Source organism: Plectropomus leopardus, chromosome 8 (genome assembly GCF_008729295.1).
Source record: "Plectropomus leopardus isolate mb chromosome 8, YSFRI_Pleo_2.0, whole genome shotgun sequence".
Lineage (NCBI taxonomy): Eukaryota > Metazoa > Chordata > Actinopteri > Perciformes > Serranidae > Plectropomus > Plectropomus leopardus.
The window spans coordinates 16,906,968-17,051,146 of record NC_056470.1 but is presented as its reverse complement, the minus strand read 5'-3'; the positions used below and the strand labels follow the sequence as shown (position 1 = coordinate 17,051,146).

The window sequence follows — 144,179 nt, the reverse complement described above, 5'->3', positions numbered from 1 at the left end:
TAAAATATGAAGAAACTGGTGTGATGCTTTGAACCTGAGTTGACCTGAGTTCTCACTGCTCTTTGCTTCTAAAAAAAACTTTAAAAAAAACTACTGCTGCTAAAAAAAAAATGAATCATGGGATGTCAGTGGCTGGAGCACCTTAGGTAGAGGCTGACATTGTACACATGCAGGCACACACACGGGGTGTGAGGACATGTAAATGGGCCACATACGCTGCTAGTCGTAGTAAATTAGGCCAACATCTGGACAGGCACAGAGAGTTTATTCTCCACTCAGCTGTAGCTTGTACCTCGAGGGCTCGGTTAAGGAGAAGTGGCATCATGGCACAGTCCAGTGAGCTTTCAGGATCAACCCCTGCCATTTTGGTAAGACTTTGCCATAACCAGCCGCCTTAGAAAAGTTCTTTGTCTCCCTACACAAACAGTGGGTCACTTTGACCGAGGCTTACTGTGTCTCCACGGACAAAAGCTGAAGAGGAGGGGGGCATTTTAGCACACAAAGCCAATTTAATGGGCTGTAAAACACAGTGGATTAATTCTGATTTACACTGGTTTAATTAATTGGAATATCAATCCACATCACAAAATTAAATTCATAAATGTGCTAACATCATTATCTCTCTGTTGACATTTAAATCGATCAGTTAAAATCTAGATTGATAATGGAGCACCAAAAGGCATTCTCGTAGTCATAGTAAAAAATAGTACAGTGAATCAGTGTTCAAGCTGCACGCTGTTTTTTTTTTTTGTGGTGCTCAACGGTGGCGTACAAAGGGTGATCTGAGGGGAGTCATGCTGTACTGAGTGGACAGCCCTCAGTGCTATTGTGTAATATTAATCATCATGTTCTGGGTCCTCTGCGGGGATGCAACAGCACATTCCAGAAGTAACCTGTCACTTTATGTTTCCTGTTGCATGCAGATTCAAATCTTCCATTTTGTCATCTCAAATAAAAAGCACTGCTCATGTAAGCTACAGCGAAAAATGCACATATCCATCTGCATGCATCTGTGCAGATATAGTGCTAATCTCTGATTACTGATGAGGTGTGATGAGGTGTCGAGTCCTGCAGTGTATGCTCTCTCTCTCTCTTTCTCTGAGACACACAGACACCAGATTCTCTGCCTCTGCCGCAGTGCAGGGCAGGGCCAGAATATCCAAACCCATCCATTTCCCATTCAGCCAGTTTGCGCTGAAAAAGGGAGGGTATCGCAGGATGTAAAAGGACATGATTAAAACATTCCTAATATGCCTTTTATCCTCATAATCTGCAAAAAATGACAGTTAAAATGTACTTTTTAATTATATTCTTTAAAGATCTCAGAGGAAATATTAAGCCTAGGTTTTTAGAGATGAGTGTCAGTAGATGCATGAGAAACCCAAAATATTTTCTTTACAGCGTACCATTACTTATTGACGACTCTAATAAAATCCTCTGCATCATTATTTTTCACACACAGCACCAGTAGCTGTCCACCTGAATAGATCTTCCCTCTTCAGCCTCACTGAAGACTAAACACTACGTTGAAGCTCCTCCACCACCCCCACCACCCTGTGTGACCCCTGACCCTAAAGTCCCTCTTGTGGCTAAACCCACGGCTCCCATAGAGCTCTCTCTTGACCTTGTGTTTCCCTGGCAGCACCACCAATGAGCTCAGTCAAATGTGAGCAATTGTTTAATGTTCCCTGTGGCCACAGCGGGAAAGCACTAGTTGTGCCTCTGAAACTGGATGCGTTTTTTTTTTTAAAGAGATTGAGAAATCACTGTGTTGTTTTCAGGACATATCTGTATGCATTAACCGAGATGTGACAGGAACGTGGATGTGGCACAGGTAGTGCAAATTGAGAGGATGTAGGCTGGATGAGTAATCATCAGTTTCCTCTAATCCGAGATACGCTATGTGTGCGTGAGCGTTGCCTCTGTTTTATGTTTACTTACTTCTATTTGCTAGAGCAGATTTCAAAAGAGCAAATTTCTTCAATCTTGATTGCATGAAATGGCAGGTATTTGTTGGCTGAAATAAATAATTTGTACATTTTAGACTTGCTCACATGCTACCAGGGATGTTATGTTGTACTTGACTTAATGTAGATGCCTTAAACCAAATTATAGTTATTTATGTCTGTACATATGTTTCAGTTTTGACATCAGAATCAGAATGAGAATCAGAAAGCCTTTATTGATGCTCGGGGGTGATAGCACAGAGATTTATAGAAAGTAGAAATAATACATCTGAAAATATGAAATCAGTAAAATATAAGCAAAAATATAAAATGAAATAAAAATGTGCATTATGCTTTAATTGCACACTAGTATGTAAAAAGGATAGAAGGGCTGCAGACTATATATTATAAGGCAATGATTGTGTTTAATTTTCTTCATAGTTCATAGCAAAAATTACATTAAAAATCATTACGCTGTTTCTGAGGTTGTTTGGGGAATTCTATTGTTTGTATTTTATACAGAGGATATTTCCCATGGTGAGTGCACAAATCCACAACTTGCATTCAAAACATGAACACATTGGACAAGCACACACACACACAAAAACTCTCACACACACACGCACACACATTATGCACATGCTCTATGCCCTTCTTTGTGATCACTGGGCAACCGCACACAAAGGCGAAGGCGTGCTCTGCTGTGCACAATGTGACACTGTCTGAGCACGAGAGGATGAGCACTGGGCTGTACCCGTAACACACACAAACACACACACACACACACACACACAGCGGATTTGGCAAGGGGCCACATCCTGCGTGTGTCTGCACAAGCCAAAATAACACGGAGACATCCAGTACATCGCCCATAAGCGCCATCCCCTCAGCTGCACCAGTGCAGGGTCTGATGCTTTGTCCTTCATGCTGATTAAAATGCTAGATTAGGTCAGCTGCAGCAGACTGAGTGCACAGCAGTGATAATTACTCCATAATTACACCATATTGTGTTTCTGCTGTGTTCCACCACCGTCCTTTTCCTTTGTGTTCAGTGGTCATGTGCACATCAAAGTGCTTAAATGTGGCAGCCTGAGTACATGGATGAAGCTGCTCTATAACTCAGAGCGAAAACATCAGCAGCCATTAAAAGGACCAGTGCATTCCTCCAGACGGAGCACGTCTCCATCAGTGATCAGCGTGCATGCATGTGCGTGCATGTGTGCAACTGTTATCCCTAAGGTCCCTGCAGCTATGAGAGTAATAACAGTGGGGAGGAGGATGGGAGGGAGACAAAAGGGAGGCCGAGGCTACTGCAGACAGCACTCTGCTCATTTTTGTCTCCGCCAGTCTTCTTTAGGGAACCATGGCTACAGGCGGGAGCATGTGCCTTTAGTGGTTTGTGGGAGTGTGAGGTGTGTGTTCTGCTTAGTCCGGGATGTACACGGGACCAGAGGGCCCTCCCACTGAGCAATAACTCTCCTGCTCTTTCCTGGAGGGGGGGTTGGGTGTAAAGACACAAGTAGTGAGCAAAGGGTGAGGGGGAGGGTACGTGAAGAGATGGAGGATGTCTTCAATAGCTCCGTGTCTTTAGAGGACCACTGTGTTAAGACTGAGGGGGATGTATTGGCAGAAATGGAACATAATCTATTAAGCATGTTTTCTTTTTTGTATAATCACCTGAAAATACGAATAGTTTTGTTCTCCTTAAATTAGACATTTAAATCTACATAAGGTGCAGGTCCCTAGTTTAGGGACATTGAGTTGTTGCACTGCCATGTTTCTACAGTAGCCCTGAATGGACAAACCAAACATCCATTGGAGTTTTTGCATTGGTCACCATAGTAAGAGGCCCAGCTGCAATGAGCAGTGCTGGAGTTACACTGTTTGTAACATGAACGTGCTTTATTCAGTGTCTCTAGAGGTTAAAATCACCTGATCAGTTGGCTTTGCAGAGGAAGAGACCTCTATGGAAAATTCATCTTCTATAGAAAACCTGAGGAAGATTTGGATTTTAGGCTATCGGAGAAAAAAGGTGACTTCACTTTAGCATGTGATGAACTAGCAGCCTGCTGCGACATGCCAAAGTGCTTATAAAATACATGGATTTGTAAACTGAAACTTCTTTATTCAGTTTTTGATCAGTTTAAATCACTTGTTAAGTTTGTTTTGGAAAGGAAGAAACCTCTGCGGATAATTCAGCTAACAGGAAAAAAACTCCTGAATGTCTGGATCAGAAAAAGGTCAGCACACATTAACTTACGAGCCAAAAAGGGGTGAGCATGTTGTGTGCGAGCAGCTAATCCCCAAGATGCCGAACCGCATCGGAGATGCACTGATTCGTACCGTAAAACCGCTTCATTCAGTGTTTATAGCTGTTTAAATCGCCTGCTTTGTTTGTTTTGGAGAGGAACAGACCTCTGTGGATAATTTGGCTCCTGATAAACAAAGAAATTCTAACCAGCAGAAGCTTCAGCTGGTTGCAATTTAAAATTCACCGCTAGACGCCACCAAATCTCCCTAAATTTTACATACTTCACTTTAAGCCTCATCTCTATTTTACTATTAAATGAAGTGGACTTTGAAAAGAGAACTGCTTTATGCTTGCTGAGACAGATTTGGACACTGGAGTGTTAAAGAAGGAGGGGTGGATCTAAGAGAAAAACCACAGCCACGCGATGACATTGATCTTTAGTGACAGGGGAGCTGTGAAAGCACTGAGAATACACACACTGGAGGGATGTTCCTGCATGTTCGTACTCAAAGGGGGAACTGAAGCAAAGAGCCAATGCAGATTACATAAGCACTGCATTGGGAAGAGGTCTGTGCTGTCAGCCAGCATCCACGGGAAACTGAAATGAGCCAAGTCGCAGCAAAGATGTGAAGATCAAACAGAGGGATCATAAGTGGGGCTTATATGGTCACTCCTTCTAACAAGGCTTCCTTATCAGCGTAATTATTTCACTGGTTTTTGATGTGCTGATCTACAACAACTTAATTGCAGGGATATGTTGTCATGACAATAACAGCTGTTTAACCTGTGATAAAACGATGTTTCCTTACTTTTTTTTAAAAAAAAAAAAAAGTGGCAGCTGCACAATGCATGCTTTTTTATTTTAAAGGAAACAGAGCTGCACAGACACCTTTTCACCGAAAATATAACGCTGCTGTTTTACCATCTCACTGCAGTGTGCATCTTCTTGTCTTACAGTACAACAGAGGTGTCAAGAGCCTGGTGTAGATTTGTAGTATGAGCTTCAGTCACTGACTCACAGCAGTATTTTCAGTGTCACATGCAGTGTAGATACTGAAGCAACGCTATGATGCACATGAGACAGTTGATGAACTCATGAGTCCTGCATGCCAGTCTGGGTGGATATAGCTGCCAGCCTGAGCATCCATGCGGCCTCTGCCAGTCCTGCTGCGTACAGACAGGAACACTACCAGCGGATGTTCTTACTCATCTTAGGGCTGGAGTTTAGACCGTCATGACATCTCTTACTAAGTGTCACACTTGAGCCAACTTTCACTTTGCTTCTTACTTTTTTATCCTGAAATAATCAACATGTTCTAATCCCAACTCGTCAAATACATCCTGCGTCAGGTTTGGACATTCAGGGATGGTGTGTCAATATACTCTTGATACATGCATTGTGTTGTTTCAAAAAACTTGTCCATTTTTATATTGTACAGTTTCTGTTCATTACAGGCATATAGCATCTTTCAAAATAAACGTATCCACAATGACAGAAGAAATTACCCAAGAATTAGCAAGAAATTACTAAAATGTCAAAGAAAATTGCCTAAAAATTAGTAAAAACAAACAAAAAAGATAAAGAAAAAGAGAGTAAAAAAAAAACACCTGAAAGGAGTGCTTAAAAATTCTAATAATTTTGTAACTTAATTTTAAATATGTAATTTTGGTAATTATGAAGTTTTTCCATGGACATTTTCCCTAGCTTTTAAAAAATAGCTTTCTAAATCTACTAAGTTCTTGCAATTTGTCAAACAAGTATTACCAAGAAAAACAGAAGCCCACAAGCCAGTGGGTGATTCAGTACAGCAGTGGTGCTGGGTTTAGGTTTTAATTCGGCATTCTATATTTAACTTGTGGCTCTGTTTGAGTATGCATCATCACATATAAAAGGTTGGAAAAGAAAGCACTTTGAGATAAAAGAGAAGTTCTTAATCAATGCATGGTCTAGATACTGGAATGCAGTCTGTTACTATGCAACACATCAGCTCCAAGATATTCCCGTGGAGGATTTTTATGCGCCCTCTGACTGTGTCCTCCCTCCCGAAGCTGTTTCTTCTTTTTACTCTGTTTCTTTTCTCTCTTCTCTTTGACTCACATATTCCAACGTTTTTCATTCACAGCTGCTTGGGGAGCATCTTTGATAAATAAATATGCATTTTCTTTCTCCTCCAGTTGCTATCCTTTCTGCCTTGATACTGACTGCAGAGGGTTTAGAGGCACCTTTGTGACAGGAATCAGTGTGCCATGCTGGCTATATTTAAGTGCTCACTCTCTCCCTCTTCGCCATAATTACTGAGATGGCTTTTGATGTTAAAAAGAGCTCTTGAATGAAGACAAAATATTCATAGAATTACACTGTGTTTGATTAATTTGTTATGTCATATTACATTATACACTCATTTCCCAACAGTTTAGTCATATTTCAAGACAATATTTACAATCTTGGAATCATGCAATTAAGTACGCAATCTCTGCCTGATCTCAAACAGAGTTTACGCTCATCTTTACACTTTACACTACGTCGTTAATCTGATATTGCGTCAACTCCAGACTCCCAGGAAGTGCCCTAGACTTTGAAGCCAATTTTGACATAGTGACCTAAATGTGTAACTACAACTTCTAGGTCTGTTACATCATGCCATAGGGCTGATGGCGTTGGTCCCGCCCATGGTGCTGATTGGCTAGTCATTAGTTTCCCCTGCTGTGCTCAGTGGTCGTTTTTCATTTTAACCAAGAAACTGCTTCTTTATGTCATGATGCCATATCCCACTTACGGCTACTGCCATCTTGTGCTGGTGACATCATTTGTAGCCAGAGCCTGCGCATCTCTGCAGTGTCGAGTTCCCACCAACACATACACTCGTTGATCGCAAACAACACTGATTGGCACACACAGCTGTCACTCATGAGGTCAATTCTCCTTTTTATAGCATCAAACTTAACTAAACAAAACTTACTTCATTAGAAAAAGCATGATAAAAACTACCTGAAATGACAAAAACATCTTTGGAAAATTTTATTTGATGTAGACTTTGAGTTTTTAGTTTGGCTCATATCCCATCCACTAACATGGAGGGGTGGTCTTTGTGATCTATACTGCAGCCAGCCACTAGGGGGCGATCATAAAATCTTTATTCCATTTTGTGAAAATGCATAAAGGAGAATTTCACTGCGTTTTTCACTTGTAGACCACATGTCCACATCAAAAATCACTCCACTAGATCTGAACTAAATTATCCCGGTCACAGGTTCATATACATGAAACATTTATTCTATTTGTAAAAATGCAAGGAAAAATGGTAGAAAAGAGGAAAATCTCAATGTGTTTTTCACATGTGGACTACAAGGAAGCAGGTCTATCTGGACTAGATTAACTCAGTGTGGCTAAAGGTTAATAACAATGAAGTTTCGGGTTTGTGAGTCCTTTATTCGATTTCTGAAAATGTGAAAAGGGGATATTTCACTGTGAAAAATGCAGTGAAATGTCCTTTTTATTGCATTTTCAAAAATATAATAAAGAGTTTATGAATGTGAAATTGGGTTTCAGACAGTGTTGAGGCTTTACCTAAAATGTCTCACGTGTAACATTAAGATGTGCAAATAGCCGAGGATTGGTCGCTTAGCAAATAAGTTACTTTTCCCTTAACTGTTGAGTGGGAAGCTTTGAATCGGAATCGCAGTTTACTATTTTGAGTTGAAAACATGTTTCTCTGTTGGGTGGTTACATGTGGAAATGTTGGGCAATTAGAAGTCACTGCAAGGTTGTTAAAGTATAAACTAACCAATCTTTATTCGGGGGGCTGTAAATATGAAAATGTATAGTATGACTCACTCCGATTTATGCTTCATACGAGTTACAACATCGTCAGCTCTCGCTATAATTATCTGACATGGTTAAGCTTTCTGTTTACTCTTATGATTCATTGTCTAAACTGCTGAGTGAGCATTTTGTTGCCGTAAGGTGCAGCTGCTCTGTTTGCTAATTGTAAGAGCTCGACCCCCTGGAAGTGTGACGTCTCTACATCAACAAACCACAGGTGAAGCAAGGTGCCCACATCATAACCGCATGGATTCTCCCTCTTTCACACACTTAACCTAATGACATTTAAAAACCACCGGGTAGAGACTCATATTACTGTTGGTTCTGCAGTTTAAGCTGATCTTCTCTGGATCTGTATCAGGTCTCTGTGTGGAGGAGCAACCTGAAATATAGTGCAAGAAATAGTTACATCACACATGGGTAAATAAAATCTTTGTGTGGCCCACAATATCTGTCAGCAAGTGCACTCAGCTGCAGCACAGAATGCTTTTTCAGCCTACACATTGGCACAGCAATGTAATATCTACAATCGTACAAGTGCATTTTTTTTCTTGTGCTGGTCCATATTTATATTTACACTGCAGAGCATTAAAAGCTTATGCACAGAATCGTGCCTAAGCTCAGGTCTTTATATAATGAAAATGCTGTCTCTACAATATGACATTTTTTTCAAGTGTAAATATATGGAGATAAAATCTAAACTCAGGAGATCCACACTAGATATCTATTTGATGTGTAATTTTGACTCCTAATTTTAGATTTGCAGAGCAAACCATACTTTACATTCACTTGAAGTGATGGTATGCCAAACTAGAGATCTGCTTTAGATGAATAAAGTGATAAAGGGGCTCATTGCCGTTCAAGCAGTATAATGATTGGTTCTTCAAGGCCTTAATGGTACACACATATAGTTTGAAGTTGTTATATTAAATGCAAGTGTCAAGAGTTTCAGAGAAAAATTATGTGATTAAATTATCAGTCTGACTAATTATCAGTCAGACAACCCACGGTTGAAGTGTTTATTTCAACAGAAAAGAGTTTAGTGTCAACACTCCGGCCTTATCACTCCCCTCAGATATGTTTACATGACATTAGGGAGTATATTGGTGAATTTAAAGGGGCCACGTCCAAATATACTCTTTTCAGAGCAAAGTTTTTGTATAGAATGAACATTCTTTCTGTTGGTTTACATCTATTTGCCATGCAGGGATGCTTTCAGAAGTGATTTACTTCCATTGCAAGTTCATTTTGAAAAAGAACGTATGCATGTAACAAGCAGAAACTATACATTTCCTGTGAAAATAGACAAGAACACAATGCATGTGACAAGCACAAATTAAGATGCCGTCCCTCAATGTTAAAGCTGATATACGAAGGTACCAAGTGGGTCATATTTAGATGTGTAGGTCCGCTGACAAAGCAGCTGTATTTGACAAGTAGGAATGAGATCATGTTGCAACCGAGGACTGTGGGAGTACACGCCCATTAACATCCCGTACACAGGAAATAAGAAAACACAGGCTGGAAAATCTTGCATTGTAAACCTTTAGAACATTTGATAGGAAGGTCATCTAGAAGTAATCAAATGTATGAAGTGGGGCTGTCAAATGATTTTTTTTTATTGAAAGTAATCACAGACTACACAAAAATGGTATGGGACGTACACAAAGCTAGGTACAGCCTCTTGAAGACGGGAATGTCGACTGGCAATCAACGCAATCTCAAAAAAAAAAAAGAAGAAAAAAGATAAGCATTATGTTCAGTTCTTAATCGCATAGTGTTAACAGGTTGACACTGACAGCCCTAGTATTCATTTACATTATATTAAGTAATTAAAATGGTTACGATACTTTTACATTTTTTAACATGGTAATCAGTAGTCTGTAACCCATTCCATTTCAAAGGTAACCCTTCTAGCTGCTGAGACATTATGTCTCCTGTGTCTTCACTGAGACATTTCTTTTAGCCAAAGCCTGGTTTTTGGCATAAAAAGAAACATTTTTTCCACTAATGTGAAAAAGCTCCAGACAGCTGTTACAGTTGTTCAGAAGAAAGACAGGCCTTGGTTGAGTTTCTCATTTGTAAAGTGACAGAAAGGTCATGCTAGTTGCCATGACAGCTACAGCTAATTGCTGTTACATGAGGCAGTCTGTGAGTGGCTGGCCAAGGCTGAGGATGCAGACAGGAGAAGACAACAAAGGAGTTTGGCGTTCCTCAGTGCACCCAGAAAATATTTCTTAGACTGTACATGCAGGGGATGCTCCACAGCCTGTTATTGCAGCTTGACACAAATTAAATTATCACGTTTGGTATATGAACAAAAAAAGCATAAATGAGCATGATAAACAACTGATAACACTGTTCCTGTTTTAAGTTTGGAGGCTAATTACTGGACATTATTTTAATCCCTCTCACAGCGACAGATGATGGAGCTGCTATTCTCATATCGGGGAAAAAACTCAGCTGTCGCTAATGAAGAACAGCTTGAGCAGAGCCTTCAATCTGTGACGCTGACATCTCAGCCAAAGACCCCAATAGTTGCCAGCTCTGCTGTTGTGTCCTGTCTGTGAGGTAAGTCAGTAAATCTGTCAGCATTACCAAGAAAAGCAGAGGGTCTGCTCTGCTAAATCAGGCAGACAAAAAGCCGTGTAGCCCCAGCTATGAATCAGAGAACAGAATGTGAGAAACTGCCTCGATAAACACACACACACACACACACACACACACACACACAAGTATTCACTAGTGCATAGCTGTACATACTGTATGCGCAGATGCAGTCAAGGGCACACAGACAAAAGCCACAGAAGCACAAGCACCCACACACCCACCTTCACTTTGCTGTTCTTAAGCAAACAGCCTCAGGCTCAGTGAATGAGCATGTCGGTGGTGTGGGCTGACATTCTGTCACACAAAGAGTGTGTGTGGAGACAGATGCCTCCTCAGCCTCCTCCTGTCCATTTACCTAACATACAAACACAGCCTGAAATATCCCTGTTTGTCCCATTTAATTCAAGGAAGACAGAGAATCTTTATTTTTGTCAACTTTGGCATTAAAAGAGGAAACGGGGTTTAGATATATAAAAATATATATACCTTCAAAGGTATGCAAAAGTAGGTTACGTCTGGTGGAGTTGATCCTCATTACAGTGAAGGGAGACAAAGAGTAGTGCGCCCTGCACCCAGATAGACAGGTATATCTGTGATTGGGTGGCTTTAGCAGCAGAGGATGAGGAGGCAGGCAGGAAGGCAGGCAGGCAGGCGATGTGCCAGGGTTCTCCCAACAGCCAGAGACACTCTAATTAAGGAGCACAGTGGGGAGAGGGGGCGAGAACAACAGCTCTGCATTGTCACATAATGATTTTCTTATCATCTCTAGTACAGGAAACACTGCACATCTCTTCGTCTGATGGGTCGCATGTCTGTGTGTTTCTCGGGAGCCCCTCCTGAGCGGCCGTCTAGTCACACCCAGAAACAATCACCAAAGCCTTGGTGCTATTTTCAGCTCCTGACAGGGACGATATTGGAGTCATCCTGCCACAACAGAGCAGAACAATGTTTGATGCGAATGAGTGTAAGCAGTTACAGATGTATCGGTTTTAATCCATACACTGAAGGCTTATTTTCACTCTGTCATCAATTCATTTGATAGGGGGGGAGGCTGTCAGGGGCTATTTACATTGATGCATGTTTAATTCACCCACAGTATTGCTCTGTGTAACCTTTCATACATATTTATATCTCTGGTTACATTTATGTGATTCTTTGTCCCTAGATGTCCAGATGGACAATGACAGGGACGGGAAACACCTGCAGTGAAGGGCAAAGAGTCGTTTGATTTTAATGTAAATTCTAAAGTTTACAAGTGAGACTGTAAAAAAGTCCACGAGTCCATGCCAAGTTATTCCAGTTATTCCACATAATTTGCATTTGAACAACAATGCCTGAAGAAATACAGTCTGATGGGTCTTTTTCTGGAAATTGTCTACAGCTTTCACATGGAATATTGAATGTTCAAATGTAGGTTACATTTTCAGAGTACCTCTTTGTTTGTAAAATATATTCAGTGCTCCATTTTTTTAATGTGTTACAATCTGCTCCACTACTCAAAAATTTCCAGCCCGTCACTGTGTCAACTTTTTATTAAAAGGTCTGAAAAGTAGAAATAAATCACAACAAAATATGCAAATATTTAATGAAATGTTCATGAAGTTGCATCAGGCATAGTCATTAGAGCAGAAAGGAAAATAATTGGCAGTTAAAAAACAAAAAAAACCCATAAATAACAGTTAATAGAAACCGTGTGAAGGAACAACAGAGGGTAAAGGGCTGATGATGAGAAATGGATGGACTGGACTGATGGATTATGGGAGATAAGGTGGGGGCGAGGGCTACGTTTTACCAGATGGGTCCTGGTCTGCTTTGTGAGAGCAGCAGATGCCCTGAGATCCGAGGCCACAGAAATGCCCCTAGCTGCTAAACATCAGAGCGCTAAAGAGGCCGAGCCCAGTAACTCCGCCTTGTCACATGTTCACTCTTTCTGATACAGAAATATAGGTTAAAGGTATTTACTCATCCGATCAATCTGGACTGTTGCAACTAAGACGAAGACCAGATGGATATTACTTCTTATTTTGTTATAATTTTATTAATGCTGCTCAGAGAGCCCATAGCGAAAAGCATTAACAGCTTATGTGTCCTTGCTGCATGAAAAGAGATGGGAGGCAATGCAAAGCTTCTCTAGGACACTTGTTTACGCATTTAACATTCAATTCAACAACAGATGAGTCTTGACGTCTTTCGTCTTTGTTGACTTCTAAATCGAATCGGGGTCTGTTTTTGCATTATACAGCTCATATTTATATACATTTATTAATCTAGACTGTTTTCTTGTAAGTTGCCGAGTGTCGGAGATATTGGCCATGGAGATGTATGCCTTTTCTTCAATATATTAGAACAACGTGGCATTCGTCTTGTGGTTCTTAAAGTGCCAAAAAATATATTTTAGTAACTCAACAGAAATAACTCTTTGCAGAAATCATGACCAGGTTACTCAAGACAATAGAGACTATTTTCTTACTGACTCACTACTGACAGCTAATGTCACAGCTCAGCCAAGGAGGACGTTATTAGGGGACACGTGCCGTGTCTTTAACCTCCTTAAAAATGCAATGTCGGGTGCCGGTTGCTACTCTTCTGTCCACTCTGAGCCAACTTTCATGAGCGCAAAGGCAGGACCATAACCATCACCATATCATAGCCCTGTTAGCAGAAGTCCTAAGTGCAGAGCTGATCTTCTTCCAGCTGTTTCTGAAGTGTGGTCTGTGGGAGAGATGTAAAGCTCAGGTTATCCCTGCATTAAAATGATCGACTTCTCCTCCGTTTTTATCACACACTGATATTTACAGAAGAAAGGAGAGATATCGGCCAGCTGTTTGATTGGTCTCAGTCACATGACATATGGTGCACGCTGCTACATTCCAAAAGTTGAACTCTATTAATCTCAGGACACGGATGTTGCACCCTGAAAAATAGGCACTCGGAACATGTGCACTTTGGGACAGCCTCACTATTAAAAACAATGGAAATTAGCACGCAAAAAATGTGGCATATGTTCAGCGACCTAATGTTTAAATCTCACACTGTCACAAGCCCCTCATCCATGAGTAGATGCACGCTTCCTTCTGCCCTGTGATACTGTTTTCAGGTGTTTTTCGATAGACAGAAAATAGTTCCTACATGAAACTGCTCACGACAAGTTCTGTGAGTCATCTTGAGTAACCAGGCTATGATTTCTGGTAAGAGACATTGCTGTTGATTTTTTCAAGTCATTTTTTTTGGTGATTTGATCACCACAAGCCATGTGCAATCTAGTTCCATTATCAAGAGACAACAGAAATATCTACACTGAGCAACTCACACCAAAACAATCTAGACTGATCACTTGCACTACAGTTAAGAGGAAAAATATCTATTTAACTATCCCTTTAACAGTATTTGCACTGCTGTCAGAAATTCACAGCCGATCAGTTTAACATGGTCAGGCACGAGGTGATAACTGTCCTCCGTCATTCATACGCTGCTGCTAAAACTGCCCCGAGCACCATAGAAACACATGACTCATCAACTATAGCAGATGCTCTGCTCCTCTCACTGACTTTGGGCGATGAGGTTTGGGAGGTGCTGCGGGACTGTGGGTTTGTGATGATGATACAGCTGCATTACAAGCAGACGCCATCACACAGTCTTCTTTGAGGCGAGCATTGCCCTCTAGTGGAGCAGACAGGCAAAAGGCAGGACTGAAAATGTCAAGGATGTTTTTAAACAATAGAGTTTGATAGATACGTGATTGGACTTAAGATCTCTCCTGACACTGCTTTTGTCCGCCGCTGGTACAATGACTGATCTCATTTAAGGCACAGCAGTAATTATCATGGTATTAAAGCTACATGAGAAGATGGTGATATTCTTTATGTCTACATAATTTTTTGACTGCCTACAACTTGTTCAGAATGCAGCAGCCCGAATACTGACGAAGACCAGACAGAGAGCACATATTACTCCTATTTTAAAGTCTTTGTTTTGGTTGCCTTTAAGTTTTAGAACAGATTTTCAGATTCTCTTAATAGTATTTAAAGTACTGACTGGCCTGGTACCAGCCTATCACTCAGACATGCATTTTAGCTATGTACCTAGTAGCAGGTCCGTCCCTCGTATCCTCTGCAGCTGGCCTCCTAGTTACCCCAAGTATTTCAGCAAAAACGCACAGGGAGTGAGTCAGACTTTAGCCACTGTGGCCCTAGAATATAAAATGGTCTGCTTGAGTAGGCACGAATGTTTTTAAAAAAATCCTTAAGATGTATCTCTTCAGAACAGCTTTTACTTAAGGTGCCCCAAGCCTTTGATGCTTTAGTGCTTTAATTTGATCTCTATACTACTTTTTAAAAATCTCTTGCATTTACTTAATCTATTGTCTTTATTTAAAAAATTATATTAAATAATTCAATTTTATTGTTGTAATATTTAGTCTTGCAAAATAATATTGTCTATTTTTCTCTGTCTGTGTTTTGCTCTTTAAAGCACTTTGGGCTGCATGTTGTATGAAAGGTGCTACAGTATATCAATAAAGCTGAGTGAACATATATCCCATTTGTTCGACCGAAACCAACAATGTGTCAATAGTTTTCGACTTCCTCGGCCTGTGGTGTCACTTATCCCTGAACCCATTCTTTCTTACCGAAGATGTGAATCTTTAAAAAAAAAAAAAATAGACACAAATATTTATTTTTATTTCCAAAAACAGCAAAATAATTGCCTAAAAAAGCTGGTCACTGCAGTTCATAGGAAATGTTACTCAAACTGTAGTAAATAATGCATTTGTTTGGGGATATTTTCAGATGCAGATCTGGTGCATTAGTGAATATCGACAACAGTAGGATGGTGTATGTAGGATCAACTTAAAACAAACTGCAGTGCCTATGTTCATTATAATAAAGGAACAAGTAACCCGTGTTTTTATTAGGTTTACGACAACAACAAAGGTCTGAGGCACAGAAGAATATGCTACATCATACATAGGCTTTGGCCACTCAGGCAATAGTTGCTAGTAGGATCAGTTCACTGTCAGTTTTGGTCTTAACATGGGATTTGTTGACATTAAGAGAAATGTAGATTATCACATTATCCTTAAAACACAATACATTATCATGACAATTCCATTTACATTATTATCCCTGATTTCCATGAGAAACTCTACTTATCCATTTCTCCAATGAAAAGTGCTTTTCCCTTCTGGTATGTCTCTTATGTCTGCTTCAAGGCTTCAGACCTGTAAACCAGTGTTAAAAGATATTGACATGCTGAAATCTGATGATCAGTGTTACTGGCTAACCCCTTATACTAACTCTCTGTATTGTACTCAGTGTTTTTCTCGATAACATACTGTGCAAGTTGTGTTCAGAGAATGATTTTTTGCATAGTCAGTTGATAGTTGAACAAAAAAAAAGCCACTAACCTGCACATGTCAAAATAATAGCTCCATGTATCCACTTCATAGAATGAAACACCTTAAAGCCTCAGTGATGGCGATCCCTGCTTGAGGACTGCAAACAGTGCAGACTTGAAATCAGAGACTTTGTAACACTACAAAGAATTGAATGTATGTGAAGATGTCCTCTGATTGTCTTCACCCATCAGTCATCCTGTGTCACTCCTTTAAGACGAAGCTCCTCTTGAACCCTGAACAAATAGTCTGGATCTGGATATCCAAAACTGCAATGGGAAAAGACAAATAAATATATCTAATATGTCCATCTCTGGAGCAAGCAATGCACATTTCCTTTATTGTAAACAGTAACTTGCCAATATATTATAAGAGTGATTAAAATAAAAGGGGATTTGGATCCTGAATGTAATCGCGATGATGTTAATTGTTCCAATATCCTTGCAGTGTCTCCAGCTGTATTTATCTTAACTTAACGTAGACAAATACATTCAAATTGTTTGACAGAATTTACTTCACTCCACACAGACATCACAAAAACCTGTGATGGAGGTTTACTTCATGCTTTAGAATTTGTCTTATATTGAAGACTTTTGGAAAAATACATCATGAAAATAACTTCAGATATTATAAATTAGCTATTATAAACTTAGCCTTTATTTGACCAGGTTTTTCCTGGTCATTGAGAATAATCACAGATCTCTTTTACAAGGAAGACTTGACCAACAATAGCAGTAACACAGAGTTTCAACAACAAATAAAATTCACATAGATTTGAGTAACATAGAAAATGAGATAAAACAGCTGCACACAGAAATCCTGGACGTACGTATTGGCTCACGTATTGGAGCTTAATATTACTTTGCAGATTGTATCACGCGGTAGGTGCAAAGAAGAAAAGTGATGCTGTTCTAGGTTTAAAGGGGTTAACTAAGCATCACTATCAAGAAAACATTTTAATTTTCCCAATATTTTGGTTTATGACCAAATACTTGCATAATTAAACACATTCCCATCAGCCTCAGCTGTACTTTGTGTTAAATGCTAATTAGTCAATATTAGCATTCTACCAAGCTAAATCAAGTGTGTTAACGTGGCAAATATAACTTGTTTGTTCAATCCTACAAATAGTACTTTACTAAAAAAAAGTAGGTGATATGCATTTAATAAAAACTATACCTTATTAGTTTTGATGTAAGAGAAACATAAGACCTTCATAAGACCATGTGCCAACAAGACACGTTTCTGTGCACTTATGGGTGAAAAATGTAATGTGCATACCATTGTGGACCCCCGCTCATACTGGTCTTGTGGTGAATGTCGTTCCAGGTGATGACGTTGTTCAGGCCTGTGGTGACGGATCGTCCTACGGTGAAGGTGAGTCTCCTGTCAAAGGCTTTCCTTAGCAGCTTCAGGACCTTTTCTCCCTCCTCGGTGGCTGGCAGGAAGGCAGTCCGAGAGGTACTGCTGTATCTCACCCCAGGGTTTGGGTGTTCAGGCTGTAATATGGTGAAAAACAGCATATATGTAACATGTGATGGACACTGACCAACCATTGTGGCCCATTTGTGATAACGCTTAGGTTTGGTTTTCCTGACCAAGACTTTGATGCATTAGTACTGCATTGTAGACAAACACAGACACGTTTGGAGGTTGTTTCTTCTGTCACAATGTAAGAAAAAGGGCCGACTTCTGCTGCAACTGAGAGGCATAAATACTCCTGGGCCTGTATTTACAAAGATTTCTGGTACTAAAAGTTGCTTCTACTGACAAAATTCTAAGAAAAAAAACCCTCTTAGAACATTTTCTATTAATATCACCTTAAAGTTAAGACCAGGTCCTGGTAATGTTAAGTTATTCACAAAACATCTGAGCCCTTGAGAGAGTTCCTAAGATGAAAAACTGTTAGGAGTAGAAAGAATGACTTTAAGAGTTTCTTAAGCATTTCTTAAGAGGAGAAAATGGAAGAAACACAAAGAGGAAGGAGAAATATTCTCCAAATGTTGGATGACAGTGAGTTAATGAAACACTACAGATTAGATGGTGCAGGATGATCCTGGCCATTGATCTCTTCAGAGATTTGCTCACATCTCCCACCCAACGCAATAACAGCATGAAGCCAGAAATAAACTGAGCAAAAAATGATAAAGCACAGCAGCATGATCACTCAAACGGCACTTTCACTTTCAAATTGTGACGCAGTTCATTTCTTTCCATTGGTTCATCATCTTGCAGGCTCACAAAAAGGCGTGTCTGTGACAACCGATCACATCTATTAAAACAATGTGTCATACCTAACAATGGGGTCAACCACACCTCAGTTAAGTAAACGTTTCTGTCCTCTCCTTGCTCAGAGTTGCTTTGAGGATTTTCCTAAATCACTCCTAAGCGAAGACTCCTTACTAGATTTTTTCGATAAAGTTAGGAGTTCTCTGATTCCTTCAGTGTTGCACAACATCCAAAAATATTAACCCCTCTCTCTTGTTGTCCGTCTCCTACACACACACCTCCTCTCTTTAGATCCTGACCTGTAGAACATTTTGAGCACAGGGTTGTCAGTGTTTTTATAGTGCATCCAAGATAAAAATCCATGCTTTTTTTTTTTTTTAACAATTTGCTTTGGCCTACTTCTTCCATCGGACCCCCTTTAAACACATCTATGGCATAAAGTGTGTTCTCTGCACACTGTTCCTACCACAGTTAGGATGTTTGCTGGTTTCCTGAACATAAAAATATGCTCTAAAATGTGTTGGGAATACACCTTCTGAAAAACATTAAAAGGGCCAGGAGCAAAGCCAAAAAGATTAAGGGATTAAATAATTTGACAGATTGAACAAAACAAGACGTGAGGACATCAATGGATGTCTTTCACAATTATTTGACATTTCATTGAACAAGTATCAATATTCAAGAAAATAATCAGCAGATAACTCAAGAGAAGTGTGTGGGATTAGGTGGAATCTACTCACTCGCACTCAGGATTGCAGTTTGTACCCAGCTGAAACTTCCCCCATGTGCCAAGCATAACCTTCCAGTTAGGATTACTTCAGTATTCATTATTTGGAGGTTTTTCTCGGGAACCTTGTTTTCTGCTGAGGTCTCTTCCTCTGACCCGGTGATTTAAACCGTTAATAACTGTTAATAATAATAAGTATTTTTCTGATGCTTTTGAGCTTGTTATGTAGTGAATTTTTACTACACTGGTCGATGCATAAATGTTAATGGTCCCATCTAGAGCTAGCGTTTGGTGTGTCTGTTGTGGGCTATTGTAGAAATGGTTTTGCAACATGGCAATCTCCATAAAAAGACCCACTTTCGATTTAGACATAAACAGCTGATTCTAAGGTAACAAAAACATGACAACCCTTTTTTCAGGTGATTGTAAACCAAAGAAACACACTCATTATATTACATTCAATTTCTGCCAATATATCCCCCTAAATCCTAAACACTGAACCTTTAATAGTACTAATGAAAATATTAGTTGAGAGTTTTAAGACTTTAGCAAGTCTCTTTGGCTTTGAGTTATTTTGAATATTATGTCACAGAAAAAGGGTCTGGTCACCAATATATTTGTCAGTATATAAAAGCTATGAATGCCCTTTTAACAAATAAAGGATCTGAACTGATCTATCACCAAACATTGTTTCTTTGGCAATGGGAGGATGCACCTCTGAGATCACTTCAACGTAGTATTATTTCCTATAATTTCCCAAAGTGGGTGTTGCTTCAAAACTAGACCCGATGAAGTAAGCATTTTAGGTGTAAAATGGTTGAGTGACAGCGAATTTTGAATTGGTGGCTATTTTATCATACCTTATCCAGGTGCTTTAATTTAATGTGGGCACATTAAAACAACCAACAGCGCTCTCCAGTGGACAGAAGTGATATCACAAACAGCTGAGAGATATAAAACTACACCATCACAAGCTGTGTTGATATGTAGCCTGCTCAGTTAATCTTCCGTCAAAAGTGTCATCCTCACCCCTTGAATCCCAGCTGGGAAACTGTACTGTATGACAATAGATCCGCAGTGCTGAAAGCCGGGCAGACTCTGCCAGCTGCGCATCACCGTCATCGTGCCCTCCGGCTGCGTCCCTCTGTACTCTCCGTGGTAGGTGTTGCATATCGGACAAGCCGGCTTCAACTTGAAAACCGTGTCGATACACGCAGAGCAGAAAGAGTGAGAGCACTTTAATGTTTTCTTCGCCTGAATTTTGTCCAAACAAATGGCACAGTCTTCCGTAGTTAAACAGACTCCACCACTGTTTGGGGTGTTTGCCATTGTTTTCCGGTGTGTGACGACAAGTGTGTGGTTGCTTTTCCGTGTATGAACGCAAAAGGGCTGTCCGGAGGTTTGTGACGTCATAATAAGGAAACTGCCACATCCATGTGTAAGGAAGTGGAGCAAACACTGACCTCTGATTGGTGTGAATATAACATTTGTAATAAAGACTCTGTGTTATTAGCATATTTCATCTACCAAATGTAAGAAAAAGGACGCCCCCAGTGGCGGAAGAAGTAGGTTGTTCAGATCCTTTACTTAAGTAAAAGTACTAATGTAAGACAGTGAAAATACTCTTTTACAAGTGAAAGCCCTGCATTAGTGTTGCAAAGGTACAACACCCAAAAACTCAAAATTATATGTATAAAAAAGGAGAATAATCCCCAAAAATTAATTATTTAATTTTTTATTTTTTATTAAAACACCCCAAAACTCACAATTATGAAAAAAAAGCCAAAAAACTCAAAAGTATCACAAGAGAAAAATAATGAATTTCCTCTCAAAATAGTTGGCAGTTAATTTCATGCAAATCAGCTGATTGATCAATTAACTAACTGTTGCTGCTGTACTTGTATAAATTAGTTATTTAATTTATAGTAAAACATCATATCTTATAAACTCGATATGTTTTTATCAAAAAATCTTAACTTGTAAGGTAACTAAAGCTGTCAGATTTATGTAGTAAAGTAAAAAGTGTAATATTTCCCTTGTTAATGTAATGGAATGAAAGTATACAGTAGCATGAAAAGAAAATACTCAAGTAAAGTACAAGTACCTCAAATTCATACTAAGGGTATCTCACCACTTACTAGGCCTAGTTTTATTTTTTGGCTACTTTGCAATGTAACACTAGACCTAACATTTACAGATACTGCTCAATTTTTGTATACACAAGTAATGTTTTAAATCTCGAGAGTAAAGATGCCTGGATTATGATCACATGATAAACACGTAGAATGCACGTTTTAATCTATAACTCAAACTCTTTCATTTTAAATACTGATTGAACTTTATCTGAATGTGTTCTTAACCACGAGTCCTTGAGATAGTTCCAGGGTGTCCCCAGAAAAATAGGGAATAGTTTATTTTCACTATTTAATTCACTAGAGAAGTAATCTCAATGTGAGTTAGAGTCATAAGAGTATCTGTTCAGATCATAGGTTTCCTTTCCTTCTGAGGTATCTCCTACTTCTAAACTATATAATTCTGGTCTGAATCATTTCTAACAACCACAGTCTTTTCAGATGGAAGTCACTGAAGTGAAATCTAATCAAATGGGTGTCTGTGACTTAATGCGTATACATTTATAGGTCCTCGACACAAAAAAGGTTGAGAACCACTGGGTGGCTATGTTTGGAAAACAAGTGAATTGTTAATTTGAATTTTAGTGCTTGTTGAGACAATTTGTTATAATTAACCAATAACGTATAACTTATTGTCCAAAAATAAGCATATTGAGTGGCAACTATCAGCTGCCTTTGTAAAACTAGGCAGCTGGTAGAAAACTAAAGTTACAAAATGATAGTGATTATAAAGGAAAGAAAGTGTCCTAACCAATAATTCATCTTCATTTCTTCTCATTGACATCTGTTCTTAATAAAAAAGAAATTCAACTTAGAAATAGTTTCATTACTACTTTGCAATCCTCTTTTTCCCAAAAGTAATTAATACCTTGATAAAAAATAAGTAAAAGAGTGACTGATTTCAAATTGCAAGAAAACAAGAAAGTGATAATCTAATTCAATACTCAACTAGTCAAGTATTGATAGTATAAGTATTGGGCCACAATTGATATTCTTCATAAAGCTGATACAAACAGCTATCAGTGGAGATGTACTGGGGCCTCTGTCTTCTACATTCAATTACTGTTTATATATAATAACTTGCTTGTGTGAAAAATTAAGACTATTTACGAGGCATTTTTGTGTTTGACTGAAATTATATCGTAGATAGGCAAATCTCTACTGACTACAAAGTCAAAATCCATTACCATTTATGACTAGACTTGAATAACTTAATTCAAATAAAACTTAATTATAATTTAATGCAAATATGGATTACTGTTATTACCCATTTCTACAGGTAATTATATAGTTTTAAGAAAAGGTAAGGTTTGGTGTAAAGTATGAGGTATTTCCAGCTCTGTTCAGTCTAGTCATGATTCACTAGATGGCAGAGTTAGCAGAGTTCAAAATGTTGAATCAAGAATCTTTCATACCACAGTGAAGCAGCTCAGGTCAAATCTTGATTAGGGGCAACAACCCCGATTCATTCCAAATGGACACAAGTTTGATATTCAGTTTCTTCTGATGCACCTGGTTTATTTACGGGCCTACATTGAATATCCAACACAAACCCAAACATAACTTTTTTTATTCAAGTATTAAAATGTAAAGCACATTATTCTGAATATCAACAAAGTACGAATCAACACAATTAGAAAAGCGAAACTCAAACTTTTCCTTAACAATCAATTTGTAATGTGTGTAATCTCTCCAACTCTCCGTTTTCTCCTGGCTCCTCCTCAGTCATGTAATGCATAGAAATGTTTGCACAGTAGCTTTAGTGAACTACAATCCTGTGTCCCAAAAATGTTTCAGTTGGTCCCTTAACTAAAATACAAAGGGGATGAAAACATAATAAAAGGGTATTTGATGTATGGATCTGACCAGTCAAATTAATGACAAATGTACCACTAGCCAAGCAGGTTACTGCACTTAGCAAAGCACTTTCACACATACAGCTTTATCAATCTGAGGGGTTTTATCAGCATTTGGAGTACAAGGATGTTTATGGAGAAGCTAATTTAATACACATTAGTTTACATATTTTTCGTGAACTGTGTAGTAGTTGTACTTAAAGCCAGATAGTATAGCTACAAACATAATGCTGTTAACCTATCAAATAACACTGATATATGCCCAAACTGCTTACCATTCATTAGTAACATCATGCTCGATTTTTATCAAAAGTGAATATAAGAAAGGCACAACAAAATGAGATCAGAACCCCACCCTAAATCAGATCAATTATTCCCACAGCATTTTCTTTTGTTATTTTTTTAACTGTGTATTGTAGATTTTCAGTTCAGAGAAACAAATTTACAACAGTTACCTCATTTTAAATGAGAACATTAGCAGGCAAACCTCCCAGTTTGACAGGGACAGAGGCATAGATATTTAAAGAGCTTTTGTGCCTTTGATTTGGTTTAAGTGGTCTATATGCCCTTTATATTTGACATCGTCGTAAATCTGGTAATTAGATGAGCTCATTGCCAACAACTGAGGTAATGGGCTCAACACCTGGGAGACATCTTGAAATAACAGGAGTGACCGATGGCAAAAAACCCCAAGGGAAAGTCCTAATGCATGGAAAGAAAAAGGTGCTGCACTGAGACAGTTGAACATTCTTCCTATTAGAGTAAAAAATGGACGGGAAAAAAATGATGATCACACGCAAATGAAGAGTTCCAAGCAATTGACATCAACTTGTAGCCACCAAGCCAATAGCTGATAGCTGCACGAACCTGTTTGCTCCGAGCGCTCTTCCACACAGGAAGCAAAAACAATGACTGGAAAAAAAAAAGACTCCCTTACAAAAGTGCCTGTAAGTGCTTTAGATTGCAATAACTTCTGAAAATGAATTCTTTCTACTGAAGCAGTGCTATTCTGCCTTATAACCCAGATACTATCCTTACAACAGGGAATTAGTAACAAATTAGAGACTTACTTAAAACATAAAACCAAAAATGTGTGCTTGTAAGAAATAAAGTAATCCCCAGAGTAGAAATTAACATTAATTTAACATAAACTGTTTTTATAACATTTAACTTGGATTTCCTAAATAATATACAAGTACCATGAATTGCAACACGCCAGGATGCTCTTAAATAAGTGCACCAGAAGTCGGCCCTGTTGCCATCAGTGATAGGTAGAGGATTGTGTAATACAAGAATGCACTGCACTCAAAGTATTTTCTTCCACATGTAGCACTGGGATAAGCTGAACTATGGAGGAAAAATGAACAAACAGAGGAACAAGAAGTGGAGGGGTGTGGGCTCGGCTGCAGCATTAGACACCTGTCTGCTGAGGGCCTCGTCTTCAGCCATCCTTCAGGGACGGGCAGTCTCAGAGCAAAACCTGGAGCCGAGTCACGTCCACTGCAAGGACACCCGGAAAGTCCTACAAAGTCTTGGAAAAGTCATTTTCATGCTGTCAGTCTGCCGTGATGCCTTTCTCTCTGAGCTCCTCTGTCACTCGCACCAGGTAAGTAGGGTCTGGGTAGCCAAAACTGTCAAGAGAAATAAAAAAGCCATCACTTCATCTGTATGAGCTCAGGCAGTAATAGTGCCATCTAACCAAGGACAACTGAAAGCACTTCCTTGTCAGGAACTTGAATTACATCTGTCAGTCTTTACTGGAGCCCTTTTCTCAGAAACCACACCTGTTAGGGAAGCTGTTGAGACTATTGCTATGTCAAATCTCAGTGGCCATTTGCTGCCAGCTAAAAGGCCATACATACCAGCGGGGCCCGCCCCATATTGAGGTCTTGTGGTGAATGTCATTCCAGGTGATGACATTTTGCATGCCCGTAGTCATGGAGGTACCGATGGTGAAGATAAGGCGCTGTTCAAAGGCCCGGCGCAGCAGGCCCAGCACACGGTTCCCCTCTGGGCTGTCAGGGAGGTAGGCCACACGGTCTGTTCCTGGGTACCGAACACCTGGGTTGGGATGTTCTGGCTGTTAAGGAGGTAAGAACAGGATCAGTTTAAAGGGGCATTAAAGTCTCGGTAAAGCAAAACAGTCATTTCTTGTTTGAATAATTCACATTTAGCTAGGTGGTTTATAGCACTTTTTTTTGTAGTTTGAAAGACTCATTACACATTTATTTTTGCCTTACTTTGACTTTAAAGCAATTGTGTCTGTCTACTGGGGTCTGGGACTCTTTGCTACTACAGTGGCCGTGTTACCACTGTCATGTCTTCTATTTTAACTGTGTGCTTTGTGTTTTTGTGAGTAGTATGTTTGCAAGTTGTTGTTTTTTTTTTTTATTCATTTAGTGTCTCGTGACATGTCTGTTTTTATGTTGCACTTCCTTCATCTAAAACTATTTATCTTGATCTGTTTCCTGGGAAAGGGAAACTCCACTGATTTTAACAGAGACTAAACTGACAGAGGTCAGTTTACAGAACTTTTCGGGGAATTCCTAATCAACCAATAAAATGTCCTATGACGTCCTCAGTCTTGTAAAGTCTGGGAAAAAATGCTGATGTCATTAGGGGTTACTTTGACCTGGATGGTAAATTTATAACAGAAAAACTGTGTTGCAAACTGGAATCATGAAGTTTGAAAGACGCTGGCATTTACTAGGCAGGGGCTGAATAAAAGATGACATTATTCCCATTATGGGAAATGTGGCATCAGGAGAATGGACAAGTTTGACCTGTAACATGACTAAAAAGTCCAGTGAGATGAAACATAAAAGTACACACATGCAGGCACTCGTGGGTGGATACGCAGCCCTTCTAATGGTGCCATACTACTCAACTGATCAACAAGTGTCGGTAATGTGCCAAGATATGCTGCAATGTGCCAGCAAAGGCAGGGAGGAAGAACACTGCGAGCTGGTAGTAAACATGGATGTAAACAAAGTAGGATTTCAAATACTTTTCGGCTTTTTACAAGAAAAATTCTCAGGGCACCTTTAAGGCACTGGAGTACACCTTTATGGCAAAGTCCCACTGAGTCAAGACTGACATAACACCTTGGTTCCTTAAAGCACCAATCCTTAATTTTTCACTATTCCTATTAGTATTCACTATTCCTTACAACTTAAAGGAAGTCAGATTTAAGGCTTTTTAATGCCATTTAGAATGAAATTCAAAACTAATTTTATAATAACCAAAATTGAAAAAAAAGAAAGAGTGTGAACTGACATTAATTACTGAGGGTAAGGACCTTTTTCTCTAAATTTTCTTTTTATCCTAAAAAATGACATTTCATGGAGGAGGTGAGGGTTACGCAACTGGGAAATACACGCCATTTATTGGCGAGTGTCTTGGAAATGTTGCATTTCTCACTCTGCATGTGGGATTCCTCTGCCTTGATTCCCATCAGACTGCTGAAAAAATGTTTGCATACAGTACACTGAGCCTTGTATGCAATGCCTTGTACCACTTTTAGTCATGCTACAAAATTTTGGTTAAATAGCCAATTTAAGTTGAATTTGCACATCCCCATGTTGTTCAGACAGTGGATCCTCTGCTCTGAGCATCCCGGACAGAAAAAAAGCGAGGCATTTAGTGATTTTTTTTTTTTTTTTTTTAAATAAAAGTTACCAATCATTTTGAGACTCTACAGTACATCAGAAAAAATACTAAACTTCCCATGACTTAGCATTTTTCAAGACTTTTGAAAGATTGATTGAAGATACTTTAATACCATTTAAGGCCTTATTTTTAGATTAATGAATTCAATGCCTTTCAAGACTTTTTTTTAATGATCCACTGGAACCGTGTGTTTGTATAAGGGATGCATTTACATTTACATTTGAGAGAGGCAGCTAGTTCAGATCCTGTGTTTTGAGTTTTGGAGGTGAGGTGACAATTTTGTTTACAATTAGCTCAGATATTATACATTTAATTTAATGCATTTCCTTCTGAAACTGGGTTTTAGTTGCTTGATGAAACACAGATGTAGGTTAAGATTATTTAATAAGATATCAGACATTATGGGAAGATTTGGGCAGTCAAGCAGAGAGGCAGGATTGTTTAAAATCATCTGAGTTCAAACAACTGTTTTAAAAACAACTGTGAGTTCAGTTTCATTACAATCATAGATTATTATCAAAATGAACAGTTATTCCAGGAACAATGAGCTTACAGTCTGCATATGCACATGCTTTTGGTCTACTCACCGCCTGTAGGCCAGGAGGGAAGCTGTAGATGATGCAGATACATCCATAGCCTTCATGGCCAGGAAGCTCCAGATCAGGATCTCTCTCTACGATCATTGTACCATTAGCAGGCTGGTTCCCAATCAGCTGGCCATACACTAGCCGACACACGGGACACGCTTTCTTCACCTTAAAGGCTTGATCCAGGCAAGAGCGACAGAATGAATGGCCACACCTCTCCAAGGTAGTCTTCTCCACTATGTCCCCCATGCAGATGGAACAAGTACTGTTGTCCTCTGCTTCACTGTGGGAAGCCAAACTGGAGTCCAAGTCCTTCCTCTGGGCTGCTTCATGAAGCATGGCGCAGGCCTCCTCATCAGCAGGCTTCCTGAACCTCTGCTGCTGTCTCTGGGAGCGACGAGGCTGGGGAGGCGGAGGCTGAAGCAGGCTACCCTCTCCATTTGGCTCCAGGACTCCCACACAGGGCAGCAGAGCCCTCTTCCTCTTGGATCCCCCGTCCTGTTTGCTCATTTCTTTGCGGGCACAGCGGCATAAGTCAATGAAGGCTTTTCGCGTCTCGCTGGAGATGGGTCCATCCATCACCCCAGCTCCACCGTTCCTGGAGCCGTCCACTGGCTGCAGCCTCACGGCGCAGCAGCCCCCTCTCTCTCCTCGCCTAATGATGCCAGCGCTCATCCCCTGCTTGTGCTGGAAGTCAATGAGCCAGGGCCGCCCGGCTGCAGCCAGGTAATCCCATACCGCCTGTGAAACCAGCACCTCATCACTGCCCTGGCCAGCACGCACACTCATCTCATCAGAGGAAACTGCGTGGAGAAGAGCATTAGCACGTTATTATATGAACAAAAATATTTTAAACACAATTTGCACTTGTGTAACTATAAATCCAGTTATAGAAGTTGCTCCCAAAGCTCCCATTGTGAGGAATGATGCTATATTTTCCTCATACATGGCTACAAGAGTGTTATCTTTCTGCTGGCTGTGGTGGCTTTACTTTTTTTGTGTACATGTCCTCATAGCTCTAGCAATGCAAATGAAAAGCAAAATGATTTATATATTTAAGTTGTTTTCTTTGCAGTGTGGCAAATGTGAATGCCAAAGTGAATATCTCTACACGGGCAGCTGTTTGCAGTAGCTGCAGCAAGTCAGAGAAACGCACAACAGGCAGTATCGCGGCATTGCTGAGGACGTATCAGCTGTTCAGAGATTCAGACTGTAAACAAAGGAAACTAAACCCCCGTCATACGCGGAAAACACGAAAGCCCACTGACACACACATGCAAACACAAGCGTGACACTTGTTCGGGTTGAAAGGTTACCTTGTGATCCCATAAATCCCTTCAATTGTGAATAAAGCGTCCTGTTGAAAAGAAAAAGAGAGGAAGAAAAACTGAAGGACTGGAACAAACGTTATCACAGCTGCTCGGCGATATTTTGACTGAGCCATCCTCTCCGCAGGAGCGAAGGGAAATTCAGCGATTTCACAACATTAGCTTAGCCCTTGATACATTTCGCGTCAACATTTAGCTAAGTGGTTCTCCCCACTGATTACTTGGGTACCTCACCCTTTGCCGTAGCTCGTCGCTGTCTGTCAGGGAGGTTTCTGGCTGGATTAAAGAGCACACTGCTCCATCAGAAGAGGCCTTTATTTCTGACGTGCCGCTGCAGTTTATCCGCGGATAATTAGTCTTTTGTAGTCAAGACATGATATCCAAACGTATTCCCAGCTCATATCTCTTTAGGTTTTCAACAGCCCTTTCCTGGCTCTGGAAAATGCCATCCAAATCCTGCACCTCGTTCCCAGTCTCGCCTGTGTTTGCCTTCCTCGTACGTCCTTGGGCTAGGCGTAACACAGAGTAAATAGCATTTGTAGTTACTCTTCTTATCGGGCTCCGACCACGCTAGCTGTGTGGCAGCTTTCTCCCGGCAGATAATTCACCCTTTCCTCTCATTTTTAGTCCGCGTCTACGCTTTCACAATGCGTCCTCCCTGTTGACTGTGCAGGAGCAAACATACCCATTAATAAGGGGACTGGGACCTACGAGAAAGTGTGACCAGGAAGTTCGTCACTGAGCTCACACGATTGGCTGACAAATGGTGGTCTGTGTTTTGTTTTTTTCATGCTGGGAGTGAATCATACTTTTTGTCGTGATTAACAGCTTTAATGATAACTCAACGTCAACGTTCAATACATGCGAAGTGCACACAAGAGTCCAACCTACGCGCCATCGAGGGAATACCCACTCATTCACTTATAATGCAAATGAAGCTGTCTCTCAGGGTACACTGCACTGAATTATTGACTGCAAAATATATATATTTGCTGTATGTGTGTGTTTGTGTGTGTGTGTGTGTGTGTGTGTGTGTAATGTCTCGTCTTATTACTGAGGAGATAATTTATTTTTTTATCACTGATTTATCAGTTTAACCAATAACTGAGTCTATAAAATACCATTCCCAATTCCAATTACTCTTTGAACTTACAAGACTGATGCCATACTAGTGTAGCTCTGCCAATAGAGATTACAATATATGTATACAAATAATTTCATTGTAAACTAATCTGCTGATTTTTTTCTCTAGTTATGAAAAATGTCCGTGTTTTCCAAAGTCTTAGATGAAATCCTCCAATGTCTTGTGTATTACACAAAAAATATTCAGTTAACTGTCCTAAAGGAGTAAAGAAACCAGAAAATATTGACAATTAAGAAACTGGAATCAGATCATTTTTACTTTTTTCATCATAAATTACTCAAACTGATCAATCAATTATTGGACAGCAATATGCTGTTATTTTCAATTGTTTTGCATTCCCGGTTGGTGTTGTTGTTGCTGTTTTGGTGCTCTCAGCTATGAAATCTCATGATAGACAGATAGCTGCATAACAATTGTATTCACAAATTTACTCCTAATTAAGAAGTAATTTCAGATGATTTTTCAATCAATCAGCATGTGTACTCGGTTTCAGCACATACTTTTAACTGCACATAATATAGACATAAGCACGACTAAAGTAATAATAATTCAGAGTGGGAGCAAATCCATTTGGGTGGGCTGTCCATATAACATAAAGGAAAAACAGGGATTGTCCCTACACAGTCTTTATCCCACCGCTTTTCACTTAATGCATGGCTTTACAGCTGAGTCAGCTCATCTGATAGAACACATGTTCTATGCCTAGACCTGATTCACAGGTCTACTGATATAATGCTACATATATCTCCAAACTGACTTGAATATGTGTCAACGCCTACAAATGATTGGTAGTAAAAACTCTCAAATAATTTCCTCAGCCTGATTCATATAAACTTCTGTAATGAGTACCCCATAATTAATGCTGTAGAATTCAGTGATTTCTTGTTATTCTTGTTTTATGCTTTTATAGAAAAAGAAGTAAAGAGGGTTGATGAGTTTTTCCTCTTTCACTTAAAAACATTACTGGCACAAGGGCATTAGAAAATTTGGGAATCCCTCTCAGTCTGCAGCTAGTACAAAATGTACCAGTGAGGCTTTCAGTGAAATCGCGCAACAATCTGTCTCCCATTCTATTTTGGTTTTTGGTAAGATTCAGGAGGTGACAGTTGGCCCTGGCTGTCAAGACCCGTAGATGTTGGATCACTCTGCTGGAGGAGCTTAGGCCAGCAGCATCACACACTATATTTCACAACATTTCCCCAAAACACATTTCATGTTTTCATTACATTGTTTCTTTATTTCAATGTAATAAAACCTGATATTTAGCTAAACTTATTAGTTGGTCCAACTCATTAGCTAAATTATAATATTTAAATCAAATGTATTGTCATCTGAGTTAATTTGACATTATTATAGCTTTCACCTTATTTTTTCCTGACAGCACTAGACATTCAAATGTTACTATACTAATCTCTTTACTTGTACCCATAAACAGGAAAAATCCACCCTAAAGCCTATTTTACATGTGCTATTCTGTTGATGTTGGAGAATAAAGTCACTATCTTCATGCACAGACAAATACTTCCCCAAACCTCCCTAAAGATCAAAGCACAGGATGCATCACCATTTGACACTTTTTGGAGACAGTCCATTGAAACCGAATTAGTGGCTGACTGTGTAGGCTCCCTGAATTATATTTTAAGATATGACGTCAGATGTGTATTACATAAATGTAGAACATCCAGCTGTGAATCAGAACATGTAGTCATGTTCCAATAAGCCCCCCTGTGACTGTGGTCATTCTGTAGTGTCCTAGGGGGTTTTCTATTATACACTGTATGTGGAGCAACTACAGGATTTGTGTCTCACTGACATCATCACTTTCTTGTCTCTTTGCTATTGAAAGGAAAGGTGTCACACATGAAACCTTGTAAAAAAATAAAGAATTGCTAAGTCATATTAAAAAACCTTGGGTTTCCATATCATGACAATGTAATTTGTTAGTAATTATTTTATGTTTTTAGTTTGTCATACTTAACTGTTCTTCCAAGTACAGTTCAAATGACACCTTACTGAATTTACAATGAATACTAGCATGTGAGCAAAACCTTCTTAGACACAAATTGCGCACAAATTATGTACTCATTATGTGTATTGCCGTGCAGTGCAAAGTAAAATCAAATCTTCCCCTTTGTTAACAGTTATTTTATCTGAAGCCATAGACACAGTTTCTTTACCACAGCCAGAGTTTCAACAGAACGTTTGACAAACTCTATAAATGGCATCATTACAATCAGGCCCGTGGGGAAACTTTTGTCAGCTGGACCACACTGAGGAAGGAAATTAGGTTTTAAGATCACAAATATGCATCCGAATTATGGCTTATTATCTGCCAGAGTGACTGCTAGAAAAGACAACAGCACATCAAGCTATTGTTAATTCCCCATTCAAATCACATTGTAGCTGCAGAGAGCTCCTGGAGGAAATTCAGGTTTCACTGATGTCTTTCTTTTCTTTAATGATGACTAATTCATGAGACTAGTTCATTGTAAAGCTAGTCTCTTCAGTGGCTTTAAGGTGTAGGTGGAATCTTTTGAGGGTAATAACACAATTACTGAACACTTATATCTGGAAGAATGTTACATTATGAGTCAGATAATGTTAAACTTTTGAATGTTGAATTACTGAAACTAATTAGGTTTAGAAATTGATGGTGCTAGTTTGCTTTTCTTTGTCAGAGGTTCTATAACAGTATTTCTCAACTAGGAATTCAGGGACCCCCAAGGGTCCTTATGGGAGTTACATGGGTTCTCCCAAAAAATATACTATACTAAGAGTCAGAAGAATGACTAATCTGATCATAAGTTTCACTTCCTCCATGGTATATTCCAAGAATTTTGGTCTGAATCATATCTAGCAACCCACATCTTTTTTTTTTAGATGGAAGTCCCTGAAACAAAATATTATCAAAGGAGGTCTGTGACCTATGTGTATCAATTTAGGGGTCATTGACATGAATAAGGTTGAGAAACACTGTTCTATCATATCCATAGCTGACACTAGCCTTCACTCATTCACTGTTATCAATAGAGTCCGTCATTTTAAACCTTTTTTTTTTTTTTTTTTTTTTTAAAAAAAAAATTATTTTTAGTCGATGCCCACCATGTGAATGGAAGCATTCATTCGCATAAAATGCCACTAGACACTACATGCCTGTAGTATAGCCATACTTTTGGCATTTTGGTGGCGTCTCAGCACCTTGTGCTAGACTTCCCAATATTAGGATTTATTGGTTGTAACTGCTGTTGTAGTGGGCCAATCACCCATTGCATTAAATCGAAGAATGCTTGCAGTAATTGGCTGCCAGTGAAAGTAGACAAATAGGCTAGTCATTTTTTTCTAGATCTGAGTACAAAAAAGATCGAATGCAGATATAGTTTGACTGGAGAATTCTGAATACTACTTTGTACTGGGTTATTTTGGTGGACACAATAAAGGTCTCCAGTACTGATACTCAGCCCTACTGGTTGTGTTACTAACTATGGTCCTCCCTGTGGCCAACAAAAACTCCCGTCTGTCAGCTACCTCCAGTTTCTCATCTCCAACGTGTCCATCCCTAGTGTCCCCCATAAGACCTGCCAAGATTTTGGCTTCATTTCTAGTCCTTTAGGGGCACATGTCTGGCAAAAGGTGGTCAAAGCTGGGAAGACAGACAGATTATTTGCCACCAGTAACCCACTCCCATCTACTAAACCCTACTCTGTTCTGCATCATGTGCCCCTCCTACCTGAGTCAAACACCTATTATTTTTTCATCCCATCCTCTCTGACATCACTACTCATGTCCCACACATTCATAAGCTGCATTGTTATTCTGTCCCAGCTGCTCTCTCTTTCCCTGCTTTCACACTCTTGTTCACTTGCTCTATCGACAGCTGCCAAGCTTCATATGGGTGACACTCTCATTCAGCCTATCTTCTCTCATGTCTCTGCTTGAAGCTACTCTAGCTTTTAAGTCACCTAACAATTTCTTTCTTTGCTTTGGCTCACTAAGAAAACCACTAGAAGTCAAACACCAGCATTACAGCCTCTACTTCTATGGGGGACCTAAACTGATATAGCTAAGCTTCACTCTGATATCATGGCTGAGAGTGATACTAAAGAGGCATCTGTTAATAAGCAGGCTGAGATGCAAGCTGTTAAGGGAGGTGCATTGGCTTCCACCACTGCATCTGTGCTCATCTCTGTTAAGAAATTAACCACAAGCCAAAGTCCTGTTGTTTTTTCATCATCTCCAAATACAGAATTGCACTCAGTCTTCTGCTGTGCTCATGATGCAATCAAAGTATATTTTCTACATCAGTAGCATCTTTTTAGGGAGGAATGGTGATCTGTTGATACTCACGTCACCATATGAACCTATTTGACTTACTTATTTCATAGTCTTAGTCACATTGGAGGATCTTGCAATGGAAACATTCTCTAGCCCTGACCTTATTCATCTTTAAGCTTCTTTTAACTCTCATCCAAGCAAGGAGCAGATACTCTGTGGCGTGACCCAGCCTTATATCCACAGTTTCTGCTCAGGTTAAACTACAGTGCATGGCCCAATCTTGGAACCTATCAGTTATTGTCTGATGCCTATAAAGCCTCTAGGGTGCAAGGCCCCTTATTTCAAGCTAATCATGTGTGTCCAGTGGATATCGGACCAAGACTTCACCCTCCGTGTGCCGGTCATTTTGCCTAATCTCTATAGGCAGATAAACACTGGGCTGTCCTAAAGGTGTGTAATGTTATGTAGAATTGTCATTTTATATCTTTATTAATGAATGTGTAGTGAAATTATCATTTTTTTGTGTTTTAAGTGTAGTTTATCCACACCCAGGGACAACAGGTGAAAATTAGCATTGTGCTATATCTAGTGCAATGCATATAATCTACTGTACAATGCCCTTGTTTGAAGTATATGAAATGAAATAAAAATGAATGCAGATAATTTTAAGATAACTTTTCGAAGAAGGAACTTCAGCCAATGCTTTCTGCCTCTCCACACGAACTGTTAATCTGCTATTCAGACATGATTGGCCAATACTACCCTACGTGTATTACAAACGGAAAGCATAACACAAACCAGAAATCCAAAATCTTGTATGCATACATATGCAGAATCCATTTATAGAGATTATGGCTGGCCTAACTGACTTAATAGATGACTTCATCTGAATGCCAGGGACCGCTTTATTGCTTTACAAGTCCTGTAACTGGTTCCTCTTTTGGCAACTCCTTTGATGTGAGAAATGTCTCCTAAATTATGTCCCTTTATCTGCCTTATTAACTAAAGGAATGTGGTATCAAAATGAACTTGTGTGAGTTTAAGAGTGCAGGCAAGTTCACAGGGACATCAGGTGGGTGGTCAACAAACCAACCAAGCCTCTTCAACTAACTCATCCTAGCATGCAACACACCTCTGTCATCACAAGCTAGCTGTATGTTCTGAATGCACACTTAACTATATCCACAGGCAAGGGCACATAAAAGTTTAATTTGAGGTAGTTGTAGTTTGCTTTGTATGTCATGCCACTTTATACTTAACTAAATTCAGGTAAGTATTAAAGCCTACTTTTGAACATTTTTTGACAACTGTAGATACCATACAGCTAATTAATATTTTACATGAAAACATATGATGCATTGTATTGCTATAACATTCAGTAAAAAATAGATAAAGCTTATAATTTAATTTAATTAGTCCTCCACTAAACATCACAATGTTGTATGTATTTTGTTATATGTACTGTAGTATATGTATTGTGGTATATGTCATTTATTGTGGCTCCAGTGTTTATAGTGTATTATGGTGTTTAAAACTCTGTATTTTAATAACGTTGTAGGTCTGTATGTAAAGGCTCAACTAGGGACAAGAGTCGAAAATTAGCAATAACTATAAACCTTTTGTGCAACACATCAGTTTCACACAGTTCCTGTCAAATAAATTCAATTCACTCTGACCATGTAAATGAAACTTTATTATCCATGGCCTCATGCAAGCTAGTAGTCCTGCTAACGCACACAAGAACCATTTTCTGCACTGAGGGGCCTACTTTAATAATTTGATATAGCATTTTGCCAAGAATACTATGGTACAAACACGTTATAAAACATAATCAATGCAAGGCTTTTGTTTTCAGTTTTTCTAAGTGTGATATTTTCACTATTTTAGCCTAAGGGATCTAAACATTTGTTCCCACACAACAAAGCTGGAAGGACTCGAACACCTGCAACTTAGAATCATAATTCAGTATACAGTAATGGCAGCATTAATATAACTATCAGTTAGTCACCCTCTGCCATTGCCTATTTTGGAGCCGAACAGGTGGTGGAGCTCTCGGGCTGCTCTGGAACACTGACTCGTTCTAGAACTGTCTCCGATGGCTTCGCCCAGTAAGTACTTGTGCACACGCCCGTAGCACGCGGGTGAAACGGTACGTCACGGGAAGGAAAACACGCGATGTTTGAAAAAACACCAACGCATCTGTCCTGAACGCTGGAGTTAACTGTTTAGGTTTCAGCATCAGTTTTGCCGGGCACCACAGCTAGATAGCACTATTATCTATATCGTGGTCCGACGAGGGAGTTTAATTGCTAAAAGAGTGGAGATGTAAGTCTTGAGTTCACTATGTACCCGTTAACGGTCGTAGCTAACCAGCTACATGTCTTCATAGTCTGGAGGATCAACGAGCTAACATTAGCTAACGGAGCTAACGTTAAGCACACGAGTTAGCCTCAGTGGAGCAGTCATGCACGGCTGTCAAGACTGAAATCCACCGACAGCTAACTTTCCCACAGCCTAGTGTAATTTATCACCATCATGACCCAGAAGATGATAAACTATAGTTTATCTAATTTCTTTGCATTAGCTCTGCTATCGTTGGCTAGCGTGCTAATGTCATGCAACAGAAGGGTAAGGTTGGCACCGAAAAGCGTGGTGTCATGATTAGCTCAGTAGATTTCACTGGAGCTAACGTAAGCTAACGCCAACTTACAGACGCTTGTCAGCAACACAAATTACCCTTATCCACAAATATTGTTCTTCTTACTGTTCACATCCAAAGATCCATGTAGTTCAGTTAAGCGTTAGCATAACCCCACTCCCTCCCACTATTATAATGTGTTTATTGTTCTGATGCATGTGCACTATCTATCATGTAATGTTAGCAGGTGCACCTTTTTGATTCAATGGCTTATTGTTAATTTGTTCTCGGGGGAGAAACAGTTTTTGCTTTTTGGTAAAGAGATGAAGAACATTTGAAGCTCTCAGGCTGGATGCTGGAATGAATGAGTGACGTTTTTGTCAACATGTTTCCAACGTGACCTCGTATACTGCATGTACACGTGGGCCACCAGAGAAGGATGATGAGCCCCTGGTCATGAAAATTACATGTCCAGCTAATGTTAAAGAGCTGAACTGTCTTTGTTCTTAAATAATTATCATGTCAGACTGGAATGATGCATAGATAATGCTAGAATGTATTGTCACGTTTTCCCTTTTTCTACTCTTTGTCATTAGGCAGCCTGCAACAGCTAAGTGGTATGACAGACGGGACACTGTTTTTGTAGAGTTCTTTGTGGAGGACAGTAAAGATGTGAAAGTAAATTTTGACAAGTTCAAAGTTGACTTCTGGTAAGTTGCATTTATATTACTTTATATGGTTATATTCTTGAGTGTTTTTTAAATCCCCAAGAATCTTTTTTTTTTTTTTAAAGTATGAGCCTTAAGATGCTTTTTGAAATCAGGGCCTTGATCTATGTTAAGTGATGACAACACAAATTGTTGGCAGTAAAGGAAATATAATTGTCCCTTTTCTGTTCACCTTACAGCTGTGTCAGTGGATCAGATAATATCAAACAACAGAACACAGTGGAACTTTTCGAAGAGATTGACCCCAAAGTATGTTTGTCACCTGCAGACATAGTTGCATTTTTACCATGTTCTTTATTCCTTCAAAGCCTTCATCAAACTCTTTGTTCCACACAGGAATCCAAACACAGACGAACTGGCAGATCTGTGTTGTGTTGTTTACGAAAAGCAGAGGCTGGCAAATCATGGCCACGACTTACCAAAGACAAGACAAAGGTACCTTTCAATTTGAAAAAAAAACTTTTCAATCCTCAGATATTAATCATATTGAAGTCCAGGTACAGACTTGTTGCAAACAAGGTGCTGTCAGTTTAAACTAATTTAGTTAAGATACATATAAATCAAGTTTGATTTGACTGCCTAGTCCTGTTAAGTATGATTAAAAGTATTAACACTCTTAATTCTGATGATTATACACCACCTAGCTAAACGGCTATGTAAATATCATCATTACAAACACAGCTCTAATAAACTGATTACAAGTAAAATATTGCTTTAGTAAAACATTTAAGTCTATCTTCTCTTAGTGCAACTGGCTGGGTGTGGACTTCAGTAATTGGAAAGACTGGGAGAATGACTCGGATGAGGACTTGTCTAGTTTTGACAAATTCTCAGAGGTAAGTATAATAAACATACATTGTAACTAGAGTGTGTCCAGATGTACTGCTAACATCTTGATTGTTGCCTCCTGTGCATTTATCTAGATGATGAACAGCATGGGAGGGGATGATCTACCTGATTTAGATGTCACAGGAGAAGAGGTATGTTTATTTTTAAGAACATACTTTTATATGCTTCATATTCTTTATTACAATGACTGGTGTTTTGATTGTAGGGATTTTATCAGGTAAAGCAGAGTATGAAGAAATGTCTTATTGTTGTTACTTTGTTTTGCAGCATGAACATGGAGACAGCGACGATGAAAGTAAGTAGTATTCTAAACTAGCTGTCAGGTAATTTTTAATCAGTAGTAACTAAATCTTAGGGCTCTCACCAACTGTCAACGGTTTGGAGCTCTCACTCTAAACAGAGGAGTGAAGAGGCTGAGCAAATCCACGCATTGTACGCAGCACAACAATGAAATGAGATTTTACCCATTTTAAAAAATAAAAAAATAAAATCTATGAGGCGGCTGATGTTGTGGCAGGCCGCCACAAATAAAAAAATGTTTGGGAAACACTGAGATTTATAACTTTGTATGGTAAACTCCGCTCCGTATATCAGTAGCCAGATCTTTCATCTACGAGCTCATATCCACCAGATGATGTGAAACAGGTTTTTGCTGGCTTTAAGGCTGCTGCTGAAAATATGGATTTTGCTCCCACATTTTCATATGCCCACCACCATAAACACAGTGATTATAGAAGCAGATGGGGGAGACAGCCACAACCCTCTCTCTGAAACTCAGATCAGAAGGTAAACGTAGTTAGTGCTGATCAAATATAAACAAGATTCTGTTACCATTTGGCCATTTCTCACCTCAAATGAGTTCAGAAACATATTAGGGCATAGTGCATAGTAGCTGTAATTCGGCCTTCCATTATATTGTCTATGTCAAAACAGAAAAGTAAGCAAGATGTCATCCACCTGCAGAAGTGTTTTTTGGTCCGGTTCCACTCAAAGCATTGTGGTAGATGGAGGTTTTCTACCTCTTGAGCAAAAGTGAATGCCACTGCCCTACCTCCAGCAGGAGTTTTTTCTGTAAGCGTTAAATAAGAGATGGTTAACTTTTGCCATAAAATCACAGTGGGTTTGTTTAAGTATTAGTTTGGATATGGCTGCACTAGATCCAAAAAACCTGTAGGACCCTTAGTTGAGGTGTCTTCACTTTAATTTAGTTTCTAATAAACTACCTGTAAATGCTTTTTGTGCTGTAGTTTTTATGTAATTACTATTAATAGGTGAACTATTGAATTAAAGTGTAATTGCATTTTTAATTTTGTCTGTCTTCTAGAATTGCCTGACCTTGAGTAGATCAACATGGATGCCACCTCAGTAGTAAACAAAGTGAGTTATAAAGTTGGTTGAAGAGAGAGACGAGACATGAGTTGGCAGCCATGTTGGGAAGAGATCTCATCTCTACGCAGTTTCCAAAGTGAAACCCCTCAAGGGAGGGAAAGTGAGTGACTGTTAGATACAGACATGCACAGAGATCCATAGCGACATACAGTGCTGTGCTTTGCTGTTCTGTTCTGCATGGACAATTCTGTTCAAATGAAAATGTTATTGTTCATTGACTTAAACGACTGTAATGGGATGTTCTGATGTCTTACACCTTCTCTCTCTCTGTTTTTTTGCAATGTCAGGTTATGTATTGAACATTGTGATTTCTAATGACAGAAAAAAACACACTCAAAATGCCTATTTTCCAAAAAAGTAGATTTTTTTAATGACAGATTTTCCCCTTTTAATGTTTGTATTGTAAAATGCACTTATTTTGTTTGTTAATTTAAAAAGCAGGAGTTCCGCTTGAAATAAGTTTTCTGATGTATGCCAACATCTGCAAATATTTAACAATAACTTCATTTTTTTAAACATACTTCAGCATTTAAAATAAACAGATATGCTTGTGCAACTTGCAGCTTGTGTTGAGATTATGGAAGTGGAGTGGTACAATCTTTGCATATAATCATACCTTTGCTAAGGTGAGTTTGTTTCTCTATGTGTACTAAACATTGCACATTGTAGCAGGTACAAAGATTAATTTTCTTCCATGTGCGTACTGAGGCGAGGGCAGAAAGCCTGTATAGTCTACCAAGAGTTTCCCAAATAGTTTAACCAATACAGGTTCTAACTGTTTGTTAATCAGATACACTAGAACTTTGCTTTGGCAGCTTGTGTATTTGATTCAACAGATGTTGGAACACTTTTGCGTTTGTTTTATGCTGTGGGAGTTTAAGTATACATTTCTAATAAACTGTTTCAGACTGTTGAATACAAGGTTGTAGTACTGAAGCATCACTTTTTCAATTTACAAAGCAAACAATGCTTAAAAGGTAGGTGCACGTCTTCCAAGTCTGTCTTAAAAACAAAACATGCATGCTCTTTTTTGCATTGAAAGAATTATTGCTTACTGTAACTGCATACTGGCCACGAAAAGATCCCTCCTTAACACCGCTCCAATTTAAGTGATGGGTGATGTCACGGCATCTGAGGGTGGTGATGCCGCTGGGTTTTAGACTGTGGTGTTTTAAACGCCCTCCAACCAAAACAAAGAAGCTTTCAGAAGTGAATCAAACTGGTTCTAAAATTCCAATTAAATTTAATACTTAAGGAAAAGAAAGACTTAAGTAACATAAAACTAGCATTAAGTGTACTATGAAGAAATCAAAATTGCATGAAACCACAGTGTCACCTGACAGTGACTTTGCCAGACTGACTTACTAGCTGCCATACTCAGGTAACTATACGACCTCTCAAAGCAAAATCACACCCAGGTAATCAATCAATCGAACCAATACTTCATTTTAATATCTAACAATAATGATAAACACAAATATGACAACTCACAGGTTACATGATAATACTAAAGAAAAGGATGGCTATAACATTCCAGCCCCTAATTATTGCTAAGTGACTAATTACAAAACAAAAGGAAAATATATAGCCATGACACAATGATTCATTGAGACTGTTAGAAATACTGCATCACATAATACATTTTTTTCAATTTAGTGTCTCTATCAGTCCATTTTCCCAGAAAGGCAAAACAAGGTCTTGATTTTTCATCCATTGGACTCAAAAACAAATTAAAAAGCTGGTGTATGCATGACACAAATTGTGCCCTAGGGGTATGCGCATTATGACAAAATGTAATGCATATAACTGTAGTGACTGCAAGAATCTTTAAGTGTAGGCCTATTTTTCGGTATACATGTAGAGCCAGAGACTCCAAACTCCAACAGCTGGCATTCTTTAAGCTACACCTTCTCCAATAGAAGGCACAGTTTGGTGATGGGTCGTTCCAGCTCAGTCATCTGTGTCCTGAGCTGAACTTGACAAGCAAAAACCTTTGAGTCAGTGATGGTTTCTGTGACCTGTCCCAATGGCCACGAATTCCTGGGTGCTGAATTTTCCATGACAAGCACAAGGTCTCCAATTGCATAGCTTTTTCTTGCTCTGTTCCACTTTTGACATGTTTGCATCAGTGGGAGATATTCTTTCATCCACCTTTTCCAGAACAGGTCGGTGATGTACTGAACCTGCCTCCAACGTCTGCTAATGTACTGGTCCTCTTTTCTAAACAAGCCAGGTGGTAGAAGTGGCTTTGCTTTGAGCTGCAAGAGATGGTTTGGGGCAAGGGCATCCAGGTCATTAGGATCATCACTAGATGGCGTAATAGGACTGTCGTTCAAAACAGGCTCTACTTTACACAAGGCAGTATGTAAGGCCTCGTCTTCCAGCCCTTGCTGCTTTACCACTGTGCAAAGCACTTTTTTAACCTGTCGCACCAGCCACTCCCCAACTCCTCCATGATGAGCTCCATGTGGGGGGTTGAAGGTCCACTTGATAACATCCTGCATGAGAGAACTGTGCAACTTGTTTAGATTAAAGTCTCTGTGAGGCTCAGCTCCCGGTTATAACTGACCAAGTTTGTTCCATTATCAGACCTTATTTCTCTGACTTGACCTCTGCGACAGACAAATCTTCTTATGGCATTTATGCATGAATCTGCGTTAAACGTATGTGCCACTTCTAGGTGGACTGCATGTGATGTTAAGCATGTGAATATGACATCATACCTCTTCACAGTGTTTCTACCTCTTCTTACCTCCATTGGGCTGAAATAGTCTATTCCATGTCTTTAAATGGTGGGAGAACTGCCATGATTCTGTCAGCGGAAAGATCTGACATCTTTTGCTCACCAGGTTTTTGTCGTTGCCTTCGGCAGTTCATACACTCTCTGACGGTTATTCTGGAACAGCGGAATGGGCATGTGGTATCCAGTAGCAGCGCCGAAGAGTTGACGGCATGTGATTTCTGTCCCCATGACCAACTTTATGATGGATGTGACACAGAATAAGCATAGCGATATGGCTGTTTTTTGGCAGAATAATTGGGTGTTTTGTCTGTTTGGGAAGAGCAGACCTGCTTAACCTACAACCAATTCTCAGAACTCCATCCACCATCACAGGGTCAAGTTTGAATAGATGGCCAGTTACCTTCAGAGTGCCTTTCTGTAAGGCTGCTATTTCATTCGAATAGGACTTCCTCTGCACATAACGGGCAATGGCTTTTTCCGCCCTACCCAAATCACCCACTGTCAGTCTTGGCGTGCTCGTCTTTGCTTGTCGTTTTAGTTTGGGTTCCTGCTTAGCATGTCCTTGAGCTGTTTTCAGCCTTTGTTCTCTAAGCTGAAGTGGTAGTTCCTTAATCTTAAGGATCCAGGCTACAGCTCTTACGAGATCTGTCCACTTGGAAAAGTAGTTTAGAAGCTTACTTGTGGGACATTTCCAATCTTCTAGCACTACTGCACAAGCAGAGATTTCACCCTTGACCTCTGGGTCCTCATCAGGAATTCCATTCAATTTTGTTGTTCCTGGCCATTGTGACTGAGGTTTGGAGACGAAACATGGGCTGTTGATCCATGACTTAGACTGGAGGAAAACATGAGCTTGCGCACCACGTGATGCTGCATCTGCTGGTTTTAGCTTGGCACTGATGTGCCGCCATTGTGCCACTTTTGACAGTTTTCAAATGATGGAAACTCTATTTGCGACATACGTTTTCAACCTTTTGGTGTTGTTGGCGATGTACAGAAGAACTTTCATGCTGTCTGACCAGAAAACAGACTCTTCCATGCTAATTTCTAAATACCCCCTTGGCACACAGGTCTTTGAGGTTTTGATATAGAGATGTTGCTTGCTCTGCAGTATTGACAGATTTTAAACAGTCATCAACGCAGTAGGCACAGCTTGGGGAAGATACTGTCGTTCTGTGCTCCACCAGATGTGTGTGACATCCCCATCAGGCCACCAGAGGAAGCGCAAAAAGTTGACATCTTCTTTTGCCACCCTCACCTGGTGGAACATTCCCTCAATGTTGGTCATGATATCTATGGTCCCTGCCGGAAACGAAGTAACACACCTAACAGTGTATTTATCAGGAGTGGCTTTTCTAAAACGGTGGTGACAGTAGTGGCTAAACTTCTCCCCCTGTTTTGAATTTTTGCGGAGAGAGGCTTTCTGTTAATTCACTAACATTTTAGTTGTGTCGTTTTGCCTCCTCAAAGCATCTGCAAGTACATTTTCTGGGACACGTGTTTCTGTATTAGCATGGCTGTTAGTTGGGGCAACGATTGACTCAGTTTTAAATAGATGCTTAGTTGCTTAGTTAATTGCTTAGTTTTTCCTGGTGCCTTTAAAGATAGTGGAGTTATCTTTGGTGCTGGTGGTTTCTGCATTCAAGCAGAGGAAAGTTTAGATGAAGCAGAGTGCTTTTGACTTTTGCGGCTGCATGTCTTCAAACTCACTGAGCCAGCTCCGTCTTGCCTCAGTACTTTTGCTTTCGTCTCGGCTACTGCCAGGTCCGTTGTTAATGCAAGCTTTTCTTGCTTGGCCTTTAACTTTGCTTCCTCTTATATCCAAAGCATGCTTCTGTTCCAATGTTTGAACCTTTGTGCCCAGAGCAGCACGCTCAGCCTCTAAGCAGGCGGCTGCTATTGATCCTGAGTTCCTGCTGGTGCTTGAAGCTACCTGAGGCGCACTAGGGCCAGTCTCACTGGCATTTTCATGATCCATCATTTTCACCATCCTTATCATCCTCTTTATCATCAGCATCATCATCATTTTTGTTATCATCTTCATCACCATCATCATTTTCTTGCATCCATAACTTAACAGTGTTAAGGAATTCCTTGAATTCAATTTACTTGGCTCATACTAGTAAGCATGATCAGTTTCTCTCATCAAATATCAACAGGGATTGCACAGTCACTTGCAGCTCCATAAAGTTAGATAATGTTTATTAAATGAGTCCACAATTTTTTTTACGTTTTCTTTGTCTTAATTTGTTTTATTCATTTGAAGCACTTCATTCTTTTTTCTTGACAGTGCGCTGAGTTTTCCTTTGCGCCTTTTAATTGCTTGCAACAATGTCCTTTCTGCCTCGATTGCTTGATCAGAATAGGTTTTTGTTTCTTTACTTTTGTACAAGTGTTATCGAGGCAAAACACTGAGTGGACATTATTTCCCAGGAAGGATTCAACGAACAATAGAATGTGTGCGAGCGCGGCTGCTCACATTTTACTCACGGTACTTGCAACCTTGTCCAGTCATCTAACAAAAGTCCTTCAAACTTGTCCAATCCAGCGTCCAGTCAGTCCAAAAACAAAGCGATTTTGACCTAATGTCACAGCATCCGAAGGGTGACAATAGCACCGGGTTTTAAGACTGTGGTGTTTTAACACACTCCAAACAAAACACTGGTTTCTTCAGTTTAATTTATTTTTAAACAAAGGAGCTCCCAAACGTGAATCAAAGCAGTTACAAAATCCCAATTAAGTTTAATACTTAACGAAAGAATGACTTAAGTAACATAAAACAAGCATTAAGTGAACTTCAAAGTGTGGTCAAAATCGCATGAAACCATAGTGTCACCCAACATTGACATTGCTAGACTGACCTTCTAGCTGCCATACTCAGGTGACTATACAACCTCTCAAAACAAAACCATACCCAGGTAATCAATCAGTTGAACCAATGATTCATTCTAATAACTAATTATAATGATAAACACAAATATGACAACTCACAGGCCACATGATAATATTAAAGAAATGTATGGCTATAACAGGTGACAAAACTATCAAGGCAGTTGCTATTAGCACCCAGGTGTTCATAACCAGCAATGCTATTTGCACCGTGGGAGGTGGTGATACACCAGAGGTCCTATATCCATGTTTAACAGGTCAGAGCCTAATCCAATTCATGGTAGGACATCTGACCTATCAAGGCATGGACACAGGACCTCTTTGCTTGTCCAGTGGTGTCTGGCACTAGAGTGTTGGCGAGCTGCAAGCTTGAATACTGGCATGTCCATTCCTGAGCCTTTTTTTTCAACTTTTGGAGACTTTAGGAACCTCAAGTAACCCTGCGTTTTCAGAGCGCAATGCTCTTGAGGGTTGATAGGGAACTATGAGCTGTGATAGATAAGACGGAGCCTGATCATTCAGAGCTTTGTAGGTAAGGAGAATGATTTTAAATTCAATTCTGGATTTTACAGGGAGCCAGTGTAAGGAAGCTAAAACAGGAGAAAAATTATTCCTTTTCTTCGTTCCCATTAGTACACATGCAGCAGTGTTCTGGACCAGTTGCAGAGACTTGAGAGACTTGTTGGCGCAAACGGATAGTAGAGAGTTGCTGTAATCCAGCCTAGAAGTAACAAACACGTGAACTAATTTTTTAGTGTCTGTTTGAGACAGGATATGCCTAATTTTTGCAATGTTTAGCAAGTGAAAGAAACGAGTCCTTGAAATTTGTTTTATACGGGAGGCAAAAGATAAATCTTGATCGAACAAAACTCTGAGGGTCCTTACAATTGTGCTAGAGGCCAAGGCAATGCCTTATATAGAAATTTAGACAAAGAGTTTCTGAGGTGTTTGGGGACAAGTACAATAACTTCAGTTTTCAGTTTGTGAGTGCGTTTAAGCTGAGTAGCAGGTCTCATCCTATACGGTCACCTTGGCCACTAGTCTGTGTGTATTTGAATGATGTGGCGTTAAAGTGCTTTGAGTGGTCAGAAGAAGCCCATTAAATCACTTAAACGGACTTCGCTATTTATACTTTGTCAGACAACGTCACATGAATTTCTGGCAGTAGATTTTACTTTTTTTTTCTTGTGAATTCACCACCTTACTAGAGAATATCCAAGTTTGGCTAGTAGCCCTAGCCATGACCTTTTCACCATAATCCTATCTGCCTCCGACCTTGACGCATTGATGTGATGTGTATTAGCCAATTACTGCATGTGGCAGGATCCATAATATCCCATGACGAGGATAAATGAAAATAGCCAAATAGCTGCAGTGTTCTAATCCAGGTGCAAATACTTGAAGACACTACAAATAATCAGTCATTGTGGGCAACAATGTAGCTTAAAATTCATCTGAAGATAAAATGAGACATCCCATACACTGTGGGTCATATATGGAACTATGAGAGCACAATACAGTATATTCATGGGCATAAGAACTATAGATTGTTGTCAGTGAGATGACAAATGCTTGATTTGTTGTTTCTTATGAAAGCCTGGTGTATGAAGCAATCGTGTAAAGGAAATGGAGCATAAATATCCCCTGCTGAGGATTTTTAAAGAAATGTTTTTTTATCAGCACCTGAGCACCTAACATGGTATTAACACTGTATGTTTCAGTCCTGCACCTCGTGTCCCGTAATACATGGTTTCACCACAGTGTGGTGAATGTAGACCAGAGTTTCTGCTCCAGTGTGAGGTGTTTAGCAGCTGCATATTATTATGTATGTGTCAGCAGTCTGGACCTAGGGAACAGGAAAACACAATGCAAGCACCTTTTCAACACCATCCCCTATGAAACTAAACTGTGGGCTTAAATCCACAAAAGCTGGCTTACCACTGACTGAGGGAGTCATGAGAAGGACATAATACTCGTCACAATAGAGGCACACTAACTGGCAAACTAATAAACTATCAGAAGCAGGGAATGATCAACACCATATTTTTGATATATGAAGAAAAGTGAACACTGTTCATTAAATGATTATAGCAGATTTTTTGTGTTTTTCATGTTGTTTAGATTGAAAAGAACATCCAAACATCTGCTTTCACACTGATATGAAAAATCACACTTAATCACAACTTCTATACTGACCTATGTCTTTAAAGACATAAAAATGTCTGCTGATTATATTTGTATGTTCTTCTGATGCCAGCATAGCACAGCTCTCTGGAGTGTGAGTGCAGAGGCGAATACATACAGCAGCTCTAGCCCATGGACAAGGGCAGATTGAACAGTGATGGCAAGACAAACAGATCATAGAAACCAGCAGAAACTGTTACTGCCAGCATTTTGTCTGTATGCATGAAAGGAGAAAAGCAGTGAGCTCAGCATAATCCTTTCAGAGCGCTGCGGCCGTCCTGCTTGCTGCCCTGGTCAGCATGATGCTCCAGTGCAGAAGCTCAATGCCAGGCCTGCTCTCCCCTCTTCCTCTCCAACCGTGGATTTTCCACCGCTTTATCCAACCTGAGCCTCCAAACCCGCCCAGCACACACACATACACACACAAAGTAAAACTGTGCCTAATCAGTTCTGCTGCCACAAATTTGTACCAATCCAGAGCGCAAGTGGAGAAGTTACTCGCACTTTGATTAGCTTGAATGTGAACTGCACATTACAGAGGATACAATGAAAAGAAAATCACGGGAAATGAGTGAAAGGTGGATACTGTCATGACATTAGTTTTGTGTTTGTAAAAACTATTATGAGAAATCAAGTAAAATTCCCACTGCGCTCCACTTCAAGCAACTCACAGGTTCTGCCCACCACATTCCCACTGCTTTTCCATTTTCAGGTTTGAAAGTTACTGCAGTTCTTAAGGGGGCTTATCAACCAGTGATGTCATGAATGAGATTTTCCACCATTTTGTGTGAACTCTTCAACCAGTTTATTGGCGATACATAGGTATAAGATATACCACTTCTTTAAGTAAAACAAGACCGGAAAACCCCCTGCTGAACTGTAAGCTGCTCCAAAACATTTTACATTTTGTTTACTCCTCCCCACATTAGTTCCACCTTAACTCATAATTTCAAAAGTGCCACGTAAACTGCTATATGCTGAGACATGTCCTACACACATAAGTTAAATTAATTATCAAGCACCACTGTGATTATTTTTGGGGCTTTTAAACTTGCAATCCATTAGTTCAGATTCAGAGCAGTTTCTACAACAAGCAGACAAAGGCAGGTCATGGCAGGAGAAGGGTTAAATGATTTTGTTTTGATTTGTTGTATTGTGTGCTGGCCCCTCCCCTGGGTCTGGTGGGGCTGCTGTGGCCCCTGGGGTGTTATAAAAAGGCCTCTGAGCTCCCCTTGCTCTGGTAAAGAGGCTGAATGTCTGCAGGACATGCTTAACGTTTGTCTATCCATGTTCTTCTACTAACAACCAGCGGGGTTGGCACATAGATGCACAGAGACTGGCGTATTGCTCCACTCAGGAGCTCTCTATGACAGAAATCAGAATACAGAGCAGCAGATTGTTCACAGTTGCATGAGAGTTACATGTTGAGCAGTTTACGTGTTGTTGCATTTAGCTTTAGAGAGGCAGGTTCTGTTTGAGGGCAAATTTTTTTGTCATTTGCTCTGTGTTTTTTGGTCTGAAACACAGTCATTGTTGTGGAGAGGCAGAATCTCCTTTTAGTTGATTAGTTTTTCTGTTTTTTATCCCTCCATCGCTCCGAGGTTTTGACCTTTTGCCACCATGTGGGAGTTCAGGTCCATGTCTTTCTGGCGGGCTGTGTTCGCCGAGTTCTACGGCACCATGTTCTTTGTATTCTTTGGGCTCGGGGCAGCCCTCCGCTGGACCACTGGGCCCCATAATGTCCTCCATGTTGCCTTTTGCTTTGGGCTGGCGGCTGCCACCCTCATCCAGTCCATCGGCCACATCAGCGGAGGACACATCAACCCAGCTGTTACCTTCGCCTACCTGATCGGCTCCCAGATGTCCCTGTTCCGTGCATTCTTCTACATCATGGCCCAGTGTCTGGGAGCACTGGCTGGTGCTGCTGTGCTCTATGGGGTCACACCCAGCAACATGAGAGGAAACCTTGCTCTTAACACGGTAAGATTACCTGCCAGTCACTGGAGCACTACATCCATTAGTACAAATGTTACACCACATTTTTCACATATACTGACTGTAGAGTATACATCACAAATTAAGTATTGTATACATACAAAAACATAATCGTCAATTCTGATTTGAAAACCTGACAAGTCTGACATAGGGTCATTTAAAGGAAAAAAAAATCAAAATGTCTATGTAACAAACTTTATGTACTCTCATCATTACTATGATCTTTCTCCCATCCCTACTGTCTTTCAGCTGCAGCCAGGCATCAGCCTGGGCATGGCCACCACCATGGAGGTCTTCCTCACCCTGCAGCTTGTTGTCTGCATCTTTGCTGTGACTGATGAGCGGCGCAACGGACGCCTGGGCTCCGCTGCCCTGGCCATCGGCTTCTCTGTGCTCATGGGGCATCTTCTTGGGGTAAGATAAATTTGCAATGTCCCACTGGGTTCATCAAGAATATAATCATAATTAAAAGCCCCAGAGCTAAACATATTACCTACATATGTACATTTCTTTTATGAGAATAGGCCTAATTTTAATAATGGTGATGATAATAATAATCATAATAATAATAATAACTTCATACATCAAATAATTACACTGATATCCCCCAATCCACAATCAAAACACTGTCAATATAGACTCTTGCATTTTAATATTTATTTTGTACCTCTATTTTTTATTTGTACTTCTACTTTTTATTCGATTTGTACTTTTTGTACAGTATACTGATCTTTTATCTAGTATATGTTGTTCTATTTGACCTTTACCATTTACCCTGTACTGCTGCAAAACTTGAATTTCCCCTCCTCAATAAAGGATTATCTTATCTTATCTAAACATCAAAAATTTGTGATATTGGGAAAAAAAGATAAAAACATTGAAATTAAAACTTTATTTTAAAAAATCCCCAGATCTAATAATGTGTCATCTAATTCATACTAGTGAATTAATAAATGTACTGACCACTGTTCCATGTTACACTATATTTAACTATTTTTCTAACTTTTCAATACATTTTTTAATGGTAGCATTTGTGAAGGGTTCTGTCCTTAATACTAATAACAATTCCCAATAGTTTTCTCATCACAATTCATAAACAATCTGGAAGGTAAACCAAAAACATTTTAAGAGTAACTAAGGAGCCAGAGAGCATTTTTATGTCCTCAGATGTTAGAAATGTCCCTGCACACATGCAGTTACTTAACCCTGAACTGCTTTCTCTGTCTTTAACTCAGATGTACTACACTGGAGCAGGAATGAACCCAGCAAGATCCTTCGCCCCTGCTGTCCTGGTCAGGAATTTTGTCAACCACTGGGTAAGACAATCATATCTGTAACTCTTTTTACACTACGCATGGTGATGTGACATCTTCAAACTCACTAATGCATTCTGCTTTTTGTCTTTTCTGCAGGTGTACTGGGTGGGACCCATGATTGGCGGTGCCATGGGTGCTCTGCTGTACGACTTCATGCTGTTCCCCCGTGTGCGCGGTCTCTCCGAGAGGCTTGCCACTCTGAAGGGCACCCGGCCCCCAGAGGCAGAGGGCCAGCAGGAGACCAGGGGAGAGCCCATCGAGCTCAAGACTCAGGCCCTATAAGCCTGGAGAGGAAGATTGGCTTTCTGACCCCCCCCCCCTGTCCCCCCCTCCCTGGCGGCCGGGTGCCCTTCAGAGTGGCAAGCCTCTCGGAGAGACCGCGCACACGGGGGAGTTCCCGGTCCATCCTCAGCCCACTCAGCATTTCTGAGCACATACCTCCTCCCTGCCTCCACACACGCTTAACACAGATCCCCAAACGCTTTTGTTATCCTCGTTCTGCATCCAGAACAGTGAAGGGACACCCACAGCCCCAAACATCTTGCGTGATTTCACCTCTACCCACCCTTCCTCCTCCTCCTACACCCACCCTTCCTCCATCCCCTCTTCCTCCTCCTCCTCCTACTCCTCCCCCTTGGACTGCAGGACAAAGATGGAGGGTTAGAAGAAGACTTGCCACTGAAGGAAGCACCCTGTGCCCTGTGGTGTGGGGGGTCAGTCACTCCTGGCTGACCAGGTGGCTATAACTGCTCAGGACAGGGGCCTCTCTCGCTATCTTTCTTTCACTTTCTCTCTCTTTTCTGTTTTTCTCCCTCTTTTGTAGTCTGCTAGGAGTGAAGCTACAGTAGAGCAGTGGACTTCTGCATGCTTTTCCATTTTGATCCAGAGTGATCTCGCGTTTCGTTTCGTTTAATGAACTTTGGGTAAATTACATGTACGTATTGTACTTTACCAGTATTTATTTGGCTCACGCTCTTTTTTTTTCAGTAGTATGTGTGTGAGAGAGAGACAGAGTGGGTGTGCATGCATGTCTCTGTGCATGTGTATGCGTGTGCGTGTGTGTGTGCGTGTGTGTGTGCTTGTTTTTATTTTTATTTTTCACTTTTCATTGCCACAATTTGTCTGTATCCTGATTTTTTAAAATCAAACAAGCATATTTTAGGGAAAGATGCAACCTTTCCCTCACCCTTACTGACCCTGCAAAAGTTTAACAGATTCCATGTTTAGAGTGATCCCCTTTTTATATCAGATGAAAATAACTTCTGCTTTTGAGTATTCAAGCCAATTTCATTCAGTTTAGATATTGTGTCTCAGCTAGAGAAACACACACATTCATATTTATATTAAAATAAACACAAAACACAAAACTATCTGGTCTTTTCTGAGCTCAGTCTTCAACAACATTACAACTACACTTGAAATGGTATAATTGCCACCAAATCTGTTGCTTTATAAGCAGGAAATCTGCACCACATTTAGACAACTTCTACAATATTTGTGTTGGTTACACTTTAAATGACTTTTCTGACATGAGCTTTGCTTATAGAGCAGTGCTTATCACAGATTCATGTACAGGTGTGTGATAGTTGGTTTGCTTTTACTTTTGCGTGTCTGCCATGGAAAAACAAAGAAAGCAAAGCTGACGAGCTGTCATGAGGAACAAGTTTGTTTTTTTTTTTAGTTGAATTGTGTTGTTTGACACGACTGAAGGGTCTTTGTTACATCAACTCGAGGTTAGAAATGAAAGAGTGCATGAGGTGTGGTGGCTTGTTGCTGGTGTTGGCAAACACCTGGTGCCTTCTCTTTTCTACGCTAAGCTGGGTGGCTCTTTGGGAGTGAGATAGTTTGATTGGACAAGCCCCTCTCCGATATTTGGGAGAAGAGAGAAGGTTACTGCGAGGCGACTGAAATCTTTAGTGTGTTTGTACAGGGTGATAAATGTACACCTTTATTTTCATACAATCTACACAAGAGAGAATGGACTCTGAAGTTGGAGCCTAGCGTCCCCTCTCTCTTCCATCCCTCCTTCATTCACCCTACCTCCTCCCTTTGTTTATGAGGCAGCCATCTTGTTCTGCTCTAATGAGGGGACATCTAAAGCTGCTGGGATGGGGGGAAGGGGACGGGGCAAGTTAGCATTTTGACAAATTTCACCCAAGCAGTTATCGAACCAGACATGTAAGCTGATTCTCTTTCTGCTTCCTCTACATAACCTTTTTTTTCAGTGTGATTTCCCTGGCAGTGGTTGAGTAGAATTTACATTTTAGTGACATGTTGAAAATTAGAATTTGTGTTCTAATGGAAAAGCTTTGTGATGTACAGTGTAAAGTTTTCTTTTTTAAAAAAAAAAACATTTCATGATTGTTGAAACTGGATGGATAGGAAATATAATATGCTAGTTATGCAATGTCTCCTCTTTGGCTGATGGATTATGGAAGTGACACCAATATGCTTTCATTCGATGGACAGCCTTTTTGGTATCAGGCATACCTTCCCGATCGCAATGCCACTGATTTATTATTTTTATATGTCAAAAAAATCCGAAAATTCTTATGTTTCCAATCATTTCTTTGTCTGTTTTCTTTTAGACTAGAAGATATGGGATTTAAATAGGTGTTTCCACGAAAGACGGACTACATTTGCCAAAATCTTAGATTTATGCTACAATGATCATGTATGACAGGGGTATCAAACACATTTTAGTTCATGGGCCACATACAGTCCACTTTGATCTCAAGTGAGCTGAACCAGTAAAACCACTGCATTATAACCTGTCAATAACGACACCTAACCCACCAAACTTTGCCCAATATTTTATTGTAAATTGGTACATTCTAAAAACATTTATCCATTTACAAAACAGATGATGAATAGCCTGAGGTGTCTCAAGAAAAACAGGTGCAATTTTAACAATGCGCCTCAGTCTACTACTCACTGTCATTACATGTGCATTTTTCTATGCACTTCGACACCACACCAAAATAAAGTGTAAGTTATCCACTGCCTTCCAAACCATTTACAAAGCAAACTTTTTTGTACAATATTAGATATGACCACAAGAAGCCTTCATTGTTGTTTCAGAGAACTGTAACCTGGTCAGGGTGAAAAAGTCTCTGAAATAGCATTTTACATTAAGTAGGCTACTCACTGTTAAACTCTCAGCTTTCACAAATGCATCAATATTCGGCATTCAAAGTCATCCAGTGAGCTGGACTGGACCCTTTGGCAAGCCAGTTCTGGCACACAGGCCATATGTTTGACACCCCTGATTTATGACATATTTATGCCACTTCTGAGAGTCAAACCCAGTAAGCACTGATATAAACATTTGCAAAACAAATTTCTGTGATACCTCAGGGGCAGTGAAAGATGGAAATCAGTCTCCAATTGCCCATGGGACATATTCCTCTTTGTGCAGTGTTAAAACATTTTCCACAAACATCTGTCACATCACTCAAACTTGGCTTAAGGAACATAAATAATTTCTTGTAAATAAATGCACAAAAATAATTCTCAGAAAAACAGATTTTATTTGACACCTCAGTTGAAAGATTATATGGATTGTTGTAGCCTTGGTGTAATTTATCCTTAAGTCAATCCACGAGATATGAAAGGTTATCATCTGGTAAAAAATACATGCAACATCCAATACACTATTATATTATTACACGAACAGTATTGACAGTGATGGAAGGGGAGTATAAAGCTTCTTATAAAACCCAAAGTCCGTTAATGAGAAAGATTTTTAATAAACATTCAGCTACAGATAAAAGTTACTAATATCAGAGCAAAATTAGATTTAGCACTCCCACATTCCCTGTCAAAATAAACAACTTTAATTACTTTACTCCTAACATGTTTTTATCTGTAAAACCAAAAATACTCTTAAATGGCACATTAACATGTTAAGTGAGACTCCAAAAACTGCATTAATGTAGTAACATAAAAAAAACATCTCATTGGTTCTGAATCTACATAGAAATAAAGAGGAAATGGAAAATACTGTTGATCATCTACTTTCACTACATGTATGTGTTATATCAATCCAAAGACATAGCAACTAGATGCATACTTAAGGCCATATATACCTTAGGCCAAAAATGACAGCTTTAAAAATATAAACATGTAACACAAAATAAGCAGATGGCAGACAAAAGCATTTCCCACCACAACCATCATCATCAAAACTTCCATTGCATTGTAAGTGTCCATCAGTGTGATATAGCTTCAGCACGTTTTACAGTTAGTGATGGAAAAGCTTATTGTTTATCTCATGTTTCTAATCTTCACTAGCACAAGACATATTAGGCTCATAAACATTTGCTAGGTTATGATGTCTTTTTCATGTATATTGTGCATAAATTTAAGATTAGGTGTGTAATATACTATGACTGAAGCTTATCCATCATAAGGACGAGTTTTATGCAAAATATGATTCAAATATGCTTGCCTTATCATGGTTAGAAAAACATGCAACAAGCACAGACAAAATAATTACCTCAAAAAGAATCTCCATTAGCTAACATCAACAAACTTACGACCAGGTGAGAGAGTGTACAGATTTTAATAAAGAGGTGCACAAAGAGGATGGCCGACAGAACACGATGTTGGGTTCTGTTTGTTTGTTCTCAGTTTGACATTGTCACAAAAATGATTTCCTGCTTTCATGTAGCACCAGCTCAACATGTTAAGTCCAGGGGAAATCAGATTTGTTGTTATCCAAAAGTAGATTCATCTGTAGATGGATGACGAAAGTGAAAGAAGAAAGTCTGCACAAATAATGGCCAAAGACACACTTTAGCTCTCGTCTCTGTCCGACGTCTGTCTCCTGGAGTCTAGACACTGTTCTTCTCCAGATTCTGGAGAAAAGTGTCTAAATCCAGATCCATATGCGGGCTAGCTGCGGGCCTAGAAGACAGACAGACACATTATGACCTCTAAACACTGTACAAAACTATTTAGGGGAAAAATTATACAAGATGGAGATAAATTGCATGCACAGACATGTAAAAAAAAAACCTACATGTGTTCAGGGAAGCCAACAGACGGGCTTGGACTGAACTCCACAGAGTTAGGTGCTGTTTCCATTATGTCTTGACTGATGGACTCCTGAGGGCTGAAAGGCTGCCCAAACTGATGCCTAAAAGAAACAAAAGGACTGTTATCATTAGCAACCTTAATATTCGACATGCTATATTATGACTTTTGGGACCTTTTTTTCGAACATGGTATACTATCAAGTGTCTCTACAAGCTATAATATTTTGTTTTCAGACATTTTTTCGGTGTGTCAAAATTTAATGTTTCTTGACATACTATACTATGGTGTTTTCAACCATTTTCCATCATGCTACATTATGACGTTTTTTTTGGCCCATTTTTGACATGCCCTATTATGATGCCTTTACAAGCTATAATATGCGGTTTTCAGTCATTTTTTCAACATGTCAAAATTTGCCGTGTTTCGACTGTCATTTTCAGCAATTTTTTTCAACATGCTGTTTAATGACGTTTTTGGCCTTCTTTTTTTCAACATGCTATACTATGACGGATCTCTACAAGCTATATTATGCAGTTTTCAGTCATTTTTTCAACATGTCAGAATTTGAGATTTTTTGACATACTATACTATGTCGTTTTCAGCCATTTTTTTCGCCATGCTATATTGTGACGTTTGATGCCTTTTTTTTTACGTACAATACTATGAGGTGTCCCTACAAGCTTGTAGGGACACCTCATAGTCTTATGAGGTGTCTTAGTCTACATAGTCTTACTCTTTTATAGTGTTTAATAGTGTAGTTAATGTGCCTTGTATTGTCAGTTGTGTTGTTCTTGATGTCTTGATGTTTTGTTGTTGAATAAATAAAATGAAAAGATAAAAACATGCTATATTATGTTATTTGGAGCCTTTTTTTGAACATGGTACACTACGTAGTGTCTCTACAAGCTATAATATTTTGTTTTCAGCCTTTTTTGTCAAACTTTACCATTTTTTGACTACACTAATCATTTTCAAAACGACATATTATAGCTTGTAGAGACACGTCAAAGTATATAATGTCGAAAAAAAGTGCCAATGATATGGTTTACTGTGGTTCTCCTATTTATTGATTCCTTAACACTTGTAAATGATCAATTCAAAAATGTATTTATTGAATATTTTTGAAGACTTTTACACTTTGCAATGAGCTGGATATATCTACTGTTTTATCGTGTTATGTTTTATAATGTGGGATATCTGCCTTGTATTGTCAGTAGTGTTGTCCTTGATGTCTTGGTGTTTTGTTGTGGGTCTTCACAGTTTTGTGTGGGATTACAGAAGGAAATTAGCGACTCACTAAATCTGGTGCAACCATCATCTCATTTTTCTATGTAAAAATGATTGATGTCATTGCTGCCCTCGATTATTAAATAAAATTCAAAAAATGAAAACATGCTTTATCATGTCGTTCTGGGCTTTTTTTTTCTCGACATTGTATACTATGACGTGTCTCTACAAGCTATAATACAGTGTTATTAGCTATTTATTTGACATGTCAAAAGCTGATGTTTTTGTCATACTTTACGATGGCTTGACATACCAAAGTGTGTTTTTTATGGCCTTTTTTTCGACATGCTATGCAATGATGTTTCTCCACGTTTTCTCCTTGCTCTGGAATGTGGTGGCACGCTATTTGATGCTGTTTTGAGGTATTTTCAGCCGTTTTTGGGACATGTCATATTTTGACATTTTTGCCATACTATAGCCTTGCCTTTTGGGTCATTTTTTCAACATGCTATTTCATAATGTTTTTGAGTATTTTTGCAATTTTCTTTGCACTGGCATGTCTCAGCACGCTATTCTATGCTGTTTTGAGGTATTTTCAGACATTTTTGGGACATGTCATATTTTGACATTTTTGCCATACTATAGCCTTGCCTTTTGGGTCATTTTTTCAACATGCTATTTCATGATGTTTTTGAGTATTTTTGCAACTTTCTTTGCACTGGCATGTCTCAGCATGCTATTCTATGCTGTTTTGAGGTATTTTCAGACATTTTTGGGACATGTCATATTTTGACATTTTTGCCATACTATAGCCTTGCCTTTTGGGTCATTTTTTCAACATGCTATTTCATGATGTTTTTGAGTATTCTTGCAACTTTTAATGCTATGGCATGTCTCAGCATGCTATTTTACACTGTTTTGAGGTGTTTTCAGACATTTTTGGGACATGTCATATTTTGACATTTTTGCCATACTATAGCCTTGCCTTTTGGGTCATTTTTTCAACATGCTATTTTATGATGTTTTTGAGTATTTTGCAACTTTCTTTGCACTGGCATGTCTCAGCACGCTATTTTATGCTGTTTTGAGGTGTTTTTCAGACATCTTTGGGACATGTCATATTTTGACATTTTTGCCATACTATAGCCTTGCCTTTTCGGGTCATTTTTTCAACATGCTATTTCATGATGTTTTTGACTATTTTTGCAATTTTCTTTGCTATGGCATGTCTCAGCATGCTATTTTACACTGTTTTGAGGTGTTTTTCAGACATTTTTGGGACATGTCATATTTTGACATTTTTGCCATACTATAGCCTTGCCTTTTGGTCATTTTTTTCATGCTATTTTATGATGTTTTTGAGTATTTTTGCAACTTTCTTTGCACTGGCATGTCTCAGCACGCTATTTTATGCTGTTTTGAGGTGTTTTCAGACATTTTTGGGACATGTCATATTTTGACATTTTTGCCATACTATAGCCTTGCCTTTTGGGTCATTTTTTCAACATGCTATTTCATGATGTTTTTGAGTATTTTTGCAACTTTTAATGCTATGGCATGTCTCAGCACGCTATTTTACGCTGTTTTGAGGTGTTTTCAGACTGTTTTTGGGGACATGTCATATTTTGACATTTTTGCCATACTATAGCCTTGCCTTTTGGGTCATTTTTTCAACATGCTATTTTATGATGTTTTTGAGTATTTTTGCAACTTTCTTTGCACTGGCATGTCTCAGCACGCTATTTTACGCTGTTTTGAGGTGTTTTCAGACATTTTTGGGACATGTCATATTTTGACATTTTTGCCATACTATAGCCTTGCCTTTTGGGTCATTTTTTCAACATGCTATTTTATGATGTTTTTGAGTATTTTTGCAACTTTTTTCTTTGCTATGGCATGTCTCAGCACGCTATTTTATGCTGTTTTGAGGTGTTTTCAGCTGTTTTTGGGACATGTCATATTTTGACATTTTTGCCATACTATAGCCTTGCCTTTTGGGTCATTTTTTCAACATGCTATTTCATGATGTTTTTGAGTATTTTTGCAACTTTTCTTTGCTATGGCATGTCTCAGCACGCTATTTTATGCTGTTTTGAGGTGTTTTCAGACATTTTTGGGACATGTCATATTTTGACATTTTTGCCATACTATAGCCTTGCCTTTTGGGTCATTTTTTCAACATGCTATTTTATGATGTTTTTGAGTATTTTTGCAACTTTTAATGCTATGGCATGTCTCAGCACGCTATTTTATGCTGTTTTGAGGTGTTTTCAGACATTTTTGGGACATGTCATATTTTGACATTTTTGCCATACTATAGCCTTGCCTTTTGGGTCATTTTTTCAACATGCTATTTTATGATGTTTTTGAGTATTTTTGCAACTTTCTTTGCTATGGCATGTCTCAGCACGCTATTTTATGCTGTTTTGAGGTGTTTTCAGACATTTTTGGGACATGTCATATTTTGACATTTTTGCCATACTATAGCCTTGCCTTTTGGGTCATTTTTTCAACATGCTATTTTATGATGTTTTTGAGTATTTTTGCAACTTTCTTTGCTATGGCATGTCTCAGCACGCTATTTTATGCTGTTTTGAGGTGTTTTCAGCTGTTTTTGGGACATGTCATATTTTGACATTTTTGCCATACTATAGCCTTGCCTTTTCGGTCATTTTTTCAACATGCTATTTTATGATGTTTTTGAGTATTTTTGCAACTTTCTTTGCTATGGCATGTCTCAGCACGCTATTTTATGCTGTTTTGAGGTGTTTTTTCAGACATTTTTGGGACATGTCATATTTTGACATTTTTGCCATACTATAGCCTTGCCTTTTCGGTCATTTTTTCAACATGCTATTTTATGATGTTTTTGAGTATTTTTGCAACTTTCTTTGCTATGGCATGTCTCAGCACGCTATTTTATGCTGTTTTGAGGTGTTTTCAGACATTTTTGGGACATGTCATATTTTGACATTTTTGCCATACTATAGCCTTGCCTTTTGGTCATTTTTTCAACATGCTATTTTATGATGTTTTTGAGTATTTTTGCAACTTTCTTTGCACTGGCATGTCTCAGCACGCTATTTTATGCTGTTTTGAGGTGTTTTCAGCTGTTTTTGGGACATGTCATATTTTGACATTTTTGCCATACTATAGCCTTGCCTTTTGGGTCATTTTTTCAACATGCTATTTTATGATGTTTTTGAGTATTTTTGCAACTTTTTTGCTATGGCATGTCTCAGCACGCTATTTTATGCTGTTTTGAGGTGTTTTCAGACATTTTTTGGGACATGTCATATTTTGACATTTTTGCCATACTATAGCCTTGCCTTTTGGGTCATTTTTTCAACATGCTATTTTATGATGTTTTTGAGTATTTTTTGCAACTTTCTTTGCTATGGCATGTCTCAGCACGCTATTTTATGCTGTTTTGAGGTGTTTTCAGACATTTTTTGGGACATGTCATATTTTGACATTTTTGCCATACTATAGCCTTGCCTTTTGGGTCATTTTTTCAACATGCTATTTTATGATGTTTTTGAGTATTTTTTGCAACTTTCTTTGCTATGGCATGTCTCAGCACGCTATTTTATGCTGTTTTGAGGTGTTTTCAGCTGTTTTTGGGACATGTCATATTTTGACATTTTTGCCATACTATAGCCTTGCCTTTTCGGGTCATTTTTTCAACATGCTATTTTATGATGTTTTTGAGTATTTTTGCAACTTTCTTTGCTATGGCATGTCTCAGCACGCTATTTTATGCTGTTTTGAGGTGTTTTCAGACTGTTTTTGGGACATGTCATATATTTTGACATTTTTGCCATACTATAGCCTTGCCTTTTCGGTCATTTTTTCAACATGCTATTTTATGATGTTTTTTGAGTATTTTTGCAACTTTCTTTGCTATGGCATGTCTCAGCACGCTATTTTATGCTGTTTTGAGGTGTTTTCAGACATTTTTGGGACATGTCATATTTTGACATTTTTGCCATACTATAGCCTTGCCTTTTGGGTCATTTTTTCAACATGCTATTTTATGATGTTTTTGAGTATTTTTGCAACTTTTCTTTGCTATGGCATGTCTCAGCACGCTATTTTATGCTGTTTTGAGGTGTTTTCAGACATTTTTGGGACATGTCATATTTTGACATTTTTGCCATACTATAGCCTTGCCTTTTGGGTCATTTTTTCAACATGCTATTTTATGATGTTTTTGAGTATTTTTGCAACTTTCTTGCTATGGCATGTCTCAGCACGCTATTTTATGCTGTTTTGAGGTGTTTTCAGACTTTTTGGGACATGTCATATTTTGACATTTTTGCCATACTATAGCCTTGCCTTTTCGGTCATTTTTTCAACATGCTATTTTATGATGTTTTTGAGTATTTTTGCAACTTTCTAATGCTATGGCATGTCTCAGCACGCTATTTTACGCTGTTTTGAGGTTTTTTTTCAGCTGTTTTTGGGACATGTCATATTTTGACATTTTTGCCATACTATAGCCTTGCTTTTGGGTCATTTTTTCAACATGCTATTTTATGATGTTTTTGAGTATTTTTGCAACTTTTTCAATGCTATGGCATGTCTCAGCACGCTATTTTATGCTGTTTTGAGGTGTTTTCAGACATTTTTGGGACATGTCATATTTTGACATTTTTGCCATACTATAGCCTTGCCTTTTCGGTCATTTTTTCAACATGCTATTTTATGATGTTTTTGAGTATTTTTGCAACTTTCTTTGCTATGGCATGTCTCAGCACGCTATTTTATGCTGTTTTGAGGTGTTTTCAGACATTTTTGGGACATGTCATATTTTGACATTTTTGCCATACTATAGCCTTGCCTTTTGGGTCATTTTTTCAACATGCTATTTCATGATGTTTTTGAGTATTTTTGCAACTTTCTTTGCTATGGCATGTCTCAGCACGCTATTTTATGCTGTTTTGAGGTGTTTTTCAGACATTTTTGGGGACATGTCATATTTTGACATTTTTGCCATACTATAGCCTTGCCTTTTGGGTCATTTTTTCAACATGCTATTTTATGATGTTTTTGAGTATTTTTGCAACTTTTGCTATGGCATGTCTCAGCACGCTATTTTATGCTGTTTTGAGGTGTTTTCAGACATTTTTGGGACATGTCATATTTTGACATTTTTGCCATACTATAGCCTTGCCTTTTCGGTCATTTTTTTCAACATGCTATTTTATGATGTTTTTGAGTATTTTTGCAACTTTCTTTGCTACTGGCATGTCTCAGCACGCTATTTTATGCTGTTTTGAGGTGTTTTCAGACATTTTTGGGACATGTCATATTTTGACATTTTTGCCATACTATAGCCTTGCCTTTTCGGTCATTTTTTCAACATGCTATTTTATGATGTTTTTGAGTATTTTTGCAACTTTCTGCTATGGCATGTCTCAGCACGCTATTTTATGCTGTTTTGAGGTGTTTTCAGACATTTTTTGGACATGTCATATTTTGACATTTTTGCCATACTATAGCCTTGCCTTTTGGGTCATTTTTTCAACATGCTATTTTGATGTTTTTTTGAGTATTTTTGCAACTTTCTTGCTATGGCATGTCTCAGCACGCTATTTTATGCTGTTTTGAGGTGTTTTCAGACGTTTTTGGGACATGTCATATTTTGACATTTTTGCCATACTATAGCCTTGCCTTTTGGGTCATTTTTTCAACATGCTATTTTATGATGTTTTTGAGTATTTTTGCAACTTTCTTTGCTATGGCATGTCTCAGCACGCTATTTTATATGCTGTTTTGAGGTGTTTTCAGACATTTTTTGGGACATGTCATATTTTGACATTTTTGCCATACTATAGCCTTGCCTTTTCGGTCATTTTTTCAACATGCTATTTATGATGTTTTTGAGTATTTTTGCAACTTTCTTTGCTATGGCATGTCTCAGCACGCTATTTTATGCTGTTTTGAGGTGTTTTCAGACATTTTTTGGGACATGTCATATTTTGACATTTTTGCCATACTATAGCCTTGCCTTTTGGGTCATTTTTTCAACATGCTATTTTATGATGTTTTTGAGTATTTTTGCAACTTTTCTTTGCTATGGCATGTCTCAGCACGCTATTTTATGCTGTTTTGAGGTGTTTTCAGACTGTTTTTGGGACATGTCATATTTTGACATTTTTGCCATACTATAGCCTTGCCTTTTGGGTCATTTTTTCAACATGCTATTTTATGATGTTTTTGAGTATTTTTGCAACTTTCTTTGCTATGGCATGTCTCAGCACGCTATTTTATGCTGTTTTGAGGTGTTTTCAGACATTTTTGGGACATGTCATATTTTGACATTTTTGCCATACTATAGCCTTGCCTTTTGGGTCATTTTTTCAACATGCTATTTTATGATGTTTTTGAGTATTTTTGCAACTTTCTTTGCTATGGCATGTCTCAGCACGCTATTTTATGCTGTTTTGAGGTGTTTTCAGACATTTTTTGGGACATGTCATATTTTGACATTTTTGCCATACTATAGCCTTGCCTTTTGGGTCATTTTTTCAACATGCTATTTTATGATGTTTTTGAGTATTTTTGCAACTTTCTTTGCATGCTATGGCATGTCTCAGCACGCTATTTTATGCTGTTTTGAGGTGTTTTCAGACATTTTGGGACATGTCATATTTTGACATTTTTGCCATACTATAGCCTTGCCTTTTGGGTCATTTTTTCAACATGCTATTTTATGATGTTTTTGAGTATTTTTGCAACTTTCTAATGCTATGGCATGTCTCAGCACGCTATTTTATGCTGTTTTGAGGTGTTTTCAGCTGTTTTTTGGGACATGTCATATTTTGACATTTTTGCCATACTATAGCCTTGCCTTTTGGGTCATTTTTTTTCAACATGCTATTTTATGATGTTTTTGAGTATTTTTGCAACTTTCTTTGCTATGGCATGTCTCAGCACGCTATTTTTATGCTGTTTTGAGGTGTTTTCAGACATTTTTGGGACATGTCATATTTTGACATTTTTGCCATACTATAGCCTTGCCTTTGGGTCATTTTTTCAACATGCTATTTTATGATGTTTTTGAGTATTTTTGCAACTTTCTATGCTATGGCATGTCTCAGCACGCTATTTTATGCTGTTTTGAGGTGTTTTCAGCTGTTTTTGGGACATGTCATATTTTGACATTTTTGCCATACTATAGCCTTGCCTTTTGGGTCATTTTTTCAACATGCTATTTTATGATGTTTTTGAGTATTTTTGCAACTTTCTTTGCATGGCATGTCTCAGCACGCTATTTTATGCTGTTTTGAGGTGTTTTCAGCAGCTTTTTTGGGACATGTCATATTTTGACATTTTTGCCATACTATAGCCTTGCCTTTTGGGTCATTTTTTCAACATGCTATTTTATGATGTTTTTGAGTATTTTTGCAACTTTCTTTGCTATGGCATGTCTCAGCACGCTATTTTATGCTGTTTTGAGGTGTTTTCAGACATTTTTGGGACATGTCATATTTTGACATTTTTGCCATACTATAGCCTTGCCTTTTGGGTCATTTTTTCAACATGCTATTTTATGATGTTTTTGAGTATTTTTGCAACTTTCTTGCTATGGCATGTCTCAGCACGCTATTTTATGCTGTTTTGAGGTGTTTTCAGCTGTTTTTGGGACATGTCATATTTTGACATTTTTGCCATACTATAGCCTTGCCTTTTGGGTCATTTTTTCAACATGCTATTTTATGATGTTTTTGAGTATTTTTGCAACTTTTTGCTATGGCATGTCTCAGCACGCTATTTTATGCTGTTTTGAGGTGTTTTCAGACATTTTTGGACATGTCATATTTTGACATTTTTGCCATACTATAGCCTTGCCTTTTCGGTCATTTTTTCAACATGCTATTTTATGATGTTTTTGAGTATTTTTGCAACTTTCTTTGCTATGGCATGTCTCAGCACGCTATTTTATGCTGTTTTGAGGTGTTTTCAGACATTTTTGGGACATGTCATATTTTGACATTTTTGCCATACTATAGCCTTGCCTTTTGGGTCATTTTTTCAACATGCTATTTTATGATGTTTTTGAGTATTTTTGCAACTTTCTTTGCATGGCATGTCTCAGCACGCTATTTTATGCTGTTTTGAGGTGTTTTCAGACATTTTTGGGACATGTCATATTTTGACATTTTTGCCATACTATAGCCTTGCCTTTTGGTCATTTTTTCAACATGCTATTTTATGATGTTTTTGAGTATTTTTGCAACTTTCTTTGCTATGGCATGTCTCAGCACGCTATTTTATGCTGTTTTGAGGTGTTTTCAGCTGTTTTTGGGACATGTCATATTTTGACATTTTTGCCATACTATAGCCTTGCCTTTTGGGTCATTTTTTCAACATGCTATTTTATGATGTTTTTGAGTATTTTTGCAACTTTTAATTTGCTATGGCATGTCTCAGCACGCTATTTTATGCTGTTTTGAGGTGTTTTCAGCTGTTTTTGGGACATGTCATATTTTGACATTTTTGCCATACTATAGCCTTGCCTTTTCGGTCATTTTTTCAACATGCTATTTTATGATGTTTTTGAGTATTTTTGCAACTTTCTTTGCTATGGCATGTCTCAGCACGCTATTTTATGCTGTTTTGAGGTGTTTTCAGACATTTTTGGGACATGTCATATTTTGACATTTTTGCCATACTATAGCCTTGCCTTTTGGGTCATTTTTTCAACATGCTATTTTATGATGTTTTTGAGTATTTTTGCAACTTTCTTTGCTCTGGCATGTCTCAGCACGCTATTTTATGCTGTTTTGAGGTGTTTTCAGCTGTTTTTTGGGACATGTCATATTTTGACATTTTTGCCATACTATAGCCTTGCCTTTTGGGGTCATTTTTTCAACATGCTATTTTATGATGTTTTTGAGTATTTTTTGCAACTTTTAATTGCTATGGCATGTCTCAGCACGCTATTTTATGCTGTTTTGAGGTGTTTTCAGCTGTTTTTGGGACATGTCATATTTTGACATTTTTGCCATACTATAGCCTTGCCTTTTGGGTCATTTTTTCAACATGCTATTTTATGATGTTTTTGAGTATTTTTGCAACTTTCTTGCTATGGCATGTCTCAGCACGCTATTTTATGCTGTTTTGAGGTGTTTTCAGCTGTTTTTGGGACATGTCATATTTTGACATTTTTGCCATACTATAGCCTTGCCTTTTGGGTCATTTTTTCAACATGCTATTTTATGATGTTTTTGAGTATTTTTGCAACTTTCTTTGCTATGGCATGTCTCAGCACGCTATTTTATGCTGTTTTGAGGTGTTTTCAGACATTTTTGGGACATGTCATATTTTGACATTTTTGCCATACTATAGCCTTGCCTTTTGGGTCATTTTTTCAACATGCTATTTTATGATGTTTTTGAGTATTTTTGCAACTTTCTTTGCTATGGCATGTCTCAGCACGCTATTTTATGCTGTTTTGAGGTGTTTTCAGACTTTTTTGGGACATGTCATATTTTGACATTTTTGCCATACTATAGCCTTGCCTTTTTGGGTCATTTTTTCAACATGCTATTTTATGATGTTTTTGAGTATTTTTGCAACTTTCTTTGCTATGGCATGTCTCAGCACGCTATTTTATGCTGTTTTGAGGTGTTTTCAGACATTTTTGGGACATGTCATATTTTGACATTTTTGCCATACTATAGCCTTGCCTTTTTGTCATTTTTTCAACATGCTATTTTATGATGTTTTTGAGTATTTTTGCAACTTTTTGCTATGGCATGTCTCAGCACGCTATTTTATGCTGTTTTGAGGTGTTTTCAGATTTTTTTGGGACATGTCATATTTTGACATTTTTGCCATACTATAGCCTTGCCTTTTTCATTTTTTCAACATGCTATTTTATGATGTTTTTGAGTATTTTTGCAACTTTCTTTGCTATGGCATGTCTCAGCACGCTATTTTATGCTGTTTTGAGGTGTTTTCAGCTGTTTTTGGGACATGTCATATTTTGACATTTTTGCCATACTATAGCCTTGCCTTTTGGGTCATTTTTTCAACATGCTATTTTATGATGTTTTTGAGTATTTTTGCAACTTTCTTTGCTATGGCATGTCTCAGCACGCTATTTTTATGCTGTTTTGAGGTGTTTTCAGACATTTTTTGGGACATGTCATATTTTGACATTTTTGCCATACTATAGCCTTGCCTTTTGGGTCATTTTTTCAACATGCTATTTTATGATGTTTTTGAGTATTTTTGCAACTTTCTTTGCTATGGCATGTCTCAGCACGCTATTTTACGCTGTTTTGAGGTGTTTTCAGCTGTTTTTGGGGACATGTCATATTTTGACATTTTTGCCATACTATAGCCTTGCCTTTTTGGTCATTTTTTCAACATGCTATTTTATGATGTTTTTGAGTATTTTTGCAACTTTTAATGCTATGGCATGTCTCAGCACGCTATTTTTTATGCTGTTTTGAGGTGTTTTCAGACATTTTTGGGACATGTCATATTTTGACATTTTTGCCATACTATAGCCTTGCCTTTTGGGTCATTTTTTCAACATGCTATTTTATGATGTTTTTGAGTATTTTTGCAACTTTCTTTGCTATGGCATGTCTCAGCACGCTATTTTATGCTGTTTTGAGGTGTTTTCAGCTGTTTTTGGGACATGTCATATTTTGACATTTTTGCCATACTATAGCCTTGCCTTTTGGGTCATTTTTTCAACATGCTATTTTTATGATGTTTTTGAGTATTTTTGCAACTTTCTTTGCACTGGCATGTCTCAGCACGCTATTTTATGCTGTTTTGAGGTGTTTTCAGACATTTTTTTTGGGACATGTCATATTTTGACATTTTTGCCATACTATAGCCTTGCCTTTTGGGTCATTTTTTCAACATGCTATTTTATGATGTTTTTGAGTATTTTTGCAACTTTCTTTGCTATGGCATGTCTCAGCACGCTATTTTATGCTGTTTTGAGGTGTTTTCAGCTGTTTTTGGGACATGTCATATTTTGACATTTTTGCCATACTATAGCCTTGCCTTTTGGGTCATTTTTTCAACATGCTATTTTATGATGTTTTTGAGTATTTTTGCAACTTTTAATGCTATGGCATGTCTCAGCACGCTATTTTACGCTGTTTTGAGGTGTTTTCAGACATTTTTGGGACATGTCATATTTTGACATTTTTGCCATACTATAGCCTTGCCTTTTGGGTCATTTTTTCAACATGCTATTTTATGATGTTTTTGAGTATTTTTGCAACTTTCTTTGCACTGGCATGTCTCAGCACGCTATTTTATGCTGTTTTGAGGTGTTTTCAGACATTTTTGGGACATGTCATATTTTGACATTTTTGCCATACTATAGCCTTGCCTTTTGGGTCATTTTTTCAACATGCTATTTTATGATGTTTTTGAGTATTTTTGCAACTTTCTTGCTATGGCATGTCTCAGCACGCTATTTTATGCTGTTTTGAGGTGTTTTCAGCTGTTTTTGGGACATGTCATATTTTGACATTTTTGCCATACTATAGCCTTGCCTTTTGGGTCATTTTTTCAACATGCTATTTTATGATGTTTTTGAGTATTTTTGCAACTTTTTTTGCTATGGCATGTGTCTCAGCACGCTATTTTATGCTGTTTTGAGGTGTTTTCAGACTGTTTTTGGGACATGTCATATTTTGACATTTTTGCCATACTATAGCCTTGCCTTTTGGGTCATTTTTTCAACATGCTATTTTATGATGTTTTTGAGTATTTTTGCAACTTTCTTTGCACTGGCATGTCTCAGCACGCTATTTTATGCTGTTTTGAGGTGTTTTCAGACATTTTTGGGACATGTCATATTTTGACATTTTTGCCATACTATAGCCTTGCCTTTTGGGTCATTTTTTCAACATGCTATTTTATGATGTTTTTGAGTATTTTTGCAACTTTCTTTGCTATGGCATGTCTCAGCACGCTATTTTATGCTGTTTTGAGGTGTTTTCAGCTGTTTTTGGGACATGTCATTTTGACATTTTTGCCATACTTTTATAGCCTTGCCTTTTTTTGGTCATTTTTTCAACATGCTATTTTTTATGATGTTTTTGAGTATTTTTGCAACTTTTAATGCTATGGCATGTCTCAGCATGCTATTTTATGCTGTTTTGAGGTGTTTTCAGACTGTTTTTGGGACATGTCATATTTTGACATTTTTGCCATACTATAGCCTTGCCTTTTGGGTCATTTTTTCAACATGCTATTTTATGATGTTTTTGAGTATTTTTGCAACTTTCTGCTATGGCATGTCTCAGCACGCTATTTTATGCTGTTTTGAGGTGTTTTCAGCTGTTTTTGGGACATGTCATATTTTGACATTTTTGCCATACTATAGCCTTGCCTTTTGGGTCATTTTTTCAACATGCTATTTTATGATGTTTTTGAGTATTTTTGCAACTTTCTTTGCTATGGCATGTCTCAGCACGCTATTTTATGCTGTTTTGAGGTGTTTTCAGACATTTTTTGGACATGTCATATTTTGACATTTTTGCCATACTATAGCCTTGCCTTTTCGGGTCATTTTTTCAAACATGCTATTTTATGATGTTTTTTGAGTATTTTTGCAACTTTCTTTGCTATGGCATGTCTCAGCACGCTATTTTATGCTGTTTTGAGGTGTTTTTCAGACATTTTTGGGGACATGTCATATTTTGACATTTTTGCCATACTATAGCCTTGCCTTTTGGGTCATTTTTTCAACATGCTATTTTATGATGTTTTTGAGTATTTTTGCAACTTTCTTTGCTACTGGCATGTCTCAGCACGCTATTTTATGCTGTTTTGAGGTGTTTTCAGACATTTTTTGGGACATGTCATATTTTGACATTTTTGCCATACTATAGCCTTGCCTTTTGGGTCATTTTTTCAACATGCTATTTTATGATGTTTTTGAGTATTTTTGCAACTTTTAATGCTATGGCATGTCTCAGCACGCTATTTTATGCTGTTTTGAGGTGTTTTCAGACATTTTTTTGGGACATGTCATATTTTGACATTTTTGCCATACTATAGCCTTGCCTTTTGGGTCATTTTTTCAACATGCTATTTTATGATGTTTTTGAGTATTTTTGCAACTTTTCAATGCTATGGCATGTCTCAGCACGCTATTTTATGCTGTTTTGAGGTGTTTTCAGAGCTGTTTTTGGGACATGTCATATTTTGACATTTTTGCCATACTATAGCCTTGCCTTTTTGGGTCATTTTTTTCAACATGCTATTTTATGATGTTTTTGAGTATTTTTGCAACTTTCTTTGCTATGGCATGTCTCAGCACGCTATTTTATGCTGTTTTGAGGTGTTTTCAGACATTTTTGGGACATGTCATATTTTGACATTTTTGCCATACTATAGCCTTGCCTTTTTGGGTCATTTTTTTCAACATGCTATTTTATGATGTTTTTGAGTATTTTGCAACTTTTTTGCTATGGCATGTCTCAGCACGCTATTTTATGCTGTTTTGAGAGGTGTTTTCAGACTGTTTTTGGGACATGTCATATTTTGACATTTTTGCCATACTATAGCCTTGCCTTTTGGGTCATTTTTTCAACATGCTATTTTATGATGTTTTTGAGTATTTTTGCAACTTTTTGCTATGGCATGTCTCAGCACGCTATTTTATGCTGTTTTGAGGTGTTTTCAGACATTTTTGGGACATGTCATATTTTGACATTTTTGCCATACTATAGCCTTGCCTTTTGGGTCATTTTTTCAACATGCTATTTTATGATGTTTTTGAGTATTTTTGCAACTTTTTTGCTATGGCATGTCTCAGCATGCTATTTTATGCTGTTTTGAGGTGTTTTCAGCTGTTTTTGGGACATGTCATATTTTGACATTTTTGCCATACTATAGCCTTGCCTTTTGGTCATTTTTTCAACATGCTATTTTTGATGTTTTTGAGTATTTTTTTTGCAACTTTCTTTGCAATGGCATGTCTCAGCACGCTATTTTATGCTGTTTTGAGGTGTTTTCAGACATTTTTGGGACATGTCATATTTTGACATTTTTGCCATACTATAGCCTTGCCTTTTGGGGCATTTTTTCAAAATGCTATTTTATGATGTTTTTGAGTATTTTTGCAACTTTCTTTGCACTGGCATGTCTCAGCACGCTATTTTATGCTGTTTTGAGGTGTTTTCAGACATTTTTGGGACATGTCATATTTTGACATTTTTGCCATACTATAGCCTTGCCTTTTGGGTCATTTTTTTCAACATGCTATTTTATGATGTTTTTGAGTATTTTTGCAACTTTTAAATGCTATGGCATGTCTCAAAACAGCTATTTTACTGTTTTGAGGTGTTTTCAGCATTAAGTTTTTGGGACATGTCATATTTTGACATTTTTGCCATACTATAGCCTTGCCTTTTGGTCATTTTTTCAACATGCTATTTTATGATGTTTTTTTTGAGTCATTTTTGCAACTTTCCCAAAACAGGCATGTCTCAAAACAGCATTCTATGCTGTTTTGAGACATTTTCAGACATTTTTGGGACATGTTGCATATTTTGACTCAAAAACCATCATAAATAGCCTTGCCTTTTGAAAAATTTTTTCAAAATGCAATTTCTATATGTTTTTGCAAAAATGTTGCAAATATGACATGCCCAAAAACAGGCACTCAGCACGCATTTTAAATGCTGTTGAGGTGTTTTCAAAATGTTTTTGGGACATGTCATATTTTGACATTTTTGCCATACTATAGCCTTGCCTTTTGGGTCATTTTTTCACATGCTATTTCATGATGTTTTTGAGTATTTTTGCAAAAAGGCAATGCTATAGCATGTCAAAAATGTCAAAATTTGACATGTCCCAAAACAGCTGAAACACACCTCATAAACAGCATAAAAAAATAGCCTGCTGAGACACATTTTTTCAACATGCTTAGAAAGTTGCAAAAATACTCAAAAACATCATGCAAATGCATGTTGAAAAAATGACCGAAAAAGGCAAGGCTATAGTATGGCAAAAATGTCAAAATATGACATGTCCCAAAAATGGCTGAAAACACCTCAAAACAGCATAAAATAGCATGCTGAGACATGCCATAGCATTAAAAGTTGCAAAAATACTCAAAAACATCATGAAATAGCATGTTGAAAAAATGACCCAAAAGGCAAGGCTATAGTATGGCAAAAATGTCAAAATATGACATGTCCCAAAAAATGTCTGAAAACACCTCAAAACAGCATAAAATAGCGTGCTGAGACATGCCATAACAAAGAAAGTTGCAAAAATACTCAAAAACATCATGAAATAGCATGTTGAAAAAATGACCGAAAAGCAAGGCTATAGTATGGCAAAAATGTCAAAATATGACATGTCCAAAAACAGCTGAAAACACCTCAAAACAGCATAAAATAGCGTGCTGAGAACATGCCAGTGCAAAGAAAGTTGCAAAAATACTCAAAAACATCATAAAATAGCATGTTGAAAAAAAATGACCAAAAAGGCAAGGCTATAGTATGGCAAAAATGTCAAAATATGACATGTCCCAAAAACAGCTGAAAACACCTCAAAACAGCATAAAATAGCGTGCTGAGACATGCCATAGCATTAGAAAGTTGCAAAAATACTCAAAAACAACATAAAATGCATGTTGAAAAAATGACCGAAAAGGCAAGGCTATAGTATGGCAAAAATGTCAAAATATGACATGTCCCAAAAACGGTTGAAAACACCTCAAAACAGCATAAAATAATGTGCTGAGACATGCCATAACATTGAAAGTTGCAAAAATACTCAAAAACATCAAAATAGCATGTTGAAAAAATGACCGAAAAGGCAAGGCTATAGTATGGCAAAAATGTCAAAATATGACATGTCCCAAAAACAGCTGAAAACACCTCAAAACAGCATAAAATAGCATGCTGAGACATGCCATAGCATTACAAGTTGCAAAAATACTCAAAAACATCATAAAATGCATGTTGAAAAAATGACCCAAAAGGCAAGGCTATAGTATGGCAAAAATGTCAAATTATGACATGTCTCAAAAATGTCTGAAAACACCTCAAAACAGCATGTAAAATAGCGTGCTGAGACATGCCAGTGCAAAGAAAGTTGCAAAAATACTCAAAAACATCATAAAATAGCATGTTGAAAAAATGACCCAAAAAGCAAGGCTATAGTATGGCAAAAATGTCAAAATATGACATGTCCCAAAAATGTCTGAAAACACCTCAAAACAGCATAAAATAGCGTGCTGAGACATGCCATAGCATTAAGAAAGTTGCAAAAATACTCAAAAACATCATAAAATAGCATGTTGAAAAAATGACCCAAAAGGCAAGGCTATAGTATGGCAAAAATGTCAAAATATGACATGTCCCAAAAAATGTCTGAAAACACCTCAAAACAGCATAAAATAGCGTGCTGAGACATGCCAGTGCAAAGAAAGTTGCAAAAATACTCAAAAACATCATAAAATAGCATGTTGAAAAAATGACCCAAAAAGCAAGGCTATAGTATGGCAAAAATGTCAAAATATGACATGTCCCAAAAATGTCTGAAAACACCTCAAAACAGCATAAAATAATGTGCTGAGACATGCCAGTGCAAAGAAAGTTGCAAAAATACTCAAAAACATCATAAAATAGCATGTTGAAAAAATGACCGAAAAGGCAAGGCTATAGTATGGCAAAAATGTCAAAATATGACATGTCCCAAAAACGGCTGAAAACACCTCAAAACAGCATAAAATAGCGTGCTGAGACATACCATAGCATTAAAAGTTGCAAAAATACTCAAAAACATCATCGAAATAGCGTATGTTGAAAAAATGACCGAAAAGGCAAGGCTATAGTATGGCAAAAATGTCAAAATATGACATGTCCCAAAAATGCTGAAAACACCTCAAAACAGCATAAAATAGCGTGCTGAGACATGCCAGTGCAAAGAAAGTTGCAAAAATACTCAAAAACATCATAAAATAGCATGTTGAAAAAATGACCGAAAAAGCAAGGCTATAGTATGGCAAAAATGTCAAAATATGACATGTCCCAAAAATGTCTGAAAACACCTCAAAACAGCATAAAATAGCGTGCTGAGACATGCCAGTGCAAAGAAAGTTGCAAAAATACTCAAAAACATCATAAAATAGCATGTTGAAAAAATGACCGAAAAAGGCAAGGCTATAGTATGGCAAAAATGTCAAAATATGACATGTCCCAAAAATGTCTGAAAACACCTCAAAACAGCATAAAATAGCGTGCTGAGACATGCCAGTGCAAAGAAAGTTGCAAAAATACTCAAAAACATCATAAAATAGCATGTTGAAAAAATGACCGAAAAAGGCAAGGCTATAGTATGGCAAAAATGTCAAAATATGACATGTCCCAAAAATGCTGAAAACACCTCAAAACAGCATAAAATAATGTGCTGAGACATGCCAGTGCAAAGAAAGTTGCAAAAAATACTCAAAAACATCATAAAATAGCATGTTGAAAAAATGACCGAAAAGGCAAGGCTATAGTATGGCAAAAATGTCAAAATATGACATGTCCCAAAAACGGCTGAAAACACCTCAAAACAGCATAAAATAGCGTGCTGAGACATGCCAGTGCAAAGAAAAGTTGCAAAAATACTCAAAAACATCATAAAATAGCATGTTGAAAAAATGACCGAAAAGGCAAGGCTATAGTATGGCAAAAATGTCAAAATATGACATGTCCCAAAAATGTCTGAAAACACCTCAAAACAGCATAAAATAGCGTGCTGAGACATGCCAGTGCAAAGAAAGTTGCAAAAATACTCAAAAACATCATAAAATAGCATGTTGAAAAAATGACCGAAAAAGGCAAGGCTATAGTATGGCAAAAATGTCAAAATATGACATGTCCCAAAAATGTCTGAAAACACCTCAAAACAGCATAAAATAGCGTGCTGAGACATGCCATAGCATTAAAGTTGCAAAAATACTCAAAAACATCATAAAATAGCATGTTGAAAAAATGACCGAAAAAGGCAAGGCTATAGTATGGCAAAAATGTCAAAATATGACATGTCCCAAAAATGTCTGAAAACACCTCAAAACAGCATAAAATAGCGTGCTGAGACATGCCAGTGCAAAGAAAGTTGCAAAAATACTCAAAAACATCATAAAATAGCATGTTGAAAAAATGACCGAAAAAGCAAGGCTATAGTATGGCAAAAATGTCAAAATATGACATGTCCCAAAAAACGGCTGAAAATACCTCAAAACAGCATAAAATAGCGTGCTGAGACATGCCATAGCATTAAAAGTTGCAAAAATACTCAAAAACATCATGAAATAGCATGTTGAAAAAATGACCGAAAAGGCAAGGCTATAGTATGGCAAAAATGTCAAAATATATGACATGTCCCAAAAATGTCTGAAAACACCTCAAAACAGCATAAAATAGCGTGCTGAGACATGCCAGTGCAAAGAAAGTTGCAAAAATACTCAAAAACATCATAAAATAGCATGTTGAAAAAATGACCCAAAAAGCAAGGCTATAGTATGGCAAAAATGTCAAAATATGACATGTCCCAAAAATGTCTGAAAACACCTCAAAACAACATAAAATAGCGTGCTGAGACATGCCAGTGCAAAGAAAGTTGCAAAAATACTCAAAAACATCATAAAATAGCATGTTGAAAAAATGACCCAAAAGGCAAGGCTATAGTATGGCAAAAATGTCAAAATATGACATGTCCCAAAAACGTCTGAAAACACCTCAAAACAGCATAAAATAGCATGCTGAGACATGCCAGTGCAAAGAAAGTTGCAAAAATACTCAAAAACATCATAAAATAGCATGTTGAAAAAATGACCGAAAAAGCAAGGCTATAGTATGGCAAAAATGTCAAAATATGACATGTCCCAAAAATGTCTGAAAACACCTCAAAACAGCATAAAATAGCGTGCTGAGACATGCCAGTGCAAAGAAAGTTGCAAAAATACTCAAAAACATCATAAAATAGCATGTTGAAAAAATGACCGAAAAGGCAAGGCTATAGTATGGCAAAAATGTCAAAATATGACATGTCCCAAAAATGGCTCTGAAAACACCTCAAAACAGCATAAAATAGCGTGCTGAGACATGCCATAGCATTAAAAGTTGCAAAAATACTCAAAAACATCATAAAATCGCATGTTGAAAAAATGACCGAAAAGGCAAGGCTATAGTATGGCAAAAATGTCAAAATATGACATGTCCCAAAAATGTCTGAAAACACCTCAAAACAGCATAAAATAGCGTGCTGAGACATGCCAGTGCAAAGAAAGTTGCAAAAATACTCAAAAACATCATGAAATAGCATGTTGAAAAAATGACCGAAAAAGGCAAGGCTATAGTATGGCAAAAATGTCAAAATATGACATGTCCCAAAAATGTCTGAAAACACCTCAAAACAGCGTAAAATAGCGTGCTGAGACATGCCAGTGCAAAGAAAGTTGCAAAAATACTCAAAAACATCATGAAATAGCATGTTGAAAAAATGACCGAAAAAGCAAGGCTATAGTATGGCAAAAATGTCAAAATATGACATGTCCCAAAAACGTCTGAAAACACCTCAAAACAGCATAAAATAGCGTGCTGAGACATGCCAGTGCATTAAAAGTTGCAAAAATACTCAAAAATATCATGAAATAGCATGTTGAAAAAATGACCCAAAAGGCAAGGCTATAGTATGGCAAAAATGTCAAAATATGACATGTCCCAAAATGTCTGAAAACACCTCAAAACAGCATAAAATAGCGTGCTGAGACATGTCAGTGCAAAGAAAGTTGCAAAAATACTCAAAAACATCATAAAATAGCATGTTGAAAAAATGACCCAAAAAGCAAGGCTATAGTATGGCAAAAATGTCAAAATATGACATGTCCCAAAAATGTCTGAAAACACCTCAAAACAGCATAAAATAATGTGCTGAGACATGCCAGTGCAAAGAAAGTTGCAAAAATACTCAAAAACATCATAAAATAGCATGTTGAAAAAATGACCGAAAAGGCAAGGCTATAGTATGGCAAAAATGTCAAAATATGACATGTCCCAAAAACGTCTGAAAATACCTCAAAACAGCATAAAATAGCGTGCTGAGACATACCATAGCATTAAAAGTTGCAAAAATACTCAAAAACATCACGAAATCGCATGTTGAAAAAATGACCGAAAAGGCAAGGCTATAGTATGGCAAAAATGTCAAAATATGACATGTCCCAAAAATGTCTGAAAACACCTCAAAACAGCGTAAAATAGCGTGCTGAGACATGCCAGTGCAAAGAAAGTTGCAAAAATACTCAAAAACATCATGAAATAGCATGTTGAAAAAATGACCGAAAAAGCAAGGCTATAGTATGGCAAAAATGTCAAAATATGACATGTCCCAAAACGGCTGAAAACACCTCAAAACAGCATGAAATAGCGTGCTGAGTCATGCCAAAGTGCAAAGAAAGTTGCGCAAAAATGCCCCAAAACATCATAAAATAGCATGTTGAAAAAATGACCCAAAAAAAAGGCAAGGCTATAGTATGGCAAAAATGTCAAAATATGACATGTCCCAAAAACAGCTGAAAACACCTCAAAACAGCATAAAATAATGTGCTGAGACATGCCAGTAGCAAAAAAGTTGCAAAAATACTCAAAAACATCATGAAATAGTATGTTGAAAAAATGACCGAAAAGGCAAGGCTATAGTATGGCAAAAAATGTCAAAATATGACATGTCCCAAAAACGGCTGAAAACACCTCAAAACAGCATAAAATAGCGTGCTGAGACACGCCATAGCATTACAAGTTGCAAAAATACTCAAAAACATCATAAAATAGCATGTTGAAAAAATGACCCAAAAGGCAAGGCTATAGTATGGCAAAAATGTCAAAATATGACATATCCGAAAAACAGCTGAAAACACCTCAAAACAGCGTAAAATAGCGTGCTGAGTCATGCCAGTGCAAAGAAAGTTGCACAAATGCCCCAAAACATCATAAAATAGCATGTTGAAAAAATGACCGAAAAGGCAAGGCTATAGTATGGCAAAAATGTCAAAATATGACATGTCCCAAAAATGGCTCAAACCACCTCAAAACAGCATATAGTAGCATGCTGAAACACGCCAGATCATAAAAAGCTGCAAAAATCGACGAAAATAGCCAAATATAGCATGTTGAAAAAATGACCGAAAAGGCAAGGCTATAGTATGGCAAAATGTCAAAAATACATTTCCCAAAAATGTCTGAAAACACCTCAAAACAGCATAAAATAGCGTATCGAAACATGCCATAGCATTGAAAGTTTCAATTGCAGTCAAAAAACACCATTAGGCAGGTTGAAAAAATGACTTCATCACGATGTTTTTCGGCGTTTATGCAACTTTCTATGCTCTGGCGTGTCCTGGCACAATGTTGATTTTTTTAAAGGTGTTTTCAGCCATTTTTAGGACATGTCATTATTGAAATTTTTTGAAATACTATAGCCTCACCTTTTCGTTCATTTTTTCAACATGCCTTATCATGGCATTTTTATGGTGTTTTTTGCTGCTTTTGCAGCTTTCTATGCTCTGGCGTGTCTTGGCACACTATTTCATGCTGTTTTTCGATGTTTTCAGCTGTTTTTGGGAAGTTTTAGTTTGACATTTTTTTGCCATACTATAGCCTTGCCTTTTTGGTAATTTTTCTCAAAATGCTATATCATGGTATTTTGGGTAGTTTTTACTACATACTATTCTATGGGATGTCTCAGCATGCAAGTTTATGCTTTTTTAAGGAGTTTTCAGCTGTTTTTGGGACATGCCATATTTTGAGATTTTTTTCCAATGCTATCCTATATGGATTTAAGCCATTTTTTGGCATGCTTTAGTATTATGTTTCTGGCCTTTTTTGGCCATTTGCTACATTATCCCTCATGCTACATTAGCTGTAATAAGCCGTTTTCAGCCATTTTCGGGACATGTAAAAATTTGAAATTTTTCATCATACTGTACTATGCAGTGTTTGGCCATTTTTTTCGACATGGTGTATTATGAGGCATCTCTACGAGCCATAATACGTTGTGTTCAGCTATTTTTTGGACATGTCAAAAATTTAGTGTTTTCGTCATACTATATGATGCGGTTTTCGGCCATTTTTTCTTACAGGCTGCATTATGATGTTTTTGGCTTTTTTTGGCCCTTTTTTCAACATGCCATACAATGACGCATCTCCACAAGCGATAATATGGCATTTTCAGCCATTTTTTTCAATATGATAAATTATTTCATTTTTGGGTTATTTTTCAACAGGGTATGCTATGAAGTGTGTCTACAAGCTATCATATTTAGTTTTCAGTCTTTTTTTTCGACATGCCAAAATTTTCAATTTTTCGACATACTACACTATGTCTTTTTTTTCAGCAGCTTTTTCTATATGTCAAAATTTGCTGTTTTTCGATATACTATATTATGTCGTTTTCAGCTATTTTTTCAACATGGTATATTATGACGTTTTTGGCATTTTTTTCTACATGGTATAATATGAAGTGTCTGCATACTCATGGTATTTCCTCGGTTTTGGTTTTGCCTTCTCTGTTACTTGTCTATCCATGTTTTCAGCAGCATTGCTGCTACACTTCAGCCACAGTTCCATTGTTTGTGGCTTGACGGCAGTTTAAGGATTGTGAAATTGAATATTGAGCTTCAAAATTCAGTTTATGAACTTAGATTTATATTTTTACTTAACTTTTTATAATATAATTCTTTTTAAGCAGTTATGCATGACTGCTATTTTATAAAATTATTCTTCTTTTTAAATCTCACATACCTCCTGGAGTACCTCCATGTACCCCCAGGGGTCAATGTGACCCCATTTGAGAAACTGTAATATAAACTATTATTTTGGACGACATACTATAATTATGACTTTTTTCAGAATTTTGCCCAACGGACATTTTTTTACAATGAAATACTGTTCTATGAAATTTGTATGACTTTATTTATGTTCTTAATCTATACTTAAGTAAATTTGGTTTTCTCATTAGTTGTTTGGGGTTTTTTTAATTAATTTTGCTTAGCTGCTGTTAAGAAGAATTACATTTGATTTGCTCAGGCATTTTCTGTTCAGACTTCATGGAGGCTGCTGTTGCATGTAAAATGTGAGGTAAATCCACAATACAATGACCAACGTCCATGCCAATGAATTGAAAATGGAAGAAAGTAACATAGGTGTAAAAACACAGTGGGAAAACACCTTTGTGTGGGCCATACACCATAGACAAACATTTAAACAGGTCAAACAAGAACTTAAATTTTACTTAGGGACAAGATTTAAACGTTTTTAAAGATTGATTTCATGCTACAGAATGATTAGAACAGGTGCATGTTACTTGATGGAATAGGTGCAGTTAAAAAATTTCATCTTGAATATCAATATGTTGCTTAATACAATAGTTTTATGGCTTTCGTAATACACTACAACAAACACACAATATACAACTGAGGAATAAATTAACTAACTTTGAGGCTGCTTCAGCAGAATTTGTTGGAGAGTAATGGAGCTCTCTGTGATTAGGCTTTAACTTTAAATAACAACAAACACCACTGATATACTTTCAGAGTTAGTACTCTGGTGGTTAGAGTGCCTCCTACATTTTGGGTCTCACTTCTTATCTTAAAGTCACAATCCCACTCTCTGAAGGTTTTCTTTGGGCATCCAAACGTAGATGTGCAGACAAAAACACAGTGTAAATGATGCTGGTAGACTGATAAAGGACAGCACCAGGATATATGAATGACAGGAAGTGAGTTGGTCTTGTGAAATCAAAGTGAAAGACAGAAATGATCAGAGGAAACACTTACACGGTGAAGCCAACAGTACTGTGCGGGTTTTCAGCATGGGGTGTCATACTGGCAGCCGGGGGTGTGGCTGACCCTGCTTCCCTGGATTCATAGACACACACACACACACACAGACACACAATAACACGACATGTTCTCTTGAAATAATTCCACTTTAAGAGCATGAAATGACACTGATTATTTTTAAAATAGTTCCTTACGTGCCAACTTTAGTATGGAGAGACACAGGGATATAACCCCCAACAGGCGACGCTTGAGGCTCTGTAACAACAGCAGTAAAATAAATGACTTGTTAATTGTTGGATCTTACTCTAGCTTAAAAATATAAATGTGACTCTGTGCATGAATACCTGAGTAGAATTTTTTGAAAACTTCATGTTTAGGAAATTCAGGATACAGGTAAGTTATGTGGTTGATGTCCCGAATGCGGTCACCAAGGCTACGGATCTCAAGATCTCTCTTAGTGAAGGGCTGAATGTTCTGGATCTTCTGTCCCCCGTCTAGGTGAAAAAAATAAAGGTTTGATGTGTCACTCTATGTATGTATGTTATGTATGTCTCATCTCATGTCAGAGAGACAGAGAAGATGAGCTTGTGTCATTGACATACCTTGGCTCCTTATTATCAACATTCAAATTATTAGATTATTATTACTATACTATAGTATGACTTCTTATCATATGTTTCAGGACATATAAACAATACTATGGCTTTTTTTATGAGCTATTTTATAACACACTATACTACGACTTTTCATTTTTTATGACAGACTTTACTACAACATTTTATGCATTTTATAACATATTCAGGCATATTCAGACATTGTTATGACTAACTATGCTGTGACATCTATTTATACAACTGTTATGACATAATATAAAATTGCCTTTTTAATCAATTTTTGACATACTTTACTATGAATTATTATGGAATTTTTATATATCTCACTATACATTGACTTTTATGGTATTTTGTTTATGTATGTACTTAAGCTTTATTTACTTTGACAAAACATGCTGTGAAAGGTACCATTTTTAATTACATAAATTAATATAACTTTTGTCTAGTGTTATACCGACATATAAGATGACTTCCTTAAAACATCTTTTGTGACATAACAGCCAGTAAATTTTGTAATACCACGTTTATCATGACATGTTCAATGACATTTTCAACATACTATAGTATGACTTTTTTGTTGACATTGTTATTGACATACTACACAGTGACATTTTTGTGACATTTTTATAAAATGCTATTCTATTACTTTTTTGATGATGTGACACTATGATGTCTTCATGACTTTTTATTTTTTGGATATACTATACTATGTCATTTTATTGAAATACTGTATACTTTGATATTTTTGTGAATTTTCTTCTTTATTTTTTTGTTACCATTTTATCTGACATTTTTTATAACATAATATACTATGTGTGATGCCCCTGGGCTACAACCTTTGTCAATGACATTTTTTTTTACATACTATACTAACAACTATGCCGTCACTTTTCATAATGACATTTTTCGGCATGCAATACTATGACTTCTTTGATGAAATTCTTCAACATGCTACACTATGACTTTTTCAGTGATTTTTTTATGACATACTTTACTATGATTTTCATTAAATTTTCCGACAAACTATACTATGGCGTTTTGCAATGAAGTTTCTCAACATACTATACTACTCGATGAGCACAATATGAAGTTTTACATGATACATAGTATTTCACTGAGTTATATAAAACAAAGTCAAAGTATAGTATGCCATTAAAATGTCATAAAAAGTCATAGTATAGCAGGTCATAAAATATTTCATAATATAGCACAGTATGTCATGGAAATTTAATTTTTAAATATATCTGAAATATATATAATAGTTCATTTTTTAAATTCAGGACAACCATACACAAAACGAAGGAGACCATTAATGCTTCAATTGTCATTAAATTATCTCACATAAAAATAAAAGATATATAAGATATTGCATGTTGGCCTTCTCACCATGTGAACATTGAATTTACTTGGTGTACCTTAGCATCATCAAAATCCAAACATAATCCAAACAAGAAACAGAAGAACTTAAAGAGGGGGGGGGGGTCTAACTGTGGCCACATCAACACTTACTCTCAGTAGCTGACACATATGCAATGGTGATGCCTCCGATCTCAGAGTCACTAAAGCGAAGCAAGAATGTCCCGTTGGGCCTGTCTTTAAGAATCAGGTGTAGATGCTGCTTCCCAATGAAACCAAATATCAGCCTAGAGGAACAAAACATTGCAAACATGTGTCAATATGGACAGATGCAGCAGGATGATAAGATTTAACAGTGAATTGGTTGGGAAGTCTCCTCACCCCTCACTCCAATAGGTTTTCAGATGCTTCTTAGTCAGCTCCATCACTCCCTCAAACCACTGCCAGAAAGTGAATGGTCGACCTGGAAGAACTTCCTGTAAGACAGAAAGATGCTGTGAGAGATAAGTGTATGTCTGCCTATGTATGACTGTGTGGTAGGACCTGTGTGTACCTTATTAAACTGGGCCCAGGAAACCATCATGTTGCTGAAGTCGTCTGCAAAGTCAGGCTTGTCGAAAATCTTCTGTGCCAAAAAGTGCTGGTTGTAGTGGTCCAGATTATGGTGTGTCTGGACCTCAGCAGTGAATTTACTGTTTAGAGTGCTGTACATCATCCTCCAGGGCACACGCTCTGGCACCATGAACGGTACTCTGTCCTGATGGCAATGACAAAGAGGCTGACATGGCGGGAACACTGATATGCATTTACAATCATGTCGGGAGAAGAGTAGAAGAGACTAAAGCTTAAAGGAGAAAAAAGAAGGGAAGTACAAGTACACAAGCAGCTCAAGTGTGTAGATAATATCTATTTCGTTTGAGTGGTTGAGGTTTAAAAGGAAATCAATGCATTTCTTACAGATGACATCAGACTACTTCCAGTCATTAAAGCAAAGAGACTAACAAACAGGAAGCCAACCCAGGCCTCAACAGCTTGTATGCACATTACACACTACTTTTAGTTTATGGTTCACTTCCAACTCAGTATAATACGCAGCAAAAGCTGCGTACGATATTTTGTCCGATGAAATAAACCAGATCCCCATATGATCATATCTGGGATAAGCCTCATAAAGGGTATTCATGTCACGTAACTGCACTAAATAATGTTTCTGCAAGTTTGTAATAACTTACTCAAAATGCTGTCTGTCACTTTTTGAGCCACTTGCCTGAACCTGTGGTATTTTCTAGCAAGCTCACCTGAACTCATCTCGGACGTCACGAGCAAACATGGAGGGTTCTGAGCCAAAGTAGAGATGGCAAATTCGACACCCAAGATCAAACTGTTTTGAAACATTTCGTCGGCTTCGGCACATAGCTCGAAATGGGTTTTGAAATGTCACATGATCGGTACCAAAACGATTTATAATAGATCCATGTACCAAACCCGGACAGAGAGTTTTACAAGACCACAGGAAATGCAGGCGTTTGAGGCGTATGTTGTGGTGAGGAAGTAGAGGGAGATTTGTGCGAACTGAGCTGAGGTGTTGTTACTGATAGATAGAAAGATAGAAAGATTGACAGATACATACATACATACATATAATGTAATAATATATTATATATAAATAGATACACACACACACACACACACACATATAGAGAGAGAGATATAGATGCATATGACTATATTATGGCTATACAGGCTTTTGGACTGGGGAAAAGGGAGCTTACAACAAAAACAATAAATGGGTGCAATGCAAGCTTCTACCAGCAGATGCAAATGTAGAGCAAACAGGTTTTAAAATGTTTCACAACGTTTCAGAGCAATGGTTTAAAGTATTGAAATGTTTCAAAGTGTTGAATTTACCATTTCTAAGCCAAAGTAGTGGTGGTTACCAGTGCGGCGTTAACAATGGAAACCGTGCTGACAGAGCTATTGTTAATGGGAATTAGCTGTCTTTTCCTAGGATGGCAAAGTTATAACCCCCTCTACTCTGCAACTACTTCTTGTCTATGTTGGCTGGATTGGTTGGGCTTAGGTAAGAGGAGTGAGATTAGTTAGGGTTGGGGTAACATTGTCAGGCTAAGCCATTCAGAAGCAGAGCATTGGATGTTATTCACCATCTTAGGAAAAATAGATTCACGTCTTGTATGAACTCTCCCATGCACCCTGGGGACATGAATAATAGTAGCTTGCTGCTAAATTAATGGTCTTATAATGTTGTTTCTTGCTCCTTCCACATTATAAAATATGACATTGGCCTTTGCAGAGGCCCTTCTAGTTTAAATTAATATCAAAACAACTGAAAATTCCTCCAAAGATACACTTATCAAGTAAGAGCTTAGAGGCCAGACATTAGCACAGTACATAGCTTAAATTCTCTACAATCTTTTCCATATGACTAGGCTGACTAAATAGAGTTGAAGTATTCACAGCAGCATAGACAGACAAACTGAATCACTTAAAACAGACACTAAAAAGTCAAGTAACATAAAAACAGCATAAAGAATAAGAATAGCAGTGAAATTAATAATTTGACACTTACTGGTTCGGAAAAAGCACAGTCCCAAATGATTGTGGCCAGAGCATTGTTGTCTTGACTACCGTGGACGATGACAACCACCGGCAGTGAAATCATCTGTAATCAATGACATAATTTTAATTTGTATATTGTTGTATGAAAGCTCTGTCAATGCTGTAGCCATTTAGCAAAGCTTGTGTGTCTTGGGTGTCAGCTTTATTTTAACATTTATCGTTTCACTACCAGACCTTCATCGGCCAAGATGAAGGTCTAGTATCGAACCATCACAAATAAAAGTGATATTCCAAGACAATGTGCCGTCAATGTGAGTCCTTTGACAGCTTTTTGGTCGATCCATCGCTCTCCAACGCGCCTGTCTCATCTGATAGATATGCAAAGTGTTCTTTTGTTGGGGTAATATTTATGAACCAATTTGTTCATTTCTGCATCAGTTCACAGAGTAGACTTTTGGGGGGTATTTTTGCCTTTATTTGATAGGACAGCTTAAGCATGAAAGGGGGAGAGAGAGGGGATGACATGCAGCAAAGGGCCGAGGTTGAAATAAAACCCACTGCCGCTGCAGCGAGGACGTACCCTCTGCACATGGAGCGCCCGCTCTACCAACTGAGGTACTGGGCACCCCATTTGTTGTTTTATTGGGGGAGAAAAATGTATCCCCCCCACTGAGATCTACACCTGTGGTTGCTGCATGATTTGGCAGATCATTGGGTGCAACTGTGTTCAATGCAATGTGGTACAGGAAAAAACATCATCATCATCAAGGTAAAATCATCACCTTTCATTTAACAACAGGATATAGGGAACAGTTGAAGAACAATAGACCGGGCCAAACCTGTATCCTGTAGGGTGTCTCACAGCCTGTGATGGTGATCTCTGTTGAGAACAGGAGAGCAAACTTTTCCTCTGTCACAGACTCTGATCCCTTCCTGTCTGCTCTCTTGATCTTCTTGATGGACTGTAACACCAAATGAAATTTGTTAACAAGACTAAACAATAAACTAATCTATGCGGAAAAATCCAGGGCGGTACAGACCATATTCCTGAACGTGGCACATGTGCTCTTGCTGGCTGTGTTGTGTTCTAGGATGGCTGTATTGTTTATCAGTTCCCCGACATTATCGCTGCAGAAAAATAGAAAGTTTCTATATGAATTTTCTGTTATACTAAACTTCACACATGTGATCACAAGGTGCTCTTAGAAAACAAGGAATTAAAAACAGAATAAGCAGGAAAAGCATCCAAGCAATCCAAAATATAAGAAAAATAAAAATATATATATCAATCAAGAATTTTCACTGTTTTTGGATGCTTTGTTCACTGTTAAGGTGTGCGAGAAAACAAGGTTTTCTTCACATGTTCAACTTAACATAGAGCGAGTAATTGATATACAAATGGTCATTTTGTGGGTGAGGTACAGAACAAATCCAAAAACACTACAAAAAAACCCACAGGGATGGAGGTAAAAAATCCTGAAAACCAATTAGTGATGTGCACTATCGCTCTCCCCCTCCCTGTCAGTGAGCAGTCCTCCCTGTTGTGTTGTGTGTATGACTCACCCAGGCACACTGCCCAGGTTCCTGGCCTGCAGTTCATTAATAATTTGCGCCTTCAGCACCACAGGCTTCCCGGGAGCAACCTTCTCCCCCAGCAGATATCGCACTGTTGTGGAGAACTTTGACTGCGTCTTAATGACCTGAGGGGGCTGCTTGTCCACCACGAGTGAGCTGAAGGAGACATCAGTTAGATTAGTGAGGGAAAAATGTTTCCTGTTTTTAAAAATGTTTGAAAGTAAGTCATCCATGTTGCTCTGTGTGAGTTTAAGAAAAAGGAAAACTTTGAGTGAAATACATTTTCTTTCTTTGACCGTTTTATAGATTTATAATACACTCAAAAATATATGAATGTATTTTAAAAATGTGGCTGTTTACCTTTGAATCAGAACCTGCAGAAGTTGCCCCAGTCTTTCCTGGAGCTCTGGGATCGGCTCTCCTATCAGCATCAATTCCTGTCTCAGCTTTCCGTTGACGCCAAGCAGCTGCTCACACCTGATAGAGAGAATATGTAAAGAGAGTGAGGGACCAAGAAAGAAAATAAAAACTCAAAAAATTATCAGGTTGGTTGCTGAGTACCCTCCAGCCTCATAGCCAGGGATTCCCACAGAAAGCTGATCTCAAGCAATACAATACAGACACAGCGGATCAAAAAGGGAACAAATGAGTGGGGTGCGCCTCACCAGGTCTGCAGGGGGTTGAGGTTGTCGTCAAAGGAGTGTCCGATGGCGGCCTTGTGCTGCTCCCACCTCCAAGCCTTCAGCCTGCTGAGCAGTCTGGTCTGACACTGGTCCAGACAGTCCACAGAGTCCTTCAGCAGCTGGAAACGTTTCTGCAACCAACAGAATAAAAACATATGACACAGACACACATGGGAGCATTGGCATGTCAATAAACATCATACACACAAACACAGAAATACTGCATACATCCATACACACCAAAGACCACAAGATTTATCTATCAATTCTTTTACTATTCAAATTGTGTAAAATTTAAGCTTCTGACATTCACAGAGCTGCAGGTTGTTGACTACCAATTGCTCATTTTGGCTGTTAAGTAATATAAGTAATTAAGTAATTATATAAACGTCAGGTGTATCACGGTTTCACGTTATCACAGTTTATATTATCTTACTATCAGCTACGATGCTCCTCTAAGGCAGTCTTATCTAAATGGCCACAATTGGCCCAGGAGCCAAGTGTGGCCCGCAGACCAATTTTAAACCACCATCAGCTTGTTGTCTTCACTGATCTTGCCAGCAAGCTTTTCATCCTCCACAGCTGACTTCATGTTGAAAGCATACGACTCCAGGCCGTTCTTTCAAAATATACTATATGATTATTTTCTGCTAGATAGCGGACATGGCCAAAGCAAAGATGTGTTAAGTCAAGAGCGAGAGCTGGAGCAGTGGAGAGTTGAATCGATTTTCACTTAAAGATGGAACAGCTGTGTTTGTGTCATTTGTTTGTGATTTTTTATTAACCCATATGACGTTAGAAGCAGCTGCCCCCTAGGTATTTTCACATTATCTAATCTGGCCCTCATACAAAATAGTTTGGAAAACCCAAGGAATGAAAATGGAGGGATTTTTTGGTTTAAAAAAAATCTTCATTGAAACTTGAAATCATTAGTATGTGTAAAAAGTCTGACATGCAATAAAGGAAGTAAGGAAATGCATATTTGCAGGTGAGATTCTCCATCTGGTTGCATTTTTTTTTCCAATACTGCAAATAAGCAAATGTTCAAAATATGATAACTGTCAATTTTCTTACCATGATATATGGTTTCACAGTATGTCACTGCAACCTCAGGCCATACTCATACTAATCAGTATTCGAATACAATGAACAGTTAGTGTGATAAGTAACATCAGATTAAAAGTATTATTAAAAGCATTAGGCTCTGGCTTTAAAACTGCTGTCCACCTAAAAAAATACAGCTGCTGTTTGTCTACAGTGTTTCAATATTGTGTAACGTATATTCCTTTGGAAATCCACATTAAAAAAAGAACAAATATCCCTCTAAGGGTCATTGCCGAGCTCACCGTGGCCATTGCTTTCACATTATATTCCAGCTGCTGGATGTGATTTTGAAGTTTCTGGATTTCTGATTTTGTTGGATCCAGTCCGTTCTGTTGGATCGGCCCTGTGCAAACAATGAATTACATCATAAGTAGATACCAAACAAAGAAAAATCAACAACCAGACAAAAAAAGCCTAACTTTTCACCTGAATGGGAAAAAGTTACCATTGTTCTGAATAGAAAGCAAACCTAAAACTGACTAATCTGAATCATCAGTTGGATAGGATATGAGTTTTTTTTCAGTCTGGATTTATTTAATTTAGTTTTTTTAGTTTTTTTTCTTTCTCTTCAGAACAACCACTACTAATTAAATAGATTAGTTTTATCTATGTGGATTTCCTAACAGGTCACTCAGTTTTATTCTACCATCTAAAAATGATTGTGCATCTCAAAAGCATGTATAATTATGCAAAAAAAAAAAAAACAATCTGCAAAACAGAAAGTTCCCCTGGGCTCTATTCTTGGCCCATCACTACATGTTATCTCTATATTTACATGTTATCTCTTTTCCATGCCATCCATAGACAATGCCAATGGTTTCATTCTTAGACCAGTGACTCATAGCTGTATTTGTAAAATGATCTTAACAATACTGTCCATCGTCATAGTCTGTACAGCTCACCTTTTTGACATTTAAAGCTACTACTTTCACAACTAATTAATCAGGCAAGTATTTCTTAAATTAATCATTAACTAGGGATGCACAATTAACTAAAATATTATCAAAATTGCAATATGGCAAAGTGCAATATCCCAGTTGCACAAGTTGCATTATTTTAAATAAAAGGTGAAATGTTTCACAACAAACTATTATAGATGAAGCATTGACGTGATACAGAGATGCCTTGGCCAACAAATTATACTCTAAATATGAGGGAACATGCTTGTTTGGCAAAACTTTCTTTATCTTTTTTTCAATGAAAATGCAATGTTTTGAAAATCCTATGTTTTCCAGAGAGATCATGAAACTCAACTTAAAATAAATTAAGCCATGACTAAGCCTTGGAAAAAGAGGAACTAGAATAACATTACTCTAGTTTTAGTTTCTGTAAGTAAGGTGTTTATGTAAGTGCCATTTCCTTCACTAGAATTTATTGGCACTTAGATCTACAGGGTGGCAGTTCATAGTAATTTGGTTCTGAGAAAATGAAGCAGGTCATGACTGAAAAAACATTCTTTGTTTAGTCTGCCTCATGTTTGTCTCTCACCTTGTAAACCCTCATAGTTCTGTCTCTCCCAGTTAAGCTCTTCTTGTAGCTGATGCATCTTTTGTCGGATGTCCTGGACCTCCAGCACCTTCAGAACCAGACAGTCTACATCCTGCATGTTGGGGAACGAGGACTCTCTACTCGGGTATTGTTGGTACTGTGGAGGGTTCGGCATCTGAGCGGGCTATAGACATGGAAAAGCAATTAATACACTTAAAGTGTTGGAGCTGGGGTCGAAACTGTTTAACACATCACTTGTTGCCTCTATTGAAAGTAAATTAAAAGTGAAAATTACCTAGAAAATAAAAAGATTAAAATTAAAACTGCAATCAAATCAAATTGATTTACATCATTTAAACACTGGTATAGGCCCAAATTGCCAGAAGAAATTGTGAAAGTAAAACAATGTTTTTAAAAAATGTAAATTAATGAAAGAAAAAATAATATAACAGCATAGCATAGCATAGCATAGCATAGCATAGCACAGCACAGCATAGCATAGCATACGATACCATACCATAGCATACCATATATTCTATTGTCCCTGTAGGAAAATTTGTCTTTGACTCAGTGATGCGCCCATAACGGCCTTCACAGTTACAATAAAATTACCACATATGAACAAAACAGCACTAGCTGTACCAAATCACACTAATACACTGTATAAAATCCAAATTACCCTTGTCTGACAAATGTGGACAATTTTCAGTGTGGTACCTAAACTTTTACTTAATTATGGGATCTAATTACGTATTTCACAACTGAACATGTATTGCCATGTGGCTGTAGTGAGTTTCTATGGTTTAAATCTTGTAACCTCAAGAGCATTCATGAAGAAAGTCACTGGTACTTAATATGTTTGTTTAAATATAGCATCTCTGGTCTTTCCTGCCTCTCTTCCTACATCTGTTTATGAATGCAGCAAGCAACAGAACTGAAGACATAACTGAAGATATGACTAAAGACCTTATTCAAAATTGAAGATGTCGCATGTCATAATTGCGCATTCTTGAGTCCCCAGCCATACACCCACCAAGTGTGAAGTAGATCGGAAGAAAAGTTCTCAAGATATGCAAAGGATAAACTCACACAAAGATAAAGATTCCTTGCTTTATAGTTACATTGAACATATAATGTTAATTTAAAAAATAACTTTCTCAGGCAGGTTTTAACTCTAGCAAAGTTTATTTTTATGGACCCCTGAAATGAACCGAAACCAATGGCTGTAAAGAATTTCCTTGAACAATGTCTAAAAACCTGCATGTATACCATTTATATTGCCTGTTGCAGTTCTTTTGTAGACCACCTAGCATAAAACAAAACTTTCCCGCATTATTAATCAGGCCAGCAAAATAATCAGGTCAACCCAAACACCACTATCTGCACTGTACAGCCGCTCAGTGATCAGGAAGGCCACCCTGATCACTGAGGAGCTCCCTCACCCCCTCACCCACTCCTTCCAGTTACTGCCATCAGGCAGACGCTACAGGGTCCCACCAGCCAGGAAGAATAACTACAAGAAATCCTTCATTCCCTCTACAATAACCACTCTGAACAACATAAAATAGAAACTTCTAATTTTATTTTATTTTATTAACTGTGTTTTTAAGACATTTAAATTGAGTTTTTATGCAAACTGTGTGTATTGTATTGAGCCTGTCACATGAGAATTTCTGTCACCAATTGGGACAGACAATAAAGTTTCTGTCATCAACTATAATATACACTCAGAGATCAAGCCTCAAAGAGCCCGATATAATCATCAGACAGCTTATCAGGGTGAGGGCTGTGGTTCAACCAAACACAGACAGTCTTTGCTAAAAGATCTTACCGCGCCAATCAGAAGCCTCTCCTTCGTAAGAATTTCTTTGACCATCACCCCAAACTGTAGAGGGTGCTGCTGAAACATGCTCTGCAAATAAAGCACATAACAGATTAACAATCTTTAAGATTTTTTTTGTTATTGTTGTCGACTGTGCATGCTGTTGTACTATACTGGTATAGAGAAAGTGATGATGGACAAAATGATGGCTGAGTAGATTAAAACAAGATGTTGCTCGACTCGATATTTTACAATCTGTCTAAAGAAGTACAGTTGTTGTTGCGCTTTTGCAGTGATGTGTTCGGAGTTAGTTTTCCACTTCAGGTTAATGCTAATGTGTGTTTCGAGTTTACGAGAGCCAGTGGTGGGGACGGGGTCTCTGTTTATTTGTATGGCTGTATATGGATTTGCAGTGCAACAGAAATCAATAATGAGTTCCTGGGTTTTGGCTGAGCTCATAGCTTTACCAAGTTAAAGTTTGGGCCACCTCAGTGCAGTACTAAGTTTCATCATTATTAGTGAAGGAGGCCCACAATGGCTGTGTGATATGCGTGTTTCATTTTGTTCATGCTTGTAGGTTTTCATTTTTTTTACTTAAAGTGCTTTAAGTTACAGTTGGTAATTTTTATAAAAATAACTGGCATATTTGCTGAAACTGTCACTATTTTCTGAAAGACGTACATGAGACAGATAGTCAGTTAAAGAAATAATCATCTCCCTCCTCCCCTCCTACTGCCTTCAATGGCATTTTAAAGAATGGACAACGGCCCACCAAAAACAACCACTCAGATCTTAGGAGTCTCCAGCACAGCTGTCAGTCACGGCTTGTGAATTGCAGTCAAACTGTGGAACTGCAGCATTTATCAAATACGAATCAAGATTCTGTTACTGCACAACCCAATTCTCATTTTATGCTTTCAGAAACATATTTTAGTGTACTGTTCAGCTGTAAAATGAGCGGGCGGTGCTTGGTACCCTGTTTAAATGTATCCAACATGGTGGCCAGGTAACAAACATTTTTTATTTGTCAGTTATTTTATTCACATGCAGTAAGACCATTAGAAAGACACCATCTCCCTGTCTTTGGTTTCAGCAGTCTCAGACACTCAAACGTGCGGTGACCACTGGCACCTGCTCGGCATTGTATATAATCGCTTGAAGAAACTGCGTTCAACCGCATGCAACCTGAAATACAAACAGCAGTAACACTGTGAAGCCAGTCCGGGATCCAAGGTGGAACCTTGGAGCTAGAGAACAGTACGGTTCTCCTACCATGTTCCTGCTGATGTTCATCAGCTTCATCCGGTCCACCACGTTGGCGTTCTGCTGAGCAATTGACTGCAGCATGCTGATAGTCTGGTCCAACAGAGCCTGAGCCTGGCTCTCCATCTCCACCTTTTCCAGCACAAAGTCGTCCCTGTGAGCACACACATACAAACCCATGCATATACTGTACGTGCATGTAGACATAGACACGTGCACATGCATATATATCCACACACAGTGAGCAATAATTTGCAAAATACAATACATATAAGCATAAATATGCTGTATATATATATAAGAATTATCATGCAACTGTTTGTGTAAACATCAGGGCTGAAACTAATTATTATTTTCATTTTCAATTAATTAAGTCTTTGTTTGGTCTATAAAATGTCATAAAATGCTGGTCAGGCAGTGTTTTCTAAAGTCCAAGGTGACGTGTGTTGTCCACAACCCAAAGATATTTAGTTTACTGTCATAGAAGAGTAAAGAAACCCTAAAATATATACATTTAAGAAGCTGGATTTAGAAAATGTGTCCTTATTTTCTTAAAATTATTATTCAAATTGAATGATCAAATATCAAACTTGTTGATGATTAAATAAATGATTGATGACTGATTAACCTTGGCAGCTCTAGTGTACATGTATGTGTACGCAACGTATTTGTGCGGATGTGCATTTCATACCATCTTTGGCTCTCAATCCATTCTGCCAAAAAATGTCTGACTTCGATGGGGAAGGCAGCTGGGGGATAAAGGTTGTTGACAGTGTCATCTGATAGGCACTGTATCATCTGGGACATGTGTAACCACTGGGCCATGTTCACACAGGGCTACACAAAGCAGAGTAGAAGGAAATTATGTATGACTATTTGATTTTAGTACATTAAAACAAACAGGACATAATTTTGATCAAACACAAAGCTTGCACTAAAGAACAAGGCAGGTGTTATTCTATGTTTTTCTTATGATCAACAAATGAAAAGATCAAAATCGACAACTCATAATAATTTCTCTCTTTACTCTCCTACTGCCCTGTCCTGTTTGGGGCACCCAGGCCACCGCACATTCATTCCTCCTGAAGTTGTAAATCTTTAAAAAGTGGCCTGCAAAAGACAGTAAGGATTGTTGTTCTGGCAAAGCCGATTTTCAGAGAACTTGTAAACCTACAGGCTGGTCAAGAGGAGTTATGCATCAGTCTGAGTCCATGCCAGCATAAAAGAGTCAATAAAACAGGTTTTTCAACTGTGAATCACCCAAACTATGACAGATCCTTGAGCATACAGTCATAGTCTGAGATATGAGCTGCTGACAGACAGATACACACACATACACACATGCTCGAATGCACAGGCTCCTCCAGCAAAGATAATAAACAAGAAAGTTCTTTTCATGATAAGTCATGATATCTAGTGTGCAACATTGAGCAACATTTTATAAGTGTTGTGTCACACTGGAGGAGCGCAGAGAGAAGAACTAAACTCTGTTTATACATAATTGATTGCACACTGAGCAGCTACTTGAATTCTTTCAGGCTCAGTCACTTTCACTGCTGGGAGAAAAAATCTCACCTTAAAGAAATAACTTGACATTTTGGAAAATATGTTCTTTGTTTTCTTGCTAAGAGTTAGATGCAAAGATCGATAAACTCTCGTCTTTATAATAAACATGAATCTAGAGCCAGGAAAGGGTTAGCTTATCTTAGCTTAGCACAGAGACTGAAAGCAGAGCAGCGAGGGTGGCTCTATCAACAGGTAACCAAACTTGCACAGTAGAACCTCAAAAATTCGGGTAAAATGTTTAATCTCTTTCTTATCTGTACATAAAGCTGGTACTATTCTGACTAAACTGTTGCTGTGTTCAATTTAATATGCTTAAATGAGCTGAATATGTTCATATTTAGCCAGGGTGGTATACAGTGTGACAGGCAAACATTTTTTCTACAGATAATATCAAGTTACTCTTCCACTTTGTTGCTTCATTCAAAAAAAAAAACAACTCAGAAACGGCTGACAAATGTAATGTCTTCCTATCATATATGTTGGCTTGGTCTAATTGCAGTTTAGTCCCTCTGACTTCACTCCCTATTGATGGGATTTCAAATAAAACATACTGCCCAAAACAACGTAGGAGGAAGGAGGAAGCTTAGTTTAAAGTGGAGTCAGTCACGCAGAGAGGCTTCACCAGTGATTGCCTCAGTAAGAGGAAATACTCCACACCCCTGAACATACAGTTTTCACAAACTTGCTGTTAAATATATTTTGGCTCCAAAACAAGTATCTGCTTTCAGTAGAGAGAGTTAAATAGAGTGAACACACTGACATCCTCTTGCAGTCATCACTCTCTGTTGCAGCTCAGTTGTTGTTGGCTCTGCAAAGCTGTTTAATAACTACAAAACTGCTATTTAAACAGGCAGGCCCCTGGCACAGGTACAGGACATATTTCTAACTGTTTATAACAATCAGGAGCCTGTTTTGGCCACACTTTTATAGAACAGTTTATATCCAAGCTGGGAGTGCTTGAGCTCTCTGCTCCAGCCACTGTTTAGATTGCTTCAGTTGCTACCTTGTTTACTCTATCCACTGTTTACTGTTGATACATAACTAAACTTTTTTATCTCTGTTGCTTGGTCACATTTTGTTGAATACTCCTCTTTAACGTTGGCTGATGACCCAGAGTGAGTCTCTTCCTCAGTAAAACACTGAAAGTACCCAATAATTAAGACAACTAATGCTATGGGTATATTACACAGAAAGAAGATCTTGCATTTTGAATGAATGTTATTGTTGGAGCCTGCAGTCATGTGAAAGAGGTGCTCTGAGATGCTAAGTCATCCAAAAAACAGATAAAAAAAAACAGCTAAACAGAGCAGAATTATATATATAGATCAGATGTGAAGTATTTTTTTACAACGGACGGCAGGTCTTGTTTTATGAATTGCATTCATTCTTTTTTAAGTATTTTCATGTTGAATTGTTAAAATGTGTTCACCTACCACATGATTAGACACTACCTGATGTAGGGATGCACGATAATATCAGCATGTAAATGGAATTGGCTGATAACGGCTTTGAAATGAAATAACGGCATCAGTACGAAATGAACATTTCTGCTGATATGACAGGCAGACATGTTGATGCTTAAATTTTGCAATTGTATTTAGTTGAAACCGGTCATATTTGGCCTGGTTTTGGCTGTTGCCAGAACTGTCTCTGGGAGAGCATCATTCATGACTTTAAAATGGGAGAAATTTTACAGTTTTGTTCAAAATTTGTCACATAAGAATAAATATGGCACATTTTATATTTAACCTAGGTTAAAGTAGCTTTCTTCTTTTGACAAGTAAAGGTGTACATTTTATAAAGTATTTCATGTCTGCATCTGCCTCCTATCAGGATGAGAGTGCGCATGATGTCTTATTTTCACTATGGAGACTTGATGTCTTCTGTGGAAAAACATGTAAGTATCGGCATCGGCCAAAATGAGCTAGAAAATATCAGCATATTGGGGGGAAAAAAAAACATGCATCCCTAATCCGATGACAAAATGTGATTAAACTGTAAAAAACAGAATCCAAAAAAATGAAAACGGATAGCATGTAATTTGAGGGGAAAAAGAAAACAGAATCTGGAAAAAATTAAGAGATTTTATCAGGCCTCATACAGAGGCTTTGTGCATTTAGTGCTTAAACACTTTTAAAAGGCATTTTTTAGGATATTTTCATATATTGAGACATATCGAATGTGTTCATTATAAACCACCAGGTCTTCGAATCTCTGATGCACAAAGCTGTCCTCCCCTTTCACTAGTCATGGACATACATAGTACAGCTCCCTGGTGAACAATCGTGTCTACAGGCTCCTGCCAGAAACATCCTCAGAAGAATTCATTTAAAAAATAAAAACCCAAGAGGTTTCTCCTCTCTCTGCTGTCAGGCCACATCAACCCACATAACTACCAGTTTAACTTCCAAACATAATTCCCACGTGTTCTGAATGGTTATGCAGTTATGTCTAAAATAAGCAAATGTCACGTAAAATGTCTGTAAACTTTAGATTCAAATCTGGACGGGGAACAAGTGAGTTTTAATACTTGTATTTTATGTCTTTTCTCTTTTTATTTTTATGCATTTATTGTTGTTGTTGATGTTGTTGTAGTTGTAGTTGTAGTTGTTGTTGTTGTTGTTGTTGTTGTTGTTGTTTTTGTTGTTGTTGTTGTTGTTGTTTTGTGTTACAGTGACTACATTATTTGCACATCACCTTGGTAAATCCAAACCAAAAGCTACATTTTTAGAAGACAGATATTGTATGCAGGAATGATAGATGAAAGACCGCTAGACAAAAGGTGAGTGAAAACTTCCTTGGACAATATCAATTGCAGCTAGTTGTTGTTGGTATCCAGGCATGGCAACTATGCTGATGCACATTTTTACTACCAAATAGACTCAACTCAAGTCAGTTTATTTATAAACCCCCAAATCACAAATTACTTACTTACTTAAACAAAAAGAGAGACCTTACATATGTATGAAAAAACTCACTATAATCAGAGCATCGTTCACATCACTATATATGATAATATCTCAGTTCAGAGAATCAAACGTCAGGTTGGCGCAGATGATGTCACTGTGTAATGGGAAGTCAAACCAATTCTGGTCGTTTTCCACTGGCTTTCTCAGAAATCAAAGTGGGGGAATTTCATGGTGGTCATATGATTATTTTGAATTGTAAACTTAACGGAAGTCGCAGCATGTAACTAAAGGTTAAACAATCAGTCCTTCTGTTAAAGTGAATAAATGCACTTTCTGCCTTCTCCAATATCTTCACTTTCTACCAGCTTAACCTCACACTACCTGTCACATTATACGGCAAAGACAAAAAACTCTCTTAAGGACAATAAGTAAAAATATGACTGCAACTAACGATTATTGTTGTGATTAATTAGCCTATTACTTTCTTCATTTGTCAATCGTTAATTCTATAAAATATCAGAAAATAGAGAAAAAAAGCCCATCAAAGCAAAAGCTTATGTCTACATGTTACTTGGTAACTCAGACTAAGAGTCCAAAACACAAAGATATTTAGTCACATAAGACAAAAAAAAATGTATAACAAATTATTTGATTTAGAGCTTAAAGTCCATTAATTCATCCGTCAGTCAACAGAAAGAATCACTGGCAGCAATTCTGATCTTTAATTAAAGCAGCAGTGTGTAAGACTTTAGGGGATTTCGTGGCATCTAGCTGTGAGAACTGCATTTGCATTGAGCTGAGACTTCTCTAGGTTGGCTTGGGGCTGCTTACTAGGATGGCTGCAGCAAAAATGGGAATGCCCCTATCTAGAGCCAGAGCTAGTAACATTGCAATGCAAATAGTGATATCATAACTTAAGCCCCGCTCACTATATAGATATAAACAGCTCATTTTAAGGTAACAGAAATATAGCAATTAAGCAACAATGCCAAAAGTTTGAGGACCCAGTTTCTTAAATGTATAGATTTTCTGCTTTTCTTTACCATATAACAAGACAAGCAATTTGAAGCCATTACCAGTCTGTAGAAACTTGATCACTAATTTTAGATGTAGTCAAAATCAGGACAGCACTCTGATTTTTATTGGTGCCACAAAATAATGATTGTTATAATCATAGTGCTGTTCTGATTTTGACTGCACTGATATCCACTTTGAATATTCAGCACCCAGTCTCAAAAAGTTTAATTGTGAGTGAACAAGTTGTGTCTGATTTTCACAATTAGTTAGTCAGTTTATTCCATAATGAAAATACTTAGGTTGTTTTCACACACAATAGCCCGGAGACTCGGTTCGATTGAGGGGTGAAATTGAAGCACTGTTACAATTCAAATTGGTTTTCACACTGCACTTTGTCTAAACGAACCAAGAGGAGTAAAAATGGGGTTCTGCTGACTGACAGGTGACTGTTGATTGGACAGTTTTTGCATTTGTCATCCTGTATCATCAGGACCTATGTGGGGAAATCAAATTACGTGATTGTGTTTAGATTTATGTTATTTGGTGTCGCAAAGAGAGAGAGAGAAATGATGAAACTGATTGTAAGCATTATTTGGTGGCTATTTTCAGACTGCACATCGTTCACGTTATCAGGGCCGCTGTGGGTGCACGATCATAATTGCTTCGTTGTTATGCTCACACATTACAAAAAGAAAAATCACAAAACTCTCTAAACTCTGTATGTATGTTCCACTACAGATAACTTTAAAACAGTCATTTTTCAGCAGCTGCTGGAGGATCTACAGAGACACATGTCTGCATTACCTGCTGGGAGATCGGTGATCAGGTCACGGCTGCTGTGTGAGCTCTGCAGTGACACTGATGACAGAAAGGCCAGTTAGACATTCCTGTCCAGTTGTTTTAATTAGCTTAACGTTTGAAAAACATCGCTCAGCAGAGGCATCTCGCTGTTTTAATAACTGATAATGGCGTAAAGGCGCACCCGCGCTGCTGCGTTGCTACGCTGCTGCATTGCTGCGTTGCTGCACTGCTGCGCTGCTGCATTGCTGCGCTGCTGCCTGTAGCCCGCAGCGGTGGCGCAGGCCGTCGTTGTTGTTGCAGGATCAACTATGAGATCACGGAAATAAATCATATTATAAAGTCCTGTGGTTGGCTCGTTTTCATTCACACAACAAATGAAACGCACCACTCACTTGGAAGCGAAACGAGACCCCCGTTTTTAGGCGGACCAGAGTTCGCTTGTTGGTCGACTGATCTTTCACACCTGAAACAAACCGGACTATCCGAGGAAACGAACTCTGGTCCATTTAAAGCTCTGGTGTAAATGCGACCTTAGTTTCAGTCCTAATTTGTTTGAGATCGAAGCAAAAAGTCAGTGTACTGCTGACTTATGAACAGAGCTGAGACAGAGACTGCTGGCATCAAGCCTGACAAAAGCTGTGAGCAGTTACTAAAATAATACCATAATGTGTGAAGAGTGGTACTCCTGTTAATACAATGTAGATATTTGGGTTTGGAAAACTACTCCTTAATGGAGACTTCTATGAAACTGCTTTAACCAGGGCCTCTACAGGTGTCAGATACCCAAATTTAATACCTTTTAAGACCTTTTCGAGATAGATTTTTATCAAGATTCAAGGCAGATTAATGGACAAATCATCTTTCTTTCTTTCTTTTTCAAGCAGTGCAGATGAGTATAAAAGTAAATATTTGATGTGGTGGTCCTGTGCAGAGGTATGTTTTATGTAGGAATATGGTTATTAGAGTAAAAAAATACAGTGTTAAGGTCAGTGGTAGCTTTGAAGACTTGTAACATCAGAAATGTGAACTCTTGTGGAAAAGCTTCACCAGTTTTGACCCCTAAAAAATTACAAGATGGATACATTACATGAGATCAAATGTTTGTGGCAATAAATGACAGACAACATCAAACGTAAGACTGTTTAAGGCCTTACATTTATAAAACTGAATTAAAGACATTTCTATACATTTAAAAGAGAGCATGTGTTGATTCCTAATAATCACCATTCAGAAACACACCTTTTAAACCTTCTGACATCACATAACTCAGACCTGACTGTTATTTCACTCCAGCAGCCTTTCTCATATTCACAGCAAACAATAAGCTTCAAGACCTTGAAAATAAACTGGAATGAGCTGGTTGCCAACAGAAACTGTTATCTGCTTCACTTCCTTACAGAAAGCACAAAGTTCACTGACCTGACAGAACACATCTTACAAGTCAACTGTCCCAATGTCTGTCATCAGATTAACGAGTTGAAACTTCCCTTAATTCTTTTGGTTAGACTACCCTGTAAATATTACTTGGCAGTAAAAAGAATACGAGTATGTGGTTTTTGTAGATGTTTATAATATGTACTTCTTCATTTGATTAAATTATCACAACATTTAATTCGATTTCTGCCTCATTTTGTGTGGGAAGTACAGTACAGTACAGCAAGAGCAGAGAATGGATCTTTCTAGAAGTTTCTGAATGACTTGGTAACACACGCAACATGAGCTAATATTGTGTGAACAGGCAGCACGTGGCCAAGTATTTTGTCATACGAATCATTTCTGTTCATCCCACCCCCACTAGTTTTTAGATTTTGTTGCATTTAAACTGTCATATGGGTCATATGTCTCCTCACCTTGTTGGCAGCGGTGTTGTAATAGGGGGAAAGTGGGACTCATCACCCAGGGCCCCCTATGGAACAGTTCCCCTCTAAAAGCCTGGATTAAAAAGTATGGTTTTATATGCAATTTTCTATTTTAAGTGATTATGGCCATAACTACTGGTTGAAAAATTTAGCTCAGAAAAAAACACTGAAAATAGTGAAAGCTCACTGAGGCGCCTCTCACCCCTTAAAGGCACAAAATAGCTTAGTCCACCGCTGCACAAGCATTTGTCTCTAAACTCAAATAAGCCAACTGCACATGCTCCAATCTCTTGTTCCACACCTCAAACCAGTCCAAAACACTGCTGACAACAGCCACAGCCGCCTCTCTATGGTAAAGTTAGATTTGAGTCAGATGCTCGACAGACATTCACTTCAGATCCAGCAGTATCGTTAAGTTTCACTTTTACCTGATGTCTGTGATACAAGGGCCTCCCAGCCCTCCTAATCCTAAAGCCAGGGCTGACGCATACAATCAGTAAATATGTAAACAGAACCACGTGCGCATTAATGTGACCACAGCTGATGGCGGACATTTAATGTGAAACATTTTTACAAGCTTTTTAGTGCTTATATCTTTTTAAAGGGAAAAGGGGAAATTGGGGTTCCAAAAATTTTAATGACAGAAAAGAAAGGGAAAGAAAGCAAACTGACTTCGTTTTAAAAAAAAAGTACAATGCTGCATGACCGAGACATGGATCCAAAGCAGAGGGCCAAGGGGCCCACAGAGACTGCTCATGCATAGGACCCAAAATTAGGTTCTACACCCCTGCTTGTTTGTAATAGCTGTCAGGCACTGCAACATGGTTTTTGTGGCTAATGAATCCTAGCTGTTTGCTCTGGATGAGTTTCATCACTTAGATTCTGTCTAATAAAAATGTAACACACAGAAAATGCCCTGGCTGCACTATCTCTTCATGACACGCTTTATTGGTATAAACATCTCTCCTATGCTTGCAGGACAGATATTATCAAAAAGCCAGTTGCACCTTCAGTGAAGCTACATGTTGAAAAATATTTTCATCAACACATACTGGACGACAAAGTAGGGAAGAGCGGCGATGGTTGGGACAGTGTCTTTTTAGAAAGCTAGAAAGCAAATATGTGCGCCATTCACTAAGCTCAAACTCAGCCACACCCTCTCTACTCTCAACCTCAAAGTGGACACCTTCTGACTACCTTCCTCACATCATAATTTACAGTTTTAAAATCTACAGCATGTAAGAAAATGTTTGACTTTTTGTTATTCATCTACTACCACATACAAAATAAAGATATGCCAGCTGTTTTTCTGGCTTTTCACTTGGTGCTAATGTTAGCTGTCTGATTTTTTGTTGGCAGCTGCACAGGAGTCCAGAAGTGTGTCTGCTGTCCCTGAGACGATTGGGACAGTTACCCAGGGGTATCTGGGATACTAATAGACAAAAACAAACAAAGGCTTTTCTAATTTGAGTAAGAGCCATTGTGAAGTCACGGTGTGAATGTTTACTGCATGAACTTCCTACAATGGGCAAAAATTCCTAGGCCTACAATAAAATTCCTGGGCATATTTTTGGGGCATTGTCGCAAATTTCCCTTTTTAAATTATTGTTTAAAACATGTTTTTTTATGGGAAAGCTGTTTCTTTTAATGCCTGATCTGTACTTTTGTGTTTTATTTCCTTTGGTTCTGTTTTTGCCTCTGTGCATACTATTTTTCTTAGCTCTTAAGTTTTTATTTTGAATGTGCAGAGTTCAACTATTAATTTTTTTAAACTGCAAAAATGTTTTTATTTCCTCTTTTTTTGTTTGTTTATCACGAGTTACGGCCATTTATAATGACTCAGAAGAAACACAAATTTAATCTCAGTAGTTTATGAAAATATGATATGAGGCTAATATTACAAATGTATTTTTCCCTAAGACAAATGTGTGAAAAAATGACATTGTAAATACAAGGTCTTCAAATTTAGACTGCAGTTCTTACAATTTATTTATTCATATTTCTTAGCCCAGAACAAGGTGTCTGAACCATCCCATGAACCCTAAATTTTAAGGAAATGTAGCCTACATTTAACAGTAGTCTTTCACATTTGCTTTGTGCTCTGAGAAACTTGGTCAATTGTAAGCTGACACCTGTATCTGTTTGGCAATCAAATTATTTTCATTACTGTGCAAGTAGTCTGTGAGAAGTGAAAGGTTATTTTGTGTCAAAATATCCCAACCCTCCCCTTCAGCTGCTTCAGTGCTTACATGATAAATATATTCACAGCGTGTTAATTGGAGATCTTTGATATAAACTGTATTTCTAACAATAGTGAAATCTATTTGATTCGATTTTACAGAAACAACAGAACCAAAAGTGCTTATTGGGGCTGAAAGCGTGGAGGGCGGGACTAAATCAATAAAGATTATTACATAATTCCCCTCGACATTTCTTGAACTGCAAGACAATTATTAAGAGAAAAGTTGGAACCTTTTTTTTTCAGTAGTTAACATTACAGTCCGATGTTGACATCACAATCACTTCGAAGAGTTTGCATAATGTAGAAAGATATGAGGCTGTGTTTCAGGCCGACAGACGTCCTGCAACATTTTTTTTCGTAACCCAAACATGCCAGAAACGCAGACAGCCGTATTTCTAACACTGTCCTCACAGCTCACAGACCTTATCAACAGCAGGCCGCAGTTTCTCACTGAACCATATCAACAAAACAACACAATAACACTCACCTTCGGTCAAATATAGACTTCAAAACATTGAAAAAAGGTCTGCTCCGTCTCCTCTTCCTCCTCCTCTGTCTCATAAATCCTCCTCCAGCCCGAATATCCTCCTGACCATTTCCTGCTGCCTCACTATAATGTCTTGTTAAAAACAGCACCGTCGTTTTGAACCGAGAAGAAATCAACTTTGAGCAGCGAGTTCAGCAACTTTTAACAACGCAAAGCGCAGGTTAGGCTTACTTCCCTGTTGTGCATAATGTGCCAGTAACGGAGGAGCGCGCTCTACTTCCTGTCGTCACGTTCAAGTTTACACATGACCGAGATATGTCATCCGGATGAACATCAGGGCTGCGGTTTAATAAACGATGATGTATACATACTGTACATGAAGGGGCGTGCACGCAGTGCAGAACGAGCCTATGTTTGGGTCCAAATGTGCACCTTGTGTGGTTTAGGTGTCTGCACAGTGGTCTGTTTTGATATTTAAGGATTAGACGGAGATTAAAGCATACACTCTAATGCATCTAAAGTCTCAAAAATACACGAAAAAACTTAATAATGCATCAAACTGTTCGGCATTTATGTACCGCCTTTGACAGAGAAACTACAACCGAGTGCAGTGGGCTTGGTAATCTTCCACAGAAGGGGACGTAGGCGGGGAAACGTTGAATCACCAGATGCTGTAACTTCCAGTAAGTCTTTGCTCAGACACATGATAACATATCTGCAGATGGCAATGTCTGAAAGCCGGACAATTTCCCAACGGTACTCATTTGCAGGAAAATCAGCAAGCCCTACATTACCCGGGATTGAACCTCTGTGACCTCAGACAGATTTATGTTACAGTGAGTTGACATTATAGATGGAGGAGGACAATGTGGAATCACAGCAACACTGCGCAAGTGTGTGCTTGTATGCAAATATATGTTATATGCTTAATATTTTTTAAATGATAAAAATGTTTGTGTTTTATAGGGTTTTTGTTTTTTTCTCGTTTTGTGTTTTGTTTTGTTTTGTTTTTTAAATTGCTGTCTGGATGTTGTGCTCGCTCATTTGTATGATGGTTGTTTTCCCGTTTTTGTTGATTATTATAACGATGTTTATGCCTCCCTCTTAGCTTTCGAAAAAAGAAATATTTACTTTCAATGACACTTTTACCAGCTAAAATACAGGACATAGCAATAATTGAAAAATATACAGCTTATGCCTACTATATGAACAAAAAAAACCCCACAAACTACTATTCCTACAAATAATAATAGTGTATGTTTGTTCCCTGTATTTACATACTTTGGTAAATATAGTATTTTGTATATGCAGGTGTGTCATTTACTTCCTTTTTTTATTTGATGCAGACTAACTTTTCAGCGTAACTTTTTCAGTGTTTCTCAGGTGGAGCCACCAGGTGTCGCTCCTGTGTTTATTATATTTTAATTCAGCTAAAGCAAGGCTCCATGGTGCATCGTCACCGTGCCCCTTTGAACTCCGAGCAAATTGAGGTATTTCAAAAACAAGGGAAAGGGTAATGAGTAAATTAACAAGAAAAAATTGCAAGAAATTACCAAAAAGTTACAAGAAATTTAACTGAGGAAAAATGAAAGGAAAAAAGTAAAAAAAAAAAAATTAAAAAAATGACATGGGAACAGGTGCAAAACAGTTGAATAATAAAATGAAATATATTTTAACATAATTTTAGATACACAATTATAATAATTAGAACTATATTTTTGAACATTTTCCCTAGTTTGATCATTTTCTAACAATCTTTTTACCGATATTTTCTTCATCTTTTACAAATTTCTCACAAATTCACTTTTTAGAAGTTTAAATGCTTGAGAGGTGTCTGACTGCAGAACAAGAAAACTGAGTCAATTTAGGTCTCAAGGGATTAAAATTATTTTCTGCCTTTTTTTTTTTTACAATTAAGCTATTCATATATTCTCAGCCTGTAAGAATTTAACATATTGTTTTGTTTTTTTTTTTAATTGCATGCATTTTTGCACTTTTTATTCAAAAAGCAAGCATCAACCATAGCCGTGCCCCAGGCTCCACTCCTTTCGGGCTCTTATTTGACTCTGTATCAAAGGTTTAGGGTAAAACAATCTTTCTTGCCATATTTGAGTTACTGGTGACCTCTGTCACTCTAAACCATGCCGGCAAAACGCTTCATATTACAACATTGAAGTAGGAGTCTAGCCACAAATCCCACCAATGACTAAGTGAGCTTGAAAATGTGGTCTGTGTGGAAGGCCTTAGATATAACTTGCCTGAAAACAAAAATATCCCTCAAAATCTGTAAACATCTGACAAGTGGTCTGCAACCTATTGACTCATATCTTACATGTTTGACATGTGATAGCTTCTATCCATGGTGTATCACATCCCCTTTTTCTGTGATCTGTGTTATCAGAGCTTTTTCTTTCTGAAAATTGTTAACCACTTTTGTTTCAAATGTGCACCATTTCTTCTTTTTTGAAAAAATTCTTTTATATTTGTATTTCTTTGTCTCAACTGGCCATCAGTCTACTTTACCTTGCCTCTATGTTGGATATAAAGTGCTGTCATTTCAATTTACACATACCCTGTCCTTAAAAAAACAAACAGGAGACTTGCATGTTTCTGTTCAGTTACAGCTTTGCTCTGAGACTGCTAACTTGAATAGTTCTGTTTTAATATTTTATGACTGTAAACAGTAGTAAATCTCCCTATAGGCCTAGAGTGCAACCCAGAGGGGGCTGTGTGTTTTGTTTTTAAAGTCAAACATGAGGGAAATGTTGGCACAGAGTGAATATGGAGAGCATCACAGTAAGAAAATTAAAAATCAAAAGCTATCCAGGGCACAGTAAAAAAAAAAAAAAAAAAAAAGACAAGACACAAATCAGTCTGCATAAAATCCAGCCTGCAACAACAGCACAATGAAACTAGAAGAATCTGTTACTATGTCAAGAAATGGGGCAGGGCTGAATGACTAATCCTGTACCCTTTCCGTTTGTTCAGTAAATTAATCTTGTCACTTTAGTTAAAATATGATAAATAATATTGAATTTTCATACAAAATACCAGAACAATTCCAGCTAACTGTAGCTGTTAAGGAGAAGGTTCAGAAGAGGTTTACTATCATGGGCATCAACCAGACTGCATCAGCCATGAAACTTAATTTCCATAAATTAGACCTTGAGTGAGTTGAATGAGTATTTAAATCTTTGAACCCTGAACAAATTGGTTTGATTTCTTTGAAAAAAAACATGAAAAAAGGAAAAGAGAGACTTGCGAAATGGCCCACAAATTGCAAGAAAAAAGTAGATTCAGAAAAATATTTTTAAAAATGTAAGGCAAATGACTAGGGAAAAAATGTTAATTAAATAAATGTATTTTGTATTTTTTAAAGTGCTTCTGCCAGGTCTTTTTTTCTTTCTTTTTTTTACTCTTTCCTCTTTTGAAATTTTCAGGTAATTTTCTTGTAGTTTTTACAAATTTCTTGGTATTTTTTGGGTAATTTCTTCTTTCATTGCTCATTGCCTTGTTATGTTATTTAAAGAAATCAATTTGCTCGGGTTTCAAAGGGTTAAACCTATCACGCACAGATTAACTAAAGGGAAAACAACTCTTCTTACCAGCTGAACTATGTGATGATCACAAAAGAGGGAGTCCCTGCGTTCCAATACCCATACTACCATACTATTTAGCATGCCAGAAAAAGATTTGGTATGTCCTAATGCGAAGTATGTGAAATGCAGAATGCCAAAAATACCAGGATGTCTTACTACATCCAGCCGCATTTTGCAGTATGCAAGCCAGCATGCTTTTTACATCACGGTGTGTCAGGCGATATAAAAAAAGCTGAGAGAGCACAAACATGTGATAGCTCACTGACAGATGACAGTTGGTTTGGCGGAATAACAGACACCACAATGACAGATGATAGCTCATTCAAGTGTAAGTACTAATAATGTTTTGCAACTCATGCGTACAATTAATATCTTAATATGCTATTGCTGCACAAAGCTAAATGGATGTATGAGTCCAAAAATGTCAACCAATATTTGAACGAATGTTACCTTAAAATGATTTAGTATGTCCCAATTAATAAGGAATGAACGAGGTGAAAAAGGGACCAATCAGTGCTGAGGAAAGTGGAGGAAAGGAAGTGAGATAAGTGAGGGAAAGAAGTGTCAAAATATTCAGTAGCTCCATCTGTTGGGGTCTGATCTGATTGCATTCACTGTACAGTCAGGTCATTCTTCCGGTTTTATATTTTCTCGGATTGGCCACAGGAGGGAGGTATAGACCTTCATAACATCTCCCTGTTATTCAATATGGTCTCTGAAATATGGTCTCTATGTCATCATAGTAAGATCACACATGATCACCTGCAGAGTTCCCAACATGAAGAAAAGTAATTTAACATGAGATCTTTCACGTAAACTCCTTCATCTGCTTCTGTCATCATCAGTTCTCACAGTGACACTTCTGTTTCAAATTGTTCCTAAACAGCAGCGTGTTTACCTGTTTACTCTTTATTTATTCAATGATCACATTCTAGTCGCGTGAGAGGAGGCAGGCCGAGAAATTTTACAGGGACATTCCACCTGTCAAACTCAATTTCCTGAGACTTTTGATTGACCTGTCCGACACAGAAACAATGCAGCTGCAAAGATTTGATCATTTCCTTTCAAACAACCTGAGCGCTTTCCATTGTGCCTTTTGTTTCCTCATTCGATCCAGATTGCAGATAAGTTTATTTATCTAGCTTGAAGCTGCAGACTTCATCTAATGATTGTGATTCACTTTTTCCGTCTGCTCTTCTTAGATCTTACACTACTCGACTGAAACCAGCCAAACATTGCAGGGCTGATGGACTCAGTCCTAGTTACCATGAAGATTAAACTCTTTAGTATTCGGGCCAATATTCGTGATGACAGCTTTGATGTCCAGGAGGGAGCCAGTATCTAATGTTAAATGACATTGATCTGATTCTCTAAAAGTAGCCTGCAGTGTACGTACTCCATCACAATATGCAGCACTGCTTCTGTCAGGGACAAGACAATATTGTGTAAAAACTTACAATTACAGAAATGTAATTACATTTTTCATTTTACCGGTCTATTGGTGCAGGTTTGGTGTTGAAACATTTTCTTCAGCTGTTAAACTTTGCTGCATTTCCACTCTCTGTGCAGGCAAGTCATCATTGTCGGGGTCCTCTTAGGTAAAGGGCCCTTACTGAAGCTTTGCAACATCTGGAACCAATACAGCTGTGCTGGCTATCTGTGGGACCAGGGGGCTCGGAGGTTGTAGGCTGGGTTGGGTTGGGTTGGGTTGAGGGTGGGGGGGTGAGGGGTTGGGCGAGTTGCTGCTTTGGCCCTGGGGGTCCATGTGTCCCTGACTTCAAAATAGACTTGATTGCTAACAGCTGGCAGTCCTAACTCACCCGGTGTCAGAGCTCTCCTCTGATGTCAACCTTGTCAGTATCAAGGCCCGGACAATGGAGGACCAGCAGCACGGCAGAGGTGGAGAGCAGGACTGTGTCCATGTGAAATGAGATTCAGAGAATGACCTTTTTTTTTTTTATGAAGGTTGTTATAAATAACTTAACTAGTTTTTGTCAAGCAGCCCAGTTGCAAGAATAAAATATTGGCACTGTACATTTCTGCAAACCGCAGATATGTTACATTTGTTTTATACATATCAAGTGATGTAGTTCAGATTACATGTACAGTATATGAGCTGAGTTTCTCATAAGGAGGAGAAAGGGATGATAGATAGTGTGAAGCCTCGGTGAGATGGACCACTGGTTTAGACCAGTGACATTTCCAGCCGTGTTTGTGGCCACACAACTACATATTTTAAGCCAAAACATGTAGTTTTCTTTACCATAACCGGGTGCTTTTGTGTCTAAACCCAACCACAACTTAACCACAGCGTGTAACACCACAAATCTGAAACACAGAAATGTAAAGTTTCAACATATCTGCTACATATAAAATGCACAAATTAAACTTGTGAAATGCACTAGTTAAACTTATAAAATGCAAAAAATGATACTTATCAAATGTACAAATATAACTCATGAAATGCTCACGTTTAACTTGTGAAATGTACAAATTCAACACACGAAATGTGTGGTTTGCAGAAATGTACCATTGCAGCTTTTATTCTGCCAATTGTGTTGCATCAAGGCAACTCTGAATAAAGCTGAAGTTGTACTTGAACACCATAAAAATGAGATCTTTAAGTTGACTGCATGCAGAAAATAAAATCTTTTAACGCCCTTTTAGCACAAAAAAAAAAAAAAACCACAGAACAAGCAAAATAGTCATGAATACATCCAACTGTATAATGCAGTGACCAAAAACTTAAATTTCCATTATAATTAGACACCTTTGACTTCATCAGTGCTATGGGGCCATTAATCCCTGTAATGTTAACTGTCTTATAAACCTGACTATATAATTACTCTGATAATGAACATGTATATTGTTTCATTATTCTAAAATTTACTTTCGCTATCGGTTTTTATTAGAGCTGTATGGAAGTGAGTAAAGTGTGGCAGAGCCATGTCCCGCTATTCACTACCACAGTATGAGTAAATAGGACAGCAGCTCATTAGCATCTTTTATTATCCAATTACAAACTCTGCTCGCCTAATTACCTCCAATCAGCAGGGAGAAGAAAATGATTGACTTCCTGGAGGACAGAAATCACTCAGGACGGAAAGGACAAACTGGTTTTCGGTCGCTTACTGGATGCAAAGTGACTTGCAGGAAGCTTTACCTACATTAAAGGCAGGAGCTACTATGTGATTGTCTTTAATTATCACGTTACAACTTTATTTGACTATTGCAAAGTACGAAAAACATGAAAAACTCCAGCCAGTATACTCACTACTTCCTTTTTGACTTCAGGTAAATGCATCTTACCTGAAGTGTGAAATTACTCTCTAGGATGTAAATAAGTCTCTCCTCATAAACCAATGTCCCATTTCCACATGGTCTATTCTACCTTTGCAAGGTTATGTTGTTCTGCGGATTATGTCACTGAGTTTGTGACAGGAAAAGATAGGAAATAATTTAAACAGCTGCAGAAACGATTATCCTTCATCAGAGGATGAAGGGCAGCCGCAGCACAAGGTTGTGCTTATAACAGAGCTATGCATCATTATTAGACAATTAATTACTCTGTCATCAACACCACCAGCATTACTGTTCTGCTGGGACTCAGTCGCAGATGTTTCGGACTCAGCTTTGACACCACAATCCATAACCGAGGATCCTGTTTCAGGCCTCAACTAAACTTTCACTTCTTTGCCCAGAGTTGCTCAGATTTTCTAGTTTTCTCTGTTAGTTTTGAGGCTTTGAAAGATGTCAGGAAAGGCCAGAAATAGCGCAGGGCGGGCCGCTGGGACGGGCAGTTGTTTACAGACAGTGACAGGGATGAAGGACCTCTGTGCTCTGGTGCTGGGCCTGAAGCCTCAGGGGTGTGCTCCCACTGCTTCTGTTGCTGTTCTGGACACCACAACACACAGATTTAAAGACACGCACGTGCAGGCCAGCAAACATATGTGCACGTAGACATAAAAACAAAAACAGTATTCTCTGTTTTTATCTACAATGCACAAAAAATGCACAGCTCCCTCTCCTTCTAAACTTTAACCCCACACAAGGGCACAGGTCTGGTTTCAGTATTGGGGAGACACAGAGGAATTCTGGGGTCTTCTGGTAGAAAATTTTGAGCATTGAAACACTTCTTTTTCTTGTACTCTTACTACTTAGTGTGCATTTCTCAAGTCTGGTATTATTATTATTTATGTAATGATCCTCATACTTCACTTTATGCTTGACTTTATTTATGTACTTACAAGTTATAATCTGGCATTACTTTTGATTTATTTTGTTTTTCATTGCATTTTGAGAAATTATGACATAGTAATACTAGAGCTACCAATCATAAAAGAAAAGAAAAAAGGAAGTAACAAAAAAACAGGAATTTCAAAATACAAATCAAAGGAATGCAAAGCAAAACATACATCATAAAAAATATTATTTCCATTATTATTAACAATAGCAATACTACTAATAATAGTAGCTAGTAGATAACTTTTGTTTATTTTTTATTCTATTTTTGTGGGGGGGTTCTGTCACAGACACTGTTCTATATTTGTTGTATTGACTGTGTCATGTTTGCAGAAAATTGAATAAAAAGATTTGCAGAAAACAAATCTGCATTCTGGTGAATTTTTGTGTATCAGTTTGAACCTTTTCTGCATCAATTTACAATGTAAATGTCTTTACTTTTGCCCAAATAAAAGCCCTCTACTAATTTTATGTTTTTATTTAAGTCCATATGATCTAAATATTTGAAGGACATCCGTCCCCTGCGTTACCCCTGAAATGTACAGCTATGACCCCACATGATACACACTCACACACACACCTCTATAACTGCAGACACGCTTGTTTCATATGTAACAGCAGCACACCTTCACATAAGCCCACTGTTTCTTTTTCCACATCAACATCACCCGCTGAGCATACAGGCTTCTGTGTGAAGTTAAATCCAAAACGTCGTGATGTAGCCTTCGATTTGGCAATTAGTTTAAGTAACAGAGTTGACCTTAACATTAAGGTCAAGCCATGCCCCAGATACAGAGACATAAGGTACACTGCCATCGTGTCATTTCTGCACTCTGGTCTATTGCAGCCCCTCGACTGCTGCAACCAGAGAAGATTAAAAACAAAGAAATAACTGCAGTGCAATATTGACAAATTCTGTTTAATATTGTGTGATACTCTTCTCTTAAAATACAGTCTTTTCTGAGGTAGACCATTACAGTTCAAGAACATTATCATTTTTAAAACAGACATCAAAAAAGACATGAAATAAATACTTTCATGTACAATATGCCGCAAAAATGAGGTAGAAATGGTTACAGAAAATGTACAAGAACAAAGTTACCGCCATAACAGATCAAAACATGTAAAAAATAAAAGCTTGTTTTGTTGGACAAACTGTCAGGAGAGGTGGGAACAAAAATGTTGCAGCGACTTTAAGTCACCGCAAATATTACATTTTTGTGATTACAGATGAATAATCGCTTTCATTATCTGGACCTTGAGGCTTTCCTGTAAGTTGTAAATGTGTTTTCGGTTTGGGAGACAGTGATCAGTATGCACAGCGGGGGTCACTGATTGATCTGGCTGTATGGCATGACTGAAGCCACCAGCTGGAGAGGGACGGCTGCACTGTGATATAGGGTTGCTGGACATCAATCAGACCACTTCCACTCCAGAGGCATTGGTATAAGGGAGGAGGAGGAGGGGAAAGGGCGGGGCGGGGAGAGGATACAACGCCACATGGCCACTGGGGCTCGTGGCCAGGGGGCAATCCAATCTAATGAGATTGCACTGGGGAGAGAGAAAAAGAGAAAAATAATGATGAGGGAGGGAGGGGGGAGACAGAGGGAGGAAAGGGCAGTGGGAAATATTACATCATTCTGTGTATACCTCCTCAGGACCATGGCAACAGTATAATACATACGACCTCTGTACCTGCAGTCCAGTGACCGGGTTTTTCCAGCTTGTTAAAACAGAACTGGTGGAAAAAGAGAGATCTGTCTGGATTGTCTACATGTTGGGTTTATCCACAATATGTACACATAAACCTCTGCTGAAAGCTATTTACTTAATCTTGAAGCTTTTTTTTTTTATTTTGCATCTGTGGGTTTGTTTGTTGTGTTTTTGGGAGGTATTTTGTGCTCAGATTTTGTGTTCTGATGATTGTGTGCGTTGTATTTACATTTTCAAAATGATATTCTGCAGGTGTGAAACTACAAACACGCAAACTCAAGTAAACATCAAAAAACTTTTGGGATTTGGAAGCAGTTTGTCCAACAAAAAAAGGAATATTTTCTGTATTCTACATAGCATTTCTTGAAGACAATCATCACTCCACCATAAACTACAATAAAAACAAAGGGTAAAAGAACAGAGAAGAAAACATATTTATATATTCATATATAATAATACATGGATTTATGGCATCAAATATCCTTTGAAATACCTGAATTACATTCAATGTTACTCTTTGTAGCATATTCAAGTTTCTCTCCCGAGGTAAAAGCCCAGCTGTAGTGGGTATTACAAGACTGTCAGGTTTCTCCTCGCTCCACTCTCTCTCGCTCCACGCCGCTCCTCTACTAAGACCCTAAGATAACATACATTCTTTATTTCATATTTCATATTTCTGAGGTAAAGAAATTCTTCCTGAGCATTTCAAACAAGACTACACACTATGAAAACAAAAGGAGTACGTGAAAGAGCAAACAGATATGCTATAGAGAGGCTGGGTGTGTGCGGGTGTTTTTTTTTCAGTGAGATTCTCAGGAAAACTGCCGACGATGAGGAATGCGAGATCAAGAACAAATCTGAGGAAGTTAAGGACAACAACCCAACAGTAATAAAGAATGTTGTGTGTGTATTGTACCATTTTAAGGGTGCGTTGTACTACTGGAGAGTTAAATGAAGATAACGTGAGGCATATTTCTAACACCAAACATGTTGAGTGTAACTGCAAGATTTTACTTGGACAGCAGCAGCATATTTTAGATTTATTAAAATCCATCTGATTTTCTCTTTTTTTCAGAATATTGAGGACTAACCGTTTGATTTGGTGAGAAGCTATCAAGAGGGATCAATTATTTTGATTTTCAGAACCAGTCTGTTTGAGAAATATAGCAACATTATGCATTTGGTTTGACGTCTTTTTGGTCAAAAACTGTTTTTTTTGCAGAAATAATCCCAAGCCCTTCGCACTGAATAATTAGTGACAATCCAATAGCTAAATCAACATTAGGATAATGCGGAAGTGGACTGGCAATAAATAGGATCCTGAGAGTAGCAGTCAAAGGGGGGATTTTCCAAACCCTGATTATCCATAATCTTGGACCACGTCACCTAGCAACAAATAATTGATTTTGTCCCGGACCAAGGCTAATCAGGATCTCTGAGAGTATCCAAATAGTATATAATCTGATTTTCCCATTGGCCAAAAGACTAATACACTATCCCACTCAACAAGGCCTATTCATCTTTCTTCTCTTTGGGAAAAATTAAATATTGCGGATATTCATATGAAAACAAAAACAGCACACCATGGCATGCTTCTGCCAGGGAAACAACTCTGTCAGCTCTCCCGTACTGCCGAGCTTCTCCGGCTCTTTTGGCTGCATAATCTGTAATTACAAAACAACAACAAAACATTCCAAAGGCGTTCCACGACAAAGCAAAAACAGGGTCGTGACGCAGTCCGAGCACAGTGACTGGCTGCTTTTTCAGTGGTTATACATTTTGCTCCACTCTATACAAGTGTCCAGTTCTTTTATGGTGGTGTGTGGGCGCACCTTGCAGAAGGCATTCTCAAAGTCTGTGAAGGCTGGGGGTTTGGAGGATGTGGAATGGCCATGCATGGCCCCGGTGGGGGAGGATGCTGAGGAGAGTGCCTGCTGGCAGAGCTGCAGCAACTCCCACACGGAGAAGCCCTCTGTGCGCTGCAGCACGGCGCTCAGCTCCCTCTCGCTCAGGCTGCAGCCCTGGGGCGACAGCGCCTGCAGCAGCACCTGCCTGCGCATACCCACATCTGGCAGGCCAACGTGATACCGCTTGGCAAAGCTCCGATGGACTGCGTCTTGCAGGAGATCTGGCCTTCCAGTGGCACACACAAGAATCACCAGACCTGTGCTCCCCACCTGGGCTTTCTCCAGGGTGGTCAGCAGTGTCTGCCGCAGCCCCTCCTCCTCCATGGCCTCCAGCTGGCTGAGCAGCACCACTGAGGGCCGCCGAGCCGCTGCCACCTGCAACAGAGACCCCAGAATGTGCTCTGCCTCAGCCTTCCCTTTCGAGGCCAGCATGGCTCCACTCAGCCGATAGAAGGACGCCCCCAACTGTGAAGCCAAAGAACGAGTCAGCGTCGTCTTACCCCCTCCCCGGGGGCCAAACAGCAGGACGGTTCGTGGTGGCCGCATCACTGCACTGGGCCTCAACACGGGCCACAGGAGGTCCTCCTCCAGGGCGGCCTTTACATGGGTGAGCCCAGCCAGCTCACCCCAGCCCAGTGCCGGGCTGCAGTCCAGTAACTCCCCATTGACAAGGTCCAATAGTCGGGGGTCTGGGCTCTTCATAGTCTCAACAGTCGGAGCACACAGTGGAGGGCGCTTGTGTGCCTGGGAGCGATGCTGCTGGATGAAGCCCTGCTCTGCCACGCCGTTCTCCCCCGTCATGCCCGCTGGAGGGCTGAATTCCCCTGCTGCCCCATACGGAGGAGACACCAGGGGCTGGGAGGAGGGCTTACTGGGCTTGAAGGTTTGAGGGTCTGCGCTGCCTGAACCGTTGAAGCCGTTTCCTCGACACTCTGTTTTGTCACTCACACTGTAGGGTGAGTTCCCCCCGGGCTTCAAAGGGTCATAGCTATACTTCCTGTACCGAGACCCGTCTTCGCTCTCATCCTCTTCCACGCTCATCTCAAATGCTTTTCGTTTTAATGTCCCTCCAGACTCAGACGTCCCAAGGTTGGTGCTCTGGTAACTATAGCTGCCTCCTACCACTGTGGGCCGTGAGGGAACGGGAGTAGGGGCTGGTAGACCTGACGGTAGGTAGGTTGCGGAGGGGTGGCTGTAGCTTGTGGCGAGGCTGGTCTGGGGAGGGTACGTGCTAGCAGGGTAGTTATAGACAGGTGTGGTAGGACTGTAGCTGGGCACAAGGGTGGGGGTGGATTGGAGGGTGTGGAGGGAGGCAGGGGGAAGTGCTGCACTGGGTTGGGGACAGTACCCTGAGGAAAGATAGGTGCCATTGTAGCTGGAGGGGTACTCGCTAGAGCCGCTGCAGGAGCTGCTGCCGCTGTAGCCCGAGTCCGAGAGGTTACTGTTCACCACCGAAACACTGCTGACCCCCGGAGGGCCCGCAGATGTGGCTACAACCTTGGAACCTGAGAGGCTGTCATGGCCTCCAGGGGGCACCAGGGAATAGGAGGCATCGGTGCTGTGTGTCAGCGGCCAGGGCTCTAGCTCAGTCTTCGGGACGCTGAGGCCCCCAAAGGCCCCCGGCTCTGGGTAGGTGCCCACAGTGGGTGGCCGGTCATATGGTGAGTCCAGGACGCCAGAGTACTTCTCAGCATAACGCTTCAACAGGTTAGAGGCTGTGAGAGCAGAGATGTCGTCATTGGCCCAGGCGTAGTTGTAGCCGCTGCGACCACGGCTAGAGTAGAATTCCGACTTGTGGGCCGGAGAGGAGGTGGTGGAGGAGACGTCCAGGTGCTGCTCAGGCCACTGGCTGAGAGGCTGGGCATGCTCTGGGTTCCAGTGCATCTTTAACAGGCCTGAAAAATGAAACACGGGGACACAAGGTCACAATTTTCTTCTTTACAATTATGTCAGAAAAAATAACACAGTCAGGGATTAGGAACAAGCATGAGTACCTGATTTGGATGTCAGTTTATTCATCATATAGAGTAATCACATTTTACTCCGTTCTAAATTAAAAGATAACATTTTTTATAGGGCTGCCCCTTGAAAGTCAGAGGTTGAATCATCAGTTGGGAGAGAGACCCTCATTGGACTGAGATTGCTTGAAGTCGAGCAGTTGGTTTTGCGACTAAGCATGATGTGCAGTGTACAGATTTTGCTGCTGAGTGAGTGCTCTTGACTTTCATGCTACTCTTTGGGACAGGGAGCTCTCTGGGAAGTTTTGGACATGCGGGCAGCAGTACAGAGGAAGAGAGATGGTAGACCTTCTACTTAGACGTGGTAAATTTACAACTCAAAGCAAAATTAATACGACACAGTCTCTGGCTTTTGTTTGGTATCTGGCGTAGGCAAAAAATGTTGCACATTTCCAACCTGCCATTTCTGCAGTTAGCTGGTTTACTACATTACGTCATGGCTGCTGTGACAATGAAGGCACTGTTGCGCCTGTTCAAACTTTAAAACTCTGTATGCAAAACAAAGTGAATCATCAAATTTGATGTACCTGCATATGTGAATATCTGCACGGATTCATACAGAAAAATGATGGCGCTGCACAGCTGCAAGTAAAATTCGGCCTTTCTGTCATTACTCGTCACGTTACAGCAAAAAAGCGATGTTTGGAAGTATCTCAACTAAACAACATAAGTTAATGTGCATTACAATCCCTGTAACATCTAACCTGTGTATCATAGCTTATATCTACAGTCTATGCAGCACAGAAAGGTAAGGTAACCCTTACCCACATTTTTAGGGGTGTTTAGTTTGACCCTATTCTTGCATTAGATTTTATTATTTTTTGTGAGTACTTGAGTACTCTATAATTTAATGCTTTAATGTTTAACTTCTACAATTTACCTAAAAAACAGCATTCCAGGTTCCAAAATTGCCAGTTTATTTATATATATAAAAAAAGTAAAATGATGCTTTCAATATTACAATATTAATTTTAAAATTTGGAACTTCACACTTTCTGCAAGATATCAGACACTGTAGACAACTAAAAAGGACATGTTTATATATATAAATAAAATTATTATTATTATTTTTTATTAAGTGCTTCACCATGCTGCAACACAGTACACCCTGTTTATTTCTCACTCAAGTACAAGACAAACTGTTTCGAATACTACATATTTCATAGCCAGGAATCTTTAAGTTAAAAATATAAAAGACCAACACTCATTTCAATCAAAAACAATCGTCAATATTCAGTTTGACATATATTAGTGCTCTGTGACTGTGTGTCCCACTGCACGTGGACAGACTCATGGTCTGAGCCCCTCCTTTCCTAGGTGCCACTGACGAGAAATGGCTTTTCTTGTGTTTGGAAAATGATGCATGTTAGCAGTGCGAGCTCACATTTCTCAAAGAGGAAGAGAAAAACAAAGGGGAGGTGGAGAAAGAAAGAGAAAGCTGCAGAAAGTAAAGAGTGTGAAAGCAGATCTGTAAGATGGATGTGTTATGTTGCAGTTTCCCTGCTTATGTTGTAGCAGCGATAAGATCCCAATACTATTCCCTGCATTGCTAACATCTGCAGGTCTCCCAGAGGAGCTATTGTTATCTCCTTGTGCATGTTGCTCTGAATGCCTGCTCTCTCAGCCCTGCACCCCCACCTACCACCCACCAATCCACCCACCCACCGTATACCAGAGCTCCAAAGGTCCACTGAACGACTGGACACAGAGAGAGGGAGGAGGGGAGGGAGAGGAGAAGGTAAACTGGAGGGAGAGTGTGTGTTTGTGTATGGACAGTGGTGTGGAGAAGAGAGAGAGAGAAGAAAGAAAGAAAGAAAGAAAGAAAGAAAGAAAGAAAGAAAGAAAGAAAAAGAAAAAGAACAAGGGGGGTTTGGTTTAAGGGTTTGGAAATGCAGCATAGTGTGCTATTCATCAGCACCGTCTCCCATGGAACATTGGGAAGGTGGAATGTCTGTTCCTCTGGCTGACTTCAGCGCTGGCCGAGCTCTGATTGATCATGGCTGATACGCACCAAGCACATCTCTGAGCTAACAGCAGAGAGGGCAGTCAAAGAGAGATTTTTGTTTCATGAATTGTTTCCCCTACATGTCCCCTCATGCAAAGGTTCTTGCTTCCTGCTAAAACACTTGACATTGCATCTGAAATAAGTGGAAAATGCACAGGGGCGTAGCACTAAATTCTGGGCCCAATGCATAAGCAGTCTCTGCGGGCCCCCCGTCCTCCCTCTGTTGACCTGTGGCTCTCTCTCATCTTTTGGATTTCTTTTTAAAAGTCAGTTTATTTTCTCACTAGGGATGTCCCAATCAAGTTTTGTTTTTTTTTACCCTTAATCCCTTATCAGTCAGTTAATATGGAGTATCTGCTGATACCGAGTCCAGATCCAAGACCTCTAATTTCTTTGACAATATTTATTTCACAAACTATAGCACAAAATGACAAACCCTCCCTTTAATCTTTTTGGCCTTTTCGCTGTCTCGAGGGAATGTCTCCATCCCTTTACGATTTGTTGCTGCAGTGCCACCTGTGTCTCAGTAACCTGAATGATCTGTATTGCTCTGAGTGTTTATTTTCATAGTCTGTACATCTTTTGAGCAGATTAACCTTCATTTGTAAATATGCATGTTGGCTTTTAACTCATGGGGCTTTTGTTTCACTTGGCGAGTGTGGCTGTAGTATGCTTTGCACTTTTCTCCTCTGCTTTCTCTTTGGAGTGAGGCGGAGAAACAACGTGTTGTAGCTGAAAGCAAAAAACAAAACTCTCACATTGTGCTGAAATGAAACGGGTGTTTATAACTTCGATAAATAACGTAAATAAACTGTTTCATACTGGGTTTTTTGTTTATGGTGTGTGTTGTGGTGTTTCACAGCAGGTGGGGCTCGGCCTTGCTCTTAAGTCAGCAAGAGACGGCTTAATAGAGTTAAGGTGATGATTGCTGTGCTCCATGTTGCTCTGCATGAAAATCAAAACATCTGTGTGACAGCTGACCAAAAAAAAAAGGATCAGGTGTTCTATAAGCTAAATATTCCTATTTCTCGATGGAAGAAAAAATGCCTTGATTAGCCTCCAATCCGACTGGGACATTCCTGTTTCTTTCCGTGTCCTTTCTTTCTTGTCTGGAATCCTGATCTCCCCTTTTTGGACAAAAGATATGTACATTGGTGCTTTAGTATCAAAAGCACTATCTCTCTGCTTTAGCTACATTAATACCCATTTCCACCTAAATTTGTGGGTGTCCCCAGGTTTTTAAAACCTGCTAAAATAGGTTAGAGGCTCCTTTTCTGTTGCCAGTAGCAGAGGAGCATGGCTTTCTGTTTTTTCACTGATGTGTATTGTTTGACAGCACGGACTGGCAAAAAAGCAGGTTAGTAAACATGGAGGCCAGTGAAAATGAAATGGTGGTTTCCGATTTTTATATTTAGTATCTCTTTTAAGCTCCTTGCAGACTAATTTGGAACAATGCTTAATTGCTGTTTGGGCGGAGACGGATGGTATTTTGTGGTGGTGCGTAATTGGATCTTGCCGGTAAGGGGGCTAAAATTTGCTCGTTCATGCAGGTGTTGTGCTTTCATTGAAGCAGATCAGAGCAGATAAATGCTGGTGACTACAGAGTCATTTGACCCAGGTGTTAATGCCAATTTTTACTTTTTCCATTGGATACAATAGCCAGTCGTACACAGGTGTTCTGGGGATGTTTTGTGCAGTGGGAAAAGGGCAAAATCCTTGTGCAAGGATGGACTAAACCATTTTGCATCTTTCAGTGGTAAGACTGGACTTAGAGAGCTTCCACTATTGCTTTTATGCAAAGTTTAGTCTTTTAGCTGATTTATTCAGTCAATTTTAATTCACTTATGGCACTGATTATTAAATAAAATCAAAAATAAATCAATAAACATTGCAAACAAAACCAAAGTTTTCATTCCAGGCTTTTCATTTGGGGCCCTGGGTAAAAAATCCCAGTTGTCCCCCACTATGACGCCCCTGAACATGTATATGCTTGGAACTCTTTGCACAAATGTATAATGCATGTGCTAATTTTCAATGTTTGCATGCAGTTCTGTTTATCTTTTCAAGCCCATTTTATAGTTTCTGTAGGTTCAACTGTAAATTCTCACATTTAAAGAGTATTATGTGTATTATATCACAGGATAGTTATATAGAATTGTCTATTTCATGAAAACTAGCGCTACCTCTTGCTGAGGCATTAGCTTTACATTCCACACATAGCTTTGCATTATTGAACTGTCACGATTTACCCTGAGGTGAGGACTACTCCAGCCAGAAACAGGGAGGTAAAAAAGGAATATGGCAAAAGCCGTCATTACTGGCCTCCCTGCCTTTCCTTCAGTGGACGGCTGATGATTCATTATTCATGGCTGTGTATGTGTGGAGTCGGGCTTCTTATTGCCATTTAAATCAAATCTCAATATCCACAGCCTGCAATTCTGCTGCCTCTCTCTCTTGCTCACTCCTTAACTTTGCCCTCTTTCTTTACCCGCTTCCCAAACCTCCCCATGTGTGTTTTCAGATTACGCCCGTTATTTATTCAGTCAGATGAGACCAGCAGACCAGATGGCCGTTGGATTATCATGTCCTTCATATTCAAATCCACTGCCTTAAATTCCCAATGGCCAAACCAGTTCAAGTACTTCCCTAAGCTTCAGTCGACCCACACACACACACCCACCACAGTAAGATGTAAAAGAACATTCTCACACTCTGTTCACTTTTTTTTTTTTTTTTCACAAACATGCTGAAGACATTGTCTTGTCCACACCCAGATGACCACATATTTTTGCAGTCTGACTTGCAGGTCTTTGTCCAGGCTGCAGAAACCATATATGTCCTGCAGGCCCTTCCCATCTGCAGCCCAACCAGTTTGTGAGCAGCCCCAATAATGGGGCCTGTGTGTGACAGAGATGGATGAGAGCCCAGGGGAGCTCATAAAACCTGCAGCGGGGAGGGAGGTATGGAAGAGGGAGGGGAAGGAGTGGACAGCAGGCGCTTCGTCCGCTCTAAGCGGACTGGAGCGGACATTAGAGGACTCAGTGAGGCGGGCTAACTGCTGTCCACTCCATCATCAGAGTAGCACCAACACAGAATGGACTTCTCGCACACTACCCCCTTTGACCAATGTAATGACCAGCTGCCCATACCTGAAGAACCAATTCACTGTTAAATCTGAGAGTAATTACTTTCTATAAGTCATTTTTAAAAGTGCATTAGACTCAATAATTCTGTCTGTATATACACACACTGAGTTAGATGTGTGACAAGCAACCATTTACTTCCCTGATGAACACAGCAGGGTTGCAGAGCAGTTTAGCCCTTTCCATGTAATTAGATCCTGCCTTCTGCTGGATTGTGGTTTTTAGAGCAGCAGCGCTCCACAATAAACTGAGCAAGCTCTAATCTACACTTCTGCTTAAATCAGAGCAATCACGTAGATTAATTCACTGGAGGAAGAAAGCTAAGATTAGAAGTCAGAAATCAGGACAATGTGGACGTACTAATGGTAGCAGTGCAATCATTAGATTTACTACAATCTATGCTTTTAGTGCAATGGCACATTTTAAATGATACTAAACCACACAGAAAAACATCACTGCTAAAATAATTTGTAAATAACAAATAGTCATGTTGCAACTTTTAGTTATACACTTTTTAGCTTCAATGCTGTGACATTTCTATCTCTCCTGCCACGCCTCCATCAACTCTCTTACCCATATTAGAGGAGGATTATGGATTTAAAAAAAACATTCATTAGGAATAGACAAGGACGTCTGTATGTTTTAAAAACAGAAATCCTGTCCTCATTCAAGCTTTTGTAGCTGTTGTTTATATAAGCTTAAGTGCTCTGTGATCTAGTCACAAAAGGGTTGTTAGAGTATTTACTATATTTTGTCATTTATCAGTTGTGCTGTTGAATTTTTTAAAAACTAATTTTATTCAGTATCAAGATACAAAGATCACATACAATCTCCTTGACAACAAAGCTCATTCAACATCTTCAGTTGCCAATCAAAGTTCTTCAAAGGGAAATAGCAAGAAAATAGCACAAGCAAAAAATAGAAAAGAAAGAAGAAAAAAGCAGAAATATTTCCAATTCAGCAACACACTGAATTTAAGAAATCAGTTTATGTTAAGTTAACATAAATATGACTTTCTACTGACCGAAGGCTGTACTTGGCTGCGAGGAGGTTGATAAGAACCTTGTGCATATGCACATGAAACTTCCCACTGTGTGTGGGTGTGTGTTCTTGGCCCCAGGAGAGACAGATGTTCTTCTGCTGACCGCCTTACTGTCTGTGCAGCCATTGTGGTGGACGTCCGTCCAGCAGACGTGCGTAGCTCGGACAATCCAGTTGGCCCTGAGACAAAGCCTGAAGGATCCTATTGTCAGGGGCCTGTCTAATTATGGAAATCTTATTAATCTATTCAGCAGCAGTCCACTGACAGCTTTTGTGTCAGCCTGGGATTTATTGAGGGACTTGTGTGAGCTGCATCCTATTGTAGGAGTGCGTGATGAAGACAGTGGCACGGCTCTCTTCAGCAGAAACCAGCTTTCCTTTGAGGAGGCCCTGAGATTAAAATTAGACCACTTATGGCTCTGGGGGAGTGTGTTAGGTTCATGTGTGATTTCTGCCCTCAAATGCTCCAATCTATCGTCTACAAAGTAACTGATTTTCATGTTGACTGGGTGAAACCCAAGTAGTTTTTGGCCTATAAAGGCTGGTAGTACCTTAGACTATGTTGTGGTTTCCTATAAAAGAAGTATTAGTGAGTGAGGTGAAACGTTATCCTGGCAGGAAGCCCGGAGACGAAGGGCTCCAGTGCCTTTTCACAGCTCCCCTGTGGTTGCTTTCCCCTTCTCCCTTCCCGGCACTTTTGTTTTCCCTGCCCCGAGGAACAAAATGGACACGGATGCAACAGCCCTTCTGGGACAGTGTGCTATTAAACTGTGCCGATTGTGAAGAGGCCGCTTGTAAACAAGAGCGCCGTGGATCAATCCAATCAGGGCTCTATTCAGGGCTGAGCTCTACCCCCACCCACGGAGAGAAAACTACCAACATCTCGTACACCTCCACTTACAGGCACGAGTTAGGGAGAGCAATGTGCTTGTACATGGATCTATAAATCCTGTCATCCTCTGTCCCTATTTTCTTATAAAACATTAATAACAAGAGCTACCATGATTCAGAACTGCAGATGTTTGCTTTGCATGTCAACTTCACCATTACAAACTACACTACACCCAAAAAAGCCAAAAATTTACAGCAGAATTAAAAAGTTTTCCTAAAAGTCAGAAAGTTTATATTTTCTGTGGAGAAATTGTGCCGCCAAATCGCTCTTTTTTAAAAAATCTAAATAAGTCTACCATCCCTAAAGACCTTCACCTTAAAACGGTCAATCTGTCTGTTCAACAAGGTGTTAAAGATGCAGAAAAAAATTCAAGGCTGTGAATTCACTTCATGCCGACAAAGGAATACTTTCAATTCTTCAAAACAGAGAGTTGCAGAGAGGGCAGTATCAAATTGTTCTGAGAATGCTGCTCCGGCTGTTGTGTCAGCGATTCAATTTAGATAACATCTCAGAAACAGACACTTTAAAAAGAAAAGCTTTAAATGAATGTCGTTACAAATACAAAGCACGCAGCTGAACCAAAGGGGGATGACAGGCAGAAAGTGAAGAGAAGGGCAGACTGTGACAGACACTATATTTGTGCTGATAAATCACAAACTTGAAGCTCTGATGACTGCATCAGTTGTTATGTATTCAGCAAGCACGGGCTGATCAATGAGTTATTGGATGAAACTCTTGCTCGCTGGACATAAATATGGAGAAGAAATTGTGTCTTTCTTCGGGAATCTTTAAACACTTTTGTGCATTTAAATCCAATAAGCTGCTTTAAACAAGAGTTTGGTGTGCAAGGAGAGAAGCACTCAGAATCTGTTATTTATCGCTGTTTGTTATCATGATTTGTCGTTCACTCTTGGAGCCCCTTAAGTCCGCTATTCTCAAGTTCACAGTGATTTATGACACTAATATCAAGCAGGGCATTCTCACTTGGCTGCTGCCGTCCTGCCGCCGCATACTACCTGGTCTGTCATAAAAACACCAATCTGAGAGGCCGGCCACATTTCACAGTGTGGCAGGTGGAGACAGTGGAAAATTGTCTCTGGGTATGCTCTCCCTTTAGTATGAACAACACATATTATTAGCTCTTGCAATTGGTGCAAACATACTGAAAAATTACAACGAATTCCTCACATATATTGTGAATTGTGCAAGTTACAAAATGCAATGTTACCTTTTACATTTCAACTCTCAGATGCTGTATAATCTTATCATGAGGGGGTACTGTCAAAAAGCCGTTAAAGAAAGTTCGAGGTCAGTCCTAGAGGCTCTTTCCAAAGCACCCTTAAGACAGGGATAATGTGTACAATGGATAACAGGGATCATAATTTATCAGACATGCGTAATTGGGCATTGCTAAGGAAAATGATTATAAATCTATGCGTTAGTCACAGGGCCGCTATCAATCAAAAGAAACACAATCCCACACTCCCACTATGTCTCTCGCTCCCTCTGGCTCATCTGCTCCTTTTTTCATGGCCCTAAAAAGATGTAATAACAGAAGAGTGCGGGAGCTCCAGTGGGGAGTTTTCACACCTGCTGCCCAGCACACGAGCAGACGCAGCTCTTTTCAAACACGCCTCACCAGTCCAATCCCAGGAGGAAGAAGCCCTTCTCCTGCAGTGGCATTGAGGGATGTCCTCTATGCGTGTCTCACTCTCTCCCCCCCTACCTCAGTACCTTCCTCTCTCTGTGGATAGAGCGATCTGTACTCCATGTATCAGAATGACACTTTGACTTACTCTATTTTTTGTTTTATCCCCCTCTGGGAATGTTTCAGGCCAGCTGTCAGAATAGTTTTTGTCAGCATGTGCAGCTAATGTGGTTTTATTAGAAGAGAAGGACAACATTGTACTGGGTTTCTGCAGAGAGTAATAAAATCATAATGTCCTTGTAGGTAATAAAATAAAGTTAAGATTAAAATAAGCTTCTATGTGGTAAATCTGCAATTCATTAGCTGTGAACATATATTCAGAGTGTCATTAAAAGTTGTTGTTGTGCAGAGTGGATGGAAAGGAGAGGTAGCCAAACTACTTGATGGCATTTGTTAAACATTGATTAATTGACAAACGTGTTTAGAATTGCTAATGATAGTGCAGCAAAAAGCAAACTCCCATCTGAGAGCGTGCTCATTTTACAGCCTTTTTCTCTGCACTCTCCAAAACTAAAAAGCCTCCGGAATAATTGCTGGATGCGTCACTTCATGCTCGTAATTTTAGAAACAACTCCCCCATCCCCCGTGTCTGCTAACGCATGTCCACAAATGGCAGACCCCTACTGCCCCCCTCCCTTCAAGAAAAACAGGGTCCCTATTTTCTGCGACTGCAGGCTGGCTTTAGGGCATTGTGTCCACTAATATATCAAAGAACAGCTGTCCTAAGGCTGTGTGATGACCAATCACCCCCTCCATCTGTCTCACTCGCCCAATCTCTGCTCTATCTCCCCCTCCTCAGTTCTATCTCTTCCTTGCAATCTCCTTCTTTCCCAGATTCCCTGCTCCTCCACCTCCCTTATTCCCCCCATTCCCAGTGAGCATGTTGGATTCCCTTCTTTCAGTCCAAATCCCCCGGCCCCTCTGTGCTCCCAGCTTAGACTCTCAGCACATGGACAGCTCTGGGATTTGTTGTTTTCTGCTAGTACACACACAAATTAGAGGAAGCTCAATATATCAGTAGCCACACTTCCCTCTGTGGCAGTGCATTTTATGATCACTGCAGGACAAACACCTAATGGCATAACGATTAAAGAATGTTATTTCTCAAGCGTGGTCATTTACTAATTAGCTGCGCTGGTGTGAAAGAAGTTGTGTCTCATTGTCGAAGCTCTGAATTCTGCTGCCTCAGGAATCCAGTGAAGTGTTGCCATCCAAATGAGCCTCACCACCTTGCTTCTTAATTGGGCCCTTAACGGGTGCGGAGGTCTCCTTAATGAGCTGATGAACCCTCAGAGAGACAGAGCGCACGGCCAGTGGACTCACAGGGCCCTGGGTCCCTAACCTTCTTTTCTTATGGACACAAACGCATGCAAACTTACACACAGATACACAACCACACACACACTGGGGGCTAATTAGAGCCCATTCACACCCTGCACTAATGATCCCAGCTCTTATTCACACACACTTTAGCAGACTGTGTGTTTACTAAAGGGCCACACAGGCCCCTCCACTGCAGCACTCATACCACTCTACCCACAATGGGGAGAGATGCTGGCGGAGCCCTTCAACCTGCTCCTTCAGGGGCCAGGATGAGATCTACTCCTCCTTTTTTCTATACAAACTGGTCCATGACTTAGCCAATTCATTCACAAAGACACTTGCACAAAACATAAAAACAGAGCCAGGGAGAGAAAGGAGAGGGAGAAGGGTCAGTAAGAGGAGAGCTATAAAAACTGCCAGATCTGGACTTGTGTGTGTGTGTGTGTGTGTGTGTGTGTGTGTGTGTGTGTGTGTGTGTGTGTGTGTGTGTGTGTGTGTGTGTGTGTGTGCGCACGCACATGTGAAAGAGTGTGTGCTCTTTTAAAAGAAAAAGTATCGCTACACCAGTGGGGGCCCCAGCAACAAGAGTTAGGGCACTCCTGGGTTGGCGGCCTGGGACTGATTTAAGAGTGTGTTTGAAGTGCAGATTACAGATTCTTTGCACCAAATCCCTCCAGGAGTATCCATGGCCCCTGGAATCTCTCTCAGGTTTCTTCTCAGGTCCGGCCATGGCTGCTCGCCCCAGCTTGAAGTCCTACGGACTGGCCGGAGACGAGGGCCAGGGTCGGACACACCGGAGAAGAAGTAGACACACACACACACACACTGGCTGAATTTAGGATCTTAATCATTTAGAATGGATTACTGAAAGCAGCCCCAATGCTAAAGAGGGCTGATAGGTGTACCTGTCCAGACCTTGTGTATTACTCTGGGACCCGTCTATGGACAGGGACAGAAATGCCTACCACAGGAGTCAGAAGTAACGTTGGAAAGTGGGAATGCTCCACATTCCCACAACTGAGATTCCAACATGGAGGTGAGAGTCTTCACATGTCCTGCACATATGCAAAGTCCCTCACAGTTGTATTTCTGCTCAGCAGAATCATGACTACAGTCTTTAACTAAAAGACAGTGAGCTGCAGTGTCACCGGCAAGCACAGGGGTGTGTTTGTGTGTCACTGGTCTGAGAATAAACAACATGACTACCTAACACTGCTGTGTGCGCTCATACGTTCCTTCTGTCTACACACACACACACACACGTACAGACACACACACTAGCTGGCTGTTCTGAAACGATCTCACCGCTGCAGAAGCTCTGCAGAACAGAGCTACTCTGTACATGAAGAACCATGAAGCCTCTGGACAGAGCAGATGAAAACCAGCATTGTGCATCGCCATCATAAAAGCAAATCACACACAAAGGCAAGTACGTAGTGTACTGGAAGATTCCCATGAAGGACCAGCAGTGTGCCGGCTCTAAAGGCATGTTAACTATTCCACCAGCAGTTTGTGACATTCTTGGACGTGCTGTCTACTTTAGCAGCAGGGAGAGTGTGTTCAGTGAGTGTGAACTGGCAGGGTGCAGGGAACTGATGGAACGACCACTTAAACAGGCCTTGGTGGGAAGCAGCATAAGCATGCATGTTGTTACAAATTAATGGTCCATCAGTGTTATATGAGCAAATCAGCTTAATTGGATTTAAAGCTGTAAACATCTTTTAATGGGAAAAAAACATGAAATGTTCTGGGAAAACAGGCCTTAAATCAACATCATCAAGAGCCACTTGTGAGACGACATGTACCATAACAACACATAAGGTCAACTATTTATTTGGCTGGCAACAATTCGAAATTCCACTCATCTTATGAGAGGCTGAATTATAACATCGGCTATTTTAAGGGTGAAATTTATAAAAAGCAAACAAAGTGTCATGGCTACTGTCAAACATTGGCTCATGACGCTTTAACCAGGCTGTTTTGTCCAGTATGATTTCTCACACCCACACACTCGCCTCACACAGCCTCTGCAGTCCATTTTTTTGGATGCTGAGAAATTTTTAGTATCCATTATGTAGTAATACTTTTTAAATTAACCATTCTGTTTGATTTCTCCCTCTTTTCTTGTAACTGTCATGCCGATAATGCTCCTTTGAGGCGAGTTAAAGAGCTGGGAAAAAGGGGCTGTTGAAGCCGAGGCCACGGAGGCAGCCCCATGCTGGCCAGCAAACAATGCCGTTTTGGAGAGCCAGAGCACTGGACTCAAATGAAACCTGGTGGGAGGGTGCAAAGGGGGGAGGCCAAAACTGGACACGTCAGTTATTAGGTCAGCATTGAAGGGAAAGACATGAAGGAAAGGAAAGATAGGGGGGAGAGTAGGGGGCAGCGTGTGTGGTGGTAAGTCCTGAGCTGTATTGGTAAAATGACACTGGCAGAACAGAGGGGTTTCTGCTGCTTAAACCATCAGCCCTCCAACCTAGCTCTGTCCCTCTTCCTTCCCCCATCTGTGTCTTCCGCCGGGTGATGAAACATTCAGACAGGGCTTGTGCCCAGGGTTTAGCATTTCCAAAGAGCACGTCAAGGAAAAAGTCAGGTTTCTGCACTGAGGCTTGCATATTTTCACAGTCACATATGCATTTTTCCCCGTTTGTTTGCAAACTACAGAACACAGTGTCCACTTCTGCTTATTTTTGCAGTGGGGGCTCATTGATTCAGGCAAAGTCCAACTAAGTCAAGTGAGGTTGTTCAGGATGACATGCAGAGAGAAAGAAGAGTGTGGTGTACTCACTATAAGGGACAATAGGACTCAGCATTCTGTGGAGCTGGTCTCAGTAAGGAGGAATGCTGTTTTGTGAATGCCAGCTAAGGTTAGCGTCCGTCCGGCTGTAGTCCATCACAAGCATGAGCTCGCACTGACAACCAAACAGCCCTGAGAGTGAGAGAGTGAGAGAGAGAAAGAGAGAGAGAGGCAGTTACAGGCTGCTGCACAATGTCTGGACAAACACTCACATGTCAACCAGCCCTTTCACACAAGCTCACACAGCAACACAAACCTAAACACACACACAAACACACAGACCAGAATTCACCCAGAGTATGATAGAATTACTGACAACCTGAGAACCCTATCAGTGTAACACAAACAGAGTTCACACACGCGCGCATGCATGCACGCACCCTCGCACACAGTCTGCCAAATTGACACACACACACAAGGGTATTCATTATAGGCCGGCATTAAGCTGATTGTGAAGCTGCGTTCAGCCTCTAAAGAGGGCTTTCTAAATCTGCCTCACAAAAAGACTCATGCATACCATTGCTCTGTGCACTGGGGCAATAAAGACCGCATTCTTAGCAGACCAAACACTTTTGGAGCTGCATAAGCAAAGTGAAGAGGAAAAAACGTTTCCTTTAATGACAGAATTTAACATTTAAAAGTTATCTTTTAAAAAAAATCACCTCATTTTGTTCTTTTTTGATTGAAAATTTAATTCACTTTTTATGGAAAAACTGAATAATTCAACTTTTTCTATTTTCAAGTGAAATACAGTGTATCTGTATCCTGGTTTGGGTTATAAATGTCATCTTTTAATCATGCAGAGATTAAAGACAATTTAATCCTCCAGTTTCTATTGTTTTACTCTGATATGAAGCACCTCTTTGGGCAAACCCATGAGATTAAAGCAACTCTAAAAGTGTGGGGGTTTTTTTTGTTTTTTTTTTTTCAAAACAGCCATTTGGGTTCTTAATTCAGCAGACACCAAAGCACATTTTCTTTATCCCTACTGGTGCAAAATTACATGGGAAAATATAGAGTAAAAACAACAGACAGATGACTAAAATTGTCTTCCAGTTTTGCAAAATTTGTGAAAACATCTTTAGCTATAAATAAACGTGTAAATGTTTGTGCAATTATACAGTCCATTTATAACTAAATGTTAATGTACTAAACCTATTGGAAAAACACACAAGCAAAACATATAAACTTGGATATATCAAATAACTTTAACCTTAGTAATGCAACTTTATTACATTTACTGCTTTTGCACAGCATTACATCTAAAACAGAAACTCTATCCCTCTTAGTTTGTATAAAATCAAACAAGTCTGTAACATTTACTCACATGTCATTCATATGGAATGCTTAAAATATGGGAATTACGCAATGACCATGCAGTTGTCTCTGGACACCAACAGGCTTCACATACAACACTGCCTCCGACTTTGAGCCCCTCTGCTCCAACTGACAGTCAACTTCTAGCCCAAAATAACTAACTGCGCTACGGCAACAAACCACAGCTTCCACTTAAAACAAACACAGCTCTGTCCTCGCACAGTTCAGCGACAGGCTGAGTGGAGAAGGCAGAGTTTGGAGGGCTGGTTTGCTCACAGAAATGTCTCATGGTCAGTGGCCAAAGAGGAGAGCTGCCACAACACGCTCAGCTCCCGTCCTCCTCCAACTTAAACCAGCCAGCAGAGCCAAGTCAAACCGCGGGGAGAGCGGAGAGCTGTGACAGCAGATCAACACAGAGGTGCAGAGAAGACAGGCAACCTTACCTATTCATGCCTGCATGTCTTCCATCAGATCTGAAAGCGCTACGATAATCCCTGGAGCAGACCAGACTCGTGTGTGCACTGCTATGCTTTTTTTCCACATATGGGACACAACTCCACTCTCTTTCCCTCCCTCTCTCTTCCTCCCTCTCTCTCTCTCTCTCTAGCCAGTGACAACAGAGTGAGCACTCAGCTCCCCTCCCCCATGGATCTCCCATCCCCCTTTCCCTCCCCTCCTTCTCTCTCTTTATGCTAAAAGTATTTAAGTAGGGAGTGAGAGAGAGAGAGAGAGAATGAGGGGAGGGCAGCAGAGAGGGTGGGGGACTGACCAATGGTGCTCTGGAGGAGAGAGAGGGTGATCAGACTGAAGCTTGGACACAGAGGACAGTGGAGGGAGAGATTTTGGTTGGAGGGAGATGACCACGTTGAGTTTGGTTTGCCCCGGGAGGATTAAGAAAGAGCTGAAGGAACAGTGGTGAGATTGTGTTGAAAACACAAGGAACAATCTCTTATTTGTTCTCTGTCCAACTAAAACAGATGCTTATCAAGTTACTTAAAAATAATCATCAGCACCTTTTATATAGCCTGCTCAAAGCAGGTATGTTGTTCCATTAATCCACCTCGCCGTTCTGTATAAAGCTTTGTTTATACCTGTGCAAGAAACCATAGTGCCAGCCTCGTGAGCTACAAGCATATAGAGGTGTTTATGCTCAACACGTCATTCGAAACACCATAGGGCATAAAAACAAAATATTCTGTGGATAATCAAGAAGACAACAAATGTCATCAGAAGAACATTACCAGAAAAGTAGGCTGCCTGGCAAAGTAGGCTGCCCATGTGCACATGAAACGCCTTTGGACAATGTCTGTTGAGAACGTGGCCAAACAGAACCGAGCACAGTGTTATTATACACTGGGGGACAGCTGGAGGGCATCTGCCTTGTTTGTCCGATACGCGCACGAGCAGTGTCACTTGAGAACACAGCTGGACGGAACCTGTAGCGTACCCATGAACGGCAGGACGGCGTCAAGTTGAAACGCTGATGGTAACAATATAATATAAGAGGGCATGAGGTTGCGAGAGCACCTATAGGGCGGGTGGGACAGGAGGTGGGTGGATCAAACAACCCCTGGGCACTCATATGAGAGTCCGTTGTTCGCTTATTGTTTGGATGTGACATTTTTTCCACACCTACACATGTGCCTCCTTCTCATAATCCTAATTATCAATGACTTTGTCGCCTAAACCTAACCATCTGTGCCAGCATATGTGTTTCTTGACGTCCCAGCATTGGTTGCTATGTGCTGTTGTTGCATAAACATAACCACGTGCAGCATCGTTCCACCATGTGCCTTTGATGACGTAATGGTAGCGGCATCCTGGAGTGTATCCAAAACATAATATTTAGACATGGAAGTCCACTGACAAAGCTGCAATATGTGAGGACTTGGGATGAGAACATGTTGGATGTACCGCTAAACATTGCATTTGTGCAGTTTAATTCTTTGTGTTGCTAACCCTGAGGTTGAAATTATTTTATACTGTTTAGCCTATAGTATTTAACTTTAGCCCTTGCACATTCTCCCACACTCTGCAGCAAAAAGCCCCTTCGTTGCCCAGTACGGTGGGATATATATTCCAAAGATTTAAGACCCTTTGACTGTCCCGGTGGTTTCTCAATCAATAGTTGCAAAGATGACTAGTATTTACTGATGAACAGCCAGCCGAACCCTTAGTGACAGCTCTCCAGTCATTAGCAGTCCAGACGCCAGAAGTCCTGTCCTCATGTAGCCCTGATTCAGGACGGTCATACTGCGTACCATGGTCCACGATGGCCTTTTACCAGAACCAATGCATTTGAGTCAATAAGTAGGTCACACATATATAACAAGAAGTTAGTGTTGAAATACAAACTCTGCAAGGGTAGGTAATCTTCTTAACGAGTAATAAGTTTGGGGAAAAACAACACACACATACACAAAACAACTTACAATCTTCAAAAGGACAACCTGGACTCTGATGTTTTTGGGGAAAACTAGTTGCGTCCTTTCAGAACCTAGTGAAATAGCGAACAAGCCAACCCCCCCTAAGTGTTGAAGTAATGGAGTGTTACTGAAATCAGTAAATATTATGTTATTAATTTCAAGTTGCAATCACATTGCTGTCAAACTGATGATGCCATCAATAAATTTCACACAAATAAGAAAGGAAGGATTTGAGCCCTTATATAACATGTTATCTGTGTTAAGCTGAGTATGTTTCTGGCATTCACAGTAAAACCTTTCAAAAAGAATGAACTCCAAAAGCTAAACATGCAGCTCTTGGAAAAACTACAACAAATATTGTTAAATAGATTTTAAGTGTTTATGATCCAGTATTCATGTCACTCAGAAATGTTTCAGAGCTCCGTCTAGCTCACGGTCAGGCGCTGCTTTTGCTTCACTTATCCGCACTTCACACACACAGCTGTCAGGCTGTTTTTAGCGCCACACTGAGGGCCACATGGCCAAGTCATCTCCTCCTGTTACACGGAGCCGCTACTCCAGTCAAGCTGCAATGTTTCGCTGTTACACAAGCTACAGGATACCACACTCACAGTCCACCACATATATTCCTATAAGAGTGAGCACATAGAGTAAGATGGCCAGCTGAAAATAGAGAGGGACATTGTGATCATGTTTGGTGTCCAGAGCATCCCATGCACCCCATCATGTGACAGTATTACGGAAAGTGTTTGCTCTCGGGGCAGCCTAAGGTCTTGCTGACATGAAGTCAATCATCCTGGACTGTGGCCATGCGCGATCATGATGTTCTAACATTTATCTTTAAAGGTCCACTGTGCAAGAATTAGATTTATATATTTGTAGAAATGGATTATAATATTATAACCATGTTTCCTACAAAATCTAATCAACAAACTAAGAATTGTCGTGTTTTCTTTCCTATAAAATGAGACGTTTGTATCTACATACAGAGAGGACACAGAGAGCCCGCAATGTTGTTCTACAGTAGCCTTTAACACAAACCAAATACTGGCTCTGGACAGGGCCATTCTCCTTTTTGCATCAGCCACCGTAATTTGTCCTACACGCTCTGCACACGGGAAAAGTTTTGGTTGGTTTCAGTCATAGACTATAAATAACAGACATAGTTATCGTGAATTCACTGTTTGATTTGTGGACTGCCATTCTGAAGCCTCAAGTTCGGCATTTCGGCAAACGCCATCTTGGTTTTTAGACACCAGAAGTGACCATATTTGGACAAGAGGCTGATGCTGTAAAGGAGCGAAGGGTTGTCATGAATCTTGAAATAAACTATTGAGACCAATGCCATTTCTTTCACCAAGCCGTAAAACGCATTTGTTTAGATAGATAGATAGATATACTTTATTGATCTCAAAACTGAGAAATTGGGATGTAGCAGCACCATGCAGTAAGAACAGAGAATAAAGAGCACACATTATTAATAGAATATAAAGGAATGCGCTTAAAAAAAAACCTAAAAAAAACTAAGAGACTGTACATATATACATGTTTGTAAAGTTTCTGCTGTAAAGTTGTTGTTTTTTTTTAAACACTGCGGTCTATGGGAAATGACTCTGTTTAGGAGTCAGCCTCAAGTGGCCATTCAAGGAACTGCAATTATGGCACTTGAGCACTGGTTTCTGTTTTCACCATCAGAGGTTGCTGTTAGGTTGCGATTTGCAACCTCAGCCACTAGATTGGACTAAATCCTACACATCGGTACATTCAAAAATGATTTTGTTTTATTACAACTTACATCTAATTAAAAAAAAATTGGTAAGATCTAGGAAGGCACCAACATCTCTCAAAAGAAATCTGGACACAAGCAATTTTAAAGCCATCTAAAAAAAAAAAACATCCAAAATATCCAACAGAAACATCCATTTGTTTGCTGAACCAGCTTCCTGGTTTTACTTTGACTACCCTTGATGTAGGATGCACACACTGTGATCAACCTAGGTGATCATCTGACAGCTTGTGTTTTTTTGCATGTTAAACTCTCGTATCACTGCCAGAGTACTTTAGTGAGTATATAAATAAAGTAACCAACACAATTCATTGCCCAAACTACAAAAATACAATCCAAGTAGTAATATACCGTAATAATCTTTAAAACACTTGGCCTTTGAAAATGCTAAGACATGTGAGTTGTGCTATTTTAGTAGATGCCCCAGTGGTCAGTGACATGGCTCAAATTGGAATGTAGGGCAATAAACCCATTGGAGGATACGCTGCAACTCATTAGAGTGGTTACAAAACTTAACACACCCAGTAAGTCCCAGTTCAGAGCCACAATTAGACTCCTTAATGTTTTCCCTAATATGGGATCCTCAATAGATTTGCTAATGGTGTCTCTGTGGGGGGTGAGGTGAGAGTACGGTTGAATAGGGATGTTGAAAGCAGACAACTCTGGTGCTCTCTCTATCACTCTATTGCCTTATTAGTGCTGAGGCAGCAGTGTGTGGACGCAGGCAGCCTGCTGAGCCCAGCACTACTGAAGCACAAAGACTTCAGGGCCCCAGGACACAAGAAGAGCCAAAAACTGAGAAAAAAATAAGACTGAAAGAGTGTCTGAAGGAGACAGAGACTGTACGCCTGCACAAACTAGTTCCCGAGTCACAGGACTGATTTTGACAGGTGTCAGTCTCTAAGATCCCGCCCCCTTTAGTGACATGCATTAAGATATTTCTGCACACTTGTGACAGCTCAGGCTTCCCAAATGTTCAGAGGACATTCAGTCCAGTATTGAAAGAGAAACATGGGTTACTGTCAGGGCCTGGAGGCTGCATAGATGCCTGGTGGTTTGAGGTTAATGGAGAGATATGGAAGACAGACAAAAGAGCCATGGCAGGCTTAAAATGATTCCTGAATGGACAGAGGGTACAGGTCAACACGCTAGTGTTTGACCTCATACTCCAGGGCATGTCAACTCAACACCTCCATTCAGCAGGTTGTTCGCCCAGCAATGAACTATGTTAGCAGGTCAGCTGGTTTCATCGGGCCAAACTGATGAATCAGGCTTATATTTAATTAGGTTAAATGAAAATCTGTGTGCAGCACAGCCCCACAGGGTGATTAGCTAAGCAAAATATCATGCTTAATGGCTGTATAGACAGAGCTCCTTGTCTGAGAGGGAGGGAGTCAAAGTTGTAATTTTATGAAAGTACAGTAGACTCGACCTCCCACACTGAAAAGTTACTCTAAACTGCAAAATTGCGATGGCATCCTAGTGTAAATGTGTAAAAGGACAGTGATTTTGTCACCCAGCTGTCAAATGTGCGCAGTGAGGTTGTGTGAGGTGATTTATATATATTCATAGCCAGTCACATCACACGTCTTAAATCACTTGAAAAACTGGAAACACACGGCACAAAGAATATATGCAAACCAGCTAAGCTGTTTGCATTTGTAGCATACAAATATACAACATAGAATTTTTTTCTTTAATTTGAAAAATCAAATTGCATAACTGATATCATATGAAGATGTTGGGGCCAATAAACATGTCAACATTTGAAAACTTGACATGACATGACTAACAGAGTCTGACTTTTGACTACGGCAATGAAGTGTGATCGACAGTGTTGTTTATCATGTTCAAAATTTGCCTTGAGAGAAGTGTATTTAATTGATTTAATGATTTAATTATTACAGAAAGAGTTTTGTCAGTGTGACTTATTTTGCAAAAGCTAGGGATCTACCCAACTCAGAATTATATAAGTTGAATCAGATGTGGCTGTTCAATACATATTTCTGACTTTTAGGGTTTTTTTTTCTTCTCATCCAGAGTTTGAAAGTTTGAATGTACTTTAGCTGGTGGTTCTGGGTGATGGCAATGTTCACATAATACAGCAAAGGGGCCTCCTTCTCACCCAGATTCCCCCTGGGTCTGGGTCCACAGCTGCCTGTACCCGAGAGCAGCGGAGCGCCAACTCTGCAGCTACACTGCACTGACTGAAATTAATCAAATCTTCGACTTTCAGGGGGCAGCCTAAGCAAAAAAAAAAAGAATAAATATAAAATAAAATAAAAATAAAAACACTCAAAAAAGTTTGTGTACTTCCAGAAAGAACAAGATTATTAATGATTAATCAGAGAAATGGCAATTATTTGTCTAGACTTACATGAAAAAACAATGCACCTGTACTATTTAAAAGTCCGTAGACACTGTAACTGACATTGTAGGTAACCAGAATTTGGAGGTTTGGCAATCTGGAGGCTATGAACAGCTATATGAACCGAGTGGACCAGACCTCAGGTTTGACCTCAGGAGGCTAATTGTTCCCAGGACTGTTTGGACTGCCCAGACCAAAACACTGCTTCAGGGAAATTCAACATCCAAATTCAAACATGTTGGCAGAAAAAGATGCCAGGGAATTTTTGAACATTTTGTTTTTCAAAACACGCATTACACAGAATTTCCTGTAATTTTCAGCCTCCAGTGACGCCATCTAAACGCTCAATGAACCATGAGAAGCAATCCAAGCAAACAAAGTCATGTGTTCACGCTGCATATGCCGAGGAGTGTCTGCAAGGATTGCGCATGCTTTTAAAAAATCATAAACAATACACAAATGTTTTTGTGTGTGTGTGTGTGTGTGTGTGTGTGTGTGTGTGTGTGTATGGGGGGGTTGTGATAATCAGTTCCAGGCTCCCAAGGTTGGCCGATATCATTTCATTAGAGTAGAGGAGCCAGTGCCCAGGCTTTGGTCAAGATTAGGGAAAAGTGAGAAACTTTACCCCAGCCCAGTTGCCCTGAAGAGGGGTGGCCAAGTGGTGGAGGAAGGGACAAATGTGTGTGAATGTGTGTGCGTGTAAGAAAGCAACGGATGGGGGGTCAGCAGGATTATTAGTGGGAGGTTCAGCTGTTTATTATTCCAATTCTATCTCTAACAGCTGAAAATTGGAGAATTAGGCAGCAGCCCAGAGCAACCTGGGGATCAATGCAGAGGGGTTAAACCCTGTGGCATGGCTCCACACACTGACAGTGCTCACAGATACTGACGCAGCACACACACACACACTGCAGAGGTCATTCACAAAACTTAACAGACACATCAGATTTACCGCTCTGAAGTGATAAGACACTCACAGACTCCACAGGTTGATGAATAGCTTCACACTTTAAACATGGATGAGCATTTGAAAAAACATGGGGCTGTGTTAGTTGGCTTCTAAAATCTTTAGGTTTTGTTCTATTGAGTCTCTTCTTTCAAGTTACAGCAATGTGTCTGCAAAGCCTCAAACACAAAATAAAGAGTCTTGATTCTGTATTTGAAGCATTGACAGAGAAACACTTTTCACTTTGCTTTTATGCTGCTAATCATGACCTCTGACCAGAGATGAACTACAGAGAAAGCAAGCCAAACAAATTCTTTGAACACGTTTGAACACATCAATACAACTCTCAATACATTACAACACACATGGACTTTCTCTGTACCACTGGTATGAGCCTGTAGTGTCAGAGGGTCTCTAGTCACGTCCATGCATGTTGCTAATCTAGAGAGGGACATGTGACACTGGGAACTGTGAAACCTTAACTTTCCACGCTATGCAGGCATGCAGTCTGAGGGCATGGAAACAGGTCTTTGGACTTATGGAGGTCTGAGAGTTGAATTTAGATTTTAAATGGGCTTCTAGATGTTTAGCATTACAATTTGTGTGGGTATTCTGTGTTGTTTTGGTGTCTTGGGTTTGTTTCTTGATATTTATGCAGGCGAACATTAACTCCAGATGTGTAGATCCTCACATCAGCTCTGTGGATTAGTCATAGTGTTTGCTGGCATTTGGACAATGTCTCTTAATGCCTCTCATGTTGATTTACAATGACAAGAACAAAAATCACAGGCAAAGAAAAGCAATTAGATTGTGAATGCTGCTTTGTAGGGATTATTACTTAGCATTAACAGTAACCAAGTATGTGTGTGCCTGTGTGCGCATGCATGTGCATCCCTTCAGCCTGCCATCTTTAAGATGTAATTAAAGACAGTGAGCTAATCCACTTGCTGCTGGAGCTAACACTAGTTATTATCAACAAGACACTGAACATGATTTAACCTCTGAGTTCCCTCAGTGCTGGTCCAGCCACTGAACTTTGTGTACACACTCTTGTGTAATGCATAACTGCCATATTCCCCTTGAATCTACATAGGCATATTTTTATCAAATTAAAATTCACACATACATCTAATGACATGTTCTAGAGTCACACTCCTCTTCATGTCCTACAAATGAGGGCAGGTTGATCAAAAATGATAACTGATGCAAAACAGAACCTTGCTTACTGAAGCAAGTTGTAACTTGACGCTAAAGTCACTGACATTAATTCGCAAAAATGCTTACTTAATGAAGATGATTTCCTTAAATAATGCATGCATTATTCACTGTGAATAGGTCAGCTGCAAATTGCATGAATGTATTCATTATTTCAAAAATCTTCCAATGGATTCCCTTTTTGGCATGAGGCTGAACAATGACTCACAGAGCACACTGTGGACTTTCAGCCTACTCAGCTGGTTGAAAAAAACTTCATCCTGGAGTTTGTTCAGAGTCACAGAAGTGTAACAAACGGTACAAAGACAAACTGGTACTGAAAACTAACAAATCAAAACAGACTGGCTTTGATGACAGGCACCTAGTAGAGAATATTGTTTGTATAAAATGTACCACAGTTGTGTGTCAATTATCACAAGTCAGAACATCTCGCAGTAAACTGGGATAAACTGCTGGCTTGTTTTCTATGAAAGAACTAATTGGATATTGATCAAATTAGCTCTATCTGGCCACTAGAGCCATACAGGTACGTGTGAATAAAATGTCACTTAATTATGGCTCAATCGCCACCCTCTCAAACCAGCAGCTATTGATGATGTGTTTGTGATAGGAAAGACTTTGAGAAAATTGACTTAAAATTGATTTGATTTTGAAAAGACAATTCATATATGCAGGGAAGGTATGAGGGAAATCAATGTTTGCTATCTGAATGCAAAATAGAAGACTGTGAGCGAGTGCATCCTGTGACACTGTGACAAGAGGAAATACAACTTCTATAAATAAGACTGGTTGCATCCTTGTGTGTGTGCTTGTATATACTAGGGCTGTAATGGTTTGTGTAGGAGGGGGGGTGTCAAGCTTACGTGCATGTAGCCACACGCAGAATACACAGTATATAGACAGATGCATGTAATGTGGATCCAAATTTCATAAGTAAATTTCTAGCTATCAGCATCAGGTGCCGAGGTTAGCGCATTAAGCGGATTGGCGTGCAAGTCAGTCACATTATGGTGAGCACAAATGAAATGCTGGAGCTGGAGGACCCGCACGCGGCTCAGCTACAACAATTACAAAGAGAGAGCTGTGCAGAGGACGAGGACGGTGCGTTGGTATTGCTCCACCATTGCAGGGTCTATGAATGGAAACACATCCAACATGCTAATGCTGATTTGACCACATCACCTATATGCACTAATCAGCGGGACAACGATAAAACAAACTGGAGCCCAACTCCTTTAAAGCAGCCAGGCTGAATTTACACTACATGGTTCAAGTGACCCAATTCTGATTTTTTTCCTCTCATGTGTTACAGATCGGATATGTATCATGAACATGTAAGCAGGAAAAAATGCATGAAATCAGATATTGATATGATTTGGATATCTACAAATGAGTTTGTAGTCTAAACAGACAGGTCCGATATTTCCTGGCACTGCGAGTCGTACGTATTTGAAAATGCGACGATGGTCACCCAAAAATGAAAATTCAATCATCTAATCACCCTCATGCCAATGGAATGTCGGGTAAAGTTTTACAGTGCAAAAACCACTGCCATAGTTGTGTTGAAGAAGATTATTGATGCATTTCCCCTCCACCTGAACACTGCACAAACTCTTAACCATAACCACCAGGGGGGAAACACTAGTTTGGGAGATGAGTGCAACGCCTTTTCCTCGTATACTTCAAGCAGTGTTTTGCAGAATATAAAACTTGACTTAAATCGACTATTAATTGGCATAAGGGTGAGTGGATGATGACTGAATTTTAATTTTTTTATTTTATCTTATACCTTAATGACGTAATTACGTGTGCTCTGAAAATGGAAAATACAACAATGGAGGATGAGGGCTCAAGCCAGTGGTCAAATGCAGATGTTATCTGTCTTTTAAGCCTTTTGTCAAAGAACCAACCTCTAATAAACCCAAACTTTGTAGCAAGTCCTAAAAGCTACATAGTGGTATTGATAAAGACTCAGATCAATGAGGAATCTTGATAATGGTATCAATCTCAATAAAAATGAATAATGCCATCCCTATTTATGAGGGCATTTCAGTTTTTGTTTATGCATGCACATTGTTTCAAGTGTAAGCAAAGTTTAAGCAGGTGTAAATGCAGATATCAGATTCACTTTTAAGAGAGGATGTAAGCAGGCAGTCAAAAAATCAGATATAGGCAACAAATCAGAATTGAGAATCAAGACTTGTGGTGTAAATCCAGCCTAAGACACAAAATCAGCAGACCACACAAAAGTACTGAAGGAACTGGCATTTTCATGGGCATAAAGCCAAGATGGAACAAACTCGAACACTCCTGCTGCACAAGTTATATTTTTTAATCATTCTATTAATTTTGTATTTTCAATTAAAAATAATAATAAGATGCTTTTCAGTTTTATAGCCTGTTGAGACCTGTTGCCTTTTTGGAAAGTGCTTGTTCAATGTTTGTTTGTGTAATCAAGACGCAGCCTTTGAGGCTAAAAAGTAAAAAAACTGCAGTTCCTCTAAGAAATAATCATGTTTATAGCCTGGTACAAAAAGCAGTTCTGGTCTCTAAAGCTTATTTACCCATTCATGACAACTGAATTGAGGCTGAATATTTTTTTCTAAATCACCTGTTTACATTTTATTAAGGCATAAAGTAACAAGTGTTTAGTACAGGGACCCTTGAGTGACAGGCTGTGCGCAAGGCATTGCTACAGTCTGTGAGTCAGATGTACCCCTGCTCCTCCGCAGCTCCAACCTCTTGAAATGCCGAACTCAAGGCTTCAAAACGGCAGTCAACAAATCAATGTGTGTTACCACGGTAGCTACGTCCATTATTTATTCAGTGTATGAATGTAATATAGTGACTTAAATGTTCTTTATTTTCTTAATGATAATAGTTAACCAAGTTGCCAATGGACAAAATGCTATCTCAGACGCTAGCAAGAGGATCATGTTTGTCACGTGTACTTCTGTCTATTCAAAATAAATGAAAGGAATTGTATCCTTTTGCCTTTGTTATTTGTGTGCTCCCTAAACTTAACCTAAACTGTGATTCCTAAACTTAACTGTGACGTCTGTGTACTGTTACGCCCCTAGTAAAACCTCGCCTGGAAGAGACATGAGAAAGGGCACAATATAAAGAAACTCAGACACAGCTTCAGATAAGTCAGGAACTGTGAACCTGACTCTGACGGGATAAATCAGGTAACATCTAACCACTCCAATTTTCTTTAAACTCTGGCTTCTTACATTTTGTAAAGACTGAGGCCAAGTCGTTGATGAAGTATATTTTCAGCTCAGAATTGGTGGACCAGTTGGGCTCAACCTCAGGAAAAGGAATTAGTTTCCCCTTATGTGATTGTCACAAACTCCAATAGTTCTTGCTGGTCTATTGGTCCCTCTATTTTCTCCTCCATCATCAGAGGTTGGTAGGGAGCTAATGGCTATTCTCCACTCCTTATTAAACCTTTTCTCCAGGGTCTAACTCGTGCCCAGTGTTCAGGGAAACAGGGGCAACAGAGCAGGGCACAGCTCACCAGGGTGTCTTTTCTTAAGTGTCGAGCCTGTTGGAGAACTGGACAAA

At 39.0% G+C, this 144,179-nt stretch overlaps 6 protein-coding genes across 8 annotated transcripts; 2 read left to right on the top strand and 4 right to left on the bottom strand.

Moving 5' to 3' along the window:
* Positions 1–15,501: 15,501 nt before the first annotated feature.
* Positions 15,502–20,343, bottom strand: LOC121947113 (probable E3 ubiquitin-protein ligase DTX3). Of its 3 annotated transcripts, none has more exons than XR_006106062.1 (4): positions 20,008–20,343; positions 17,304–17,521; positions 16,035–16,291; positions 15,502–15,848 (listed from the first exon to the last, which is right to left on the bottom strand). XR_006106062.1 is itself a non-coding variant. In XM_042492020.1 (4 exons), exons 1-3 carry the CDS (start codon positions 20,305–20,307, stop codon positions 16,213–16,215), a joined length of 597 nt encoding a protein of 198 aa, XP_042347954.1. In that variant the 5' UTR covers positions 20,308–20,343; the 3' UTR covers positions 15,502–16,122; positions 16,210–16,212. The 3 variants fall into 3 exon arrangements, 2 of the variants coding, with proteins under 2 accessions (XP_042347954.1, XP_042347953.1); XM_042492020.1 differs by having other exon boundaries at positions 15,502–16,122; positions 16,210–16,291; XM_042492019.1 differs by having other exon boundaries at positions 15,502–16,291.
* A 2,320-nt stretch (positions 20,344–22,663) lies between these two features.
* Positions 22,664–29,252, bottom strand: dtx3 (deltex E3 ubiquitin ligase 3). The gene is made up of 5 exons (XM_042492140.1): positions 28,785–29,252; positions 28,539–28,579; positions 27,223–28,025; positions 24,829–25,046; positions 22,664–24,597 (listed from the first exon to the last, which is right to left on the bottom strand). The coding sequence occupies exons 2-5, from the start codon at positions 28,549–28,551 to the stop codon at positions 24,522–24,524; spliced, it is 1,110 nt and encodes a 369-aa protein (XP_042348074.1). The 5' UTR covers positions 28,552–28,579; positions 28,785–29,252; the 3' UTR covers positions 22,664–24,521.
* Positions 29,253–36,132: 6,880 nt separating this feature from the next.
* Positions 36,133–40,491, top strand: ptges3a (prostaglandin E synthase 3a (cytosolic)). The gene is made up of 8 exons (XM_042491712.1): positions 36,133–36,291; positions 37,201–37,314; positions 37,512–37,581; positions 37,669–37,767; positions 38,079–38,168; positions 38,256–38,312; positions 38,449–38,476; positions 39,506–40,491. Coding segments are annotated over exons 1-8 (480 nt in total). The 5' UTR covers positions 36,133–36,289; the 3' UTR covers positions 39,526–40,491.
* Positions 40,492–49,006: 8,515 nt separating this feature from the next.
* On the top strand, positions 49,007–50,979 carry mipa (major intrinsic protein of lens fiber a). The gene is made up of 4 exons (XM_042491822.1): positions 49,007–49,366; positions 49,631–49,795; positions 50,617–50,697; positions 50,794–50,979. The coding sequence occupies exons 1-4, from the start codon at positions 49,007–49,009 to the stop codon at positions 50,977–50,979; spliced, it is 792 nt and encodes a 263-aa protein (XP_042347756.1).
* Positions 50,980–54,207: 3,228 nt separating this feature from the next.
* On the bottom strand, positions 54,208–104,766 carry stat6 (signal transducer and activator of transcription 6, interleukin-4 induced). Its single transcript, XM_042491571.1, has 20 exons — positions 104,167–104,766; positions 93,977–94,122; positions 93,295–93,439; positions 92,032–92,112; positions 90,201–90,384; positions 88,955–89,055; positions 87,591–87,739; positions 87,286–87,402; positions 86,914–87,081; positions 86,391–86,478; positions 86,190–86,312; positions 85,361–85,453; positions 83,327–83,530; positions 83,155–83,249; positions 82,927–83,060; positions 81,148–81,297; positions 80,998–81,058; positions 80,798–80,878; positions 55,721–55,837; positions 54,208–55,605 (listed from the first exon to the last, which is right to left on the bottom strand). Exons 2-20 carry the CDS (start codon positions 94,108–94,110, stop codon positions 55,533–55,535), a joined length of 2,298 nt encoding a protein of 765 aa, XP_042347505.1. The 5' UTR covers positions 94,111–94,122; positions 104,167–104,766; the 3' UTR covers positions 54,208–55,532.
* Positions 104,767–112,944: 8,178 nt separating this feature from the next.
* fignl2 (fidgetin like 2) lies at positions 112,945–132,390 on the bottom strand. The gene is made up of 3 exons (XM_042492627.1): positions 132,315–132,390; positions 130,546–130,686; positions 112,945–117,522 (listed from the first exon to the last, which is right to left on the bottom strand). The coding sequence occupies exons 2-3, from the start codon at positions 130,568–130,570 to the stop codon at positions 115,484–115,486; spliced, it is 2,064 nt and encodes a 687-aa protein (XP_042348561.1). The 5' UTR covers positions 130,571–130,686; positions 132,315–132,390; the 3' UTR covers positions 112,945–115,483.
* Between the last annotated feature and the right edge of the window lie 11,789 nt (positions 132,391–144,179).

Excerpts from the sequence above, each read along its gene's own strand:
- stat6 (XM_042491571.1), bottom strand. The coding sequence starts at position 94,110 with ATGGCCCAGTGGTTACACATGTCCCAGATGATACAGTGCCTATCAGAT. Across the intron at positions 93,440-93,976 it reads TGGATTGAGAGCCAAAGATG|GGACGACTTTGTGCTGGAAA; the intron begins GTATGAAATGCA and ends GTGTGCTCACAG. Across the intron at positions 83,250-83,326 it reads CCTGGGCCCAGTTTAATAAG|GAAGTTCTTCCAGGTCGACC; the intron begins GTACACACAGGT and ends TCTGTCTTACAG.
- fignl2 (XM_042492627.1), bottom strand. The coding sequence starts at position 130,570 with ATGCTGAGTCCTATTGTCCCTTATA. Across the intron at positions 117,523-130,545 it reads GAGTCCTATTGTCCCTTATA|GCCTGTTAAAGATGCACTGG; the intron begins GTGAGTACACCA and ends TTCATTTTTCAG.
- LOC121947113 (XM_042492019.1), bottom strand. The coding sequence starts at position 20,307 with ATGGCAAACACCCCAAACAGTGGTGGAGTCTGTTTAACTACGGAAGAC. Across the intron at positions 17,522-20,007 it reads TCCCAGCTGGGATTCAAGGG|CCTGAACACCCAAACCCTGG; the intron begins GTGAGGATGACA and ends ACCATATTACAG. Across the intron at positions 16,292-17,303 it reads ATGAGCGGGGGTCCACAATG|TTTTGGATATCCAGATCCAG; the intron begins GTATGCACATTA and ends TTCCCATTGCAG.
- dtx3 (XM_042492140.1), bottom strand. Across the intron at positions 25,047-27,222 it reads TCCCTCCTGGCCTACAGGCG|CCAGAACATCCCAACCCAGG; the intron begins GTGAGTAGACCA and ends CCTCCTTAACAG. Across the intron at positions 24,598-24,828 it reads ATATGGGGCGGGCCCCGCTG|TTTTGGCTACCCAGACCCTA; the intron begins GTATGTATGGCC and ends TTCTCTTGACAG.
- mipa (XM_042491822.1), top strand. The coding sequence starts at position 49,007 with ATGTGGGAGTTCAGGTCCATGTCTTTCTGGCGGGCTGTGTTCGCCGAG. Across the intron at positions 49,367-49,630 it reads GAAACCTTGCTCTTAACACG|CTGCAGCCAGGCATCAGCCT; the intron begins GTAAGATTACCT and ends ACTGTCTTTCAG. Across the intron at positions 49,796-50,616 it reads TCATGGGGCATCTTCTTGGG|ATGTACTACACTGGAGCAGG; the intron begins GTAAGATAAATT and ends TCTTTAACTCAG.
- ptges3a (XM_042491712.1), top strand. Across the intron at positions 38,313-38,448 it reads TAGATGTCACAGGAGAAGAG|CATGAACATGGAGACAGCGA; the intron begins GTATGTTTATTT and ends TTTGTTTTGCAG. Across the intron at positions 38,477-39,505 it reads TGGAGACAGCGACGATGAAA|AATTGCCTGACCTTGAGTAG; the intron begins GTAAGTAGTATT and ends TCTGTCTTCTAG.